The sequence below is a fragment of the Falco biarmicus genome, chromosome 6 (assembly GCF_023638135.1).
Source record: "Falco biarmicus isolate bFalBia1 chromosome 6, bFalBia1.pri, whole genome shotgun sequence".
NCBI classification, from domain to species: domain Eukaryota; kingdom Metazoa; phylum Chordata; class Aves; order Falconiformes; family Falconidae; genus Falco; species Falco biarmicus.
This window is the reverse complement of record NC_079293.1, coordinates 72234283-72343028: the sequence shown is the minus strand read 5'-3', so window position 1 is coordinate 72343028 and position 108746 is coordinate 72234283. Positions and strand designations below refer to the sequence as shown.

The 108746-nt window shown below is 43.0% G+C and overlaps 2 protein-coding genes and 1 long non-coding RNA gene across 3 annotated transcripts; 1 reads left to right on the top strand and 2 right to left on the bottom strand.

Moving 5' to 3' along the window:
* Positions 1-1305: 1305 nt before the first annotated feature.
* FBXO16 (F-box protein 16) lies at positions 1306-39802 on the bottom strand. The gene is given in 10 exon segments (XM_056344796.1): positions 1306-2817; positions 5028-5253; positions 7046-7049; positions 9714-9896; positions 17665-17870; positions 18772-18936; positions 20285-20491; positions 27676-27711; positions 33360-33502; positions 39729-39802. Coding segments are annotated over 9 exon segments (1191 nt in total). The 5' UTR covers positions 33456-33502; positions 39729-39802; the 3' UTR covers positions 1306-2749.
* A 233-nt stretch (positions 39803-40035) lies between these two features.
* Positions 40036-101447, top strand: FZD3 (frizzled class receptor 3). The gene is made up of 7 exons (XM_056344425.1): positions 40036-40147; positions 45210-45730; positions 68938-69134; positions 70759-71776; positions 93565-93713; positions 95796-96029; positions 96721-101447. Exons 2-7 carry the CDS (start codon positions 45542-45544, stop codon positions 96932-96934), a joined length of 2001 nt encoding a protein of 666 aa, XP_056200400.1. The 5' UTR covers positions 40036-40147; positions 45210-45541; the 3' UTR covers positions 96935-101447.
* Positions 101448-103625: 2178 nt separating this feature from the next.
* Positions 103626-108272, bottom strand: LOC130151603 (uncharacterized). Its single transcript, XR_008822640.1, has 3 exons — positions 108082-108272; positions 107363-107620; positions 103626-104037 (listed from the first exon to the last, which is right to left on the bottom strand). It is a non-coding gene; the product is annotated as an uncharacterized LOC130151603 (long non-coding RNA).
* Positions 108273-108746: the final 474 nt, after the last annotated feature.

The following is a 108746-nucleotide window of genomic DNA, read 5'->3' as shown; positions in this document are numbered from 1 at the left end:
TGATCTTGCTTGTACTAGTGGAATTCAGATGCAGCAATGCTGATTCATTTGCCTCTGGGGTTTAAAAGGTACTTTCAGTTCTTTAATCAAAGGCTGTGGCTAAGGAAAGTTGTGCAGGATCTGGAAATGCCAAGCAGTGCAGGGAAATGCACATCTGCAAGGAAGGGTGCAGGCATTAACAACCTTCTTCGGTACTTGTTTAGCAATTTCTTATCAGCGTATCTGGAAGCACACTATAAAGGCAGATAAATAAACATCTGCCTCTGCAGATCAGCAGCCCAGGGCAGAGGCGGCAATGGAGACCATCTCTCTGTACCTTTTGTCTCGCTTTCAGATTTTGACCCATTTTGTGACATCAGGAATGATTGTAAACTGTGTTTTAAGCCCATACATTTTTATTCTAACATAATGGGTAGGAGTTACATCAAGGCGTTATGTAGGTCTGCTGTTATTTCAAGGATAGACTACTTGGCTTGGTACATTCCTGGACATTACTGTTAGTTATTTTACAGCATCATAAATACAAAAACTTTATAAATCAGAGAAGGCCTAAGCCTGAAAGAGTATAGTGAACACTTAAGATACATGAACTGCTGCAGTGAAGGTGCAGTGCCTGCAGTAATGCCTGAGCACTCAGCTCCAAGACCAGCCAGATGCTGGGAACTTTACATTTTCAGCAAGTATGCTTGTTGATGAGAGGTTTGCATCATTTCCTTGCGTAGCCATTTGCTGTAACACGGACCTAGCGCTGAACTGCTGCCACAAGCCTAACAGAGACCAAAATAAAGCTGGAGCAACAGTTTGGGCATAAGAAAGCCAGGGAAACACCCATGAAGCAATCAGTTTAACTTGGCTTCCTGGAGGAAAAAGCTTGTGAGAAGAGATTTGCAATACCAGGGAATGATGCCGATGTATGTTTTTGATGGGATTTACCCCACCTCACTTCAAATGCTCAAAAATTAGCTTTCTTAATCAAAATTAGTCAGTCTGGTCTCTTGCATAATCAACAGATTGTAAGATATATGCGATAATTGCCATCTGCAAGTTCCTATTTCAGCTGATCACTTGAGAGGTGACCAGCTTAGACTTCACTAGCTCCTTAGGCCATCGTGTTAGCCGAGATGAACTCCCTCTTCCAAGCATCCAGGGCAACTAGAAAAAGAAAAGAACAAAGTCTGGGAGAGGGAGATGCACTGAGTCACATCATTGATTTGGAGCTGGAATTCACATGGCACTCAACCAAGTACCCCAATGGGCAGAGTCTCCTGCTAGAAGCTCTCTCTTCAGATAAGACCCATGGTGCCCGGTCTTGACAATGGTCAATGTTCCTCACGCCAAAAGACTTGAAACCCTCAGGTGACCCAGTTCAGAATAATCTGCTCACAGAGCAGAAGTCTCCTCCTAATCTTTGTTGATCAGGAGTTGGCATTTTCTCTGAAACATGATTTCTAGTCTATCAGTGTTGAGAATCCAGGGCTGTACTTTGACTCTTCCTAACACATGGAAAGGTTCTGTTTTACCCCACCTTTCTCACTCCTGGATATGATAAGGCAACGAGTTACAGTTGCTGTGCATTCAGTCCCCTTATCCTTAAAAACTGCTATTTGTTACATTTACTGGATGTTGCCTTAATTGCAGAAAAGACAAATAAGAGCACATGATTTACATTCTCTTAAGCAATTAGACTAGTGCCAGCTCCCCACACAGAGCCATATGCAATGTTGTAATCCAGAGTGTGGGGTTTGATTTCCTTCTCTCTAACATGATTGAAAAGATTGAGTTGCCTTGTTTAACAAGAAATTCAGTCTCCGATAAAGCTCTAACTAGGTTTTTCTTGAAGTGTTTTCACCGAGCCTCCTTTCTCCTGCATATTAAAGGCTTTTCCCTGGAGTGCTGTGATGCTTTCTTCACAGTCCAGCTGATTTGGCATCAGGCTGTAGGTTACAGTTGAGGGATCATGTTAACATTGGTGGTAAACCACTCACTTTGTAGGGAGGGTACAGTTTCCATCACTCAGGTAGCTGCTAGTCCTCCCTTGTCTTACACAATCCCCTCAGTGCTCACAGAGACAGACAACTTGGGTAATTCACTGGCAAAGCATCACAGAGCAGCTCAGGCTGTAGGATACAGCCCAAAATGTCTAAGTGACACAGAAGCAAGTTCAGATGAGGCCCAGCAGCTCTAGCAAGGATCTACGCAAGTGTCTCCATAGTCAAAAGCTTAGGTGAACTCTGCAGAGTCAACATATGCAGAAAAGAATGAGAATATAGCACTGGCTTGAGAGCAGGAGCGCCAGGAATCCAGGCTGAGAAGCACAACAGGAAAACAAGACTTAGACTGTACTCCAGTACTACTTGGAAATGGGAGATCCCACCTGGAGATCCCAAAAGCCAGCAGGAATCATTGCACCAAGTACGGTACTTCCAAAACAAAGTATAAAGCCATTGCTCCAGCACCTTTCTATCTAAACTAGCTGCAAGGCAATGAAGATTTCTTTTGGACAGCCTAGGAGAGAACAGACACAGTACCTCCGTGCCCATTTCTTTGCATTGCGTGGGACGGTCAATGAAGAAAGTCTTTTCTAGCAACAGTCAAAAAAAAATATGAAGCTGGGTCCTTATGGAGGACTCAAAAGCAGCTGTTCTTCACTGAGCACAGCCTGTGAGTCCGGTGACGTTACTGTTGTTTCCCCAGTGCCAGGCAGATAAGTTTCTGTTCTGCTGGGAGGAAAGATGGTCTGTATCCTCCTTTACTCTGTGTCAGATCCTTGGTTAGATGGAGGAATGTGCCAGGGCTGAGCCTCAAACAGTGGAGATGCTAGATGAAAGAGAAATAATATAAGAATCAGGCAGATTAATTTAGTCAGAGAATTCAGATCCTAAACAGATTTTGGTACTCAGCCAATTCTTGGGATTTTGGTGGCATTTAATACCTTAAATACGTTTAAAAATCTGGATTGAATGGAAAGAGTTTCCATTCATCGATTCATTATAGAGAAAATAATAATCGATCAAAATATTTTTACTTTTCCTGCCCACCTTTCTGACAGTCTGCAAACATGCCGTGGTAAAGCCCAGCCGGAGCACTATCTGAAGTTGGTAACTTTACCTTGGGAAAAGCCTGGCAGAGATCACAAAGCTCCAGGAGAGGTCACTGAAGGAATTAAGATAGGATTTGTCTCTGATACAAAAAAACACCAACCCCGTAATAGTTTTGCCTTGCAAATTGCCCCTAATCCAAATGCAAGCCCTCAGGGATAATTTACCTTGGTAGTTTTTATACCACAGCAACGGTGTTTGTAGGTAGCTTGCTTCCCCACGAACCCCAACCCTTTCCTCATGCACAGTTTTAAAATTTCTTATCATGCAGAAGACAGGACACTGCAGGTCCCTGTGCCATGACCCTCCACCTGTACAGCACTGTTGATAATCAATAATAAATAAGGTGGCCAGTTCTCTGCAGGAGCTCCCCTGACTCCATCCCCCCCCAGCCTCTTTGCCAGCACTAAACCGCACCTCAACAGCCGTTGCAGAGATTAAGAGACCTAACCCCCTTCTTCCCATTCCCCGGATGGCAGCGGTGGGAGCTGAGCACGGCATTCCTGGGAGGCCAGGACACTGCTGCCAGACCAGCGGAATTCCCTCGATTCCAATCCTATGGATTGACTGGAACAACCCAAAACACAGCCAAGGCGCAGAGCCTACGCTTAACTCTTCATGGCTTGGCCCAGTCCAGCGTACAACCTTCCCAAGGCTCTGTCCAGGAGATGTGACTTCAGGATCAGGATAGAAACCTTGTATTGCTCTAAAAATACGAGGGACTGTAACCCTCTCACCTGACTGTGATGCTTTCCTCTCCTGGCTTTTATGGCCAGGATGCATTTACATACTGCTTCCTACATGCAGAAGTCTTCATGTGTTTTCCTTGGGCCTCATCTTACCCATTCCAGTGCTTTCCCCTACATATCATCCTTCACCTGGTTTTAGATCCTTTCTTTCACCTCCCACAAAAGGATTTGTGATCATATGTGCACTGTGGATCCTCACGGGGGTTAGCCTAGGGACCTGCTACAAACGCCAGATGCTAGGGAGATCCAAACGGATGCTGGAGGTCTCTACGTGCTCCGTTATGTCCCTTCTAGATGGGGTCACCAATGATTACTGGATAGTCACTGCCCTGTAGGAGCTCCCCTCACTCTACCCCTGTGATCTCTTTGAAAATCCTAACAGTATCACATCAGAAGCCTTTTTCTTCTTTGATCGCTCCACGTTCTTTAGCCATTACCCTTCTTGCACTATAAAAAATCATCAGGGGTCACAGATTGCAACAACCCACTTGTGAACTAATAGGACTTTTACCAAAACCTGCACAAATGTTGTGTGCTTCTGAAAGATACCTTCCCAGCAGGCTGCAGACACTGAGGACCTTCAGGAGATACTGGGCGTATCAAGAGATGAGGTCATCATGAATAGCTGCCCAAGCCAATGCTGGACTGAAATGGCATGAAATTGGTTTTGACGGTGTCAGTCTGCCTCCTTATTTTTGGAAGACATTCACAGATCAGCTGTTTTCTCAGCTGTTGTCTCCCTGGAGTTGATGGCTTTGCCCTGTAAATTGCTGAATGCTCTGATTCCAACCCAACTGTACCAGCTCCTCCTGGTATCTATCCAGGACTTGGCAGAGTCTGTGGACCTCGGACTGAGCCCGCTGTCACTTCTGATCTAAGATGTCATGCTCTGCTGTTGAGTATTAGTGAGTTAAACCCATGTGAAGCCCGTGCCAGCATTCGATAGCAAGATGACAGTCGTGACAGACAGGTGGATCTAGCAAGTGCTAGATGTGACGTCTTTGGCCATATGTTCTTTTTTGATGCAGCAAATCACTGTCATCTGGATTCCCACCATCCAGAAGCCTCCTCTGCTTACAGAAATATTACTGCCAGCACCATCCCCTTCCCTCTGTGCACTTAATTTAGATATTGACAATCTCTACAATAGCCTCCGCAGGGGACAGGGAAGCATACTAACATGGAGACCTGGTGTTCGTCCCTGGGAAGTCTTTCTTTCCTCTTTCATGAGGCTTTGGCACTGGAGCTCGGACAGGTGCGGGTCGTATCCCAGCATTCCACTGGGAGCTCTGGGCCAGCATCTTTGCTGCTGCTTTGGAGGGCAGGTTCCCGGTTGACTGGTGAGTGGCCCAGCTGGGACGAACTGGTGGTTTTGGAAGAGACTCAAGATCTGCAGAAAGTGATAGCTAGGAAGAGAAGGCAGTAAGTGTCAGCCCAACAGCTTCAGAGGAACTGAGAATGTTGGAGTCCATTGAGAACTTCTATAAATTCTATACATTCTATATATATTGCACAAATTATATTCCTAAATTATGTTCCTGAATGATACAAGCATATCAGCATTATTTGCAGTGACCCGTGCTCTGGGGTAAGTTTACCTTAAGGACAAAAGGACACGGTTAGAAACTGATGCTAGTAAAGCCAAACCCACATTAATTGATTCTCCACATGAATTCATATGTTAATGCACAAATTCTCCGCCATGCATATGGCTGTGACTGATCCCAGTCTTGCTTGCTGTTTGAAGTCACATAGTGTAAAGCATGAAGTTTATTTTAAATTACTGTTCAATGAACATTTTACTAAATAGTATAAAATTAAGGGGAAAAAAATAAACTTAGCAACACAGTGATTGTTTACTACTTGAGAAAGATCCCAAATATTCAAAAAGTGCAGGTTCTGCAGACAAAAGCCTTGGGGTTTTTTTGACTGATACAAATGATTTGTAGAATAGTGAAGAAACATTTACAAACCCAAACATTTACATAGCAACTCATTAAAAAGCAATGTGGGCTAATAGTCTTACGTGAAACTCGTATCCATAGTAAAATGGTTGTGCAGAAAAGCCAATGCTGTTCTGTAATTCCTGCCTGCCTGTTTCCCCTTTCCATTATTTGATTTGGCAGCAGTGGCAGATAGATGGTGCTTTGTGCCTAATTGTCTAGTGACGAATAAGCTATCCAGCAACTGCTGAGTATCAACCTAAAGAATATCCAGTGATTACACAACTGCCCAAAGTGGTCCAGGTTCTTAGCAGTGCTTGACCTGTGGCAGAGATGGTGTGATAAAAGCAGCTGCAGGTTTTTTTGTCCTAGCAAGAAAAGCACTTACCACAGAAGTGGCAGTAGATGCAGCACCAGATCTGACTAGTCCTTGCTTTTCAGCTCTTGCATTGTCAGTGGTTTGGTTTTAGAGCTCACAGGGACAGATAGGCTTAGACTATTAAAGCTAGGCTACACTTTTAAAATTAGGTGACATATGTAAACTGAGTTTGAATATGGAAACACTATACTGAGTTATTTTCACTCTTAGGAATAGTCCCATGAAGTTCAGCAGGGTTTCTTGTGTGGATAAATAAAATTCAAAATAAGGTGGGCAGAATATAAATATACACCGGACAGGACAGGACCACGTCTCAGATCTACATGTTTACTACACTGACGCAGTGCATAAATGTGATTCATACTCAAAACATCAATTCCTTGTCAATATGTCATAGGAAAACTTATTCCTGACTTCAAATGCTGCAATCTTATTACCTTAGGATATAGGCAGTGAGGCAAGAATGACTGATCCTGTCAAAAAGATGTTATTTAGTAAGTACTAAAAATAAGTCAGTAATTCAGGAACAGCTGTGAGGGTGGAGCAGTCTCTCGAATAGAAACAAGCAGACAGCCTGAAAGGCAAAACCATCCCCTAATTGCTGACATTGCAGTCATTTGCAAAGCTGTCAAAAACATCCATCAAATGTTACCTTCCTAATAAAGTATCTGGGAATTTTGACATTTGGCCATGAAGCTGCTGCCTATTTTGCTGAGAAGCTGCAGAAGACTCCTCAGTGGAAGTCCTCAAGGGCCTGTGTAAAGGACACTGATGTGGCAGCAGTGACGCCTGCGAAGGGACCTGTAGGGCCAGAGCACAAAAATCACAGCAGGGCAACACAGTTCCACGTCAGAGCCAAGAGGAGGCCCGGCACACAGATCTGGTTTCCATGTCCAGCCCAGTAAAAGTTCCGAGAAGTCACCAAACCCGTTGCATTCTTCACTTTTCTTTATATAATACTGGGATAGTAGGCTGCTGAAGGCAATGTGAGCAACAAGGTGGTATAGACAAGCCGTAAAGCCTTGATCCAGCAAAGTGCTTAAAAAGATGGTTAACACTGAAACTATACATATCCTTAGAGTATGGTGTTTCCCTGGCTAAAGACAGAGCAGGTATTCCCTCCCCACTGTAGAGACATGGGGGTTATATGTGTGTTCATAAGAAAGAACATGGCCCTTCATCCAGAGACCTAATTAACTTAATTTATTGTAATTTACTATTTATTGTAATTTAGCTAGTTTACTTTCATTTATTCTAAATTAAGTGTGAGCCTGGTCACATTTTATGCTACTGTTTCCATGATTACTAATAAACTCCAAAACCTCACAAGTTTACTAGGAGGAGAACTGATTCACCACATGCAAACCTGGAGCCAGTGGATGTAATTCCAGGACTCAGGTCATCACCCTAATTATGTGTTTATTGCATTTTGGTGTGCTGTTGTTCAGCCTCTTGAGCTTGGAGCTCCACATAATAGCCCTTTTCACATCTTCATCATTGGCTGTAATATACTTTATTCGCACCTACTTTCTGCACCAGGATTATTGATATATTTAAGAGCTTCATTTTAATTTGACTTGATGTTTGCTTGCTTGGGGCACTTATTCTTTCATCATAGTCTGCTCTTCTTCTAAGGATTTACTAAAAGATTTGAGCATTAAGCCTCTTTATTTGGACTTGATTAAGTAAGAGTCTTTACACAGGTCTTCATTTCAACAAGGTTTCCCAATGCTACCTTAATAATAAATGGCAATTAATTTTGGATTATTCCTAGTGAGTTATATGTATTCTTTTTCCATCCATCAGCCTACTGCAACCTAACCTTTATTGTCATGTAGTGTTGCAGTCATTAATGGCCAGTGTAACAGCAGGCTTATACATCAGAAAATAAGAAATACAGCTCTTCTACTGAAATTTGGACAACTTTAAACTCAAGAGAAATACAAGCCTATTTTCAATGTAAAGGCTAGGAAAGAGTGACACAGCAACACAGGCTACCCCTGATTTTTAACACAAATAGAAGCCCGTGCTACCAACATTGCATAGCACAAAGGCATGGAGCTCTGTTCTGGGCTGATGTCACCAAGGTGCCACCCCATGAGTTTCAGAACACCCTGGGTTAGGCTGTCCTAACTGCCTAGGAGGGACCAAGGGAGGACAGTGAACCTGTCAGGCCTTGGCAGCAGGCAGTGGCTTTAAGACTCTCCCCAGGGCTTTTTGTGGGGTGAGGGTTCAGGACCCACTAACTCTGCGTGCTTCTCCAGACACCTGTCTGCGAGCATTTTGTATCAGCTGAATGCTTTCTGGTGACTATCTGCTGCAGGGATGATAATGTTCCTTTTAAACCGTGAGCAACCAACAGAAGGTGGCACACACATATGCGCTGTCCAACCCTGTACTGCTGCAATTTGTAGCAAAAACTCACACTGATGGTGTGCAGAAGGGTTTGGGCTTCATGGTGGGAGTCAGACCAGGTGCTTGTGCCTTCCTGACTGGGGGTTGCAGTTAAGTAACTTTGAAGAACACATAACTTTCCTAAAATCTGGGGAAAGAAAATCAAATTCATGACTTTTTACCCTGAAATAAGATTCTTTCACTTCTGGACTGACAACAAAAGAACTTTAAATTTGAAATGGGAAGCTGTGGTGGAAAGAAAGGGCACTCTGATCTAAGGGTGACAGAGGAAGCCATTGGAGAATGGAAATTGTAAGACACAGGCTGAATTATTTTTTTAATTATATTTTTCGTTCTTTAACACTGAATCTGTTTCCTTGCTCATACAGACAGGCTGTATTTGGGTCAGGAGCATGCCTCCCAATCTCAGGAGACAATGCCTCTCTTTTATGTAAACCTTCCTTAGCTCAACTCACATGCGTTCCTTGGCTTTTGTCACTTAGGAAGCATGCTTCCATGTCTGCAACCCAACCCCTTCCCCCCCCCCCCCCCCCCCCCCCCCCCGCCCCGATACACTTGTGAGCATGTCCTCCTGGCAGTTATTTGTGGCTGTATCTACAAAAGCTTAGACCCACGATGCTTTCTGGAAGCCTGACTTCCCTAGACTCCTTTCATGTGAAGATGCCCTATTTTACCAGCAACGAGCACAATGAATCCTCAGTATTAAGACCTTGGGGCTGCTTGCTCAGGCTCAGCGCAATGAACAGAGAATAAACTAACATCAAACTGCAATGATCAAAAGTTGCGAGAGCAGAAGAGAAGCTTTGGGAAGAGATGCAAGTGTCGTAAGAGAATTGATCCGGCACTTTGTAAAGCATGGAAACAGACTGTCGGGATGCCATGCAGGAAGCAAAGCGAGGGAGGAGCAGATAACAAGGTCACTGTCTACACACAGACAGCTTCTGTCCTGTTCCCACAGAAGGCAGAGGGACTGTATCTAGCCTGCAATGAGAGATTGCCCCAGGGCAGCCAGACATGGGGTGCTTTGTGTCCTACTTCTGCCCAGGTATCTCCCTCAGGGACAGGCAGATGTGCCTGGCAGCCTACCTACAGCAGGAGCAAAGCCTCACAGGTACCTCAGCTAAGTAACAGCTCTCAGCTAAAATGCTCTTGGGTAGACCTGACACTGCGCCCTGGCTGATGTAATGACAAGCCGGTGATACTTGCCAGTGATTTTGCCTTCTGGAGCTTATTAGATCCACGACCCGCTCTCTTTTTTTTCTCAGCTGCCTGCCAGCTAAGGTCTGGGGTCTCCCCTCCTCCTTTCTTTCTCCTGCAGAGTAGAACAGAATAGTATTAACAAGTGCTATGGAGTTGCTTCCCTGGGGCTGAGAAAAAGAAAATCCCTTACGGTATTACCACCCAAAAATACATGGTTTAAGGTAACACATTTTATCTTGCACCTGAGTCAGACCAAGAGTGCACAGATACCATGGCTCAGAGGTGGGTGATAACTTGCTATTTTTAAAGTTATGGTAACTTTATAGCACTCAAATACATGCCCTTAGCTTGAGACTTACTGATTTAAGCTAAATCCACTAACATGTTACATCAGCTTAGGGGAATTCACAGAAAGGCAACTTTAGCTACATCAGTTTGAGAGTTTTCAGTGATGCCTGTAACATACATAAGGCTAAAGGACTGTCCCTCCAACAAGTTATTTATTCACTGTTTTTATAGCCAGATACTTCTTGTATATGTATATGTATAAATTCATAAATTTATATGTGGCTTTTCTTAAAGTCAATACAATAACTGGCAGAACAGGAATATTCCAGAGCGTGAAAATTAAGTGAAGTACACTGGAATGTGTCCAGTTGCCACATTTTTCCAATATCAGTAGTAAAAACCATACTATGAAGAAGGTTTTTTAAGAACTCAGGTAGATTTATAAACACACATGCTCTGAAGGCGTTCATTCCCCATCCACGTTCAAACTCTTCAATACAGAATTAATTAATTTAAAGCAGCAACTCTGTTGTGCTCTCTGAGTGCATCTCCCAGCTCCATCACCAGCATCTCTGGATTCCTGGAAGGCACGCTAAAAAGCACAGTATGAATACAAAATCATGAACAAAAAGGGGGGAAACAGACTCTAAAAAGCAACTTTTATCCTATAAAGAAACAGAGCCACACCACATAACACACACATCCTCCAAAGCAACACCAGCACAGATCTGGTATTTACTCATCCCAGAGCAGCTGCAGCTCAAAAACCATAAAGACAAATCAGACATTATTTCAAATAGCAAATTGAGGAAAACTGCAATGTGTTTATAAACACTTATAAAAAACTTCACTAACCATCAAGAGAGAAAATTCAATCAAAAATACTATTATGGGGAATGAACTGGTCATCTTGGTGGACTTGACAGTGTCAAGTTTATGGTTGGATTCCATGATTTTAAAGGTCTTCTCCAGCCTAAATGATGCTACGATTCTATGATCTTCAGACAGAATGCAGACCTGGCCTTGTGGTTGTAAATTAAGGTATTAACCTCTACTGCTGTGTGCTAGTGTCCATGCTCCTGGTGTCACAGCATCGCCCTGCAGCGGGTCACCACCATGATCTCACTTCAAGGTTAGGAAAACATAAGCAGTGAGGATGAGTTTCTCAAGGCTGCAAAGGAAAAGGGCATCAGAGCTGGGAGGAGGACAGCAGGTCTCTCACCCCCGGTGCTGAACTCGGTGTTTCTCACCCTGCTTTCCTCCCTTAAGGAACATTTTTAATTCCCACAAACCTAACAGGCAGACAATACTGGGCTGACTATTCAGAAACATGAAAAACAAGAGACAAGCGTTAGGATTTGGAAGGACAGCAGAACCCTGTGCCCTTCTCACGCAAGCAAGCCCCTTTTTGTCAGAAACTGGGCCCAGGCTGCTGACAGAACAATTACTGAAAGTAATTATTTTCTCGTTGGGTAAACACTCCAGCACAATATGCAACTGTTTTTAGAGCCAGCCTATGTCCATAAATTATCTAACTGAATTAGCGCTGGCTTCCAGAAGCTCAAACTGGTTGCAGGGGGGAAGGAGCTTGCCTTTTGGCTGAGCTGTTGTGATGAGAAGTAGCAAGGCTCCTTCTTGAGGCACAAGGACACAATTTTGGCAGGGGTCCAGCACTAGGCTAGAATTGGAATTCATTATTCATGATAAAGTGGGAGGCAAATCTTTTGATTTATTGGCAACAAGCAGCGCAAACACCAGATGCCTTCCAGCAGAACCGCACATGTATGGACCGAAAGAGCGAGCCCTCCTGGTTCTTTTAGGCAGACTCTGGTCCCAGAGAAAATTTGCTAACTTGGTTCCACGCTTTAGATAAGAATCTTCCACTTCACCTCTGCAATATTGCTTTGTGCCCAGAGACAAATCCATCCTTGCTTGTCTCTGTTTGTATGTCAACAAAAAGGTACCTGGACAATTCAGGCAGAAAATAAACCAGACCTACCAGAAATCATCCTGATGATAAATTGCACATATACATGCAGCAACAGCAAAAGTCACAGCTATAATTCTACTGAGGGATTTTGATAACCCCTTCCAGGCAATTTGTAATTCAACCCCTGTCTGTATCTCATCTCTATTGTCTCACCACTCCCTTGACTATGCATCTGATCATTGCTCTTCTTAATTTCACTGCTCAGTGACTGTGAAGCTTTTCCCACACTATCCCATCTAAGCCAAATAACCTCTCAGTGAACACATTCAGGGATCTCCGTCCCATCTCCTTCATGCTGCAGTGATGTTTGTCACTGAGGCTCCTGGGTGCCATTCAGGTTTTATAGTACAAGCTCATGCCTTTCTGAGCAAGCAGCAAAAAAAATCCATCAGGAAAAAAACCCAAACAAACAAAAAAAAAAAGCAGCCAAGCCTCCATTATCATCCAGATTGCAAATTAACACCGGTCTGCCATTTTTGGGGGACTACCAGCTGTGGCACAGTGTTATGATTCTTCTCCCCAGTGATGTGAAGCACCAGCACTGTCCAGGCCAAACCCTGGTCCATTTGCTCTACATAAATCTATTAGTTTTTCAAAGGTAAATACCCAATTATAGTCTTATAGCCTGAAGTATATGTTTTGTCCTCTTTTAGGACTCCCTTTGTCTCTGCCTCCCTGCATAAGTGAGAATTGACTACAGCTTGTTACACATCCCATGTTTCATTTTTTTTTTAGCTAAGCAAGGGTAAGTTCTCTGTCATGAATTCACAGTGGTGTAGTTCTGATACTGCTGTGGAACAGAGCATGTAGCTAATGACTCTTCTCAAAAGGCCAACAAAGAAAGAGATGAGAACTCTGCCATTTAAATGACAACATTTCAGCTGCAGTGTGGACACCCTGTTATGATGAACAGGAGAGTTCTCGTCTCTTTTTGGACCAGAAAGCAAGTGTAGAGTGAGGGCCAGCTCAGAGATGTTAACCCAGTCCAGAGCTAGGAAAAACTTTATTTTTTCAGCACCTCATAAATTTTGCAAAATTTAACCTGACATTAGGCAGGTTAACTTTGATTCAAAGAAGGAGCCAGTGACTAGTCTCACACATTGCTTTGATGATGGCGTCAGGTATTCCTTTGATGTAATCTTGTTTATTCACAAAACATTTTCTACAAGTCCAGTTTTCCTCAGCACAGCAGAACTCAAATGGAAAGAATGGTTTGTCGGCTCACCACTTTCTGGTCAACCTGCTGGTCTACAAGTGCTCTCTCCAGTCCTTCTCTCTCAGCCATCACTTCGGCTTTCTGCTGCTTCTCTGCAAGTTTGCTGCATCTTTTCACGCATGCTTATGACCTCAAGAAAATACTTGTTCCTCTCTATATGCATTCAGACTGCAGCAAAACCAATGTCCTCTTCCAGACTACCTTTGCAAAACCCTGTGTTTTGGGAAATCACTCTTATTGTTTTAGGAATCTCATTTTACATAGATTTCATTGCTTCAACATTAATTTTTCATGAAGAGTGGTTGTTATGCCCTTGAGCTCCAAGAATTCATCTAATCTGAAGAATAACTATACCTAACACAGCCTGGGGGCTCAGAGATTTTTATCTTGGTTCTCTGTTCTACTTTACAGCCCTGTGCACTGGTCAGGCAGGGTCTGCCTGAGCCTGTAGGCTGCAGTGAGGTAGATCATCTTGCACAGCATTCACAGGACACTCCTAACTCAACTTACTAGAGACTCACAGTTGGCAGAGCATGACCTTCATCAGCCACCCAAAACAATGCTTGGCATCACAGAGGGGCACTCTGACAACTTTACCATTGCGCTACCATTGACAGACAACCTACAGCCGCCCAAGCCACCCATTAGCTGCTGCTGCCACCTCCAACAACAGTCTGCGCTTAGGCTGGGAGAGCTGGGGTGGCTCAGCCTGGGGAAGAGAAGGCTCCGGGGAGACCTTAGAGCACCTGCCAGTGACAGACCAACCTGATCTCCCTTCACAACAAGGTGACCCTCAGTGGATGAGGGAAGGCTGTGGATGTCCGCCTGGACCTTAGGAATGCCTTTGACACTGTCTCCCGCAGCATCTCCTGGAGAAACCGGCCGCTCATGGCTGGGACGGGGGTGCTCTACACCGGGTTAAAAGCTGGCTGGGCGGCCGAGCCCAACGAGTGGTGGGGAATGGAGTCACCTCCCGCTGGTGGCCGGTCACACGGGGTGCTCCCCAGGGATCCGTGCTGGGGCCGGTGCTCTTTAACATCAGTGATCTGGACAAGGGGATCGAGCGCAGCCTGTGGGTGATGCCAGGCTGGGGGGAGCGTCGCTCTGCTGGAGGGTCAGCGGGGGGGTCTGGGCAGGCTGGATCGATGAGCCGAGGCCAATTGCGCGAGGGTCACCCCGGGCGGTGCCGGCCCCGCGCTGGGGTCACACCAGCCCCAGGCAGCTGCGGGCCGGGGCCGGGGGCTGGGAACTGCCCGGCGGGAAAGGGCCGGGGGGGCTGGGCGGCAGCGGCTGGGCATGAGCCGGCAGCGAGCCCAGGTGGCCGAGGCCAGCGGCACCCTGGCTGGTGTCAGCGATGGCGTGGCCAGCAGGGCCGGGGCAGGGACCGTCCCCCTGCGCTGGGCACCGGTGCGGCCGCCCCTCGAGCCCTGGGGTCCGTTCTGGCCCCTCACTCCCAGACAGAGCTTGGGGGGCCGGAGCGTGTCCAGAGCCGGGCAGGGGGCTGGGGCAGGGGCTGGGGCACCAGTCTGATGGGGGGGCTGGGGGGTCAGCCTGGAGAGGAGGGGGGTCAGAAGAGATCTCACTCTTTACAGCTACCTGGAAGGAGGCTGCAGTGTGGTGGCATTTGGTCTCTTTTCCCAGATAACAACCAACAGGACAAGAGGAAACAATCTCAGGTTGCACCAGGGCAGGTTTAGGCTGGACATCAAGAAAAATCTCTTCACCGAAAGGGTGTCCAGCACTGGCACAGGCTGCCCAGGAAGGTGTTTGTCACCGTCCCTGGAAGTGTTTGAAAAACACTTTATGTTTTAAAAAACATTTAAAACATTAAAAAACATTTAGAAAATGCATAGATGTGTTGCTTAGGGACATGGATTAGTGGTAGATTTGGCAACGGTTGAAGCTGATGATCTTAAGAGGTCCTTTCCAACCAAAATGATTCTATGATTCTATGATCCTATGATAGGACTTGGGGGAATGGCTTCAAACGAAAGAAGTTAGATTTAGATTAGATGCTAGAAATAAATTCTTCCCTGTGAGGGCAGCGAGGCGCTGGCCCAGGCTGCCCAGAGCAGCTGTGGGTGCCCCATCCCTGGCAGTGCTCAAGGCCAGGCTGGACGGGGCTGGGGGCAGCCTGGGCTGGGGGCAGGGGTCCCTGCCTGTGGCAGGGGCGTGGGAACTGGATGGTCTTTAAGGTCCCTTCCAACGTAAACCGTCCTATGATATGATTCTATGAACAGTCCAGCATGAAAGCTGGAGTCTGACTGCTCCTGCTGCAGATAGGGAGCCAGGTGAAGTGCTGAAGACCCGATCCTTGGGCAGCTGCCTAGAGGCAAAGGATGGAGGACGCAATACAGAGCCTTAGCGGGACGACTGCTGGGAAGTGGCTGCAGAGGTGATTCTGTCGGCAATGAATCCACAGAAAAGAAGCACCAGAACATCATTATGTGAGTGGGAAGCTGGGTCAGCACCTGAAACGGCGCACCTGTGTTGCTAAATAATCATTATAGATGAGACTACACACTAGCAATTACTTTCAGCTTAAGTGATATTAAAGGGAGATCTTTGATAAACAAGCAAATCTCACTGAATTAATTTCTCTTGCAATAATCCTCTATAATTACGGATAAATGCCAGATTTGCTAGAACACTCAGCATTAAAATATTCTCCATTGCACAAATGGAGAGAGGCTCAAATCTCACTTTGGAGAAGAAAACAGTCAGTGTGCTTACTGTATTAGTGTGCGTTTGTTTCTGGTTGTCAGCTGCATCTACAGCTCAGTGCTGGAACAAGCAACTTTTAAACTTTTCCAGCAAGGCTTGTCCCACTTTTGACACTGAGTCACGAACAGCACAAGGGAACTATAAACCTCACAGCAACATTTGGAAGCGGCTATATAGAAACATTTAGCACAATTGAAAAATAGCATCTGGACATCCATTTGCAACAAGAGGCATTTTGTCAAAATACTTCATTAAAAGCCTCAAAGAACTCTACCCAAAATGGTGCTAGGGTTTGGAAACATACCAAAGAAAGAGGGTGAGGTGGAAACTGGAAAGCTCTTTGAAGTAGTGCGGTATCCTAGGACTAGGGGACGCGGATTAAAAAATGATTCATAAAAGGCTTTTGCTCAGACACTGGGAACTTTGTGGAACACCCCAGAGGAGTGGTGGGTCCTGCAAAGTTAATCACATTGAGAAAGAGTCTACGTGAGTGCACGACTGCTTAGCCAAATAATCACTCTGCTGGGGTAATTCATGGGTTGATTGTTCCTGTGCACAGGGCTAATCTCAGCTCTATCAGTTATTTACTTAAAGTACAGTCTGGATCCTTTCATTGTAGCTCAATTGGTTCCCAAGGTTTTTGTTGGCACAGTGCAGAGGAATCTCCTCCTCTCTGCATGTTCGGTTGGGTGAGAGTCTGTGCTGTCCTTTTCACTGGGACTCATACAGGAACCAGGCAACGGTCAAGCTAATCCATTTACCTGTTCACCAGCCGCAAATTAATGACAGTACTGCCAAGTTGCACAAGTTACTGCACATCAGCTGAACTGAGGAAACTGCTGTGAGCCCCTGAAGGACAAGAGGTGGTATTAACAGAGACTCAAACGAGAAATGAGCCAAACACTGCAAGCAGGTGATTACCGCAGCCTCCTTGCAATTGCTCCTACTGGTGCTTGTTAATGCACAGAAATTTGACCACAGATCTAAGATTCTGAAAATATCTTATGCCAGATGTGTCAAAGGAAAACAAAAGACAGGCCCAACACATGTCTATGTGCAAAACTATGCTTCGGGATGGAAATGTCTTTCTCTTGACAGCCGCTGACCGCACAATCCTGGGGGCCCAAGAACTGATGGATCTAGGCAGATACAAATACTATTCACTACTTAAATGTTCCATAGTACATACATACTCTTACACCTGCACACCCATTCAATCACCTAAATCTCTTTTGAATCAGATCCTTGAAGTGATAGAATTGTATTTCATCACAATTAATTCATTCTTCCTCTTCTGCACAAAATATGCAATGCCTCTCAACCTTGCAGCTTCATTTAAAAACTCTTGAACAAACTCTTGTCCTGATTCCTCCCATTACAGCTGTGTAACGTCCCCAGGAGTTATAGCCTATTTTATAGGCAGCCACTAACAAGCTGTGCCCATGCTCTGTGCTGAAAGGACACAAAGTAGTGCAGCTGCAACTACAACAGGACCAAGATCAAGCCAAAAAAAGCCAAAAGAGCAGCAACGTGGGTTTGCAACCAGCTTGCTGAACTATAAGGCTTCCAGGAAGCCTGGAGCACAGTCAGAGTGAGCTTGTAAAGGACACAGATGCCCTATGTTGCAGAAAAAGCAAAAGGGAAGAGAGATCAAGCTCTTACGCCTGCCTAGCCTGCTCGATGGGATGGTAGTTGTCGAGGTAGTTGAATCGGATGGTGTCCGTAGGATGCTTGTCTGATGAACGCCACGGTGGGAGCTCTTTTTTCTCCTTGTTTATCTTCCTTCCTGGCACAGAAAGTTTTGCCTCTGGGATGTTGCTTCTTACCGGTTGCACATCAATAACTACAAACTCATCCTTTGAAGGAGTCTAGTAAAAGACATTAGAAGAAGAAAATAAGTTTTAGCCTATAATGAAAAGGAGATCTATTTTGCCTAACTTTAGACTTCTAAGAATTGGGTATTAATTCAAAAGTAGTCTCTCCAGGTTCTGTTATGGTCAGTGGACAGAAATAGGTACCCTGACAGTGCATACCATCACCCATGTCCCATAATCTGTGTTGAGATGAACTGAGCTGCTTTTGACGTGAATTGGCTTCTCTCTATTGACTACAGACAATCTACAGGGGAGTTTGGTTAAAATTAAGAGAGCTGAGTTTTGAATTCAGGGCAGAAGAATCCCACCCTCGCAGCCCTGCAAACCAGGCATGACATCAATGAATGCCAGGAGAAAGTGGTGGCTACTGAGTAATGCTCCACCGCCCCAAAATGGCCCTGCCACCTTTGAAGAAGAAAGAAAGAGACAACACTAAGGACTGTAACAGGCATAATGGGTATTTTTTTCCTTTCCACTAGGTAAATTCCAACTCTGAAATGTCAGCAGGGGTGATGCTGGGTACCCCACCTCTGCTTATCAGACTAAGGCAAGCTGTCATATGCTCTATAACCTGGGGAAGAGAGGGGAACAGCCTTGAGTTCTGGAGAGGGAACTCTAAAGATCTGCTTCAGAACACCCAGAAAGGATAGCAGCATGAGACCTTGGGGACTGCTTCTCCTAACCAGTGAGATTTTCACTTCTCCCCTACCAGGGATGGATGATGGGAAAGTAAAACACATGGTAACACATGAGTTTAGATTCTACTTTAAAATAATGTGTCGTCCATTTTACTAGTGGGAGATTACAGAAAGATAAAGAGCCAAAGGGGTTAGGAACCCAACCAGCCCAGTTTTCCCAGTGGACCCAGACATCTCTAGAGGTGGTAGGTATGTACCTTTGGTCTCGTGACATGCAGCTCTTTTACCATCTCAATGTAATGTTTCTTCCAGATTCCTTGCTCAAAGGGGGTTGGAGAGAAGTTGATGTACCAGCCGAAACGCAGGCATTTCAGCATCCAGAGCTGATCCAGTTCAGACAGGTACTTCCAGTACCAGCTCACCTGTGAATGCTCAGTAAGGTGAAAACTTTGGGATCTGAAGCATTCAAGATTGCAGCCAGAGCCTTCTGTGCTGTGGATGCAATTTCCTTATGTCCTTAAAGTAGTATAATTCTTTAGCACTGTTTATGCTCCATTTAAACCTTTAATTAAACCATTTAAACCCTTCAAGGTCTTCATGACATGCTCAGTGCTGAAGTGTTAGCTGATCTCCACCCCAGCACAAGGTGAAACAGTCCAAAAATCATGGGCCAAGAGGGAAGGTTTCAGCTTGTTTGGGGCAACTTCCTGCACTTTTAGTCAATACACAAACAGTAGTTGGAATAAAGCCTGTTTCCACCGAGAAAACAGCATCAATAAACTCAAGTCTGACAAACCCATTCTGAATGTTTTCTCCCTGTTCATGCTCTGCTGTTACACTCCATCACACAGTCACCTTGTGTACAATGTTTGTTCCAGCTTAAGGACAAAGATCATCTATTGGCACTGCCATACTTACAATAGCAGCTGTCCAACGACATGACACAAGTAGCACTGTAAAGACCTTTCTTTCTGAGGAAGTAATTTCCTAACCTGTCTTCTCCCTGCCTGTGAATGAATAGTGTGAGTTGCATCCACATAAAACATGAAATGTTGGAGAAAGATACTAAAGCAAGCTTTAAACAAGCTTAGGTTTTGATATATTTGTAGTATTATATAAAGTACTATGTTAGGGCAGTAATAATGTCAACAGTATCTGAACTTATTCATTCAGAACCACTTTGGGCATCACCTCACAGCACTTTATCTCATGCAAACATATTTCTGGAGTCTTAGCAACTGTGCTCAAAAGCACATCTGTAAATTCTCTGCTTCTCCACATCCAACACTTTACCCTCAAGCATTTTAAAGGATCTGTTTTTCTTAAAGCATTGTGAGCAGTTCTTTGCAACTAGCACAAGTCAATACTTTTCAAAGCAATTAATGATTCTGCACGCAGTGTAGGGCACTTCAAAAGAACGTGATTTTCAGAAAGTTCCAGACTTCTTTCCTGGGAAGAACTGGTCTTGTAAAGTGCCCAATTTTAAATGCCTTAGAGCTGAGCATCTAAAATTACTCTCCACTTTTGCAATTCTTGGCCAATCTGGCTTTATTTAGGATTTGTGGAAGTGTTGCATTTGGTTTCATACAAGCGTCACTAAGCATTTGGCACCAGGCTGCCAAGTCAGAAGACATCCTTGCATTATGAAGAACAGCACTGGTTATGTCTTTGCTGAAAACCAGTGCTGATTTGTTTTTTGTTTGTTTCTTTGTTTGTTTTAACTAGCTTGACCTGGCTTTCTGAACATTAGGTATGTGTTGGCTTTTTTACCTGTGCACATCGACAGAGGCTCCGTGGGTCCAGGAAAGAAAAGATGTACAAAGACAGGACTCTAGGCAGCCTTGTGGTAAAATCTAGAGCCTCGGTGGGGACTCGATCCTGTAGCTGCTGGGAACAGAATTTCTGCTGTGACAGGGAGCAGCGTTCCAACAGGTCCACCAGGATCCTCCGCCTCTGACCATCTGTCCACTTGTCAAACTGAAAAAAGGAGTTTCAGGTTCTGAGAAACCAGAGAATCCGCTTCTTAAAATAAAGCACATATTTAAGGCAAGGGAAAGTGCATAAGCAGCAGCTTCTGGTGACTCATTCAAGAGCAAAGCACGTAGGAACTGGGAACAAATGGAGAGGTTACATTAAAAGAAACTCTGAAGCCATGTAACATATCATTTATAATCCTCAAAGGATCCAGGACAGCCGAGTCCAGGACACACTCATGCTCACAAGACTCTTTGCTCCTGGGACGAGCTCTGAGACTTGGATTCACTCATGGAAAGGAGGAGACTCAGATGTGTGTTTGCAGGATCAGGTCGCAAATTGCCATGAGTGCACTGGTGATATTGGAGTGCCTCACCATTTGTAAAGTATTTATTCTCACAATCCCACTGCATGGGAGAGAAATCCCCACTACTGAGAAGTGGGGCAAAGAGAAACTAAATCAGCTGCCCATGTCTCACAAGGAAAATCTGCAGCACAGGTCCGGCAGCACAGTAACTAAGATTTTTCACAGCATTTCTGTGCTTATGACACATATCTAAAGAGGAAGATTAAAACGTTGTGGGAAGAAATGAGCACTTAGGTAACCACACAAGCATGTATCGCTTTGCTCTGATGGCAACAATGCTGGATTGAGCGGAGTGGGGCAGAGCTGTGTAAACAGGGTGGGAGCAACTGTGGCGGTAGCTGGTGTTTAACTGGTGTTGATACCAGAGGATGGAAAGGGCCCTGTCAGCAGGAACCTCCAGGGAGGAGACTGACCTCATCACCACAATCTGTGCAATCTGCCTCAAAACCTGTAAGAGCAGTCCTGGCTTGGAGGGCAGCGCGGAGTGCCAGAAGGGAGGCAATGTCAAAGGACCACGGCGCTGCAGACAGGATCAGCCAGAATCCCCGCTGGGAACTGCAGGCTGCAGAGCGTCAGGGTTAAAGATGGCTTTCTGGAGGTGAAATGGATTTCAGAGAAGTCCCACTTCATCCTCCCTCCTAGCACAGCAAGAGCAGCCTCGACCCAAACTCACCTTCCTTTCAAAGGGGAAACAACTGTTTGGGGAATCCCCCTGTTTGGGGAATGCTGCTTTTCCCCATTTGTTTCTTTCTCATGCCTTGGCCATCCCCAAAACACACACCCTGCTTTCACAGGACTGTTTCCTGAAGCCAGCTTTCCACAGCTGACAACTTTCTCTCGATAGGTCAAATCACAGCGCATTAATTTATGCATTTAAACTCAGGGGCACGTAAAGTCCTTAGTTAAATTTACCTCCAAAAATTAACAGTAACAAGAAAACCCACGCAGTTCTTCCAAGATTTTTTTTTTAATATTGTGGGTAAATGGTTTAATGTCCAATGTCCCTTCCTTTCCCTTTCAGAATAAAACAGACAAGAAATTCAGGTTGGTTTTTTTTCCTCTGCTGCCCACCCCCAAAATCTGCGGACAAGTGGAGGACTGGCAGAATAACAGTTTAAAATGTGCTGTGCAGATGAAAGGTAATTGAGAAGTAATTTCTTTCCAGATCATTCTAAAGAACCCTTTGTTTCTTTCTTATTTTTACTTGGATGTATTTAATTCTAGTACTGAAGAATAAACTCTATGGAGTAAATAGCTCTTCTCCTTGCAAACACCTCTGCAAGACCTTCAAGAAGGTCAGCATGAAGAAAGGGTTGAATTAGCATTCCTGAAATCCCTGAGAGATGAAAAGCTGAATAGAAAAAAGCTCCCAAATGTCCACGCTTTTTCAGATACAGACAGTGAATTAAGGAATTCCCATCCCTTTTCCTCCCATCCCTGTTTTGCATATAACTTTCACCTCTAATGATGTTTAGCAGAGTACTAAGGAAAAACTGAAGCAGGACCTTTGGATTTGGGGCTTAGGAACATGTTCCCCAACGATAAAATCAAACCAGAGGGGGAACAGAGGAGGTCCTGCCTGTCCCCTTCTCACCCTCACCTGTCACACGGTGAAGGGGGAAAGCTGCTGCTGCACGCACAGCTTCTTCCCCATTGCATTCAGCAGCAGCCAAGTAGTTAAGCAGGCATAATTTGTCACTTTTCCAGTATTAACAAGCATGTCCCCATCCTACATTTGGCTGCCTTTCTCCACAGTTCCTCCCCTCGCATGTGATTACAGCAACCCAACCAGTTGGACCGGATTCCCCTTTTCCAAGGGCTGCACCTTCTCCATCCCCAGCCAGGCACACTTTTTCCCCTTGCCGTGCCTTTCCCCCAGCCCTGCCGAACAATGTCTCCCCAGGGACTGAATGACATAAGGCTACGCTGGCAATGCAGAGAGCTCAGCCCTCGCTTCTGCGATCAGTTTACAATTAATCCATGAGTGCACACACACAAATAATGCAGCCTGACACTAAGGGGAGAGCCCAGGACCTCAGCACTGAAGCACAGAGGCTCTGCCGCTTAACCTAAAGAGGCCCCTCTCTGCTGTGGGAGGCAGGTTGCTTTACTGACTTGAATCATCCACTGAAATGGGACATAAGCCTCATCTCCAACGCAGCATATCAACATGAGTTCATGGGGTTACAATCACATGCACGCATCCCTGTGCTCTGCAAATGTAGGAACGAATTCACTAGTCAGTGAGGCTCTTCTGCAGAATGGCTTGCAAGTAGATGGAGATGATTTACCTAGGGAGAAGCAATTTTCCCCTCCCTCCTCAGCCATCTTCCCCTGATGCTAATGAAGGGATTTGTTGGAGACCTGGGATCTGGGTGAGAAAAGAAGAGATGAAGCAGACAGGCACCTCGTATCCATAAGATACACTAATCCACCCAAGCAAATCCTGAACATCTCTACTGCCAAGCAGCTCCGCGTCAGCCATCAGCAACTAGCCCCTAGGATCTGTTCAGTTTTGCTTTCACCACTGCAGTTAAACAACTAAACCTGAAATTTTGCAAGAGGAGACTCCTAGGAAGGCTGCTGAGAAAGGCAAGTCGGCAGCCTAGTGACAAGAAGCACCCCTGAGCAGGAGTTGTTGCTCCTGCACCTTGGCACCTAGCAGGGGGGCAACTCTTGTGTAAAGAGGTGTCTATAGGTGGGGTCTGCGGTGACTAGGGATGGGGTTCAGCTGCCCAAACACCAGTGCCCTGTGTTGTGGGGTACCCTGCAAAGCCTAGAGCTGCCACTCCAAGGGTGACATTTGTCTGCAAGTCCTGCATGGTATCTGCCATGACATGAGAGGTAGATAACACGACCAAGAGGTAGACAATGTTTATGTCCCCTCTATCATCCCCTTACACTCCAAAACAAGGTGGCTAGATCCAGACTGTGTACTTGGCATGGTTCCTGGCCCAGGGTAATGTCCAAACTGTGTCTGAACAATGTCTGGAAGAGTGCTACTGGCCCAGGTCAAAACCACGCCAGAGAGCGTGCTAACAGTTTTGTAGTGTGGATGAGCAAGTTCTAGCACCTGGGAACATTCAGATGTGCTGTATAAATTACTAGCAGAAGATGTAGCCCACAGGGTGAGCTGAATCACTGTCTGAGCTCCCCTGACTTGTCTACATCTTATTTGGCTGTAACGGAAGCTGAGACGCTCACATCACCTGGAGACATTGAAACTGAGGTGTCTTCATCTACAAGTTCAACCACAGCTTCACTGTCAACTTATTAACCTGAGTGTCAGCATGACAGCACTGAGCATTAAGGTAGGGCAAAATGCTTTTACGTTTTTTAAATCAACTGGAGGAATTTCTGGCTTGCAGAGCACAGCAGAACAGGAGGCTGAGAGGCAGCACGTCAAGGCAGCTGCCCTGGGTGCAATACAGACTAAAGGCAACTAGAATAAACCAGAAAAATTAACAGAGAGATGCTAACGTTTTCACAGTTTAACTATCAAACTTTCAACAGAAAGACAACAGCACAATTTCTCTTACATGTATCTGGATAGTATTTGGGTAAAGAAGTTGGTGTGAAGGGAATTCATCATAAATGCCTCCAGCAGGACTAAAGCCTGCAAATACTCATGCATGGGAACAGTCATGACAGGGAACAAGAAGACAGGCAGTCTGCTGCCACTAGACACCACCACTGCTTTCACTCTCTGCATCAATAATATTTTGCGAAGCTGAGCGTGACCTGAAAGAGCCAAAAAAACTGTAGAGGGTCCCACTGTGCATCTTGGATACTGCAGGTGACAGCATAGCCAGTCCTATGCCCTTTGGGTCTGTCCAGCAGCACAGAAACAGAGACATGAAATCCCTTCAAGTCAGCTAGTTCATTGATTCTCAACCTGTGTTTCATGGACCACAAACAGCCTGGGAGACATCAAAGATGTTCTGTGGCACAACTGGAAAAAAATTAAATTAAAATGCATATACATAGTCCCTGAATGCATGCAAACAAAGTCAGGAAGAATAAAATAAACAGTGAGCATCCAAATTTTAATCTAATCCTTATTTGGCTGTAAAGGAAAACCACCATGGCAAGGCCACACAAGGCAACCTCTTCTGACTTCCCAGAAGGTTGGATGGTCCTTCAGTGTAAAAAGGTTGAGAAACACTGAGCTAGCTCATCACCTGCTGCAAGGCACGATGCGCTCTACACAAACTGTTCCTGAAATGTGTTTGACTAACCTGTTCTCAAAAGACTCCAGGGATGGAACCTAACCCCTAGGCAAGCTATTCTGGCAGTGAACTGTCTGTAGCACTGGCTTTTCCTTGTGCCTAAATTATGTCTCCATCGTTGCAACTCAAGCCCATAATTTCTTGCCCTATTCAACGTGAACGCAGATATCAGATAATTACCTTCCTCTTTTTGGACATCTTTTGTGTGTCATTGGAAGCTGTTATTACATCTTTGCTCCATCTTCCCTACAGTAAAGGGATTGTTTTCGTATTTTCTGGACCTACGACTGTTCTCACATATGACTTGTTCTCAGAAGTATCTCCAGTTGGTCCTCAGCTTTCTCAAAATGCAGGGACCAGAACTGGGGATGGCTCTGCCTTTCAGACAGCTCCTTGGGATATTTCCCTTTATTACAGTTATAAGATACTGTCAGTTTATATTCCGTTTGTGATCCACCATAATTCCCAGCAATTTTTTATGCAGAACTGCTGCACACTTGGGTTTTCTCAGATCTGCAGTTTTTATAAATGCCATTCTTACATGCAGCACTTTTCACTTGCCCTTATCAAACAGCCGATTATTTCATTCTGATTTCTAATCTTCAAAGTTAATGAAATCCCTCCTGAGCCTGGCATCATCTGCAGATGAGTAAGTACTTTCCATTCCATCATCCAGATGCTACAGAAAACGCTTAACAGTTTTGGACTTCCGACAGACTTCAGCCTTCCAGTTTCACAATAAAGCATTTACAGCTACACTGAATATGTGAACCAATGTAAAACCTCCTGCCCAGAGCACTGTGATTTCTTGACACAGTCTCTCTCAAACTCAGAGTGCTCTAGGCTTTGCATACCAGATGTTACAATGTCAGAGGCTTTGAAGGGAGTTAAAAGCAGCTTTTGTGCTTTCTGCACCCTTTTCATTGGCATGATGGATGACAGAAGCACAAGGAGAATTAGGTCTGAAGGAGCACGATGAGAGCTACTGATCTAATGTCATATGAGGGATCAAAAATTTAACCTTTCAGAAGATGATTCAGCACTCTTTTGTGTGTTTGGAGGAAGGCTCTTTCCAGATCTTGGCTCTTTCAGTGGGGGTTCTAATGAAAACATTTTTGCCCTTTTGCCAGTATACGCTCTGGCATTTTGAAACATCCCATCATTTTCAAGAGACAGCTCTGTCAGTTACTAACTATCATGCTAGAAGGTGTTTTTTGAACAATAATCGCTCAATTATTTTGTTTTCTTCGTGTCCATGAAATTCCTAATTATCAAAACGCACGCATGTCATCAAGTTATGGAAAGCTTATTTCCTATAAAGATAAATTAACTTTATGAGCTTAAAATCAAAATACTTATCTGTAAATACCAGTTCATATACAAAATAATTCCATGAGTGACCTATCAGGCATAAAGAATAAGCATCACAGTTCAAATAAAATTACTGTGCAAATACTCTTTACCAAAGGGTGCTGGTAAGGAGCATCATTCCTATATTTCTGTTCCACTTGTGTATCATATGTGACCATGTAACTGGTTCTTTGGTTCCATTTATAAAGGTGTGCACAGGGCTCAGCCATACAGTTACTACACATTAATACATTCAGCTGAATTCATTCGTTTATTGCAATGAAGTCCCTGAGTCTCTATTCCTGTTTGCACAGGACACTGAGAAATCACAGCTGCTTTCCCATAATGGCCTGTAAATGGATTTTGCCTTATAAAAGAGAAAGTACAAGGCGATATTGAAGGGTTGAGCTTAGGACTAGGGCAAATTTTGTGCATGCTCTGCCATCAGCTTTCTGAGTAGGTCAGTTAGAGTTGTATTCCTTTCAAGCAACCAGCTGTGAGTCCTTTCATAGGCTATGGAAAGACAGGCATCTCCAGAGGGCTGATCTTTCATCCTACTTTAAGTGAGATTAATTACCCTCTGGAAGTACCACTTTCTCTCTGTTGACTCTTCAAGGAGCCTGTGATGACCAGACTAGCCAGGCTTAAATATTATGTTTCAGACATACACACCCGGCCAAAGAAACCCCATCCTGAATGCCTAATGTGAAGTCATTTGTGGTTGGGGCAGACAAACCCTATCTCATGTCTTTCTGTGCCTCATTTTTCCATCTGCAAAACAGTGTGACAGTACTTCCCTGTCTGATGTGGGAGCTGTGAAGATAACGACAGTAAGAAATTGTGAGGTGCTTAGTGATTACTGTATTAGGTACCATATGTGTGCACTCAGTAGATAACATGTCATTTATTACAGGTTTCAAAGACCTGCTAGCAGGCAGTGGCAATACCTAAATGTCAGCATCTTCTTTGAAGACTTCACAGACTTTTCCCAGGGTTTCTTATCCCATTTCAGGTCATTCTGATGATGGAATATGAATTCCCAAGTTCAGAGCTTACAGAATGTGGGCACTGAGGGAATTTCACCTCTGCTTTCCTCACAAGTAGAGCAGTTGCAGCTCACTTTCACATCAGGAAAATTAACTGCATCTTCAAAACAGGATAGGTTTTACATTCCCATCATAGTAATGTCTTGATCAGTTCAGAAATCTAGTTGTATTTAAATATATATTTTAAAAGTTTACCCATTTTCCAAGCAGGGCTCTTCTTTCTTCAAATACCTATAAAACATACACACACAAATAAAATTTAGTATTTAAAGAGGATCCAATATGTCCTAAGAAAAATACAGCCTGAAAAACAATCTACGAAACATAAACAGAATCACCGAATGGAAGAGTTTGGGAGAAACCTATGGAGATCCTTTAGCCCAAACTCCCTGCTAGGGTCAACTAAAGCAAGTTGCTCAGGGCCACATCTAGATGGATTTTGAATTTCTTCTTGGATGGAGACTCCACAACCTCTGTGGAAACTTGTTACAGTGTGTGATCACCCTCACAGTAAGAACATTTTTTCTGATGTTTAAATGGATTTTCTTGTATTTCAGTTTGTGGCTGTTGCCTCTTGTCTTTTCACTGGATGCCACCAAGAACAGTCTGGCTCTGTCTTCTTTACCCCCTCACATCAGATATCTATACACATTGATAAGGTCCTCCATGAGTCTCCTTCTCTAGGCTGAACAACCTCAGATCTCTCAACCCTTCCCTATACATCACATTCTCCAATTTCTTAAATCATTTTTTGTGGCCCTGCACTGGCTTTGTCCCATTAAGTCTATGTCTTTCTTGTACTGAGGAGCCCATGAATGGACACAGCATTCCAGATCTGTCCTCACCAGTGCTGAGTAGAGGAGAAGCATCATCTTCCTTGACCTGCCACCTACACTCTTCCTATTGTAGCCCAGGATTATGGTGGCTTTCTTTGCTGGCTCATGGGTAACTTGGTATTCACCAGGAACTCCAGGTCATTCTGTCCCAACTGCTTTCCAGATAGTCGGTCCATTTCTCCAGCCTGTTAGGGTCTCTCTTAATGACTAGAACAACCTACTTAGGGATGTAGTAGAGTCCCCATTGCTGGAAGTTTTCAAGACACAATGGGACAGGAGGCTAGATAATCTCATCTAGGCTCCCTTTCCCATGAAAGGTTGATGGTCAGATGATCTTTTCAGGTTCTTTCCCATCTGGGCTGTTCTGTCTTTCTATGATTTATGAGAGCACAAATATCTGGTCTATCAACTCCTCCTCCCAGTTCTGTATTGTCTACAAACTTGCTGAGGGTGCCCCATCATCCAAGTTGTTAATACAGATTTTAAATGATCCTGTCCCCAGTGTCAGTCCCTGGCATACTCTACTAATGACCAGCCTCCCGCTGGAATCTATGCAGCTGACCACAATCCTTTGAAGACAGTAAGTCAGTTTTCAATCCACCTCACTCACTATTCGTACTTCATCAGCTTGCCTATGAGGATGTTATGGTAGACAGTATTGAAAGCCTTACTAAAGTCTGAAAATCAATCAGTTTTCCTGCACCTCTCTTCTCTCCAGGACCACATCCCACGTGATTCTTCCACACAGATCCCTGAAGAGGTCAAAGTCCGCCCTCCTGAAGGCCAGGGTTGTGATTCTTCATATCCCCAACCATTTCTTCCTTCTTTGTAAATATGAGGTCCAGCAGAGCATCTTCCCTTGTTGGTTCCTTGATGACCTGTGGCAGGAACTTCTCATCAATGCACTCCTGAAACCTCCTGAATCGCATGTGCTCTGCTGTGTTCCCCTTTCAGCAGATATTGGGGTGGTTAAAGTTCCCCATGAGGACCAAGGCCCGTGTCCAGTTGTCTGAGGAGGGCCTCATCTACTCCTTCCTCATCTTCTTCAGCTCTACAGGCTGGCTCCTGTGGAAGGTTCCTTTCACTGAAGAAGACTCCCTGAGTTCGGGGGCTATGTGTGCATGACTGAAGGATAGCTCTGCAGACCGACTGCACTGTGCTACCTCTCATCTCCAGCTCCCTTCTTTGCAGCTGCTGCACACATGATGTGCCAACACAGTGCTCTATTCTCTTGGCTATACAGTGATGTGTGGTGTCTCACATGCTTTGTGAGACCAGAAGCTGAGCTTCCCACCTCTTTATTTTAGAAATCTCAGTTCTCCTGAGTTGGAGACATTGGGCACCTGAAGTCTCCTAGAACGGATACAGCATGGGTAGTTATCACACAGCTGTAGTGACGGCTTCAATCTTAATGCAGCAAGATTGTTATGAGTAAGATAGTAAGACCAGTCTTCGTTCCCTGGCCACTTTACAGTGACAACTAACAAGAAGGATGATCAGTATCAAAATACAGCAGAGGATTTATGATGTTGACCTTTATCCATAGGGAGCTAGACCTGAAAGCACTAACACGCGGCTTCCCACTACCACAAAACTGCCTTCTATACGCAGGATTGTGACCTGGGAAGTGAGGAAATGCTGTAAATTATTTTCCCAGAAGACAGATCAAAGAGGAAAAAGCTCAGCTTATAACTGCACATGAAAACAGCTATTAACCACAACTAGGAAACATGCTTGATCATTATAAACTCCAAACATGTTATTGCTATGACAGCCTGCAAAGAAGGTTCCTGCAGAGAAAGACATTATCAATGCTGATGTCTGGTGCAGCAGTTGACAGTGTTAGCTCTGTCTCTCTCAGCAGGAGTGTCACTTGCGAGGGGTGGGAAATGACATTTCTTTTATTTGTATGTTGACAGTTATTATTTGCTTTATTTGCATGTGGGACACTTGGCAAAGTAAAAAAAAAAACCACAACCTTACAAGCTGAACCTGGAAAAGGATTTGCCACAAGCAAGTGATGAATAGTTGAAGATCTAAGTTTTGTGTTGGATAATTCAAGGGAAGCAGGGAACTATTTATATAACTGAAAGCAATGTTAATGGTCTTTGATCAAAGAAAGACACATACTTGCTTTCAGCATTCTTGGAGATACATCTGAGCCAGCTCTGTCAGAAAGTTCTGCCTACTCCAGGCACTTGGAAGCATTAATTAGCAACAGAATGGCCCAAAATTGGTATAATCATCCACTGCCTTAATCAAGCCCATGTTTACTGTCCTCTCCTCCAAGGCCTTGGAACTGTACCTATAGCGTGCCTAAGCTGGCTGGCCTTGGATGCAGCCTGAGGCCTAGGTTGCTCCTGAGATCTGCTATCTCACATCCATGTCTTTTAAATCTTTTTTTAAAAGATTTTTTTTAAATCTATTTTTAAAGGTAGTTTTAAATAAGCTCAAGTTCAAGGCTGTCTGGCAAATCCCTCCACAGTCCACCCTTTGCTGCAAATGCCATTGGGGGCTCTTCTACCTCATGCCTAGCAGAAGGCAAATCATCTCCCAGCTTCCAGTCCTTCCCTAAGGACAGCACAGCCCTGCACTCAACAGGACTGGTGCTGAAGCCTGTCCAGTTTTGCTGCAGGCGAGCAGGTTGCCCTGTCTCCTACCTTTACTTCATCCTTAAGTTTAGCACAACCTTGGCAAATCTAAGGCTCCACCTCTGGTTTTCTGCCCATGAATGATGCATAATTTGAGGTTTCCTAATTCTGGCTTCTTGACTTTGGCCTGTCCCTGATGGTGATCCTGGCTTTAAAACAATCATGACTGCCCATGTCTCAGTTGTAACACCCTGGAAAGTCTTTTCTGTTCTAACCGCTGCTGTAAGGGCAGAAAACCACAGATAGGGGCAGCAGGACTTGGGATGTACAATACACAGGAGAGAGCTGGGTCCTACCAACAATGCAGACAAATGTACTCTTGAGCATGTTTGAGAATCCAGGGAAACCTACAGGAACTACTGGTGGAGTACCCCCAGAATTACCCAAAATTAGACAGGTAGCAGATTTTCGATACTGATGATTCTTGGCTCTGCTCCTAACAATTGTTTAGATAGAGATTAAATGCTTCTGCCTTGGATCAGCTCTGAATTCCCACCACTCCTGCCCCTCACTGCCTGATCTACTAACAAGTACATTTCTTACACACCTCTCCTCTCTACGTTTTCATCTTCTCCCTGTTTTTCACATGCCTTTTCTCTCTTCATTCTTTCTCTTAGCTCAAGAGTGCAAAAATGAACAAAGATATGATTGTATGAAAAAGGTGCCTTCTCAATCCCTAGCTCCCTATATATGTCAATTAGATTATCTCCTGATTTCAGCTGTCAGCAATATTTTTGTTGATGCTATTTTTTTTCCTGCTAACACTGCAGAGGAGTGTAGTGATATACAAAAAGGAGTTTCAGGCAGGTCAGTGCTTTAAAACCTGGATCAGAAATAAGCAAACACTTTTAATCATGAATTTCATCACTGAGCACAAGGCTCGGAGCTTATGGTATGTTCTTTCCTACTTGGAACATCATGAAGCACTGGAGTATACAACAATCCAATATGAGCTCCTAAAAGTTTTGCTGCAGCCTAATGCAACATCAGACTGCCTAAGGAGCAGACCAGTAAGAAGGTAGGAAAGGGTGGTTTTACCCACATACTTATTTCTAGTTAGATCATACTTTATTGCACAGCGATGTGCATCCGTGAAAATATGTTTTAAAGGGTGTAGGAAACAGACATTAAAATGATTCAAAGGCTGGAGAATATGCCAGATTGAAAGGACTTCAAAGAGCTCAATCTGTTTAGTTTATCAAAAAAAGTTCAAGTGTTGGCTTGAAGCAGGGTAAAAGTCCTTCCACAAAGCAAAAATACTGGTTACAGAATAGTTTAATAAGCTGGCAGAGGATGATTTAAATGATGGAAGCTAATGCTAGAGGTATTCAGACAGGAGACAAGGTTTCATCTTTTCATGGTATAGGGGATTAATCATGAGAATATTATCAGGGAAGTGATGAAATTTTCATTTCATAAGGAATGAAGGTTCTTAACCCCCAAGGAAGTCTGGATACCTTTGTGGAAGATACCTTTTAGCCAAATTCTAGTTACTGAGCTGAAGACTGGGAGAACTGCGCAAAACAAGAGGGCCCAAGAAATCCAGGAAGCCAGACTACATGATGTAATGGCCCTCTCTGGGTTAAATTCTATGAATCATCAAGAGAAATTTAAACTGAATTCTGAGGGAGGTATATGCTCCTGGTGATACATGAGCCAAAACCCCCACAGTTACATTAGCAGATCCCAGATATAGTATACAGTGTGGGAGGTTAGGAAATGCATCTCATTATTTATAAATTGAGTGCATCACTTCAGTTTCCAAAATACCAAGCTAGCCTCATCAGTGCAAGGCTAAGCAGAGAACCCAGGGCATGCGTACCAAGGTCTCTCCTACAAGTTGAGATGGAGCACTCTGGCCACTCAGAAACTTACACTGACACTCAGTTTGCTCTGGGGTTAATCTGAAGTCTTCTGGTGCAGTAAAAGAATCATTTGGTAAATTTCACCAAGAAATGGATACACATTTATTGTTTAAAAACAACTGATTTGGCAAAATAACAATACTTGAACTAAATTCTTCTGTGCTTTAAACAATGTACATTAGAACTTTCCATTTTTACATAACATTAGTTTTTATATATATGTATACATAATAAAAGACTGTATGTGTGTTTGATATATACATACCTCTAATCTTTAAGTTCTTATTAGATTACCTATGACCTATACAGGCAAAAACATAGTAAATTTTTTCTAGGACATGAGAATCTGTGAAGTAAACCTGAGAATTTGTCTTGGGATTTAAGAATATGCAAAACCGACTGGACAAGATCCTGAGCAAGTGCTCTAACTGACTTTGCCTTGAGGGCTGGACTAGATCTCCAGAAGTCCCTTCGACCCTCAACAATTCTGTGATTCTATGAAATTCAGCCATTTGCACAGAACTTGCCTTGTCATTCATGAGCTGGTGGTTCAGCGGAGTCCACATGCTCATCTTGGTCTGTAGCTTGGGGCCATCCACGTTTCTAGGAGGTGCAAATGCCATAGATTTAGGAGATGGTGGATCCTCTGGTGTCTTGACAGCGCCAATGGCTATGAAAATTGAACAGAACAAAGACCAATATTACCTCTGTGCTACTCCATTACATGTATGTAAGTGAAAAGCAAACAACTGTAAGAAGGAATCCAATGATTTCATAGCACAGCAATGATACAAGTAAGATGTATTTGGAAGTCAGTTAGGGTAAGGCCTTTCATTTTCTCTACCCACAGTAACTGTGACAGTAAAGGCCAGATTTCCTAATGGAATCTCTGTGCGCTAATTTCATATAAATAATTAATAATTAAGCGGGTCTTCCCCATCACAAATATTATTGAATATGCCTTTGATTTTTACTGGATGAATGATCACAACAGGGTATTTGCAGTGAGCTAGAAAGTACACAAAAATTCTCTTTCGAGTTGTTGGCACTGAGAACTGGAGATAACTTATGCATCTACTTAAGTGACACTAGCTTGGTTTTTACTGATTCTGATGGGCATATAATGCCAAGTCTCAAAGGGCCAATTTGCTTCTCTGACACTTAACTGAAAGAATAAAACACAGAGTGGTCTAGAATTGGCTGCAATCTCTCAGGGTCCTGTGTTCAGGCAGATTGGTTTAATGGTTTGGACTGACTGTGCTGCTCTTTTAAACAAAAATTTCATTGTGAAGTAAATTGGGCATTTAACAAAATTTTCCCTTCCCTTTTGTGCCACAAAGTAACTGGACTTCGTTCAAAGTCATTTGTTCATAAATTCTTGCCCAAACATAGGAAAAGCTTTTTTTCCTTCATCTTCTATCCTGCAGCTGGATTCAGCAGGATAATGTCATTGCTCACCTCAGGCATCCAATTTCCAGGCTGGAGGCTTAAGCTGCAGGAGCCTGAAAACCAAGTCATTTCTTTACCACATTAAAAAATATCTCAGTTCCCTGCATATAGTTATTAGGCAATTTTTCTGTAAACACTTCAGATCACTTTAAAGCTTTGCGGTGGCAAGGTGATTAATAGGACTTTTGGAACAAAAGAAAAGGCAAATCTACTAAATAACTCCAATATTGTGTTGCCAGTCTACCCTGAACTCAAGCAGCTCAAAACCCACCCAGCAAAAGGATCTTTCTAGCTAATGCAGCTCTGAGGTTCACAAGACATATCTTTGTGAAAGCCCAGTTCCCCAGACAGAATTCCTGTCTAGATCAATGGAAGATTGATCTTCAAAACCCACTGCAGGATCTGTCCAGGCACATGACCTTTTTGATTAGTTTTTCCTCCCTTTCTTTCCTAAGTTATTATGGAATCAAACAAATACAAAGAAAAAAGAAAAATCTGTTACATCTTTCTGTATCTGGTGATGTAATATGGTTCGTGGTTAGAAAATAAGTTCATTACAAGACTCTGAGTTCTTTCTGTTTCTTTGTTTTTGGTTTTTTTTGCTAGAGATCCTTAAATATCGTATTGTCTGCACACTGCAATTTTAACTTCCCAGAGAAGCCACTGAAAGCTAAAAGACTTAGTAAGGTTTCAAAGCTGCACATTCGGTAGTTGGCCAATGTTAGAGGTTTCTTGTGTAACTGAGTAGGTGTATTAGGGATACACATTTGATGGGATCACTTACTGGGTTGGTTTTTTTGTTTTGTTTTGGTTTGGTTTTCTGCAAGGCCCCTGCCCTTTTCAATGCACAGAAATGCAACATTACAAGCTACAGAAACAGCTCCACTGCCAAAAAAACAGGTTCAGGCAACCATGTCCTGTTTTTCAGGGACAACCTTCTACATTAGTCACAAAAACATCAGTTGTCACTGCAGCACACTCCCAACCCTGGATTCACGTTCCAGTTTCCCTACGCAGACATGCTTGCTTGGTGCTGGAGCAGCTGCGTTCACAAAGCACCTCTGTGAACTGGTGTGTTAGCAGCTCGTAGTCCAAAGAGACAGTTGTGCCTCTGGACCCTGCTGAGAGCCTTCCGTGCCAAAAATGTGGCTCAGAACCTGGCAGAAGTCATATTCCCAGCTGCACATGCTGTAAAACTGCCTGAATCGCATTTGATGTTCGAGCATGATGTGTAAACAGGGCTGCAAAGGCAGGTACTATCAGGCAAAAAGGTGAGCGTAGCCAAACGTTTTAACTTTGTACCCGATGTGCCAGCCTGCCAGCCCTCCCTCATTAGCCCTTGGCTAGCACAGTCACACAACCACCATTCACTCTGCTCCTCACCTCCTCAGCTACACAAAGTCGTGACAAGGGGAGGGAGGCAATTCCACGTCCAACCTCAGCAGCCTGTGTTTACAGGATGAATTCTTCGGTGAAGTCAGAACTGTGCAGTGTCACTTTAGCACATGTGTTTTACTGGGGTTCCTCAAAGGCACATTGTACATGCTGGGACTCCGTGCCCTTACTTAGTAGGTGACCTTGAACTTCATGGGATGCATCAGAGGAGCCAGCAGCGTTAGAAAATCTAGAAGCACCTTACCTGTAACATGCAGCTAGCCTAAAAACTGGACTGCAAGTTTTTTATAGGCATTCTAAGAAGAAACTTGGTTTACCAAAGTTTAGCTACCTGTTCCCTAAAGGAAAACCTGCGCTTGTCTTCACCCTGAATGCCCTATCCCTGGCAGGATTGACAGCTAATTTGGTTTCCTCAAGAGCCTAGAGTAACTCTGATCAGAGTTAATCTGTGACACCAGTGCTAGCTTAACAGTTGGATCTGATGATCTTTGGATGGATCTTTGGACTCGAAGATCTTTTCCAACCTGAACAATTCTATGATTCCATGATTTTGTGACACTGAGGTGGCTGCAGCAGCTTGCTCAGTGCACATTAAAAAGCAGCTGGTGCACTGTGCAGACCAGTGATTGTCAAGCTGTTTAGCCAGGGCCCCACTTTTCTTCTGCAATGGTTGTTATCTTTGGACTGGCTGCCCAAAATAACATTCCAGAGATTGCTCCAGCTTGTTCTTCATGTATCCTGGGATGAAGTTGATCAAGCTCAGCTGATCTGAAAACATTCAGCCAGCAAAGAGACATGAGATGAGGTTAACAAGAAATCAAGCTCTAAGGGAAATGTTGGTTGACCCAGAGAGGAAAAGCTATTGACACATGGTGCTAAAGAAATTATCTATTGTTATTCTTCTAGGAAAAATAAAAAGGCAATGTAGGAGCAGGTGGCAGGCATAGTAAATACCAGTGCAAAAGAGTTTTGTGGGAAAGACTGGGGAAAGACCAATTTTTGTGAGTACAGAGTTTTCAAGCTGGTTGTTTGATTAACCTCACACTAAGTTGGTCAGAGATCTCCAGAACACAAATGTTAAAGAGCAAAACTACCCAGGTTGCTACAGCCAGAGAGTACTTAGGAATGGTTCACAGTTCGAATGAAAGGATATACTGAGTGGGGATCCAAGAGATTTGTGCTTTTTGAGATGTATGGAGAAAACACATGTAATTTCACAGGGCAGGAAACATGAATGGCATGGTCTAACAGCAAGACAATTTCAAGATCGAAATCCTGCTGAAGCCAATGGAATACTTTCACTGATTTCAGTACAAGTTGAGTCTAGCCCTTGGTTTAAAAAATGTGATTGCATTTAAGAAAGATTAACAATACATAATGATCATATCACATTAACCAAGGGCATTGGAATAATTTCCTTTAGCTAGGTTAATCTCTGCTTAACCCTCTGGCATTCCAGAGGTTTGTGCAAACCATACTCAAAACAAGTCCTTCAGAAGCAGACCTGCTTTATTAGTGTTTTTGACCACATCCTATAGCAGTCAGCCTTTGCAGTTCAACAAAGCCTGGTGCACTCAGGCTTAAGGATGCATTTTGCAGAGAAAGAGCCTAATCACATTGATCCATGTGACGACAATAGCACAGTCGAGGAGTTCAGTTGTGAATAAATGGAATTCAACTGAATCACTCTTAAGCTCAGACAGGAAAGTATTTTTTATTGTAAATTATTATATTGACAATAAACAGTGTGATGATTGATGCAATGGCAGAAACGCTTTAAAGAGCAGTAACAGGAAAACAATCTAGAATGTACGCCAAACTACAAGGCATTCAAAATAGAAAAATTCCAAGAGGATAGCTCTGGGTGGAACAGATAATGTGAAACAGATCCTCAAATGTAAGGGAACACTTAGAAAGATGGCAAGAGGAGAAGGGCAGGAGGCTAAGTGCACATTTACAATGATTTACAACAAGGAGGCCAATACTGCACTCCTTTCCCTCTAGCTAGCCCTTAACCCACAAGCTGCAAAGCACTGCTATCATCCAGCCTTCCACATTCGGCACCTGCACTTTGCACAGTGATGCCCTGTCCTCAGTTAATATGGCCACTCTGGCTGCATGATATTGCTAGTGTTCCCCACTGCCGCATCAGCCTTGTCACAGTTGTTCCCAGTGCTGTGGAAGGCTCTGTGATCCTGACACAGAGGTTTGCCCAGCTGGCTTTGAGGATCTCTGTGGTACCAATGCTACAGCATCAATAAACCCCAGAGCACAGCATCGCCACAGCACTGATAAACCCAAACACCTGCAGCACCTTGTGCTACTGGTATTTTTTACTTCCCCAGCACCACCACCTCTGTTGTACCCTGCACCACCTGAGACCAACACCTCTACCCCTGCCAGGGTGTGCTAGAAATGTCCCTGTGCACAAGAACGCAAGGCTTGAGTACCCCTACGATTCCCCTTACCCCAGGCAGTGAATAACTAACTGCATTCCTCACTGCTCCATGATGCCCACCAAAGCATCGATACCTCCATATACCATCGCAGAGGTGATACTCTCTAATAATCAACAGACCCAACCCCCCTTGTGCTCCTCCATGCCCCCTACCCATGCCCTTGCTATGCTGCTTTAACTTCCATACCGATTCTCTTCATAACCATGGCTCAAAGGTGTGTCAGAGGAAATTCAGATATTAGATATTAGGAAACATTTCTTTACCAAGAGGGTGGGAAAACATGGAAACAGGCTTCCTAGAGAGGTGGGAAATAGCTCAAGCCTGTGAGTGTTTAAAAGGCATTTTGAAGATTCCCTTAATAATATGCTTTGACTTTTGGTCAGCCCAGACGCAGTCTGGCAGTTGCCCTAGGTGATCATTGTAGGTCCCTTCCTACTGCAACTATTCTATCCTATCCTACCCCCTTTACCCCACAGCATCACTCAGCTTCAAAGGACCCTCTTTGGTCTCCAATAAACCCGGCAATTTCCCTTCTCTGGTTGTGATAATCCTTGACTGCTCTCCTCTGTGCCCTTGTTACAAATGTTCTCCAGGATCTGCTCCAAGCCCAGAAGCACCAACTCCCACTCCTGATCCACATCAGTCTCCTTGCGTCCTACAGGGCCAGTGTCCTCCCAGGAGCTGTCACAGCACTGCATAGTCCCAATGACATTACACCCAGGGGAATTAATCAGTATTGATCCCTAACACCTTTTCTCCCCTAAATAAGACAACAGAAAGGTCCCTTTTATCCCTAGAGAATAAAGTATTTCCCTTTCTACTCCAACCTCACTGAATTTATATTCTGCTCTGCAGTTGGACGATCCATGATGTTTTTATCTCAAAGTCCACCAGAACTTCCCTAGTCCTGCAACACATACAGTTACACTGCCCAGTGTCCCCGCATCCTGCGATGTCCCGATAGCTTTCCCCACCCCACTTTAAAAGGCAGTAGCAAACCTCAGCCGCTCACAAGTATGTCTCTAGGTACCAATGCTTTTCCACACATTTACTGAGTTTCTACTCTTTGCATGACAACTTTATGCACTGTCCTTTTGAGCATTAATATTTCTAAGTACTCCTTCCATCCACAGACTGAAATCTCTCCCAGCACCCAAAGGCAACAACAACCCCCTTGGGCCCCAGGCCTGACAGCGCTGCAGAGGGGCAGCCCCCAGGCCCTTTGTGCCTCAGTGTCCCCCACCGTAGCGTTTATACCACAGGGTGCCTTGGAGACCCCCTTGCTAACAGCACCGGCCGTGCTTGGTGCACACAGGGGTCTTCCATCTCCCCGCCAGACTCCCTCTCTGCACCCTACTGTATCTGTTATCCCCTCCACACCCCCCACGGAGTTTGTGCTCCCCTCTCTTTCCACTGTCCCTCTGTGCCCCGATGCATTTGTACCCCCTTCCCCATGCCACACCGCGTTTGTTCCCCCAGTGCCCCACAGCACTTGTCCCTTCGCGCCCCACTGCGGCCGTACCTCCTCACCACGCACCCCCCTGTACCCCACTCTCTCCCAGGGGATGCGGCCACTCCCGTGTCCCCTCAGACCTGGGTGACCCCCGAGCTCGGGGCCGGGCCGCCCGTCACCTGCCTCCTCCCCGCCCGCGGGCGTGCGGCCTGCTCCTCCCGCAAGGCCGCTTCCCGTCGCTATGGCAACCGCTCCCCGCGGGCACCCCGCCCCCGGCAAAGGCGCCAGCCAATCAGATCCTACCAGCGGGGGGCGGGAAGGCAGAGCGGCCGGAGGTTCCGATCGACCTAGCAACCTGCTCTGCTCTTTCTGATTGGCTGGTTCGCTTCGGCAGGGAGAGGGGCGGGGCGCGGCAGGGCGTGACGGCGCGGGGGGGCGGGGCGGAGGCGCGGGGCGGGGCGGGCGCTGCGGCGGGGTCGGGCGCGAGGAGGCGCGGCCGCTGTCTCCGCCGCCACCTGAGGGAAGGAGCGGGGCCGCGGCGGCGGGACTTCGCGCTGAGGTAACGGCGGGGACCTGGGCCGCGCGGAGAGGGGGCGGGATGTAGAGATGGGCAACGGGTTTCCCTCAGTGATGTCGTTCTTTCATCCCCACAGCGGCCGCCTCGCTCGCTAAGGGGTAGAGACACCCGCTCCCGGAGACGGCGCTGTGGGGGGCGGCCATCAAGCGTCTTCTGGGCGGGGGAGTGTGCGGAGCGGAGGGTTAAGTCCCCCACTCCGATGTGGGGCGGCCGAAGGACGGGGGATGCTAGTCCTCTCCTCCGCGGAACGCCATGGAGGTGCGGGATCCACCCCCAGTCCCTCTGCAGCGCCTGGGAGCCGGGAGATGCTGGTCCCGTGCGTTCCCGCTCCCCCTGCCCCCGCCAGTGCGCAGGGGACCCAGCAGAAAGGGATGCTCGTCCCATGCATTTCCCCTCCCTTTCCATTAGCCACCCAAGGGGAGGGGATGCGAATCCCAGGTACTCCGCTTCCTTCTCCTCGCAGTGCACTGGGGACGCGGGGGAGAGGGATTTTAGTCCGTGTGCGCTCTCTCCCCTTTTCTCCTTGCTGTGTGTGCATCCAAAAGGAAAGGGCACCCGCTGTCCCTCTCTCCCAGCAGTGTGGTGGGGACCGAGGGGGAGGGGGTGCCGGTCCCCCTCCACACACGTGCATCTTTTCTTCTGCAGTGCATTGAGGACCCAAGAGATTGCTAGTCCCACGCTTCCCTCCTTTCATGTTGCAGTGTGGTAGCAGCGACCTGGGAGGAAAGGGATGCTAGTCCCATGCGCATCTCCCTCCCCCCTTTCCCTTTGCAGTGCAGGAGGGACCCAAGGGGATGTTGGCTCGATCCATGTACTTTTCCTTTTGCAATGCAGCAGTGTGGACCCGGGGGAAGGGATGCTAGTCTTACCGTACATATATTCTTCCTTTTCCTTTGCAATGCAGCAGGAATCTGAGGGGATGCTAGTCCCGTGTGTGCTCTTGTTCCTTTTGGCTTTAAAACATAGGGGGAAAGGGGATGCTAGTTCAGTCTGCACCCTACCTCCTCTTCCAGTCTAAGGGATGACAGCTAGCTTCCTCTCCATTTGCCATGCAATATGAACTCACGCAGAGAGATGCTAGACCTGTCCCTCCATATGCATGGAGAATCTTGCCTCTTGCCGGAAAGAGTTTCTGCCTTTCTGTTCTCCCTGCGGGGAGCGGGGACTGTTGTGGTGTCACTGTGAGGAGGAAGAGGAGATACTGTGCGTCTCTTCATTCTGCCCTGTAGTACAGTGAGGAGGAGCATGAAAGAATGGGTGAGTGTAGCACGTGCCCTCTGTCCTCCATGGCCTTCTATTTGAAATAGGGGATGTGGGGAATTATAATGTGGTTCTCCCTTAGTACGTAACAGAAGTGGAACAGGGGAGTACAGCACTGGGGTTTCTTTCCCGCTGACTAATTAAAATGGAGTTGGGAGAATAATGTGCCTTCATGTGGGTGGGAATGGATTGGGGAAAAGCTACCAGTGCTGGTATGCAATGAATGAGTTCCTTTCTCCATGATCAGAGCTGGGTGGGGAATGACTAAGGTGACATTCTCCTCTTCTCACTTGTACAGGAGTCGTCTAGTTTGTTGTTTTATCACCCTGTTTCTCTGAGACAGATGAACTGTGAATTGATCCACCTACATACTTCTAAAGTCTGATGACTTTTTTTTCCTCATTGCCCCCCTCCGATTTGCTCCCTTTGTAACTCTGAAATTTATTTGAAAAAAAAGAATAATTTCACTTGTGCGAGTCAACACTTTGATTTCATGATTTTCACTCTTTATAATAGTCATCTATGCATGGCCTAGTTTATTCTTTACAGCAGGAATTGGATGAGCTTCTTATGATTATAAATAATGTATAAATCCATAACCACACTAACAAACTAGCTGTTTCCTACCCCTTTTGCCTGCAGGTTTTTTTTGCAGTGCCTTGGGGTAGGTAGGTAGGTATCCCCTCCTCCTCTTTTATCCCCAGTGTCATCAAAAGCGTTTCTTTTTGTTTTTATGTACATATAAAAATAACCACAAAATTTCATATGTAGAGGCTTAACAAAGAGTATACTGAACTGGATCTGTGGTAAGAAACTGTCTTGACACTAAGGATTGCTTATTACAGCATTCATCTGTCTACACCAATCAATAGGTCATCTATATACTTGTTTGCAAAACTTTTGCCTCCTTTCGCAATGATATGGTTGTCTTTTTTTCTTCATTTCACCTTGATTTTTTTTTCCATGAAAGAGCACTGGGTAACTAGGCTATATAATGTTCTTTTCTATCTCTAGTAATTATATGCTTTATGTCCTTTATGATGCTACATAATAATAAGATCTTGAGCATAAAATGGAAAAGTCCTGAAAGAACACAATGAAAATTTTTCTGCTTTTTGCACAGTTAAAACTTTTCGTGGCTTGTTGAATCTACGTTTTTGTATGGTTTTTTTCCAGTTCGAGGTTGTGGGGAATTCAGAGGATGGGTGGATTTGTCTGGGGTCTCTACTTTGAATGTCGTTAATATGATGATTTGTGTGAAGTGTTCTTGGAGTTTTTCCCAAGACTCTAGATCCTGACCTGGATTTGCCCAATGTTCTTGGTTCAAACTTTAACAGAATAACTGGTGCAAGTATGGTGAACCTCTCTTATGAAGCATTATCTACTGATTGCTGCTGGAATGGCACCTGAATTACAGGGTGCATGCTAAATAGTCAGTTGCTAATCCATACTGCAGATTGACTTTACTGAAGTTGTTGAATAAAGTCTTTTGGAGTTGGTGGCCAAAGAGTTTGGGAAAAAGGAAAAAAGTACTTGAAGCCAGTGTTGTGGAGGTGACAGCGAACTGAAAAAGCTTGTTTTCCTTATTTTGGTGAACTATTATTAAAATGTTAAAATCAAAGGACTAGATTCAAAGAGTATTAGGCACCTTGTATAAAACTAAGTAGGAATTGGTTTTGTCTGTCTGTAACTTGTGATCCTTCTGGTCAGCATGTGAGAATATGCAGAAGTCTTCAGGTTTAAGTAATGCTGCCTGAATATGGGATAGTTCAGGTCTTTGGTTTTTTTGAGAGGTGCCAAAGCTGCCTGGAATATGGGATAGTTCAGGTCTTTGGTTTTTTTGAGAGGTGCTAAATTCTTAAAAAGTAACTCTTGAGATGTGCCTGCCTTAGATCAGAAGGACATAGCTTTTCAAAGCCACATGAACTTGAAATTGGACTACAGTCAGGTGTGGTTAGATGTAGCATGTTTTAAATATTGTGCCTAATTCTGATCTTTTACGTTCAGTGTGTTGACTGCTCTTCAGACAACACTTGGCTCATAACATAAGAAAGGCACTGTGATTTGAGCTGTGTTGCTTGGTTCTGCCACCTAAGTTAAGGTGTAGATAGTTCTCTCTGCTGTTTTTTTTTTTTTTTTTTCCTGGGGCGGGGGGGGCATGGTTTAGAACAGTTTCCTTATTTGTATTCTTCATGTACTTCAATGCTGCCTCAAACACGGGTTCCCTGTCAATAGCTGTGAGAGAGTAAGCAGCCTGTGAAAGCAAGTTGTCAATGAACTTAATGTGGTTATGTTTAGCATCTTGGTCTTTTTCCTATTTACATGTTTGTTTTTACCAGCCTGTCTTGAGCAGCTACAGCCAAAAACATTGCCTCACATGATCTGAAAGAGCAGCACAGAATTGTTTAGGTTGGAAGGAACCTCTCAAGATTATCTAGTCCAACCCACAAAGTGTATGAGGGTTTAAAGAGGTATATACTATTAAATTTTTCTGACCATAACATAGGCCTATGTAAACAAAAGTGTGCATACATAACTTTTTTGACCAGCTGATACCAGTAGAAGTTTGGTAATTAACTCTTGTACCTCTCACTAAGTTTGCATTATGGAGAAAGGAAAAATTTTTCCTCTCTGATGTGTGGAATTTATTTCCCTTCCTGAATATCGAAGGAAAAAACATTACTCTCTCAAGACTGGAAGTCTGTTCAAATTTGTGGTTGTCTATTCTTGGGAATATTGATGAAGTACTTAGGGTTTTCTGGTTCAAACAGAATTTTAAATTTCTGTTACCTTTTTTAATGATTTTTTTTTAAAGCAGTTGGTTAGAGACTGAATTTTGCGATTTTTGTTGTTGTAAGACAAAATTGTTATAAGAACAGGGCCTCTCTGTCCTCTGACAACTCTATCAACTTTTTCCATGCCTTAGCCTCCAATTCCACAGTTTGTTTCTCTAGTCGATGAGCACAATATGCTGAGTCTCCATTCTGCTTGTTCCACTCCAGCCCCTTAGCGCTGAGAAAATGCAGCTTCAGCCCCGGGCAATGATTGCTGTTTAAATTGGCTCTATAGGTAGAGTGGAACTGGCAGAGCTACCTTTGCAATTTTCACCTTTGAGAGTGTGTGGAGAAAGGGGTGGTCAAAGAATGCTGTTTCTGGCTTATCCTTAGCTGTGATGGTGGTTTCTGTAGAGAAAGATACGAGATACGTGTGCAAGTAAAATGGATTAGAGACAACAAAAAAGCTTTTTACAACGAGACTAAAATTACATATTTGAACACAGGTAGCCAAACCATGACTGTAGCTTGTTGGGCAGAATGGTAGTCTTCACTCCTGCAAGTTGGGACTTGTGTATTTGGTGGTGGTGACTGTTTTGTTTTTGTTTTATAATTATTCAGCAGAAGTTACGAGGCCATGCAACTAAAGAGATGCTATCGATGTGAATGTACCAGTGGAGATGCTGAATCATAAATAACTTGGTTTCAATGTGGTCAACAATTCTAATGTTCACATAGTTACATTTAAAGTGTGAGGTTTTCTAAAAATGTTTTCTTCGTAGTAAATACGTTCCATATTTTCACCATCATTTCCGGGTAGAGTTTTGTAGCATACCAGTTTTTTTCCATCAGAAGTAATCCAAAACTGGGATTAAAATTTGTCAAGGGACCATCTAGTTGTGCTCATGAGAATTTGAGGCAATTTGTCTGCCAGGCTATTTAGAGCTAAAATATTTTTATCAATTACAAGGCTTTTTACTCTGTTCTGTTTGTTGTGTTTTTTATTCTAGGTTACCTAACAAAAGAAGAAAGTAACTCGACTGCTGTTCTGTCACAATGGGGTCAGTTGTGTGGGAATGTGGTTAAACATTTTAATACCTTAACCTAATACATGCTACATAATCCTGAGAAAAGAAAGGGCAAGATTTCTCACACGCCTGTCTCAAATACATCATCTTCTGGACTGAGCTAAGAATGTTGTATACAAAGAGTATTCCGGTTTTGAAGAACCTTAAACAAGGACTGAAAATATTGCTGTTGAAGTGAAATCTGAGGGTACATGAGGAGTTGAAAGAGCTTTCTGACTGGGCCCAATAACTGGCCCCATTCCCAGTGTGGAAGGATGGCTGTTAGCTGGATGTTCTGTTACCTTTGGCTTTTGGATGTTTTGGTGAGGCACACAAGAGGGCACAGTTTATTTTCTTGTGAGCCCATCATCCTGCGGATGTGCCAGGATCTGCCTTACAATACCACCTTTATGCCTAATCTTCTGAATCATTATGACCAGCAAACAGCAGCATTAGCGATGGAGGTAAGGCTATTTTTTTCAGCAGTATATATGCTTTTGGCCTTGAGTTGACAAAAAATTGGTAAGAGAATCCAGGAAGATATTTATATTAGAAATCAAAATGAAGAAATTAAGATAGTAATTTAAATATAAACCAAATACCACTTGCATAACATGTATTGTACTGTATACTAAAATACTCTATGACTACAGGATTTGCCTAATTTAGTATAACTTAGTTTGAAATACTGTTGATGTGTTTGTATGCTAGCCTGTTACTTTAAATATTTAGACAAATAAAGAATGCATATTTTTAATGGTCTGTCGGTTAACTAAATACCAGAAAAACAGCATACTGAACAATGAATAGAAGATTTTTAGTTTTGAAGACTTTGTTCTTTGGTGGCTTTGCGATATTTGGCCTTTCCTTAGTCACCTAAAATTTGATGTGAAGAAAATGAGAATAAGAAGACATATTATGAAAATAATGGAAATTGCTTATTTATTAGTACTGCTTTTCTCAGCTGCAAGAAAGTCTGTGGTCTTGCAGACAACCTTTATTTGGTTAACCTGTTAACAATCTAATTTAATTAACCTGTTTCTGTTCAATATCCAGGCAGAGAAGCTTTTAGACTTGCACTTTCTAGGTTATAATGGTACCTTATTACTCTTGCTGTTATCTCCCAAAACCCTCTTTGGACTTGTACAGGATCATTTTCTCATTAAAACAAACAAACAAACAAACATATCTCCACTGATATTTGTCTAACCTTTCTTTGGAGAACTTTCATGATGGGGCTTCAACCACACACTTAGTCTCTTTATATTTATAGTCTAGTATGTAAAAGACTTTTAAGTTCACGTCACTCTATTCTTTATCCTGCCACCCTACCTGAGGAGTGTCCTTACTTCATATTCTGTGATATGACTAAAACTGATGGAAATTCAAATATTAGGGAAATCTTACTGTCAGCCTATTCAAATTTTTATGAGGCATTTGTGCAGATTAGGTTTATTTTTATTTTGAAGTGCTTGGAAATGGGTAGGTATGCTGTGCTCTGCACTAAGAACAGAAAGAATAATCATATGTTTTCATCTTTCAATGCTCTTCCTGTCAATATAGAAACTTAATTTAATTGTCCTTAAATAATATAAAGCCAAAGCTTTATATAGTCTTCCTATGGAAGAGTTGTGAACCAGACTTGACAGGCTTTTTCCTGTAAGGATAAAATAGAGATTCTTACCCTTAAATGTGCTTTGTTTGAAAGAACCATGGACTTGCATTTCAGCAGCTCATTTGGATGTGGCTAGGGATTCCAATTACACTAAATACATAGCAACAGGAATGAATTTAATTTTAGTATTGGTTCTGTTAAGGGCCTTTGAAGATCAAACTGTAAGGAGGAAAAACAAAGCCAAAGCAATAAGCAAGTGTAGTAGGATAACAGTGTGAACAACTAGATGTGTGCAAACTGTTTATTTCCCTTTGAAAGGTGGAACTTAGGATCTTAAAGGAAAGTCTGGATTGAAGACTTCTGGGGCTTGGCTTGCAGAAGTGTGGAGATAGTGGGTTTTGGTTTTGTTGGGTAGTGGGAGAAGTAGGTGGTCACCTGGGACTGGAAGTAGTTTATCAGTGGAAGGCTTTCAGGATCTGTGCAGCTCAGTATTTTCTTGAAGGATCTAGAAGGGAAGGTTAGCAGGAAGATGAGAAAGCCTATTGATACTTGTTGTGAGTAACCTAAAGCTAAGGTCAAACCAGAATGAAGAACTGGGAAGACCTTGAGGTTACATTTGAGATACATTGAGCTGTGAAATTGTTGAGGAAACTCAGTGATAAATGTGTATGTGTTGGGGGAAGCAATATTCTTCACATCAGTGGTGGTGGTCAGCTTATTTCATTTGACTTAATGGTGGTTTGTTGTGTTGGAATGTCAGCTGAAAGCTTGACAGGGCAGTAAGAAAGCCAAAAGGAAAATGAAACATGGGGCAATTAGGAAAGAAATAAGACCAGACATTACAGTGGTGTTATATAATCCTGTGGCTCACAAATAGCTGGAGTGTTGTGTGAGGTTCTGAGCTATCGCAAAAAATGTGTTTGAACTGAAATAGGTCCAGAGAAGAACAGGAAGAATGACCATAGGCTTATGGAACATATCCCATGTGAGGAGTGCTAGACTGACGGCAAGGTGCTTTAGCCTACTTCTCAAATACAAAACAAAACAAAAACCTAACAACAACAACAGCCATCATAACTGGCATGCAAAGCTTTAGAAGTATTGACTGTACACTGTTTCTTCCAGCGTAGGAAGTAGGCTCCATCAAATGAAGTTGCTAGAAGCCAAGTTAGAACAAAGAGGAGGAGGTGGTTCAAATAGCTGGTAATAGAGCTGTGAAACTTAGACAATGCTGTGGATGCAAAAAGTTTGAGGAGACTGGACCAGAACTTGACAGTAGTGCTGATGAAGGTGACTAGGTAGAAAAAAAAAACTTCAGGCTTTTCCCCTCAGCAGAAAATTGTCACAATCTGAGAGAGCATTTAGGGGATGTAAGAAATGTCCTGCTAACGGTCCATTTTGCCAAGCACTCTGTATCTGCTAATAGCAAGTGGAGCTGCTGTTCGGGGAAGGGATACAAGCCTCCTGTCTGTGGGCTCTTTCTCTGGTGCTTTCCCAGTATCCACTGTACCTGAATTACGGATGTGAGAGGGTACCTCCGTGCCTGTTCCCTTTAGTATCATTTAATGGATATAGATGGATATATCAATTAATTTCTTTGAATTATCTTATGAATACAATACTGTCAACCAGTTCATTAGCCACCATGTGAAGAAGTACTTGGTCTCTAACCTGTTTTAAACCATACTCCTGCTAGTGTCATTTAATACCCTTTTGTTCCAGTATTGTGCTGCAGTTAAATCCTCTGTTACACTTGTGATTTTGGAAACCTTGGTTTTATCCACCAGGCTTTTCTTCTCCAAATTTAAGTGGTTCAGCTACTTTGTTCCTGTATTGATTTTTGTTACCTTTCTCCATCCCTTTTTCTAGCTTTGTCCTTGCTGAGGTGCAGAGATGAAGGGCACACCACTCCAGATGTAGGCATGCGAGGGCTTTATTTATAAATAAAATCATGCTTTTTGCTGCTAATAGCTTCCTAGTAATGGCCCACATAATGTTCATTTTTCTGGCTTTTGTCACATGTTAAACCAATGATTTCAGAGAACTGCCAAAAATTATCACTAACAGCCTCTTCATGGCCGCTGTTGGAAGTAGAGTAGTAATTATATGGACCCTCAGTCTGAGCCAGAATAACTGGTGTAATTGTTCTTCGTAAGAATTGTTTTCTGCTACAGAGAAGCAGTTCAGAAATAAATGTTGCTTCTTTGAGCTTTGAGATACTTTGTGGTATCTGAGGCTCAACTTAATAGCATAAATTAGCTTGCATGAAACACTGTGTTGCTGCATTTGGTGTACTAGCCTGAGGCCTAAGTGGTTCTTAGACTTAGCATGGCTGCATTGGTGTCATGGGTGGATATAGTACTCCCTTCTGCCAATATAGTTGGCATATAGGCCAGTGGTTTCAGTCTGGGGATGGACTAGGAAGCTGCTTCTCAATGCTTCATGAAAAATGGTGAAGGCTGTGCAAGCAAACAAGGCTATTATCAAGCTTAAATTTACTATGAAGGGGACTGCAGAGTTTTTTACGTGTTTGAACAAGAAAAAAAGAACGAAAACCTACAGGTTTTCATAGGTATATTTCTACTGCCTTTATTAGCCTAGACTGCCTCTTAAATCTGTTTTTGTTATTTGGCTCTTTAGACATTTAACATTGCAGTCAAACAGATGGAACACTCTAATTTTGAACTGAATGAAGTCTATTCAAACTTGCATTGTGACATTTTCTGGTAAAATGTTTCACCTCTCATCCAAGCCCCCCTTAACTGCTGTGAGCATAAAAAAAAATATAGCAGCAGAATCAGTATGATTCATCTTGTTTATTGGGGGGGGGTGTGGCAAGACCTTGTAATTCTCAGTTTTTCAGTACCACTTTTTCACAACAGTTCCTAATAAAGCCCATATGAAAAATTCACCTTGCTTGCGCTGAAAGAGTACAGTGCGAGAAAGAGCGAATGTGAAGCAAAAAAGAGAATGACTACAGTTATTGTCTGATCATCAATAAACTCAGGGCGTTTCTCCTCCCATACCATTGATTGCTTTATTGAAGGAACTGTTTAGAAACTTATTTACTGTTATTTCTTGAAAACTCAAAGAAAATCAGTAGGTTGCCTTTTTGAGACTTTATGCTAATGTGATTCCTTCATAACTATAAAAAAGGCTAATAAGTCACATCATCAGTTTTGGCTTGTTATATTGCAGCAGTATTGGTATTAACCATCTCGATTAAACAAAGGAAAATGGAGTGTTACATCAGGAGTCCCTCTTACTGTATGTAATCAGTTCCTATGCCTGCCTTTACTCCTAGGAAAGATATTGCCTTAAGCTTTCTGCTGTGCTACATTAGCAAGGCCTGCTTTCATCTGGGAAGACTGAATAGAGAGCTCTCACATTCAAGGGCCTGGAGCATTATTTTATCCCCAAGTTATCACCAAAGGGTCTTACTCCTTTTGATAGAGGACAAACACCAGTTGCACTAGGCCAACCTCTGTTAACATCTGCTTGGCTATAGCAGGGACTAAAATGAGAGTTATTTTACATCTGCTGCTTTCTAAAAGGAGTAATGCCAGTTAATACTGACTGCCGCACTAGCCACGATGGTGTAACGGAGGCGTGAGGTGGTGGGTGTCAAGGGCAGGTGTTTTTGGAAGCCCCTTCCCCAGCCCCTGCGGCCGGGCTGCGCTGTGCAGAAGGCGTGGAGCTGGGAGCTGTCCTGCCCTGCAGTACTGCACCGCAGCGGCTGCTGCCCACAGCACCAGCCTCGCTTCTTGACTCGGTGGGGGCATTCCTTTGATCTGCTTTGTGCTGTCATGTAAAACATAACGTAAGGTATTTTTAAATTTTTCTATAGTCTGCTCGCCGGTTGTTCTAGTACAGTAACCACCTAGCATAGTCTGTCTCAACAATGCTGTTAAAACTTCCCTCTAAATGCATTCATGATGATAGTGTGACATTTCATGATGATAGTGTGACATTGAGATGATGTTGCACTGCACTGCTGCCACAATTCTGCTGTGTTACATAGATCGTGTGCTGAACGAGGCAGTGACAATGGAGGAGTTAAATTACCCCTAACCCCCTGAGGGATCTGACCTTCTTTACCCGTCTCTTGGATTATTATTGCTACAAAGAATTATCTTCTGTCCCTTGTTCACTTAATATTGCTTTGGCCTTGAAGGATTTGCTTATGTGAAAGACTAGCAAGCAGTGTTTTTTATCTGCCTTAATGCAATTTTTGTAGACAAATATTTTTATCAGAGAACATGTAACTCTGGAGCCTGGGAGCATGCTGTTAAAGCTTTTGTCACTGATGAAATGAAGTCATTTAATATAATGATCATCAGCCTTTTTTGCAGTTAAATATACTGCCAGCACTTTCTTCTTACCCAGATTTTTGTGGGACCTCACAAATGATGCTAGGGATCAAAGAGGCTTTAAAGGACAGGAACCAGACATAGTTGAGAGCTAAATGGGCCTCTCAGGGTGAATGCAGAAGTGTTGTCCTTTGGGATTATACTGGAGGTCAAACGCTCCAGAAATGAGATGATACAGTCACCATATGGGCAGAGGAGATAAAATGCTATGCTTTGCACTCTCTCACAACTTCCATTCCCATTTTGCATATCAAAAAAGAGCAGCAGTATGGACTTACAGATGCACCGTAGCTAGTGTGTAGGTGGGAGATGCAAGGGGGAAATAGGGAAATAATGTTATCCTGGAATTGATTTGTTTTTTGCAGTGTGAGGGAGGTAGCTGGAAGGGGAGAGGAGTAATGTTAGTAATGTTGAGTCATATGCTCCTACTCCATCAGTGTGGCAGGGTTCACCAGCTGGGAATCATTGGATTAATCTGAATAAACTATCTAGTCAAGGAGTTTTGAATATTTAGAAGCAGGGCTAGTGAATTGTTAATGGACTTTGTCACAGAATATGTAACTACAGATGTGTAGACACCTGATTTTTTACACCCTATTTCAAATGTAGTGTTTTCTTACTCATACTGGTTCCTGCAGAGGATAATGCCATTGACCTGCTGCAGAGCAGCATGCCATAAGATTTTCATGCCATTTGCATACCTTTGTTAAGTATATTTCTGTGTGTATAGCACAGTTTCTTTTTTGTGGCAATATAATTTTTTTCTCTTCCCAGCAGTGATCTTTGGAGTCTTAGTTCATTTTTTGGATCTTTTTTAAGCAGAAAAGAACTGGAGTATGCTTTAAAATGGCATCAACAGAAGATATAGCTATATTTATTCCCAGCTTGGTCTTGGCATCTGTGGTAAGAGTCAGGCATTTTTCCAGTATAGGTAGGTCAAGTTTTAAGTGGCTTATTTTATTGGTGTTTCTCAAACAGCTTTTCTATCAGGCGTATATTACTACAGGTTTCAGGTAATCAGGGTGTGGACTCAACATGGAATAGTGTCTCTCAGTTCTTGACTTGCATAAGGGCCAGGACAAAGTGTGCAAAATTCAGCGATCCTGGTTTGTATGATTGTGATTCCTACCTTCCCTGGAGCTGGGAGATAGTACTGCCCCATTCCTCTTCCTGTTTCTGAGTGAGTTTTTTTGGATACAAATGGGAAGCACCTTTCTTTCTTTGTTTCCTGCTGAGCAGCAAGGATGAGGAGAATGTAGGGTGGAAAATCCTTAATTTCTTCCCCCTTTCATTCCATCTTTACTCCTTTCTGCCCCCCATCTTCTTTTGCCTTGCCCATGCACTATACCTCCTAAATCCCAGCACTTTTCCTTGGCTTGCCACATTCTTCAGTTCTGCATCATAGAATTGTAAGAATATAAAGCTAATGGAAAAGTAGGTTTTAATCAGCTGGTGTTTTGTAAGCACCCTAATCTTAGACACTAATTTGCATTAAGGATTAATTTTCTCTTTAGTGTGTAAGATTGATGCCTGCAGAACAATGGAACTGTACATGATCATAACGCAAGCAGTGCACCAGCTGATTAAAGCCTACTCTTTCATTAACTTTATATTCTCTTATTCCCATTCTGAATTTTTACCTTGGAAATAGCCACATAAAGATTTTAGATCGTTTTATTGTTACACCAGAATGTCTCAAAGCTAGAATTACAAAGATGGTTTAGCAGAGTACAGGCAGAGCAAAGGAGCACCTAATAATGTAGTGCTGAGAAATCCTTGCTTTGGGAATATCTGAGGCTTGTCTGTATGAAATATATCAGCTTGTGGTTTCAATCTTGATCTGTGCAGGGCATGAGTGTTGTGCAAAGGTGAAATCCTGAGTGGGTAAGAACAATTTGGAAAGAACTACAGCTGTTACATCCCCAAGTAGATCCATACAAAAATTAGTGTGATCTGACCATTTTGTAAAATGAGGCTTCTGAGGAAGCTGTTTCTTGAACATGAAGAGAAGTAGGGTTTGGGTGTGGGCTTTGTTAAATTGATAAGCTACTGCTTGCACATTGAAGATGAACTCTGTCACCATGTTTGCGTTTTCCTGAATGAAAGATTAATTCTTAATGATGATTCAACTGGAAATATGGAAACGAAGTTTAGCCTGAATAGTTTGCTGCAAGCATATGAAAAAAACATTACTTTTAAGTAATGATTCAGTTTAAAGTAAATGATCTACATCTTAATCAACATGTATTCACAGTGGGCTTGTTTTCAGGGTCATGAAGGCAGATGGCTCTGCATTGTGGCTAATTCTGTAGCATCTGGTGGAGGCTTAAAGAGGAATTATTAGGGAAGGTGGAACACACATGAATTTATTTTGAACCGTTAAATGACAATGTACTGTATGTTCAGTTGTAGTTTTATATCTGCAAATGTAAACTCAGAAGCAAAAGAATGCTGTGCCGGAGCATTAAGGGAATGTTGGTCTTACCATTTACCATTCTTCTTACCTACCATAAGCATACAGGCATTTGTTCCTATGTTTGTTTGTTTTTTCTCTACCAACGTCAAAATCAGCTAGTTGATTCTCTTAGACACAGCTGCTGTGGGACAAAAAACATGTTCATGTTGTATATCGTATGCTGTAGTAGTACAGGTTAGTATTTGTTACAGTGACTAGGCTTAGCCTTATATCTAGTAGTGTGTGTAACTTGGAGGATATAGTTCTGCTATATTAGTGCTGAAATAGCTACCTTGTATTCTGCACCTACCCACATTCCATTCTGTCTCTTCTAAGGCAGAGATCTTGCATGTCCGCCATAGAATTGAGTCAGTGCTTCTGTTCAGTCCAAGTTTCTAGCAAGACCTTTCTCTTCCTCCTTTACAGTCTTCTGATACAAAGATTATTTAGAGATCTCAGTTATAACTTGTGAGCTGACATAATAGATTGGAAGCTTTTTAGTTTTCTGTTCTTTCATCTTGCCATTCTTTCACAACATGTTTTTCATGTAAAAAGTTGGCAGTGATTTAAATAATGGTGGACTACTTCAAAGCTGTGTGGCTTGGGTAGGATGTACTTTTTATTTTGCTGGTCACTTGGAAGCGGTGGGTTTTGCCTTGCTTTCTCCAGTGTGTGAAGATAGTTCCAACTATAGGATAGTCAGATTCAAAAAGAAAGCCACAATAGACTGACAAGACAACAGAATAGGTAATGAAGCAACAACTTCAGCACTAAAGAGCAGTTGTCATAAATTTTACCATTTGTCTTGCTGGTATGGCTGCTTTTTTTTTCTTGTTTTGGGAGACATTTGTGGTGATTTTAGGGAAAGTTAGGATGGCTTTTGTGGATTTGAATCATTTTTATATCAATGGGCTCTTCTGCGTGGCTCCAATGCGATTGCGTTCTGTGGTATGAGAAGAAGAAGAATTCACCAAAACATATCTTTAACATTCAAAGGACAAATCTTAAATTCACATGTGCTTCATTTGTGCACTACCACTTTACTCCCTATTTTGTGTCCTGGTCATTAAGAGATGCACATGCATGAGGGTTTTGCACCTTTCTGAAGCAAACTGAGCCAGTGTTTGTGCTCCATCTAGCTCCAAAATGGCACTGAAGATAAGCAGCCTGTGGGCTGCAAAATATCCCTAATGGTTGAGGAAAGCAGTACTCTTGAACAGAGTGCATTATTCAATCTTGCAACACTTTGGACCTGCAAAACAGTAATGTTTTAATAAAATGCACTTTTAAAGAAAATATTTGGTGTGGGAGCTAGGCTAGTAGAAATGAAACTGGGGAGGAGGTGGGTAAATGTAAGAACCTGAGAACAGTGGTACGAAGTCAGCCCAGAGATTTGTTTAGCTGGGTACTCGCTCACCTGACGGTGGCCCACAGTGGGTGCTGTGCGAGGCAGGTCAGGTACGTAACATATGTTACTCAGGCTGTTCTTCCTTGTGCAGCATTTTGTGGCTTCGAAATGATGTCTTGCATTAGTAACCTTTGGTGTATTCTTCCACAAATTTATCCGTTTTCTTCCTGAACTCATACAGTCTTTTAGCATCCACACAAATCAGTGGCAAATAGTTACATAAATTAAAAACATTGTATGAAGAATTTGCCGCTGTTCTTGTTTTCTCCTCTTCAAACAAACCGCCTGCTGTTTTTATGTTCTCTAGTTTTTGTGCTGAAGCTACAGTGAATGATTGGACCATATTTTTCCTTTATGTATCATTTGTGATTTTATAGAGCTGTTTCATGCCTCATCCACCTGCTGTCTCTTTTACAAGGTACAAGAATAAAAGTATACCATATTTATATTTTTATGTAGTATCTGAATACGATACCATGTTAATATACTGTATGTAAATCTGGTCTGTCAGATTGCTCCTGCAGCAGCAGCTAGACCATCTTCCATAGTCTGCAGAACTGTTAGTGCAATGGCTGCGGACGTTTGACGCTATAGCTCAGTAGCGATCGTCCGGATGCTGTGTTGTTTCAAAAACATTGTCAGAGCCCACCAAAGTCAAGGGGAGTATCCAGCAATTTTTCAGAACATTAAATACTCATGTCGAATTTGAGAATCGGATCTGCCCTGTTTTCTCCGTGGTCTCATATGAATTAATTTGATGCAATTATGTGGAGTTACTGGCATGAAGTTGGATACTCGGTCCTTAAAGTTTTTTGGTTGTTTTGGGTTTTTTTTTTATTTGTAAGATTTTTTTTTTTAAACTGTTGTTTCTAGCATTGCGCTTTTAACGATGCCTTTCCCGTTTCGTTTCCCATCTTGTGAATTTGACCATGATACTCCCTCCTCCTCCCTGCCCTTGTCCCGCAGAGTTAGTTCCTATGGTTACCCCCTCTTTGTGGGGTGACAAAGGTTGGCATCTTGATTCTCCGGAGCCAAATTCTGCCCTTTGACTCTCTCCCCTTTTCACACCCCTTGCTAAGCTTGGCCTCCTGCTCTGCTCGGAGGCTTGTCAGCGAGGGGGTTCCCATGGAAACGAGGAAGGAAATTTGAAAAGAGAAAAGGAGAGAACAGAAGCACAAAGGGGTCGCTAATTTGAATTTGAACAAGGAAGGAAGGCTCCTTGTAGTTCATTTTTGTGTGTTGTAGAAACCTGAAGTTTATCTTTTAAAAGTTGCTTTCAATTTGTAAACTTGTTTATGTTCCCTGTTTCTTGATTTGTAGAACAAAAGTTGTCATGTTTGTGGCACTGAGCAAGGAGAAACATCTTTCTTTTTAAATTCATTGAGATAATTCTGTTCAGCCATTCATTTAGGGTTTTTTTCCTGACAGAACCAAAAGCATCATTCATGTTTTTAATATTTTTTTCTGAAAACTTACACGTATTACATTTTCTCCCTTCATAATGACTCAATCATACTGTCAATTACCTAACATCTGTGCATCTGTTTTCTGTGGAGGAGTGGATGAATATATGCTGTTCAGAATCAGCAGATCCATTAGCTGAATCCCTGCTCATGAGTATTCCTTCTGGTTTCTTATTGTACGTTTTTAATATTGTGGCCTGATCTGGGTAGGGACAATATGGAAATGTAACTGCAGAGAAGAATACAGTAACAAAGTTTGACCTTGGATTTCAGTTTTGATGCTTACTGTCAATAGTAAAGAAAAAAAGTCAAGAAAACAAAAATGTGTGTCACATGATAGTAAGTGCCTTTTGGGACATTTTATCTGTATATTTTACAAATGTGTTAAATAAAGTTCTATAGAAATTTGTTAAAGAAGTTAAAGTGAAGTTACTTTGTCTTCAGATTTTCCTCTGTAGCTTTTTGAATGACAAATAAGCTGTCTAGTTCTTACAGAAAAATAGTCTTTACTTCATGTAGAAGAAATACCGTTTCAGTGGTCTGATTTGAAAATTTGTTCTCCAGCTGCAGTTTTACAGTGTCTGGTGACTAAAATACTGAAAAATCTCAGACCCTGAATCATATGCATTTTCCTTAGTCTTACTTTGCAGCTACAGGCAAATTATTCCTGTTACTCAGAATAAGCTTAATTAAGTGGTATCACAAAAAGGCAACATAATTCTTCAGATCCATCAGTTACTTTTTTTCTGACACAATGGGAGGCAGTTGCTTTTGTCTGGAAATACTAAGCCTCCAGGCTTTTAAAATTTAGGCTTTGGTTCCCCTCCCACTTTGTACTAGTTGCTATTAGTAGCCAGGGTCACAGAGGGGACGCAAGAAAGGGGCGTTGAATTGAAGCCAGGACTGTCAAAGATCTGTGGCTTGCACTTCTCCTACAGTGGCAGCCGATTCCTCTGACATAACCTGTTATACCCATCAGAGAGGAGCCAGTGTGATGGATTAAAGGACATGTTTTTGATCTCTGAGTGTTAGTCCTCATCTGTGAGGTGGGAGCCAAGTATGAGTGAAATCAGCAAAGAGCTATTGAGCAGGACTCTTCGTGAAACATTGACAAATGCACGTACGTACACTCCTATCCACTATCCCGTCCCCATCCTGCTGCTTTTAAGGTTTAAGAGACAAAGGGAGCAGACAGCCAGCTTTGCTGTAAGAACTTCCTATGGTTCTTCAGAACAGAAATGCCCTCTGACTGGTCTTCTGTGGTCTGCCCGATGAGCCCTGCTGCGGCTAACCAAACGGGGCTTATCACAGCAGGCTTCCAGCTCTTTGCGCCTTCCCTACCTTATAGCCCCACACCTGTTATTTGCTCAATGGCATTTTCTGTCCTTTTAGACACACAGAGATATATATATATAAAGGGATTTTGCAGTGTTGGACAATTGTTCAAAGGGGCAATCAATGGGAAAACACACTTACCCCCTCCTGTCTCTTGCAGCACCCTCAAATGCTTACATCTCCAAGCAATTTAATGCAGTCTTTTTTACCAGCCCTGCTCTTTTATAGTTTGATCCCACCAATTCCATTCTGTGTCAATTCCTGCGTTGCAAACACCCCTGCAGTGTATTCCATACAGAACCTGACACATGGAGTAAGTTTACAATGCTTGTGAATGTCACTTACTCTTTGAGACATGTTTTGAAGAGGTACTTCTCCCACAGCACCCATAGATGTTTGCTTCTCTTTATTCTATTTAACTGGAAAAGAATTTGGGTCTATCATCCATCCTTCCTAGGGGCCTCGCAGAGTAGTTTCTTAATCTTTTGTCTTCCCTTGTTTCCTTCCATCTGTGTCCCCTCTCTCCTGTCACTGTCTTGCTAATCCTGTTGTTGTGTTAGGTCTTGTCCTACTTGTCTAGGGTGTTACAAAGACATGCAAGATACACTGTGGGAGCAATTTTCTCCAAAACTGTTAGTGATACAGAAGAGAGCTAGGCACAGACTCCTCTCCTCAACAGGGAGAAACTTCTGGACTTCCGAGGGCAAAATGTTATTTTAACTATTTTGAGAGAAGCAAGCGTGCTTTTAGGGTGCTGCAGAAACAGATAAGTCAAGGCACTGTGGGAATTCCTGTCAAATATTTATCTGGTAAATTATTAACTATAGGGAAGAAAAATCAGCTTTGGGAGCTTGATTTTTATTCTTGATTTGATAGTTTGGTAAGGCTTTCAGTACTGGTCATTCAGACACCTGTGAGGCAAGTAGCAGCTTTCTGTCCAGTGGAAAAGTGTTGCACAATTGCAATTAATTTTAATTCTTTTTCCCTATCCTCCCCTGTAGCGTTCATCTGTGACCCCATTAACTTGGCACTGAATGGGAGGGATGGTATCCCCTGGTGAATCTTAAATTTTAATTTACAGCTGCTGTGTTCAGACATGCTTTTTAAAAATGGTTCATGGTTTAAAAATGGTTAAAAATTGAAGTCACCAACTAAATATCTTAAAGCTTCTTTTTTGAGCAGAAACAAATTTTCATTTAGTATGTTGGAATAAGTTGTGATTTTCTCAGTCTTAACTTATATCTGTATTGCTGCCTGAGAGTACCTCTAAAATGAAGTGGAAGGTGCTGATGAACTGAGATTTAGAGACAGTGCAGCTTGATTTGGATTGGATCCTACTCTAGTAAATGCATATAGGGGACAGCAGCACTGCAGAGTTTGTAGAGTACAGACCATACATCCAGGAACCCATCCCGCATTATTTATGCATCTAAAACAGCCTACTAATTTTTAGAATTAACTATACCAAAAGACGGCTTAGTATACTAGACTGATAGTGTAGCCTTCCTGGAAATTAAGCATGAGGGAAAGACAATAAATAGTTGTCAAGCCAGTAGACAATATTTTTTAAATATTGTCCTGTGAAATATCCTTAAGTTTGAGGCCTGAAGATGCAAATCTCTCATATCCAACTGTTGACATGTGTGTGTGTGTATGTCTCTGTGTGTGTGTGTATGTGTTTTTGCTGGTATGTAGATATAACAGATGGTTTGTAACGTTAGATTAAGACACAGCTGTTAAAACACTAGCATTCGTTTTATAGCTGTGTTTTGTTTGCCATACAGAATAATTTTTATAGCATTAATCCAACAGATCATGTTCTTCCTTAAGTTTGCATCATATTCTTTATGTGCATAGTTGTATTGGAGCAGTGTCATGTCCTGTTCTTTCCAAGCCATATATAACAAAACCCCTGACTTTTTCATTGTTAGAGCATTGTTGTATTACCTATTTCTTTTGATTTTCAATTTGGGCTGTGAATACTGGACAGAGTCAAGAAAAGTTTCAATATGTAACTAAACCCATCTGTAAAATCATTTGGCACAACTGGTTTGGGGTTTTTAATATGATAATAACATTATAAAGCAACAGTCTTAGCGGATATTGCAAGATTGTTCCCTGAAGTACTTAGTTTAGATTCATTATGGGTTTTCACAGGAGCAAAATTAAGTCAGTTAACCTATGCCCAAGGAGATGTTGATCCCAATGTAGCCCAGGTAAGACATGAGAGTTTTGAATGGTAATTCATTCTTTTGAGATCACTTTCTCAAAGTAAGTTTATTGCAATAACTGAATCGGCCATTGTATTCCCATATATGAAACCAGGTATTTTGGCTAGTGAGAGAATTTTTACAGCAGAATGACTGCCAAGGTAGTAGCAAATAGAGCTTTCTAAATTTATTTACTGTGTTTTTTCTCTTGCAGACTTCTGTCTGCAAAAGGTTATGTTCCTGGGTTTTAACAACATCATCGCCTGTTCTCTGCCATAGCAAGAAGTCTATGTCTTCTGTGTTGCAGAGCTAATGCTATAAAACTCAAGGGTTGACCTTAAACATATCCTTGTAATGTTTTCTGGGTCTGGCTTGGTCCAGGACAGTTGAACTCTATTTTCAATGGTTATGAACACACCAGATGTCCTGAGCAGCATGGCTTAAGGTTCATATTGACTAGCTGTAAGGTCAGCTTAGCTGTGCCCAGTTCTTCATCCTCCAGTAACATGTCTCTTTTGCACCTCTTGCATTGGCACCAGAGTTTGCCCAAACCTATTGTCATGAAGGAGCTAAACCAGTGAAAAAACTAAGCCTAGGAAAAAAGTGAATTGATCAGCCTAGGTGTATTATATAGGAACAATATTTAGAAACTAACACTTAAAGGTCTCAGCATTCGAGATGTTATCCTGACTTTTTTAGACTACTAATGGTCCAAATACAGCATGTCTGGCTTTGCAGTTAGTGTTATGGACAGTTTAAATCAATCTTAAACCCAAGTATGTGCAATGGAGGTTGGTGGCAGGGGACAGGGCATGGGTCAATAAACTTCCAGCCGTTGTGAAGCTACACCCTGAAGTGTGTTAGATGACAACTGTAGTTTGTCCTGAATTCACAGCCATATAGGAGGATGATGATGACAACTGTACAGTTCACATTTACTTTTAAGCAAGTCAGCATACTGTAGATTCCCATGGGTACTCTGTCAAGAAGCACTTTGGCTTGAATGTCAGAATTCAGAAAACAGAAGCCACCTTGCATCCTCATCCCAGTGGAAAACATAGAGATTCATGTAGTCTGCATTGGCTTGTAATATTAAGCTCTCTTGGATATTCTGATATGTCATCTGTGTAAAAAAAACAACCCACAGTTAATGAAGTCACACATGAAACAGTAGAAGTCATCAAGCCTTTGAGAAATAAAATAATCTTCAATAGTGTCCTGGTTTCAGCTGGGATAGAGTTAATTTTCATCTTAGTAGCTGGTGCAGTGATGTGTTCTGGATTTGGTGTGAGAAAAATGTTGATAGGACACTGATTTTTGTAGTTGTTGCTGGGTGATGTTTATACTAAGTCAAGGACTTTTCAGCTTCTTGGGCCCTGCCAGCCAGAGTTAAACCAGGACAAATAGGCGTATTCAGTGTTGCTTTCATGGTATTTCAGAAATCCAACTTGTCTAATTTTATTCTGCAGGGTATGAATGTTGTTTATTATCTGGCAGACACTGTTATTCTGTATATTGATGGCAGTAAAACTGAAAACATGAAGCATATCTGGTGATTTTTGAATCTCTGCTATTCAGTTGTATATTCAGCTGTGTATTCAGCTATAAAGTTATCTGTATTTTCCCTCACGTTTCTGATTTTTAGAAATTCCCTTTTTTGTGAGTGCTGAAGAACTTGATCTGGCTATTGACTCCGTTGTGTGCTCTCAAGTTAGTGTCAGGTCTTCTAACAAATTTTCCTAGCAAATGCTTTTCCTTATTCACTCAGCAAGATAAAGTTTTGAGCACCATGCCAACAGTGAATTGTTTATACTCTTGACTCCTGTTATCCTTCAAGGAGACAGACCTCCCTTGAGTTGGCAGAAATAGTCCATGAGTCCCTGACATGCAGATCAGTCTGCAGTGGCAGAGTTGAGGGAAAGAAAAGGTTGTTATCACTAATGTTCCACTTCTTGTAAGGGTTATCTTTCTCCTTCCTACAGTGACAGTGGCACTGGAGCATTTTTGTGGCATCAAAGCAGGGATTACACTCAGTATATACTTGGAAGGTTGTCTTTGCAACCACAGGAGATGGAAAGGTGTCATTTAAATGAAAAATACTAGTTTGTCAAGACTTACAGCTCCTGCCCAATAGTCTCTTGTCCAGGCAAGTGTGTTTTTTAGTGTCTTAACTTAATAGTATCTAAAATATAGTCCAGAGGACTATATATTTATTTCTCTGTAATACTTTGGAATCCTCCCAAGCCCATCACAGCAGGCATATGGAGAGGAAGGAGGAAGTCCAAGCAGTCTCAGCTGTCTTATAAAAACTAACACTTCTTGCAAATGGAAATTGTTACCAGGACCACCCATCTGCATTCATCGGTTCCTAAACATGAAGATCACATTTAGGAAAAGTGCAAATTGACAGATGGATGCCATCTTTTCAATGTCTTCCAAAGGAACTTCAGAATTTAAAATCAAGCAGTAGACTTTTTTAAAGAACAAGAGCAGATGGCTGTTTTTTAGTCGTATAGACAGAGATTAACGTCATTTGCTGTCTTTTGACTACTTTCATCTTTATTTTACCTGGTTTTTTTCTGCAGTTGAGAAATTAACCTCGGCTGTCTCTTTACAGACCAGAAAGCTTAGGATGGTTTGCATGATTGCTACCCTTTCACAAGTAAGGCAAGTAAAATAACTGGTCTTAGGTTTTAAAGTGAGTAACAGGGTGATTGTCTGGTTCAACCTATAGCATGAGAAAAAATAATTTTAAACCATACTAATTACTTGACATTTTTTTGGTTGGAGTGACTTAATAGCTATTGAAATGTGGACATATATTTTTAGTACTAAGGTAAAACAATCCTAATTTTTTTACTTCCCAGTCCCTAAAGTAGTGCAGTGTCAATCTAATCCTCATTGCAACCATAATTTTTCCAGCTAACATCAAATTATGAGACACAGGATATTGGAAGGCAGTGGGTTATGTGGTTCATAAGAGTTCATATAGATAATATGAGAAGAGCTTTTTCCATGCTGAAGAGGAAAGCTTAACAGACAGCTACAATTATGACCCCATTTGGCTTTTTCATACATGCATCACTGTGCAAAGCTAGGAATAATTACCAAAAAAAAGTATACCTAAGTTTCTCTAGACAAGGAAGTTAATGGTGAGGCAAGCTTTGAATGTACATTATGCTAACTATTCTACACTAAATTTGTCTTAGAACTGTGCATTAAAAGCAGGCTTGGGCAAATTAGCCTGTTGGCTTTTGAAAATGGGATGAAGTGTCTGTGCAATAAAGCTGCATTTCTATTGATTCCAAAAGAAATAGACTTTTACACACCTGACCGCATGTTTCTGGCTACGTGGCGCTATGTAGCTCAAGGCTAAACTGAGTGGAAAGGAAGTAGCTTTCTGTTAGATCTGGCTACGGTTTTTTGAACAAGTTAGTGCCCCAGATCACTCGCTGATTTTTGCAAATCTCCAGCTCTGCTGTGCCTCTGTGAGCACTCCTTAATCTTTAGGAAACACCAGTTAGGTGAAGGCAGGGCTCTTAAGTACAGCCTCATTTGAAGTTAGCATCAACAGCTGAAGTGCTACAGGAGTTGTTCAGTGCAGGATATTATCTTACAAGAAATATTTGCAGGTTAAGTGTGTGTACCAGCATGACTGTGGGCTATAGGCTTCAGCAAGCCTAGCAAGCTTCAGAGGAGTGTGCAGGTCAGAGCCATTGGAGAACAGATTTCTACTGTCTCAAGAAAACGAATACTGCTTGTAACAATCTCCAGAGAGAGCATTCACATGAACTGTCAGAGCTGTGAGAGCCTTTCAACTGGAGAAGACGTGTAGTTATTAAAAGCAGGAGGCAGTAACATGTTCAGTCTAACTAGCAGTTGTCTGAATGAGTTAAATCTAACTGTAGCTTCTGTGATTCTTCTCGGGAGGTAGCCTGGAAAGCATTATTGTCCATGCACTTTGAGATACCATTCACGATTTTTTCCTAATGAATAGCAAGCTAAATTCAAACATAGGGCAACACAGGACAGAAAGAGCACGTCATATGACAGGCCTGAGACAGGATGTGCCCTGAGGCAATTGCTTCTACCAGAGAGTTGCAACAGTAATTGATAGTCACGGCATCACTCTTTTCCCATGAGCCTGAGGGAACAAAACTTCCCTCCTTCTGTCTGTGAGTTTATGGGAATGCTTCCTGTTTAGTTTGCTGTTAAAAGAAAGGAATATATGAACAAACAGAATAGTGAAAGATCACCAAAGTAGTTTCATTTCATCTTGCAATAATGTCACTTCCCAAGTAACAGCCAGCTAAATAACTACCGATGTGTAAAATAAAAGGTAGAATTTGGTTTATTATTTCTCAGTAATATGAGAAGTCTGAAACTGTAACACAGTTCCATGGTGTATTTATAGTTAGTTACTGCTCTTGCTTTGTAACCAAAAGCAAGAATTTGTTTAAAAAATATTTTGGGGGAAAATATCTCCACATATTATTTTGGCTGTCCTTTGTCTTTCATCCCCTCCTGAAGGAAAAAAAAAAACCCAAACCAAAACAACAACAACAAAAAAAACCCAACACAAAACCTGAAATAAAACAAAGGCAAACAGAAAATTTCTACTCTCTGTTAGGGTATGGCCATTAAAACATTTTCAGCCGATCAGAATTGTAGGGAGGGAAGGAGTTGGGGCCACACTGCTGGGAATTGGGAAATTTCTTAAAGCAACTTTGCTACCAGCAAAGTAAGTTCTGGGGAAGAGGGAAAGAGAGATGAGTAAGGTTGTACTGTAAGTTGGACTGCTCTGAGGAAAGCGGTGATACCTGATGGTGGCATGTTATTTGATACACATCGCCTGCATGGCAAAGCAAAGGAGGGATGAGGGTGTTCTGACTCAGCCTGAAAAAAAGCCGAGTTCATAATACTGCTGCTGTCACTGGGTTTGAAAGAATTTACATGGTTGTAACGATTGTTCTCAGAGGTGGAAGGACCAGTGGGTGTACAGCTGTAGATATGTTACACAGTTATGTGATCTGGCATATTTTAAATACTTAAGTACCTTCAGGAGTGAAGAAGTGTTTATCTCTTCTTAAACACTTATCTCTTCCCTTTCTTGGATTTCCCAGGACATGGCCTGAATTATTGAAATCAGTTTGGCTATCACATCTTCTCTTGTCCTTGTCCTCTTCCTTTTTCCTCTGTATGTCAAGTTGTTCAACAGGCATTCTTCAACAGCACGTCCCACTGAAACAGAGAGCCTTTTGTTCGGCACCAGTGGAGTAGGGCTAAATGTCATAACTTGCACAGTGTCCTTGGGCAAGAGCATAAAAAAAAGTCTTTTAATCTCTCTGGCTTTATTTTTAATAGTGAACAACATAATCAGTAGGTGGAAGTGACTTTTCATCTGAGGAGCTGGAACGGGGTGAGATAATTTTAGAGATAGGGTGGTTACAGACTGAGCTGCTTACAGGCACAAATGCTGCTGTTACTGGTTAAAAGCAAATAAGTCTCTTTTTCTGCATTGCCAGGAGTGGTTGTAGGGTGTTTGCTTCTGTTAAGCTTAGCCTCTTCATGATTTTAAAATAAACTGATTTGATATAATTCATAAGAGAGTTTTTGTCTGCCTGCAGTTGCTATTTTGAGACAGAATGATGTGAGAGAGGCCTGGAGTTGCTGAGAAACAGAACAGCCAGCACTAGGGGAACAGTCCTATTAAATTACCCCTGCTTAAGTGTATTTCTTCAGTGTTGTTGTGGTTGAGTATATCTGTACTGTGTCCTCAGGAGTATGCTGAGGCCATGCTGAAAATCAGACTAGTTTTCTGCAGCTCTAAAGAACGAACCATAAGTCCATCTAATGTCTGCTCCAGGGGACTTTGTCAGGGAAGATTCAGTTACACTAGTGTTGCATCAAATGTTTCAGCATCTTCCCTCCAGCTGCCATGCCAAAAGGGTCTCTCTGTAGACCCTGCATCATATCTGTCAGGCCCCTGAGAGGACAGATCTTGTCCCTGATTGTCCAGGCCCATGTGGATGTCTTAGAAAATAAATGGTATCTTAGACAGAAGGAGAGGCTGGTGTTTAGGCAGCTGTCTCCCTGCCTGTTTGAGCACCCTGTAACTTAGCCCTCAAGCTGCTGAAGGGGAGGGCCAGGGAATGCACTGCACTTACTGAGAGTGCTCTTTCAGACCCTGGAGCCATTGCCAAAGAGTGCCATCTGCATCCCCATTTTTGGAGGTTTCCTGTCTCGGTTCCAATATCCCCTTGGACACCATTGGCGGTTTCCTTTGGAGTTGGCTGAAAGCCATTACAACAGCCACCTGCCCATAGCAGGATCAACAGGATACAAGGAAGTACTGGTACCTTTCTGTTCCCTTCAACTTGCTTTACTACATTTCCTTTGCTTTGCAGTAGCTATGATCTGGAGCTCCATTTGCAGTTTTCTTAGGTGCGCACCTTGAGATAGTCTGGGATCTTCCTAAATGGTACAGCTTTCTGCAAATCAACAAAAAACAAACAAATCTTTTCCTGTTGCCTCACCTTCATTAAAAGAGACATTTCTGAAGTATTTTTTTTAATGGAAGGTGTATCAAAGGAGCATAATAGAGCATTTGTCAGGAGAACTTGTAATTTAGGTATGGGCACATGCAAAACTGCAGTGGCAGGAGGAAAGACTTTGGGGGGGGCAGGTATTAAGTCAGTAGCTCTTTTTCATAAAGATGTAACTTGATTTTCTTATTTTCAAGGTTCTTTGAAAAGAAGGGAAGTTAAAAACTTCCCAAAGTAAAAATGGAGTTTTCCTTTTGTTTTCTCTTTCCATCAAATAAAGGCAGACTATTATCTTAAGCTTTTCTGGTTCATGTCAGGCATCATAACTACCTGGAATCCATTTCTTGGATCCTTGTTGTCAAACAAATAGCTTTAACTGTGTTATAGGCAATAACTATTTAAAAATAAAAACATATATTGCCAAATAGCAAGTGTTTCTTGAGTAACAATGAGCTTGTAAATGTAAATATTTTCTGACTATTGCTGTCTTTTTCCTTGTTAATAGTTCTGAAGGCTTATATTGCGCTTCATACAAGGTGTTGCCAAATTGCATGGCTCTGTTGTCAAGTGACAACATTTTCAAAAATGCATAACACTGAAGAGAATTTAATCAGCATGATAAATACTGATGATGTTTTTTTAAAAAAATCAGTAAAATCACAGCATGGTTGTGTTTTGTAGTCCAAAAATTAACCTTTTACAGCAAAGGAGGCATATAGGAATATTAGGAGGAGTAAGGAGGCGATAAGGAAGAACTGAAATGTGAAACTTTTCCTCCTCATTTCTAGCAATTGTCTTTTATATTGCCACAGAAGATGACCTATTTTTTGTTGTTGGGTCTGTTCTGTTCTATAGTTTGGAATAAAAAAATATTGAATCAGTTTAAAATACTTCTCAGGAAATTGCTGTTTGAATAATATACTCTTTCTACAGCCTAGTCTTCAGCTGCAGTTATAATAAGATTCAGGGTTTATATATATATATATACACACACACACACACACACACACATACATGTGCATCTAGCAGCGTTTGTGCTTCTGCTATTGTACCACAAATTCTGAACACTAGACTTCTTGCTTTATAATCCTGCTAGGCTGTGGAGAAGAGGAAACTTTGGTATCAAGAAAATGGACTTTTTATAAAAAATTATCTGGAACAGAGCTTGTGTTAGCGTTGCTGTTGATCAAGCAGCTGTCACCTTTTCCCTTCAAGCTATGATTTGAAATATAATCAAGGGGAAGTGGCATACTAAAATGTCACTGCTCTTTCTCTGGTCTGGAGGTAGCAGAGTAATTCAGCATTCGTATTTGTGATACATTTTCTTTCAGTGCTTCCAGGAGGAGAGTTCCTATCACTGTTAGGTAAACCTGTGATAAAGCAACACAGTAGCACAAGACAACTAATTTTTTTCAGGCTGCGATTTCACAGTGCTTTCTGATGGCTAGTCAAGAAATGTTATTTCACTGTGATTATAGCCCTATTCTGAAAGCTAGAAAGTTCTATGTTTGCATGAGATTTTATATAACCATGATAGCATGCATGTTGGGACTCTTTTCCTTCTATCATCAGAGAATATCTGTAGAACTGAGATTTTAACAGATAGGTTCTCTTTGGTTGGACAAGATGCTGTGGGAAGACTGCAATGGAAAATGTCCTGTGTTTACATTTTATAGGAGGCTATGAAGAACACTGCCCTGCAGAAGAAATGCAAGAAATAGATTATTTACAATTATTATGTCATGATCCAAAAACAATATTTGAAAGATCACAGTATGCTATATTTCTATGCTGTCAAGGAATCTTGCATTATCTAACATTCCTCAGACTGTAATCTCATCAACTGAATGCAAGTTTTTCTTACTATCCTACTAAATAAGCAGCTAGCAGTTCATGGTGTGGCTGTCAGTTACACAAGCACTAAAAGGAATCAAGTTTGTGTGACTTATGGGAGAGAGTCAAGCTAAGCCTGAATCTTCAGAGGTGTTTAGCTGTCTAATTCCCGTTGATTTTCATGCAAATTGAGTACATAAATGTCCCTTGTGAATCTTTGTCATTGTCCCCAGGCTTCTTGATTGCCTGTCTTCCTAAAATACCTGAGTGCTGTGTTATGATGATTACTTCTTCCAGCAGACAAAGTTCAGAAAAAGAAGCTTGCGGTTATGGTCGTGAAAGCCCTAACACATCATGAGACAAATTGTAGCTTCCGTGCTGAAGTGTTCTGCAAATGTGCTGTTTGTAGCTATTGAATTCTTCTTTTTCTTTTCTAGCCATTTCATCCAATGGTGAATTTGGAATGCTCGAGAGATTTTCGACCATTTCTGTGTGCCCTCTATGCTCCTGTGTGCATGGAGTACGGCCGTGTCACTCTCCCCTGTCGCAGACTCTGTCAAAGAGCATACAGCGAGTGTTCCAAACTCATGGAGATGTTTGGGGTCTCTTGGCCTGAGGATATGGAGTGCACCAGGTGAGCAAATCTGGTTGGGTTTTTTTGTTTTGTTTTGTTTTGGGTTTGGTTTTTTATTTTTTTTAAAATCCCAGGATAAAATTTTAGTATGATCTAGGATGTCTTATGATCTGAAACAGATGTTTTAAATGTATTCCATTACAAGTGCCCTTATTTTCCCTTGCATTTGTGTAACAGCTTGTTTCCTGGGGTGGAAACTGAGTTCATATTTCTATCACCTGCCCAAAGGAAAAGTTGAAAATTTCTGTGGGCAGTTACTATAAACAGCATGTGCATATTCTTAAATGAATAAATATACCCACCTGTTTTTCTTCTTCCTTGTCACTTATGCTGACCTGGTTTTGTCTGCTATACCAAAGTTGAATAGGTGATACTGTTATAAATTTCTCTGAGAGTCGGGCAAAATTGCATACGCTAGATATTAATGGCCCTTTTCTGAAGGGGGAGCTGGCTGGTCTTGATGAGTGTATAAAATCTCAAACCTCTGTTTTCAGAGCATCTAATGCTTGTTGAGCTTGTGTGTAAACAGATGTTTTCAGCTTTACATTACACAAGTAACTTTATATAAGGTATTTGATGATGCTCCAATCTATATGAAACAGAATATATATGAAATGGAAAACAGTATCTTTATGCTTTGGTGTTTTGTTTTTTTTAAGTGATTTCACAGCTAATAAAATACAGGAAAAGAAACAGGAAGAAATAGTCTGTCTTACAGTTGGATTAGCGGGAACGAAAACCAAAACTTTTAGCAAAAGAATAAGTCAGAGGATGCTTTTAGGTCCAGATAACCTGCATCGAAGATGGCTATAACTCCATGCACCAAACAGATGCCTGGGCCCTTTAGGTCCTCCCATCTCGTCAGTAAGGCTCAGGTAGTAAAATTTCAAAGCCAGAGCTAAAACTACTGAAACTTTTGCTGGTGCTATGTTAATGCCATTGTGCCAGAACATGAACTGTGGCAGAGGAACAGCCATACTTAGCTTATGCTGCACTTGCTGAGGCGATAACATCTAGCAAAACAAGGAACTGGATAGCTAGGCGTGGAATCTCCCTCCAGTCTCTCCTTCAAAACTTTAGACTGTACTCCAGCAGTCCTTAGCCTCCAGTCAGAGTTTTATTTAATTACAGAAATATCTTCATCATAATTTCAATTTATTGAAGCTAGTAGCAGTGGTAGGTTGGATTTTTGTCTAACCAGTGCACCATCCTGTCTGATAGCAGCTAGTACAGTTGCTTAGGGAAAAGTTTTAAAATACTGTATAAAATCATGCTTCCCTGGGCACATAGTCTCCATTTACAGTAAACCTAAGTTTATAGACTTGCTGAGACGGATTTTGTGTCCTAACCTTTATGCTTAAAGCCGCAATGGGGCCCTTGTCCGTTTATTTCTCTGGTTTATTTTTAAACCTACTTTATAGTTTCAACATCCACTGCATTCTGGGACAATGAATTCTAGCATTTGTTTATACATAGCGCAGTATTTCATGAATTACCTGTTGTTTGGATCGTTCTTTAGTTTTGCTCCAGTTAGTATGTCTAAAGTCAGACATATAAATAAGGTTACTAGTCTTTGCAAAGTCTCTGTATATTTCTTGTAAATAATTATTTTCTTACTTTTTAGATTCCCAGATTGTGATGAGCCATATCCTCGTCTTGTTGACCTCAATTTAGCTGGGGAGCCCACAGAAGAGGCTCCAATGGCAGTACAGAGGGATTATGGCTTTTGGTGTCCTCGGGAGTTGAAAATAGACCCTGATCTGGGTTACTCTTTCCTGAGGGTACGGGACTGTTCCCCTCCTTGCCCCAATATGTACTTTCGGCGTGAAGAGCTCTCCTTTGCTCGCTACTTCATCGGAGTGATCTCCATCGTCTGCCTTTCTGCTACCTTGTTTACTTTTTTAACTTTTCTGATCGATGTCACAAGATTTCGCTATCCAGAAAGACCGATAATATTTTATGCTGTCTGTTACATGATGGTGTCATTAATTTTCTTCATTGGCTTTCTGCTTGAAGACCGAGTAGCGTGTAACGCATCTAGCCCTGCCCAGTACAAGGCTTCCACAGTGACACAGGGCTCTCACAACAAAGCTTGCACCATGCTATTCATGGTGCTCTATTTCTTTACCATGGCTGGCAGTGTTTGGTGGGTCATTCTGACCATCACATGGTTCTTGGCAGCTGTGCCAAAATGGGGCAGCGAAGCAATCGAGAAGAAAGCGTTGCTCTTCCATGCCAGTGCCTGGGGCATTCCAGGAACTCTAACCATCATCCTCTTAGCAATGAATAAAATTGAAGGTGACAATATTAGCGGCGTATGTTTTGTTGGCCTCTATGATGTGGATGCATTAAGATACTTTGTACTCGCACCTCTCTGCCTGTATGTTGTTGTTGGAGTTTCCCTTCTGCTAGCTGGCATTATCTCCCTCAATCGGGTTCGCATTGAAATCCCATTAGAAAAAGAGAACCAGGACAAACTAGTGAAGTTCATGATCCGGATTGGCGTGTTCAGTGTTTTGTACCTCGTGCCGCTGTTGGTTGTAATTGGCTGCTATTTCTATGAGCAGGCTTATCGAGGTGTGTGGGAGACGACATGGATTCAAGAACGCTGCAGAGAATATCACATCCCGTGTCCCTATCAGGTGAGGAAAACTATATGACATATTCAGGAGTGCAGAAAATGGATAATGGGGGGATGAGTTAAGACTTACTTGTCATCCCTAACTGAAAGAGCTGCTATTTGGACATGGGAAGGTTCTTGCCATACTCTAATTATCTGGATAATGCGTCAGGCCTTCTGGAAGACTAGGTATTATTGGGAAATCGGAGGCTTGCATCAGATGCTTTGTGGCTTTTTATGCAGTTTCTGGGCTGTATGGGACCTATACAGGATATAAAGATGCTATTTTAAACCAACTTCAGGAACAGGATTTAATGAGTTTATTTTTGGTCATTAGAGATGTGTTACAAGTTTTGCTCTGAAGAAATTTTGGCACTTAAGCTGCATTGTCATCAGCCTGATTGCTGCTTTTTCTAGTTTTTGTTGCTCATCTGTAACAGTTTAGTTGCTTTGATTAGCCTAGAGGTTTTGTGCTTATTTTAGAGCAGCCTATGCATGTGTCAGAAATGTCTGTATAAAATCTTACTTGAAGTGTCTTCTGAAGGAAACCAGAGCTTTACCGCTCATCGGTTTTGTTTTTTTTTCAAGAAAATTACACTTACCTGCTCAATTTGTTCAATTGAGTTATCACAGGAACAGAAGCCTCTAAGAGGACTAGATTTCAAACTGTCCACTGTTTACTTCAGTGTTACACTGGTGCAAAGGAAGCGTTGTAAGTATTAATTACTTGAAGCCTACTTTCCTTTTTGAACCAAAGTGGCAGATTGGTTTTGGAATGATATTGCTTAGATATTTTCTGCAACTTATTTGGAAGATCTTTATTTCAAGAAGATTGTACAATAAGCATCTATTATATAGCTGCACATGCAGGGGTATAAAAAGGAGTTATTTTGGCTCTAAAGCAGTTAAAACATCAGCTGGATCATCAAAGCTCACATTTTAATGCCATAAAATATCGCTTAAAGGTTTGGCTTAGTCTATATAGCTTGATAATAATCTTTTTATTACCTTTTAACCCTTTTATTGTTTTCTCTGTTAGATTTTATTAGGGTGTGACTCTTCCCTCCCATCCAATGTGTGAGCATTTTTATGGCAGGAAATATCTGTCAGTGGGTGTGTTCAGTTTATTTGCCTGATTGAGTCTTCATTGCTGCAGGTTTTAATATGTTAAATGGACTGGTGGTTAAAAAGAGAGAAAAAGAGGGACACGTGGTTTTCTCTGTTAATTTCAAATACCCATCATATGCCAATCTAAAACTTGTGTAAGAGTCTATAAAATCAAAAGGATTCTGCTTTCTCATAAGTTAAACAAAAAACTTTTAAACCTTGAAACTTCTGTCTGAGGGCTAAAATCCTGGCTAGTGGAGTAATGAAAGCATGTAGTAAAATGCTACTCAAATCTCTAGAAAACCGTTAACATAATGGCTCAGCGGGAGTCAAAAGAACAATAATGGTTTCATTCACATCAAATTGGGTTGAAGGACCCGGAGACCCTGGGGAGTATTAGAAGGGTTTTTCTTCTAGCCCATCCAATTTTTTTCTTAAACTAAACATGCTTCCCTAATTAAACTATCCAGACTTACAATTGAAACAGACTTCCAAAGCTGTGGGGAAAAATAATTTTATCCTTAGATTGTACTAAAATATAGTATCAAATCAGGGGAAAATTTAAGGCTTTGTGGAGAGTATTGCTCACTTGCAAAATACGACCATATTATTTTCTGAGCCTTGATTTTACTTAACTTAGAGTATTTGAATATCAGTTTCTGAGATGAGACTATCCTAAATTGAGAGTTGTAGTTGATTACACAGTGTTTTATGTGCAAAACATACGCAGGATTGTGGTAGTTGGGATTTGATACTTGCACAGGCACACTTTTTTCAACACCAGCAAATCTGAGGTTAAAAATTCATTAGTCCATTCAACCGTTACATCATCTTTGCCATCAGAGGATGATGGCACAGTAACTCATTCTGGAAAACTGCTAATGGGGGAGTTCAACTATGCAGCTGCTACAGGCATGCCTCCCTCCTGTGTGACTGCTTCATGCAGGAGATACTGCGGGGTTAATAATTTACTGCAGATTGCCCTGGCTGCTGCTAAACCAAAGAGGGCCTTGGCAGCTGGTGTTCAAATGAAAAATAGACATCATGTTGCATTGACTACCTAAAGGGCTAAATATTCCCAAAATGGAGGAGGCAACAAAATACCTTTATGCTTCAATCTTGATTTCTGGCTACCTGCATGTTTCCTGGGTTAACCCAGCAACATATTAGTATGGAGGGAGGCATCTGTTGCTTTCCTTGTGAAATAAAAACTTTTTTTTTTTCCCCATAAAGACAGGAAATCAATATCCTAGTATTTCCTCTCTTTGAGGAATAAGCACAGGGCAAAAAAGACCTCATTTTACCTTGCCTTCAGCATCCTCAGCACTCCACGTTACTGGGAGAGGCTGGAAAAGAGGGGAGGCGTTTGTACAAACTGGCAGTAGCTCTCTCCCCACGAGCCCATCCCGGACCTCAGTTTTCTGTAGCATCAGGGGCTGCTGCAGGTCAGGCAGTAGCTTTAGTATGTTGCCTGGGCAGCAACGGCAGGTAAAATGCTAGGCAGCAGTCGTCCCTCTCATACCATGACTGTGAGGGCTCAGATGAGTTCCAAGATGAGCCCTCAAAAGTTGAGTGGAGTGAATAGTGTCTCCTTGAGTCTTCCTTTAGTAAGGAAGAAGCTACTATGTTGAGAGATGGGCTTTATTTACAGTATATACAATATATCTAACATGATTCAGAAATGTAGTTGCACTTTCCCCACTATAAGGGAAATGCATTGTTTTCATGGATGTCAACTTAAACAGGCAACTTGGGGAGTTGCATTTTGTATCAACTTGGACAAATATCTTAATTCAGTTAAAAATATCAAGGTTGCTATATTACAGCACCCTTCTTTCAATATGAATAATGGCAAGATGACTAAGGTGTTAACCACAAGTAATTATTTTTATTGTTTCTGATGCTAGAGCTATTTGCAGTGACTGCAATGATGTAATCTTTCCAGTCAGTATTACGTCCCTGTGAAATACCTGCTCACAGTGGCCTAAAAATGTCGTAACCCACCCCCTCCATTTTCACTGAGGTCAGAATATTTTTCTTTTCCTGGAGGGGGGAGTACTGCCTTTGTAATCTACTTTCAGCACAGCAATATTCAAGTGGGGAGCTGAATTTTATGTTGGTATTCCACTTCTCGCTCATTGCCTTAAAAAATTAATTCATGCTTGATCTCAAAAAATGGATTAATGTTTTTGGTCAAGAGGAGTTCATGCACTAGGAAGTGAAATTTAATTTTCACTAGCTGTAGAACCTGGTACTCCCATCATAAACATAGCATTTTAACTGGGCTGTGTGCATTACATGTTCTTCAGGTCAGACTTTTATCTCATATATAGTCCTTTTTATGAGAGTATAGCACAATTTTATGTGAAGGTAAAATAGAGAAATGAAGGGAAAGAAGCAGGGAAGTATGATACAATCCAGTCATAAATTTGTCACATCTAGTCATCTCTTTTGCTACAGTCGAAAATACATGTTTTGCTGCTTCTTCTTCTGCTTCCGTTTGTAACAGTGGTGTTTCTACCAATATCATGTGATTATTCAGAAGGAAGAGCCTTGCAACAGAGTTGGATTTTTGTAAAGTTGGGCTCAGGGAGGGACATTTGGGAAAATAAAATTCTGCATGTTCCTATTGCTTTTCAGCATGGCTATCGTCTCCATCATCTGTCTAATAATTTTACCGCTCATAACAAGTTCTTGATATGGGCTTGGCTCTTTAGTCTGCAGTCCTGACCCAATGGTGAGCTTTCAAAGCTTGTCTCTTTCCTCTCTTGCTTTGCAATTTCTACCTTGTATGTTGATGGAGCATGTCATGCTATAGGAACTAATTCAGATAAGTGGTGGACTGGGATAGATTTTTGGCTGGTCGCTTTACAGAAGCACAGAATCGCTCGGGTTGACGGGACCTCTGGAAATCATCTTGCTCAACCCCACTGCTCAAGCCGGGTCAGCCCAGGACTGGATCCAGTCAGGTTTTGAATTCCTGTTGCCTTAAAAGCTGTGAGTTTCTTTCTATCAGGTGCCTAAGCTCAGATACATCTGATGTTGGGTAAAAAGTAGGGGGAAAGGGGAAGAAACCCCCATTTGTAGTGCACTTAGCTGCTGTTACATATTCTTCTCCTCCAGGCACCACAGTGTTTTTGTTCTTTACAAGGAGAGTGTCAGAGTTTTGTTCTTGGAAATTGCAAAGACAGACAAATTGGGACACAGTTACCTGCCCCAGTCTGTGAAAGTATCTCTCAAAACTGGGATGAATTTGGCTGCAAAGTGAAATAGTTACTCAGCAAAGTCAGTCTCCAAAGGTGGTTGTAATGTATGTTTTTCTTATGAAAAGTAGGAGTTCAAAATGGTGAATACAGTTTTACTAGCCCAGAGAAAAGGGAAGGGCTGCATCAAACCAGAAACATTCCAAGTTGGAAGAAAGTGGTAATTGTCTTCTTCCCAAGGTAAGGAAATGTGTCTGCTTTCTTGAGATGGCAGAGTATGATGTCAAAAGCTTTTACCTCTTTTTTTTTTTTTTTTTTTAGTCCCATAATGGCAGATTTCCTGCAAAGTAAAGAAGGTCCTGAGTTAAGATTCATTTCTTTTAAATCCAAATGTAAATAGACTCTCCATAGTTCTCACCAGTGCTTCAGGGCTAGGCTAGGCACTGTGCTGATGGGAGAGACATCTAATTTAGATGTTAAGGAGGAAAGAAAAGAAAAATAAACTATTTCAAAGACATTTGCTACCCTAGTGAGAGTCCTTGAGAGATGAAACTAAGCAGTATGAATTATCTTTGCTTGTGATCTGATATTCATAATTGCTTCACCGGATTAAAAGACCATAGTGCTATCTTGCTAAGAGTGAAGGTGGTGCTCCCTGCTTTTCTTTTCAATATTATTCAGAGGAATGGAAGCAGATGTGGATAGCACAATTGATTTACTGTTGATGGGGAAAACCTGGATAGCAGGGTGAGTTTAGAACAAATTGTAGACTTTAATTTTGTATTGGAAACTCTTATTTTTCATTAGGAACTCGGTTTTGTGTTGTATGCTGAATATCCGTCCAGTCTTGTTCAGTCATTATTGTAATGTACTCCAGGTAGATCCCTAAGCCCAGAACCAGGAGTAAAAATAGTGATGAATACGTTTAGACGTGGAAGGCTTTAAAATGTGTAGATCCAGTTATGGAGTCTGTTTACAACCTACTTACCCAACGTATGGCACTGTGCCTGTGCAGTGTCTTCTTCACTATATCGTCTGTTTTTCAGCTTTGGGCTTGGCCTCGTATAAACCAGCAGAATTTGAGAGATAAAATAACAAACATCTATCAGAGTGAAAACAATGTGAAAATGAAGAACAGCTACTGAGAGCAGCTTTCCTTTATTTAATTTCAGATGTCTTTACCTAAGCCAGGTGTCCTTGCCTCCTTTTATAGCTGAAGCTGAGAAATGAGCATTTTTATAGTGATTAATTGGACAGTCAAATGAATTGTATCCTGACTTTATTGTCGGTTTGAAGAGGTAACACCTGCTGTCATTGGATGATTCTATGTTAGTGTTTTTGCTACAAAATTATGGGGTATTTTTGGGGGGAAGGGGTAAGAGAGGTTGGAGGATTTTTGCAATCTGTCCCCTTCAAAAATCAGAATATGCCTCAACACCTTTTAAACACACTTTCTAGATCCTGACCAGTCTTGGCTTGAATAGCAGCCATTCCAGAAAGAAAACTGGATATCATGGGTTTTGCTCATTTTTGAAGAAAGTACATAAGTAAGCACCTAAGGCCACAGTACTTGGAAGGACAGAGGCTTGCATTTGGGAATCCCATGGACGGATAATTTTTGTTTTGCTAAGCATCATATAAACATGCTTCAACGACTGACAGAGAAGTCTACTTATGCAAGAACAGTGAACACAACTATTTTTGCAAATGTAATTTTAACCAATTGAGTTCTTGAAGCAGTTAGTACACTTATGTCTTTAAATCTTTTCTATTTTCCTTCTGATCTTTGCTTTAAAAAAAATCAAAACTGCCTTGGCATTTTTAAGGACTTTAATAATTAAGGGCGATGCTGTAAGTTGGTGTAATACTGAATATCATTTCTATCAACATAGAAAATAGGAAGTCAGTTGAGCCAATTTTTTTTCCTCTTCACTCTACCTATTTCACTCCAAGATGAGGCCCCAGTCTTGCTGTGTAATAATGTCAAATGGGTTTTTACTGAAGATGAGAGTTCTCACCCACTCACTTCTGTTCATTGCTGGTGTCGGATAAAGAAGAGAGGATTAATTGTGGTTGCCTAAGATACCAAAAGCATAAATGGAAAGAATGTTTTGTTACGGTACCTCTTGTCTGTCAATGGCAGTTATATGTATCTAGTACAGGCACAAAAGAAAACAAAATACAAGCTTGCTAATATATTTCTGTTTTTATAGAAATTATACCACATTACAGATTATTTTAACGCATTATTTAACAGCTCAGATTGGAGAAATGGATTTTACTATTAGGATTAATCTCTGTCACCTGCTGATAATTTTGGCTCAAGAACTTGTCAGTTTTCATGTTTCTCATTTTCACAAAGGTACTTTTTGATCCTATCACAGTTAATTTTGTACTGGAACTTTTCAACATAATTTTAGATGTCTCAAAATTAACACTGTTGTGATAAAAATCTCTTCGTTTCAAACTGATTTGGATCACTAACAACTATAAACTGCTTTGTTTGTTTTGCATCCTTTTTAGAGGTTGCCCACGTAATGGGTGGGGGTAACATTGTTGAGTGTGTTTCATTCCCACTTGGCACAGCTTTGTCCTTCATTTATTTTATGCCTGGTGCACTGAACAAACACGGCAGGAACGTTGCTGAAAGCAGAAACTACGCGTAGCCTTCTTGCAGAACCGTTTCAGCACAGAACAGGTGCCAACTGAAAAGCAACTATGGTGATACAGTCGCGGTAGGCTGAGAGCCAAGAGTATGAGAGTGTCTAGTCATCTGCTCTGCTCTTCACTCTGCTGAGTATTATATCTCCTAGCGCCTACTTTTAACTAAAATCGGGCAGAAGCAAAAAAGACACTGAGACAAACTACTGTAAGTTCCGGCTTAGGTTTTGCAGCTCTGTCTCTTCATTTCTCCCCCACATTCTCACCCCCACAAAAGAGAAGAAAAACAAAGGAAAAAACCTTACTTCATAAACTGTATTTGTGTTCAGGTTTTATAGTGCTTCCCCCCACCCCCCAGATTCTTAATAGACATTTGAATTTACCGTAGAGATTTTTAAATTAGGTGATGGCAAAGTTGATTCACACGCACTTAAGAAATGCTCTTGTAGCAGACAGTCTTTTCCCATGGCTGCATTATGGGTGAAGTGTAGCCCCTGTTGACACAGGCTTTATTTTCATGCACAAATGCTTTAGAACAATTGCACATGCGGCCCAAAGAGAAGAAAAGACGGGGCTTGCAAACATCTTGCCAAAAACAGTGGCAAGAAGTAATTGTCGAGATACAGAGTCTCTGTTTGTGGGGTGCTGATCAAGTCAGGATGGAGTCTCCCCGCTTTTATTGGCTGCAATATATGGCATTTTCCAGTTTTTGCCATTTTCTCCACTAATCAGGGGGGTGCCACTGTCCTTTTAAATATAAAATAACTCAGCTGGTTTACCATCTGTGTTACAGTGGGTCTTCAGAAACACGCGGGGGAGTGCACTAAGCTGGATACAGAAAAGAGGCTTTGTTAAGAAATGTCTTAGCACCCTTTTTGTGTGGCACAGGCATAAAGAGAATATATTTAGAGATGTCTATAAATCTAGATTTCTCCTCCCACCTCTTTTTCATTAGTTATTGTTTAGAATTCCTCTCAGAAGAGGTAATAGATTTGCTTAAATCTGCCCTAACGAATTACTTCTTTTTGAATGTAATTATTCTGTCAAAAAAAAAAAAAAAAAAAAGTGGTTGAGATAAAACCATATTTTCCGTGTTGTTGTTTACTCGGAAGAAACTGAGCAAATCTGAATTATGAGTTAGGCTTCTTTCAGAAACAAAAATAACATCAGCTCAGAACAGCAACATTAATCACAGTATTACACTGCTTCCTAACAGTGATTCCGTTAATTTTGCTTGGTTTAGATGTTTAGGAAAAAGAATATATTAATGGGAAATTTCTCAGAATTCTTTGTTTCGTCATTAGTAATATCAGTCCTGTCTCCTCCTTGCACATCCAGGACTTTGATAAATCCAACACAGGATGCAACATACTCTCTTATCTCACATTGGCATGTATGCAATTTCCAGTCAATTAACATATTGAGTGAAAGCAATCATTTCATTCACATGACTCATTTCTGGCTGGGTGTTTTTTTATTGGATTGACTGAGCTAGAGCCAGAGGGAAATGGTGATTTCTCAACCTTTATCTTCAGACAGGCTGATTTGTACTTGTATCCAAGTATGACTCCTCAAGGTCATCTTTTTCTTTTTTTCCTTTCTTTTTATCCAGTATTTTGCTGAGGGTAACTTGCAGAGGAGGTCAGATCCTGCTATTTTTGAGTTCTCAGTTTCATTCCATTCTCTTTTTAATAAGCATACCTTATATGTGGAACAGCCTTTAATTCCGATTATTAAGGAAGCTCGCTTTTCCCACTGACTCTTTTAATTGCTATTAAAATGGCAATAAAAAAACTCAGTTAGGAGGTCTGATTTCTCTGGTTTTGAAGCACCAGTCACTCTTAACTGTCAGAATTGAATGTTAGCAAATCAGTCGCCTAAAAAAAGATTTATCTTTTCATTTTAATACATTAAAGGAAATTGCCTATAATCTGCATTTGAAAATTCTGAATAGCAGTGCATTCATTAATGATTATGACTTTTTCACTGGGTTTCAGGGTTGCTTTGAGATGTTGAGTAGTCATGTCAAAATAGCTGTAGACCAAATTGCAAAAAGAAAATCTTTAATGGGGTGTTAGCTGTAGATCTCTGCCAAATTCTTAGCAAATGCTGAACCTCGATGTTTGTAAGCCTGGATATTCTGCATCTGAGTGAATTTCAGTGAGATGGCTTTTGTTGTGCTGTGTAGCATTCCTTGACTATTGAGTGACTTGTCCTGTCAGCGTGGAAACACAAGGTACAATAAATTTCAGAGATACTGCACTTCTGTGCGTTTATTCCTAGTGATTTCAGAGGATCGTTACTATTTTCAACAAATTTTTAAAACTTGAGTCCTAGAAGGGTACTTAGATTTGGATGTCGTTGGTGTCAGACTAAGCAGCTCTGACAGTTAAACTGCTGACAATAGCTTTGCTTCTGAAAGCTTCAGCTTTTCAGGGAATTGTGATCGCAGTCATCATATCTATAATGCCCCTGGGCATAACATGAGCAACCAGCTCCCACTGTGAGTGTTCCGAGAGGTTTGCTTGGTGGTGTAACATAAAGCAGTTCAGCATACTGTCTGTAAATACACACATATAGAAAGATGTTTACTCTCTCCATTAAAACAATTTTGTTTCTAAACCTGAAATCAATACTACTAAGTAAAGACTATACTTAAAATAATAGACCTACTCTAATGATGGAATATAATGTGATATATGAACTAAGTTCACCTGTAAGACTGGTCCAGATCTCTCAGACATGTTCTGCGTACGCCTTGATCTTGGTAAACATCTGCTTAGCTTAGACATGGCTGGGCTATATAGCATGAAAATGTACAAATATTTGCACATTTCAAGTTTGATTTTTCTTTTACATTATTTGTATGAACAAACAATTCTCCCCAGCAGCATCCTGCTGTTAGTTCTTTTTTCTTAACAGAGAATTATTCTATTTCCTAGAAAAGTAAATGCAGACAAAGAACGCAGTATCTCTTCCCACCATGTGTGAAGGTTTGCTTTCCACATGAGCTGAGCCCACTCATGAATCAGGTGCAGCTTCAAAATTGAACTGCAGAACATAAATATACTTGTTGATATATATAAATAAGAATCTTTTTATACACAAAAGGCTGTATTTGAGTCATATAAAGAGCTGGGTTATTCACTTGTTTTCCATTAACAGTTTATATTCATAGTAATACAGATGTATTTTTACATGTGGTTTTTTTTGTGTTTGTTCTTTTTAATGGAGTTTCTGAAGTCATTATATATAATTTTAATGCTGAATTATGTTAAAATATCAGTTACACTCAAAAAACCCAAGATCACTGCCTTCTCATTTTTATCATGAAAGAGTGAAAGCATGAACACTTATAAGCATATCATATACTGATAAATATCAAAACTGATGAGCTGCATCATCTTCCAGGGTGTAGAACACTCACAGATCAGAGTTAAGCTTAGACCAGACTATGTTACTCCTTGTGTTTGAAGTTTGGGACTTGTCTTTCTAGAAATGTATTATTGTGTGGGTTTAACAGCTCGACTTCGATATATGAAAATACTTTCCTCTCTAGTCCTGAAGCAGTTCTTTCAGCAAGAGCTAGGATGAGTTTTAAGTAGAAATGGGCCATTAATAATTCTTGTTATTATGTTTGAGTGTATTATACTCTTGTATTTACTTGAGAACAGCTGAGGGTGGAAGGGGCCTATGGAGACTGTCTAGTCAAGCCCCTGCTCAAAGCAGGGTCACCTAAAGCAAATGGCTTATAGCTGTGTCCAGCTGAATTTTTAATATCTCCATGGGCAGAGACTCCACAACCTCTCTTGGCAACCTGTTCCAATCTGATTGAAAGGTGTTCAGTCACCTTTATACTATTACAGTATTCAGTGTTACATTGAAAAATTTTCCCAGTTGATGTAATAACCCCAACACCAAATTATTTTTCAAAGATTCAGTTGAACTGAAGTTTTTTAAAATCAGATGATGTAAATGATCATTAATATTCCATTCACACTATAACTTGAAAAAGAAAGCCTTTAGACTAATGAACATGGTGTTTCTGTCTGTGGTGAATAAAAAGTGTTTTATACATACTGTGTTTGCTAAAATAGCTATTTGTTTCTTTTCCCTGGAGTTCTGTACTTATGCCTTAAGCTATGGTTTGGCTGCTATTTGCATCTTTACAAAATTACACTGATCTATTTCTTTTGACTTCATCTCCAGCAATTTCACAGCGTGGTAATTACTCATTCTGAACCATTTTTGGAACAAATACAAACTGATGTGCAACTAGGTTTTGCTGGATGGCAGTATTTCTTCACCAAAAGGGTGTCCAGCACTGGGACAGGCTGCCCAGGGAGGTGGGGGAGTCACCATCCCGGGAGGGATTTAAAAGACGTGTAGATGCGGTGCTTAGGCCATGGTTAGTGGTGGGCTTGGCACTGCTGGGTTAACCGATGATCTTAAAGGTCTTTTCCAACCTAAATGAATCTGTGATTCTGTGTGATTGACTGCATTGTGTTGGATCAAAAAACACTGTAAGAAAAAACAAAAAGTAATGAAAGGTGCCAGGAGCACGGTTCTGTTAGAGCTTGTCTTTGGAGGAGGAGGGTATAAGAGCATGCATAGCCTTGCAAAAGAAGAAAAAGAAGGGATGCAGTTGCAGTTTTAGGAATCCATAAAGGACATTTAAGAACACATTAAAGTGACAGTGCTGGCAGAATGATAACATGGTCATGAATAAACTTCAGTTGAAAGTTAAGAGTATTATATGGTGAATTGAGTGGGGTGGCTCATGATTTCAGGATAAAGCTGGATAACTGAATGGGCTTGTGTGCCGTTGTTGGCTGCAGCAGTGGCAGACTTGACTTGACCAAGGATGCTTCTTGTGTTCTTAATGCCAAGTGTCTTCATTCAAGTAGTGAAAGTTTATGAATGGGGATATATTCCAAGCCTGGGCTGTAGTAAGCTTGCTAAATTTTGTGTTGTAAGAATTGAATAAATTCAAGAAAGAACATTTACTGCCAAAATAGATGTCAAAGCTGCAAAGGTTTTAGTCCAAGTACATTTTTAGCAGTGGGGTTGACAGAAATCAGATTTTTCTGATATATTAGGGTGGGTTTGTTTTCCTGACTTATTGATTCCCAAGGAAGTGCTTATATCTGAAGAAAAAAAATGGTATTTTTTCGGAATGGCAACAGGGAGCTTCCAACATCTCTGGCCATGGGACAAATCTGCCAAATGCAACCTACTGCAGTGAACCCTCAGTATCCCTAATTTGACAGATTTGCCAGTAATTCAGGTAGACATCTCTAATCTTGTCTTAATCTCTATGAAAGTTAGGTATATCAAGCAGCATGTTGAGAGTTGCAGTAAAGAAGCATTTGCTGATACAACTTTGTTTCAGCTGTAAGTTCATTGACTCATGTTAGCCCATGCCAACTGCACTCCCTGTTTGCACAGAGAATACTACAGGAATGCCATCTGGTTCCTCAATGGGGGTAAGAACAACTGCATGACATATTATTTTGGTGAGCAGTGGGATTTAAGTAAGAGAAATCATAGCCGGTCAGGTTTGTTTCATTGTGTAAGACACCTTTGGGTGAGTCACGCCTTGACTTGAGGTGATACTTTGTCATTTTAATTCCTGCATTAGTAACAGGTCTGTAAAAGGAAAAAAGAGTATATGGGTCCTTGGACCTGTTACATCAAATAGCTACAGCTCACCTAAAAGGGGCTATTTAGGAGAGGGGCTGAAATGGTCCAAAGTGAGAAATATGTTCAAGAATTGTTATATGATTCTTTTATTCCAGTGACAAGAGGAAAGATAAGCTGTGCTGGGCAAAACAACTGTGTGGCAGGTGGAGACTTGTTTGGGTTTTTTCTCTCTGCAGAGGAAACAACACTTCAGCTTGTTACATGTCCACAGGGAAAGGAAAGAGAGGTCCAAGCCTCTCATGGGTGGTACACTCAAGTAGACTTGCTTTTCCCATGCTTAATGCCCAGCATTAGTGCTGGGAGACTTGTTGACACCAGTTCCTCATACTGATAAAACAGAAGGCAGGTGTTTGGGCAATCTCTCTAATTACAAACCATGGCCAGCACTTAAAAAATTAGTTGCTGTGATTGAATGCTGTCTCCCGCTTCAAGATAAAGCCACAAACCACCCAACATCCTGATAGCTTCATTGAGGTTCAGCTTTCCCTTGATAAACAGGGTGTTCCCCCAGAAGTAGTCTCCTGAAGCTGCAGAATAACCTGGCCAGAGATTGTTGTGAGATACCTGTAAGATGATGACTGAAGCTGTGTAGTTTTCTGTGTTCCCATCCCATGAACAGTTAGCATCAGAGTTTTGGATGATTGCTGGTTACTGACACTGTGACTAACTGCAGGGCCTGAAGGGCAAAAGCATTGGAGGTGAGTTATTAGACTCTAGTCATGAGTCAGGACCTTTTTAGTTGTCCTCTGGGATCCCTTTTCAAGAAGAAGATAGATGAGGAAACCCCTGCAGCCTTACCTTGTGAGAGGCCACTCTCTGCTGCGTTGTTCTTTATTCAAGCTATTTTTCCAGCAGATGATTACACTCCAGTGTGTTCCCCAGGCACAACGCAGGCAAGGGATGACTTCTGGTGAAAACCAGTGCCGTTCTTCTATGAACTGAATGATTTCTTTCCCATATATTGCTTTCCCATAACATGCCAGAGAAAGTAAAGAGAAATTCTTCCAAAATATATTTCATTGCATTTAAAATGTTCTACAGAGGCAGGTTATGTAATATATATTTTTAGGTACTTACATGAACTAAATTCTTGGGGGGGAAAAAGTGTGTGGCAGATCATTTGGCATGGTGAGATATATCTGCTGTGCCGGAACTAACACTTAACTCTGTAGTGAGTAAGTTTCCTCCAGAATAGCCTCTATCCCATTAAGGTGGTAATTTTATAAGCTTTTATTGCAATGTCTTATTTATTTATTTTTAGCTTGGATTAGGTTTCGAAGCTATCCGTTACTGGCCCAAGTCTTGCATAGGCTGATCACTTTGCTTTAATTTCCACTCAGGGTATATAGCTACTCGGTAGTTCAGTAAGTCTGGAGAATGGTTAGTAATGCTTTTTCGTAATTGTTCTGACTATTTAGTTGTTTTAATGTGAGCCAATGGGCAAAGTTAATGCATGGTGCTTTCATGTGTCTGTGGCTGAGGAGAGTGTGACTGTGAAAGCATGAAACAAAGAGCATCCATGTTCCCAGGTGAGAAAATCCGGGGGTCTGAACGGCCATATTTACTCTGCTCGTAACAGTCTGGGTATCTCCTGAGCCACGTGGCTTTTGGTGTTTAGAGCCAGAAGAGTTTCCTTTTGTTTCTTTGGGATGCAGAGAAGTCTTCTGATCCTGTTGAGACTGTTTCACACAGACTTGAGCTATTCTGAAGCTCCTGCAGCATGTGTTGGCTTTGTCATTAGGTGTTAAGTGCAGGCTAAATCAGGCTAGCCATTACCTTTTTTCCAGGTGCTTGTAGTTTCTCAATTCTTCAGTTTGTGCAGCCTGGTAGCTAGAATGGTTGCATGGATTTGCTTGTTGGATAAGAGTAAAACAAGCAAGTTGCAGGATTTTAATAACCTGGAAAAATAATTTTATTTTACAATGCTACATTTTACTGGGAAATGAGCAGTATGAGTATAATATTCTAAGTTTCAAAGCAATGACAGTGATGGAAATAGTTATGAAAGTGAGACTGTTGGATCAGATTCCCTCTGGTCTTTTCCCCACTTCTCCCATTTTCAACAAAAGGATGGGTTAATTTGAATTTCATTGCTTTTTATCCTTAGGGAAATATCAAATGACCAGCATTATTGTGGAACCGTGCCCCAAAGGAGGGGGACAGGTGTTGTGTTTGTGCTTTCACTTCACATTCGCAGCAAGCTCATTAATTTGCCATTTCATATGTTTTAGTGGGAAGAGGCCACTGTCTGTGTCACTGAAAAGCAGCTGTGATTGATCGTTCAGGGGCAGAAGGGGAAAATATTCAGAAATTAGTTATATAAGCATCTTAAATTAACAGTGTGCCTGCAAAGAAGCATTGTTTTTCCCTGGAGGAATGCTGAAATTGATGTTTTTAACCTCCTTTCTGAACACCTGCCACTGTGTGTTTCAGTAAGGAAACAATACATTCAAACTAAAGTCTTTGTATTCACTAAGGAAAGTACATTTCTGTTTGATCTGTACCAACCCAGCTGCTACGCCACCCCAGCAGATGGGAGGAAAAAATGGGTTAGAGAAATCTCGCTATCGCATATGCAATCTTTGTATCTGACAGAACTTGTTTGTTGGTCTTCACTAGGTGAAACATTGGTGCCTGTGCAGCTCGCGAGACGTGTCTGAACAGAGTAGAGTGGAGTGTAGAGCACACAACCCAAGCTCCTGCATCTACATCTCGCTGCCTACTTTTTCTTGTTAGCTGAACACCTCTGAAGGCCTAGAGCTGCATGGCGAGACAGCTTCAGTTCAGGGACTTAGATCTGTGCAGTCTGGTGTTTGCCCAGGTGTCTGCATGAAGCCTGTCAAGGCTTTCCGATCATGTCTTCGTAGGGGGCTGCTTTTGCGGCAGGTCCAACACGATGCACAATGAACAGGCTGTCGCTCAAGAAGGACGCTAACTGATTCGTGCCAGCTTTGCTAAATTGCCAAGTTGTCATGTTGCTAGAGTGCATGAGCCCTTCTTGCATCTCGGGGAAAGCAGTCTGGTATGAAGGAAAATGGAGAATCACCACCAGTATTGTCTTTCCTCTAGGAGAGGTTCTCATCTTGAAGGACATCACCACTGGCTGCCTTCTGGTCTCTGCTTCCCTGACACTGTCTGCCCTTACAGAAAGGCAGTTCCTGACGTTCAGAGCAGACCAGCGTGCTTGTAAGACAGGCTTTTATCTAAAAAGAAAGGTATTATCATAGTTTTTAAGGCCCAGAGGAGATCTGTCGTGTCTCTAGGTTTGAGTCAGTGGCTTGCCAATATATCAGAGATTTTTTGAAAGCCTTTGATACATGATAATGAGGGGAGCTCTGAGGTTAGCAGACGTAAAGAAGGGTCTGGCAATGATGCCAAGTGGGAGATAGAAGAAATTACTAAATTAAATAACTTAGATGTTCACAGTTATTGTTTCAGCTGATAACGTGAGTGTAGCAGGCCTAAACTGTGTTCATTTTAAGAGAGTTTTTCCTCACTGGCGGCATCTGCAGTGGAACTCAAGCTCTAATATTAAAGGGAACGCTTTTCTAATGGGATTTGTGCTTCTCCATCTGTGCCAAGAAAGTAATAGCATTTGAGAGCTGTTATTTTATAGCTGAAACAGTGTTCACCCTCTATTTTTAGATGCACGTTGGGACTTTTTATTAGTGTTTCACAAGTTGGATTACTTGCAGAACAGCACGGAAAGTTGAAGTTAGTGCTCATGCAGAACTGATTTCAAGGGAAATTACTGTAACGTGTAATCTGCAGTTAACATTGAGATCCTAAAATAGACAGCTAAGGTGAACTTGATGGTGCTGCAGTGGCAGAGGGTATTTTGTGATCAGCTACCCCTTTAGATCCCTACTTTGCAAGCTGAATATCTAAAACCCCTTCAGTGCTTAAACCATTGGGGTGAGGGCATGAGGATGTCCAACATCTCTGCTGGAAGGGTAGAGGGATGTAGTGTGTTACTATTTGAAAATTATCGCAGTATATCAATAATGTATTGTAACCCAAAAATGTAACAAAGAACATCTTTAACATACCTTGCTAAAATAGTCTTAAATCTTTAATTGTAGCTTCAGAAGCTACATACCAAGCACTTATCAAAGCACAACAATAAGGGACTGTATTTCTTAGGTTCATTTTTTTCTTATGCCACCAAGAGTGTGCTATTTATGATATTGAACAGCCTATCTCCTGGGTAAATCACAACATAATAGCTATTAGCAGTGCTTTGCTTGCATTGTAATTCTATAAAAGAAGAGGAAATTCTGCATAGAGAGTTTACATTAGTGATTTTTACTCCTTGTTATTACAGTATTCGTTATGAGTAGTTATATGGAGCTCAGCTTAAGTTAGCAGCTGTGAAGGGTTTTGTAGAAAAATAACGAGATGAAAATATATTTTAAATTCTTAGTAACTGCATTTCAGTTTCTTCTCCTCCTTTCAGTTATGTCAGTACAGCTTTCAGGGATATTTCTTTGTTCTGGTTTCGGATAGAGTTAGTTTTCTTCTTAGTTGTGGACTGGGGTTAAACCACAACAGTCCTTAAATAAACTTTGATATGTGTGGCAAACAGCATCAATGGTGTAAGTTTACACATTTTGTTGTTGTTGTTATAAAAGAACTGCCACATTTTCTTTGGAAACTTCTTACTGGAGAGACATTTTCTCTGATAATACAATTTTAAAAGAAAAACTTATCTTTGTTTTCTTGCCATCTACCAATTTCCACTGTATATTCCACCACACTTCAGTTTTAAAATTGCAGCTGTTTTTCACTCAGAGTTGAAATAATCTGTTAGAAAGAACAATAAATACATAGTTTCTTTAGATGTTTCCCAGTATCCTCATTTGAAGGAGTGAGGGCCCAAATACAGCTTAAAGAAGTTTACATTTGTTTAAGTTCGAACATACTTGCTTATATTCTGAATTTTTGAAAACAGAGATGGAAAGTGCATCAAGTGACCTTATTACATAAGCATGGATGGCATCAGAGACCCGAGTGTCTCATTTGTCGATTAATCAGTCTGCCCATTTTTCTTCATTTTTGTTATACCCAGAATTTGGATGGCTTCTCTCTTACCTTAAGTTTGCAAAAGGCTTTCTGCAAAGAATCAAAGAAAGCTCATCTAACAGTCTGGAGAAGAGGAGAAAAATTTAATCTCTGCAGTCATGGGAGGGTGGTCTTCTAGCAGCACCTAGGACCGCATTATATATTCCCTGCATCGTCGTCTCTGTCCAAGAAAACTGGGCATCTTGGGCAGTTTTCACTTTGTCTTCAAAAGTGGTTACACATGTAGTTGTCATGTGGTTTTAAAGAAGTCTTGTATTTAGCGAAGCGTTTTGTCTCCTCTTCTAGTCGTTCAACTTAGACAAGTTGTAAAAATTAAGATGCTGATTATTTTAGAAGTGTGGACAATATTACAGCAGCAGCTTTTTTTCTAAGTACTTCCCCAGAGAGTTATTGAGGTTTTATTTGTTGAAGTTGGAAACTTCTGGAAGAGTTTGGGTCCTACACAATGAATTCATCGAGAAAAGGAAGAGCAAGTGATTCTGTAGTGCTGGAATTGCTGCCGTTGTTGCTTCAGCTGACCCATACTTGCCTCAGTAGTCCTAATTACCTGCATTTTCTCAGCAGGAGGCATAAATGGTAACAGGCAAGCTGGGCTTTAGAAGCTGAGAGTATATAAAAAATGGTTTTAAAATAGCAGAAGTGCTACTCAAACGGTTTCAATATTAAACACACTGCTGGCAATTTACTATAAATAAGGACCCTTATTTCTAGAACTATCAATGCTGTGGTTGTGTAGCAAAGCAGATAACATTAACAGATGCTTTTGAAAAATATTTTGCATTTGACTAAAGTGGTGTGTGAAGTTCGGGTATTCCAGGTCAAATTATAATTTAATATACTGTGAATATAATCTAACCATGTTCAAGTCTGCAATACTTGGCTGGTGTGTTTTTCGCCCCTCCTAAATAGCCAGGCGGTATAGGAGAAGTGAACATCTGGATGTAAGTTTTGAGGGTGAACACAAGTACCTTTTGCATAGTTTTACTGTTTTTAAAAACTGTGCTGCCTCTTCTCTGTCGTAATGAAAGAAAATGGCAGTGTTTTGGGCTTGGAGCTGCATGACTGCCATGCTTCTGGGAAAGGGGCTTGGAGGCTTTGGGTTTAAACAGCTGGTATTTTCAGTTTTATAAGCCTGGAATAGTAATTTCAAGCGTTATTTTCCCTGTATTAATTATTATGAATGTCTCATAATCCACAGGTATATGCTGTTTAAAACAGGTGCAGTCACTTTAGTATGAATGATCAGTAAGTCTAGTATGTGTTACTACTTGAATTGCTTGCTTTGTGCACAGAGGCTTCTTTTCAAGAAATGTATGTAATGATGTTTAATAACTTGCTTTGCCAAAGAGTGTCATGTTCTTCCTTTCACCTGAAAGTATTTGTTGTATATATTTATTTTTATTTTTGCTTGGAGTTATTTATAGGACCCAGCATGAATATGTTGAGCCAGAATTTTTGATACCAAGTGATTTATTGTAATATCTTCATGGAAGTAATATAATTTACTTAGTGCAATAGGGATTTGTAATATATTCAGTAACAGCAATATTACACATCACAGCACCTGATTTCTGTTGGCTCTAGCATAAAGCAGTATGACTCGGTCAATAAAATAAAGGTGTCCTGCAGTACAGTGAGCAACTGAAGGCTTTAGCACTAGAACTGTTGTTTTATTCTTAATGCAAGAATCAAATTTAAATTCCCTTCAGGCTGGTAGTTACGCCAGGGGAGACTTGGCCCAGTGGACAAGCACTGTATGTAAATATAAAAATTTACCTGAATATTACCTTCATTAAGAAGTGATGAATTTCACCATTATTCCACTTCATGCCACATTTGCACTTTATGAAATGAGATAATAAGGTTAATTTTTGAGAGCTTAATTTTGCGGGATATTTTTTTATTGGGTAATTGTTAATTATTTTTTTTCTTGAGTGGAATCTCACAGGTTGACTACAAGAGCACCTAGAAAGCCTTCAGACTTGTTTTGCATGGTTAAATGGTTGCAAGCCTAGGATGGTCCGTTGTGTTGTCAAAGACCCTTCAACATTATTTCTCCCTGGGGCAGAGATGGGTGGAAAGCACACTAAGCAGTGCTAAGGAAAGAACGGACATGGGGAGAGCCTTGATTCCACTTTGTACGAAGATGAAACATCACAGAATAATGCTCATTATGTTTCTATATTTATTTGAAAGATGGGCACGTAGTTACTGAAGACCAATATCAATAGTCCTGAATTCTTGTCATGTTCTAGCCTGCCACAGTTGCACTGTGTGATTTTGGGCAAGATACTTAAATTCTTATTTTCCATCTACAATGGTGATAGGATTTTTTAAAAGTGTAATAATACAAACTACTAAAATAGTGGTTGCTATATTTTCACTGGTCCATATAGAAGCTGTGCTTCCCCTCAGCATTATATGGTTGGAAAATCATGGGACATGAAAATCATCTTGACACAGTGACTACAGTGAATTCAGATTTTCAGTTTGGGAAGGCAGGGGGAATGGTTCTTGATGTTGTTTTAGGAGATTGTATACGTGTTTCTATGTTAATACAGGCTTGTAGGATCAGAGTGAAGCTCTGACTGACACTGTCAACATCTTTCATAAACTGGTAACACTCAACCTTAAGAGGTGCCCGTCCTCACAATTCTTGTTTAAAAGCTATTCCAAAATCATGCTGCTGTAAGGATGGCATTTCTTCATGGCCGATGCCATCGTATTTCTTTCGTATTGCTTAGCTTAAATACTCATAGGTGCATTTTTCCAACATTTCAGTGTTTAGATAATTTGTGTTATAGAGCAATATTTTTTTTTCCACACCTTGGAGTGTTTCTAGGCCAGACAAGCTTCTTGCAAGATAGGCTGTCTGTTCCCTGAAATCCTGCTAGCCCCTCCCTATACCCCTCTGCTTGCCAGGAAGATGGATTCAAACTGAATTCCTGGAACTATACTAAGTATTTCAGTCTCACTGTTACCTTACGGAACAGTGTTCCCCTGGCTTGAAACTCAGCCTTGTTGTGATCAGTTTTATTGTCTTCCCTGGCTACTGACTGTGATGAGCCTTTTGACTGATCCCTCATTTAGGTTTTCCGACCAGCTGTCCCTCAGCTGGGATGAAAAGCAGGGAACCTCTTCCTACACCCCAAGTCATTTAATGGCCAGTGGATGTTTGAGATCTGGAGTGCCTTCCGTGGTCACAGTATGAGTGAGAGTCACGCAAATGCTTACAGACTACTTAAATTACACCAGAACAAGTTAATTCCTTTCCTCTACAGCCTTCTTGTAAGAAGATGGTAGTATCTTTCAGGTTTGCACTTGAAGTCCTCTGTCCTTGATGGTTCAGGTTTTGAGCTGGGTCACTGATTCAAGAGAGTGCCTGGATGCCTATCTCTTTTAAAATGACCTTACAGACTTTCCTGGAAATACTGTCTTTGTATCTTCTCTGCATCTTTTCCAAACAAACCCTTTGTATATCAAAATCTTGGCAAAAAGAGACCTCATGAGCTTTTTCAGATTCAGTTGATCTCCCTGAAGAAATGGGGAGAGGTAAAGGTTTTGCTGGGTCAGCAAGAATCAGGCAGCTGCACCTTGCTGATACTTCAAATTCCTAAGGGAGGGAAGCTATGGGTATAACCCTCCACCAAAGGCTAAGGAATAAAGGATCAGCATTGACCATCCCGTGAAGCATTTCACTGGGATTTCTCCCAACAGCGAATGTAGCCCCTGGTTTTATACAGGTTAATTCCATCAAAGCAACGTGTCTTCACAATTTATAGATGAGAAAATATTTCACAATTATTCAGGGCACAGACAAAAGACCAGAAATACAAATCAAGGCCAAGACCTCACAGCAGTTGAATCTTTTGTTTTACTTGACAGTGGCCTACACAACACACTCAGTCATGCTCCCTGGAGCCGTGAAACAAAGGAGCCCTGTTGATGTTTACTTTGGCTCAAGGCAGAGACAGTTGTTTTAAATGAGTTAATAAATGGAGTAGTGAACTATGATGGGCTGTATAATCTTCTTTCCTCTTTTTTTTCTCTCTAGGTCACTCAGATGAGTCGTCCAGATTTGATTCTCTTTCTTATGAAGTATCTCATGGCTTTGGTTGTTGGGATACCCTCTGTCTTCTGGGTTGGAAGCAAAAAGACCTGTTTTGAGTGGGCTAGCTTTTTCCATGGACGCAGGAAAAAAGAGTGCGTATTGATACTGAATAGGTGAACTGGTTGAATAGTGGCAAATAATCTCCTCTCCCCTTGTAGTCCTGTAAGAGTATTTTGGTTGGTTTTTCATGGAGGCAAAGATAGGAACAGCTAGGGGCAGTTTTCTTAGAGATCTCTCACTATAGCAAGGAAGGACAAGGCAAGCAAGAGTTCGAAAAACCCTTGAAGAATTGTCGCTTATTTTTCCGTAATTACTCTTTGGTCCCAGAATCAAATTGACATTGCCCCATCTGTTTCCTCCAAAATTTTTTTTTCAGTAAAAATTAGATTTCAGTTGAATGCTACAACTTCTCTGCCACTTACTGAGAGGTAGAATGGAAAGGGTTTTTTTTAATAAACATGCTTAGCTAGTCAATTGAATCAGACCTTTAAATTGAAATTAAACGTAAGTTCTTTTCACTGTGATTGTGGTTAACAGTAATTGTCTCTGCTTTTAATCTTCCTTTATGTATTAGTGCCACATTACAATTTGATAAAATGACAACATCTTATAGCTTCTGTAGGGTTGAAATCAATTTAGACTAAGAGACAATCTATATGACTTTGTAATAGCTATGAATAGCTGCTTTCATAATCATAAATATTGTCTTTTAAGTAGATGGTTCAAAATAGATCCACAAATACAGCAAGCCTTTAAGTGATTACTCTATGACTTTGACTTGTCCATCCTTAGCAGAACTGGCCTTCTGCTGAGGCTACGGTAAAATTACCTTCTGTAAAGTTGCAGCATATTTTTCTTTATTCAAAAGATAACCTACTAAGATATGCGTGGGGTTAATAACAACTTAATATGATTTTAATACATGTACATACTTACATAGAGATGACGTACTAGTTTGGTGGGTAGAGGACAGGAAGAGTTCACGAAGGCAGAGGAAGTTATTTTACAGGACTGGCGATCTCCAGGTTAGCTGGATGGCTCCTGAAAGTGCCATCCTCTCTCCTGGTGCAGCCAGGCAGCAGAGGAGCCCCCGTGCACAACACATCTGCCTGGAGCCAGATTCCTTTTTGTTTTTTCACTGAGCAGTAAGAGGCAGAGGCAATACAAACCTCCTTCCTCAGGTAGCCTGTTGATCCTCTGTGACCAAGAAAATCAAGAGAAGCTAGCCAGGCACAGGAAACAGAACGTGAAAGAATATATTAATATAGGGAAGGGAAGGGAGGAGAAGACCTCCCCACAAAGAAGAGATTTAAACAAAAAAAACAAACAAAAAAAAAAGGAATGTAGAGGCTGTGATAGCACCTCCTTTCATCATGCTATGCTAGAGCGGCCAAGTGCGTGCCCCCTTCCCAGCAAGGGATTTCAGCAAACAGGAGCTGTGAGACTGCTGTAACCAGTGATCTAAGGGCTACAGGCCAGTTGCTTAGGCATTATCGTATGTGTTGTATTTCATCTGGTATTCTCCTGCTGCCAGTTTTAATCCAGATGTTAAGTGCTCTTTTGAGTGAGGAAACAGCTTCCCGTGTTCCCCAAGAGGCAGTTTCCCAGGTAATCTGAGCTTGCCAAGTCACAGCGCTGTCCCAAGGACTTTGCTTGTAACAATATTCACAAACTAAGGCCATAAGCAAACACACTGCAATTATTCCACATGTCTAGGCTAGAGGATCAGATACAGGGGCTATTAGGAAGAAATTCTTCCCTGTGAGGGCAGCGAGGCGCTGGCCCAGGCTGCCCAGAGCAGCTGTGGGTGCCCCATCCCTGGCAGGGCTCAAGGCCAGGCTGGACGGGGCTGGGGGCAGCCTGGGCTGGGGGGAGGGGTCCCTGCCCATGGTGGGGGGTGGGAACTGGATGGTCTTTAAGGTCCCTTCCCACCCAAACCACTCTGTGAGTCTGTGAGAGGGAAGGATTCAAGAATGTGCACTTTGCTAAAATATCCAAATGTAGAGGTGCTTCAGAATTAAGCAAATAGAGACATTATAGTGTAAATAGATGGTCTTATTTGCCAAGCTGTAATATTTGTCTGTTCTGTTTGTAAAATAGTTAGTGCTATTACTGCAATTGCTTTTATACTGCAGTCATTAATGTTAACTATTCAAATTGCATGTCTTGTTCAGAGTTGTAAATGAAAGTCGTCAAGTGCTGCAAGAGCCAGACTTTGCTCAGTCTCTTCTGAGAGACCCCAACACCCCCATCATCCGAAAGTCGAGAGGCACTTCTACCCAGGGCACCTCGACTCACGCCTCCTCTACCCAGCTGGCGATGATGGACGACCAAAGGAGCAAGGCAGGCAGTGTCCACAGCAAAGTGAGCAGCTACCACGGCAGCCTGCACCGATCACGTGATGGCCGGTACATTTCTGCTTTTTAAAATCTTGTAGAAAATGGGACAAGCCTCTGCCAGCCATGTATTTGGCCATCATGTTGCTAAAACTGGAAGTTGGGCTGATATTTACTTTCTCTGATTGCAGCTCCTTTCCCTGTTATGTCTGGATTGAAAAGAAAAAAAATTATCCTGATGTTTTCAGAGTCCACACTAGTCTTCATGAATTACAGGGCGTGCATGTGTTCAGTGCCGGTTTTCCTACAAAGGCAGTGATCTGCGTTACATCATTGCAGCGCACGGGAAAACAGATCTGTCCTAAAGTCAGCTTTGTGTCTTTGTGCCTGCTTTTGTCTGTGTGTAAATTGATTTTGCTTCTGTAAATAGTCCTAGCCCTGATGAAGTATACAATAATAAAAGTTACCCGCTCTCACTTGAGGTGCAGTTAAGGTTTATAACATAATTTATCACTGAGTATTTTACTCACCTAATTATCAATACTATACATAGCGCTGTAGTAAGAATCGAGCTGCATAAGGAGTTGAAACAATTTGCCTGGGGCTGTATAAGCTAAATGACTGGGCTAAACAGAGAAGGATTTTTTTTCACAAAAGTAGAGGGTTTGTGCATGCGGACACACATGCACCAAGATTTATTTACATTCTTTCATGACTGTGGCAGTAACGATTGTAATAATTGTCCTGTATTTTTATAAATTAGGTACACTCCCTGCAGCTACAGAGGCGTAGAAGAAAGACTACCTCATGGCAGCATGTCACGACTGACTGATCATTCCAGGCATAGCAGTTCTCATCGGCTTAATGAACAGTCACGTCACAGCAGCATCAGGGATCTCAGCAGCAACCCAATGACACACATCACGCACGGGACCAGCATGAACCGTGTTATTGAAGAGGATGGCACCAGCGCATGAGCTGCTTTTGTTGGAAAGGAGGAGCTGAAGTGGTTGCACGTCTCGCTGTCCCTTCCTCAGTGATGTGATAATGCTCAGTATTATCATGCCTCTCATCAGGTGCTGATTTTGTGCATTGGGAAGCCGAAACTGGCTTCTTCGTGTTGAAGCCACTGCTCTTGTCCTTGCATCAGAGCTAGAGTGTTCAGCAATCATGAATTATTGAGTAAAAAGCTGGTTGCCTCATTTGAACCTATCTGTAGGTAATTATTTATTCGATAACTGTTACTCATCAGACACCATTGCTGAATTTCTTATTCTTTGTTGAACAAAAAATCTCCCCTTCCCTCCGATGGCTCTGCATGCCAGTAGGTGTTACCCTCGAGAACTCGCTGGCAGGGTCACGCTGAGATTTTTTTCTTTTCAGGCATGAGGGAACTCTTGAATATTGAAGGAATTCCTCCGTGCACCTCTCTGATTAGATAACAAACTGATACTTGTTCTCATCGAGCACAGGGGGAGGGGACGCATGCTAAATGCTGTACAAAGGACAGCTGTGTGGACCGGCAGGCATTTTTTAATGAATACACTGGAAATGCAACACAGGAATGAGCGTTTTGGAGAAGGAAAAGAAAGGAAACTCCACTGAGGATCACCAGCTCTTACCAGAGCTGTTCAGGCTCAGTTGTTGGGATGGGGAGGGAGGGTGGGGGAAGAGAGGCAGGGAAGAGTGATTTTTTTATAACATGTATTGTCCTTGCTTTTTTACAAAAGACTATTTAAATTTTCTACTTGTTTACAATTTATGTAGGAAGAGATCAATTTTAAAACCAGTTACCTAGATAATATTCAGCCACTTATTTTTTAGATTAATGTACAAAAGCTGAGATCACTTGTTCCTGATCTATTTAAAAAAAAAAAAAAAAAATAGAAAAGCTGAATTTGTTGCCCAGACTGGACTGTACAGCCTTTTGCTTACAGACAGAACAAAGTCTGTTTACAAAGCCCATAACCTGGGCGAGGAGGGCTGAGGCCAAAGCGGACAGGAGGAGTTCAATCAGGGATGGCCTGCCTTCCTCATGGTGATTTTGGGGGGAGGATTCTCTTTGTGCTGAGCAAGCGGGGAGCAAGAATTGAGAAACGAGTGGGAGAAACGGAAGCAGGAGGTGCCCGCAAGTGGGGAAGGAGCAGGGCGCAGCAGCCAGAAACCCACCATTGCTGTCCTGAGGGGAGGAGACAGGTGTCCACTGTAAATGGTCAGCTCCTTCCCGGCCAAGGAGCTTGCATTACTGATCGACCTCTTTTGTAGGTTCTTTTTATTCCCTACTACAGATTCACAGTAGAGAGTTCTCAGTTTGGGCTTTTTTTGTGTGTAAATCATCTGTTGGGGTACAGAAGGTCTTTGTTGACACTGCAGGCAAAAAGTCAAGGCATGTCTCAGGCGGTGCAGTAGATCTTCCAAAGCATCTGCTGTAAGATTCATTCAGCATGAGGAAACACTGATTGCATTTAAACCTACCTCAGTAATTACTAGAGATCATTGCTGGGAAATTAATACTTTTTTTTCATTGTCCTTACATAATTCCCTTTTTGACCTGTTGGAGGCATGTTGAAAAGCCTTCGTACACGCGTAGATGGCACAACCTCAAGGGCAGGAATAGGGCAACAACCCGCGGTGCAAACAGCAGAAACGGAGCTGCACTACAATTACTCATTTTAATTGTAGCTGATGACACAACAGCAAAAACCGTGTGCTCTCCGAAATCAAACGCTGCCCTGCGAGTCACCGTGTCTTAGAAATATGTTTACCGTAAATTGTCTTTCTTGCTTCCACCAGACTTTTGCTCCAAAGGAGAAGCACAAACCAAACCCAACGTGGAATAACAAAGCGTAGCAACAACTCCACACCTCTCTTTATTGTAAATCCAGAGAAGGAGGTTGCTGCACCAACCGCCCTGGGGCAGAGCACACTCTGCTTTGCCCTTTGCTCAGCAAACAGCCCCGGGAGCTGTTTCACCTAGATCACCTAGATCTAGCTGTTTCATGCTAGATCACCTCTTTCAAAGCAGATGGGTATGAAAAGTCTTTGAGTGACTTAAACTGGAGGAACCACAGTTCCCTGTAAGCCACAAAGGTGGATCCCTGTTTTAGTTTCAAATTCATCTTCTAAATAACTTGCTGCTTCAAAGGGTTGGTAGTTTTGGGAATCTGAATCTGCAAAGGGAGCCGGACAGCTGAGTTTTCCTAAACGCTATAACTGAACTAAATAATCTCAAATGTTTGTGTTGATCTTCTCAGCTCCATTTCCAGTACCTTTTTTTTTTTTTTTTTTTGAAGTTGTATGCATTGAATTGTGTAGAGTCAGGGAGGGGAATGATGATGGAGGTTTGAAATATATCCTGCTTGAAATTTTGTTAATTGGTGAGATTTAGTCTCCATGTTGTTTCCACATGAGAATACCTGAGCTGTTCCTTGCTCATGTATACTGCATGTGAGGGACAAACTCCAGTCACCCCAGACATGATTAAAATGTAATTCTCAAATTCTGGCTGGGATTTTTGCCCTCCCTACCCCTGTAATCCCACACCCTTTTATCTTCAACACCTGAATTAGCATGCTGCTCTCTATTTCTGCAAAGCATTCCTTCCCAGGATTTCAGAGCCGTTTGCCAATGATCCTTTCAGGTTTCATGTTTAAGATTGCTGCGGCCCTGATGCAGTTCCCCAGCTGGGGCACTCGCGGGGGTTCAGCTCCCAGATCATCAAACCTTGAGGGCTCTGAAGTGTGTCTGAGTTTGGATGCAGCTCAGCTGCCGTTTCTAGCGAGGGTACCTAGGCATGTTTTTGGGGTGCTTTCCTATCTGGCACCCCCAGCTAACTGCCGAGAGCTTGGGTTTCTGGGACTGGTGCCAATCTTTAAATTCCCCCGGAGCTGAATCCCCCGCCCAGGATGGCAGTTCTGCAGTTACTGAAACACTCCGGTTGCTTTGGGCTTCAGCTGACCTCACGTACCTGTAGCTGAACACGCGTTCCTCGTGACTTAACAGCAGCGCTTTGTCCCTCCCCAGCAGCCGCGTGCTGCTGCCAGCCTGGCCCTCTCTTTGGAGCAGGCGGAGAAGTTGTACATAGCCCGTTTTCTCCAGCTTGTCCCCGGGGCAGGTTAATGTATCTCCACCCTACACATATTGTGACTGAAGCCCCAAAATACTGCTTTGTAAGATGGCAATATCAAAGCTTGCCGTAAAATCCACGGCTTCTTATTCCCAGGATTCCCAGGGAACTGAATCTCCTGCTTTATCCCGTTGCCAACGCATTGGTCCCTTGGCAGGAAGCAACGTGGCACAGTGTGCTTTGCTCCAACGCCTTTCCGTCCTGCCCGGGTGAAGCAGGAGGTGGCTGGGGGCATCTGGGCAATACAGACATTGGCCCGATTGCCGCTGGCAACAGATGCCCCCGAGTTTGTGACGTTCCTTCTTCATCCCTTCGTAGCCGTCGTCGTTCAGTGAAACACCGCATGTCAGCGATGCGGCCGTGTTGCATGGAAAAGGCTGGCTCGGGACCACGTGCAGCCGCTCTCCCATTGGATTGGTAGCGCTCGTCTTTTTAAAGCTTAAAACAATCCAACAGCAGCAAAAAGCCTCTTTTAGTTGTAAATTTCTTTGCCTGCTCTAAAGTGCTCGCCCTTTCCGTAGTGCTTAGACCTCAGTTTTGCTGCGGAAGCTGTAGATAGGAGCTGTACCCGGGGTTGGGGGTAAGCGCAGGGCTGAAATCCAGCCACAGCCAAACCGAACGTGGCGGCTGAGTCATTCCAGCAAGGAGGGGAGAGAAGACCCCTCGGAAGGGGCACAGGGAGACCACAGGAGCCAGACGAGCTGGGACCAGCCCTTAGAGCAGTTCCCACCCTTCCAGGGGAGCCATCCCCAGCTCCAGGGGCTGAGGACCCCTAAAAACCGACGGCAGTGGGGAGCTGGCAGCCCCAGCTCTAGGGTGAAACCAGGGAGCAGAGCGGAGCGGCCCCCCGGGAGACATCCCAAGGTTCACCTTGAACAGCAAAACGTTGCCTTGAATGTGAAATCCCACTCCTGTCCCAACGTGCTTCTTTTCTAATGGGATCGGGATTTATTTTCACCTGAGGCAGGATGTTGTACGCGGTTCTTGCCTGTCACGAGCGGCTGTCGGGTGCACGTGCTGGGGAACTCGGGGCATGTAACGGCATTGCCGCCTCTTACAGTGCTTCCCCTTGACACGCTGGCGTTCCTGTTGTGGTTTCCTCCGTTCCTGACCAGGAGAGGAAGAAGCTTTCGTGTTCGTGAGACCTGTACACAGAGGGTGCACGTGGCCGTTAGCATGGGGTAGTGCCCGACTGTAGCTGACTTGACTTGCACTCGGCTCTTGGTAGACTTGTTTACAGTAGTCCAGTGTTGGTTTTGTAACATTTAATTTTTAGCACTTTAACTGTGAGTTGTACAAACATTATATTGTAGTAGGTGTACATTTTCATTTTAGACCTTTAAAAGTTTTTAATAAAATGATGGAAAAATTCCTAGTCTCTTCGTCAACAGGCTTGCAACCCCTCCTACACCCCACCCTACCCCCCCTTAAAAACCTAGTTCAGAGGCAGCTAAGAGTAAAATATTAAATTTTACTCTGGGTAGTGTCTCTCTGAATTTGAAGAAATATTTCCTAGGCTTGATCTTTCCCCAGCATCTGTACTCGTGGCCGCCGGGCACCCTTCCAGCAAACACAAAGCTCTCCGCTGACCGGGGGCTCCGGTTTGTTCCACCCTTTTACGAGCAGCAGACCCCTCCAGCCATCGGCACTTCGCGAGCAAAGAGGCGAGCGCGCTAATGAAGGGCGGCCGGGTTGGGGAGCGGCAGCACGGGGGTGGTTGGGGTTTTGTGCTGGGTTTTTTATTGCCGAACCAAACCAGAGAACAGGATGACTTATTTTATTTTAAGTAGCTGTCTGGCATTTGAGCGGATACGTGGTTATTTTGGTTTGGGAAGCCGTATGCTGCGAGTCTCGCATGACTGGTGATAAAACAACTAGTTTTAATAATCACAGATGGTGCTGTTTTAGCAGGCGGTGCTGTTTTGGGTCTCATTAAGATAAATAACTGGGTTTGGGGATGAAACTTGAGGAGCTGCTGGTGAAGATGCAGGCCCTGCAAGGCCACGTGGAGATGTGCAGTCGGCCCGTGCGCGCACGCATCCTGCACAGCCTCCTCAGCAGAGCGGCTCCCTCTGGAAACATCGGCCTCCCTGAGGATGCTGCAACTGCAGCACCCACAGAGCCCTCGCAGCGGTGCCAGCCAGCTGCGGAAAACTTGTAGGGAAAAGCCGAGGTAGGGCTGTGGCTACCATGCGCTGGGGACTCACGGAGCTGGTCGGGACAGGTAGAAGGCAGCTGCCCACCCTGCCGTAAGGACCTGCACCACGGCAGGGGGCACAGAAGGGGCAATATCACTTCTCCTCCAGCCTTCCTGAATTCAAACTCTTTCAAGATAGTTTTAACGACCTGCGGGCAATGAAGACAGTAGGAGCGTGAAGTAAGAGCAGCTGGGAGAGGAGATGCGGTTGGAGCTGGAGGCAGGGGCAGCCCAGACCCCTGCTCCGCCCCGGGCAGCCGAGTTCAGTCGCTGTCGCATTCCTGATGCGCCTTAACACCCTGTTTGCTGTTTCGGGTCCAGCTTTGTCTCCCTGCCCGGCCAGCTCGTGCCCTCATTGCGATTTCTTCACCAGTTTGAAGGGAGAAGAGTATCTGGCTATGCACAAATCTTCAAGGAATTAAAATCTCCGAGAAATCCTTGTTAACAAAAGACTGAAACAAAATAGGTGGGAAAAGAAGGTTCTTTTTAAAAAAAGTCATTTTCTCTGGGCACTGTCGCTAGCTTAATGCTGCTCCCATGCAGCAGGACGAGGCCACCGACCCTTTGGCATGACTGTGTGCTGGGATCCACGTTTCAAACATGCTTCACTACCGGTCCGACTGGTTTTTGTGATAATACTCCAAGCACGTTTGATTGATATTCAGTCTCCAGTTTCGGTGCCTGCGCGCGTTCAACCGCCTGTTCCCAACCCCCACGTCCCGCTCCCGGCGTCCCGCTGGCATCTCCTGCTCCCCCTCTACCCCATGGGGGCATCTCCGAGGGCTTCAGCTTGGCACAGGGGAAGCCGCTTTCTCCTCGCCCATCTCTTTGCGGTGACGTTTCATGAAATCCCACCTTCCACCGAGACCCTTTGCCTCACGCCCCCATTTATCACATCGCCTCCGCAACATCCCCTGCGGCGCTTCGAGGCATTTCGAGGCGACTGGCCCTGCATCGCGGCTGCCTCGGGGGAGTTTCCTGGGCGGCCAGAGTGGCTCCCAGGTGAGGGTGGCGTGGATGCTAGGCGAGCTGGCGGTATCGTGATACCTGAAATGGTGGGAAAGCTGAAGAAGGAAGGCTCGGCAGTGCCAAATGGTTGCCAGCCTCTTCCCAAGCTGCTGTAATAGAATATTTTTATAATTTTAGATCTTTTTATTTCTAATATTTTAAGATGTTAAATATTTGTAATATTTTTGATATTTTTAATATTGTTACTATAATCTAAAATAATAGGTAAGAATATGAAAAATACAAAAATATTTAAAAGGTGAGAGGAGCAGCTGATGCATTGTTTTATTTCACATCGATCTGCACAAGCAGCATGAGGACGCGGGTCCTGGCCAGTGTTCATCAGTCTGCTCGCGGCTTTGCAGCCCTGCTGAAAACAAGGGCGTTTGGATGCATTTTTGGTTCTCAGAGGCTCAGATATTGACTTTATTTCTCACTGTCTTGTCTTAGGATCTGCAAAACATCCTTTGTTTTCTTTCTTTTAAATCCATCTTGTTTTGCATAGACATATCCTCCACTGCTGCTCGTGTTTGTTGGCCCGGCACCGGTGCGGAGGGTTCCTACCTTTGGGAGAACGTGCTGAAAAAATCCCTTAAGGCCCTGAATTGTGACGTAATCCAGCTACAAATCCCACCTGGAATCTGTCAGAAGCGACGAGCCCCAACATACCTCTGCTGAGCTCCCGCCGTGCCTTCAAAGTCCTCTGATCCTCTTCCGTGGAAACACGGCCATCAGATAAGGCTCAGCCCCTGCCAAAAAGCACGAAACATCTGCTTGGCTGCAGAGAGTGGGATTAGATGGAGGTAACCTTGCTCCTCACTTTTTATTTTTTTTTGGGGGGGGAACTGGCTCCTCATGCCTGTTCTCCCTTGCATGGTGGTGGGGTGGGGCTTTCACGGCGGTCCCCAAACCCCAAGGACGAGGTGCTGCCAAGCCCTTGGGGATAGTGGCACCGATGCATGGAAGGAGCAGGACTGGAGATGTGCCAGTTGGTGGAAGAACAATAAAATCTGGGACTAACCGAGTATTTGGATCCCACTGAAAACAAGAAACAGTTTTTATATTGCCGATCTTTTTTGCCACTTGAAAAGTTGCTCCCTAAATGCAATTTGAAGCACCTGGTTGTCCAGAAAAGCTCCTGGAGCTCCTCTGGGGGACCCCAACTTGGCAGCAGCCCAACGAAACGTGAGCCCCCCGCGCTGCCTGGGCACTGCTCGGCAGATGAAGGGTTAACTCTGGTCTTCGGGTGCCTTTAACTGTGAGCAAAACGCCCAAATCCTGCCAAACCTTGTTAGCCCATGAGCAGGGTGAAGGGCAACAACACTAATTGGAGTGACGGCCTCGCCGCGGCGGCCTCCGGAGCTGTGATAAATTAGCAGCGGCGCAATGAGGAGGTGCTGAGCTTTGCTGCCGTTAACAGGTGCTGGGCCCCCCCAGCAGCCCCCACCGCCCTGTCGCGCCGTGTGAGTGACCCTCTTGACCCGTCCACGGGGGCATTTCTCCCCCCAGCTGCCAGGAGAGATTTTGATCCGTCTGGAGCAGCTGCTGCTGGAAAAGCTGTGACTGGCAAGACCGAAACGTCTGTATTTTCACTTGAAGCCCAGGGGAGCGGAGCCCTGCTGCCCTGGCAGCCCTGGTGACCCTCACGGGGCCACCGCCGTTCCCCCCCTTGAGCAGCAGAACATCAAACTCCAGGGGCTTTGCATTAATCAAATTAGCGGGGTCAGGGAGGTGCGGGAGCAGGCAAAGGGCTGCCCCGTGTGCCCAAAGCCAGGACCGAGGCTGGGCTCGACTCGACCCCTGGCATCAGGTGAGCCCCTGCCCTCTCCCTCCACCGCTCCCGCTGTAAGCAGAGCTCGTTGTAAAACATTTGCCCGCTCCCCGCGCCCTGTTTCCCCAAGGATAAACCATCCTGAAAGGCCTTTCCTCCCTCCTGGGATGGTGGGGAACTGGGAGCCTTGTAAAAGAGCTCTTGTAGCAACCTGGGTGCAGGAAGGATGCTCTGCTGTGCGGGGAGGGGCGGCTTCTCCTGAGGTGGGATGCTTGTGGGGATGGAGGGATGCTCACAGGGAGGAAGGGCTGCTCCTGAGGATGGAGGGATGCTCACAGAGAAGAAGGGATGCTCCTGAGGATGAAGGGATGCTTGTGGGAAGGAAATGATGCTCATGGCAATAGAGAGATTCTCCCAGGGATGGAGGGATGCTGCCAAGGAGAGAGGGATGCTTTTGGGAATGAACGGGTGCTCGTGGGTTGGGAGGGATGCTCCCAAGGGCAGAGGGATGCTCCTGCTCATGGCAAGGAGCGTGGGACCCTAATAGAGCTTGAGCCCCCGCCTGCTGGGAGTGAGGACAGCGAGCCCGGGCCTGCAGAGCTGCCGAGCGGTGTGAAGAGCGTTGCGGGACCAAACCGGGCAGGTTACAGGGTGTTACCGGAGAAGGTGCGACGTTAATCCGGTGTGAGGTCCTGAGCGGGTGATGCCCCCCCCAGCCCCCCGGGCGGCTGCTGCTGGCGGCAGTGCGGCAGGACGCCCCGCGGCTTCCCCACCCAGCCGCAGGGCAGAAACCCCTCCACCACCCCGGGAAAGGAAAAGTCCCGGGGAAATGTGAGGCCTCATCCCGGTGAGGCTGAGCCACCAGCTCAGGGCTGCGGGGCCGCCCCGAGCCCAGCTGGGATTTCTGATGCAACAGTGCCACCCCGTGCGCGTGCGAGCCCCGGGCTGACACCGGTAGCCCAAGTGGCCTTGGCTGGGACATGGATGGGTGACAGGCAGGATGGGGCCCACCGCCACAGCGGCGTGGTGGCACTGGGAGCAAAACGGGCAGGGCTGGGAGGCACGGCCATGGGCAGGGTGGCGGGGAAGGGGTGACGGCTGCGGCCCCGGGGGAATCACCCGATCCCGCTGCAGCTGGGATCCTGCAGATGCCAAAAACGTCTGTGGCTTGTAGGGACAGGGCGGGAGCCAGGGAAACACGAAACGTGCGGGAATCACATCAGACTCGGTGCCTGCCGGGGCTGCAAAGGGGAGGTTTGTGCTGGTTGACGCTCCTGGACCACACGGTCCCCTCCTCTGCCCCGTGTCCTCCCCTGGAGGGGGGGTGGGGGCAGCACAGGGGAATGTCCCATCTCTGACCTTGTGGGAGGTGTCCCATGTCCCCAGCCCTGCCCTACCCCCTGGGTAGGTACCTCCCCGAGGAACCTCAGACGGGATGCTGGGGATAAGTCCCTTGTCACACTATTTGCACTGTTCAAGGCAGCAGCAACACACCTGCAATCCCACTGGCAGAGGAGCTACGGCCCAGCGAGGACGGCTGGGTGACGGGAGCGTCCCCAACACTTCAGGTACCAAAGACACCGCGATGGGCATCTCCCCGACACCCCAGGCACCCGAGGGCACCCCCAGGTGCAGCCCAGCTCGTGCCAGATGAGCACGAAGGAGGAGGGAGCAGAGTCACGTCCCCATTTTCAGCTCCCCAAAACTTCTTGTCGCAGGGGATTTCAGCCCACCACCACGACCCAACTCCCTCTGTGCCCATGCATCCCAGAAACCGTTTCAGGGCATCAAAGGTGGACAAGAAGCTTTTGGGACAGGATCCCACTGCCCCTGAGCATTTTTAGGGCCAGGCTTTGCTATTTTAGTACCCTCCAGGTGCACGCACACCTGAAGGCACGTGTGCAGATACATGAGCATGGCCACATACCCGTACGGTCCCATCAAGGCTGTTGGGAGGGTGCCCCACCATCCTAGAGGGCCCATATGGGATCACTGTGCCCCTCAGAGTGGTGGTGGGATTTCTTTGGATGTATAGTTGGAAGGAAGGAGACGGCCCCCCGGGCTGTGCAAATAAATGGAGAGCAGTGCTTTCGTGCTGCCAAATAACTAGGGGGGAGATGGTTTTGCAGCCGATCTCTGGCATGACGCATGCCCCCGGCAAGACTTGGGACACAGCCTCCCTCTGCTCGGATCAAAAAGGCTAATCCTCTGGGAATAATAGACATAAGCCTCTTAGCCGTCTGCGCTGTCAATGCCCGTCACTGATGAGCTGATTAAAATTGAGTGAAAAAGATTAAACTCACCCCTTCTGGGTACCCGGGAGCCACCTGGGTGGCAGGCGATGGAGAGGAGTTGCTCCTTGGTGGGCTCGGTGGCTTCACTCCACCCAGTCTGTCTGTCTGGAGCAGGTCTGTCTGGACCTGGGTGCTCCATAGCCAGGAGGAACATTCAAGCCTTCATAATCTCTGCAAATCCGCTCCCTGTACCACGCTGGGAGATCCCAGCAGCAACTGGTCCCTTTGAAGACGGTGGATTATCTGGGTCCAAGCCACCACCTGGAGCTGGAGGAAATGATGCCAGAAAAATCAGTTACAGGCAGAATTTCCTATAAAGGCGTCCCTGCCCTGGTCCTTGGGCAGCCCCAGGGGACATCCCCAGTGTGTCACTTCAGTGTGCGCTTGTACAAAGCAGCCATTGCCACTCTGGACCCGAGACCTGGCAAACATACCATGTCATAGCGGGAAAACACGGGAATCCCTCATATTTGAGAAATTTCTGCAGCTCCCCACTGAATTTGGACAAGGGTTGGTAGGGAAAGGGACCCTGATCATCCCAGAGCCACATCCCTGTTCCTGGGAAGCAAAGGGAGTGCATGAAAAGACATGGCGCAACCAAAGCCAACAGGATGGGGAATTTGGTCAAAAAAGAGGTTTTTTGAGTCCGAGCAAGCTACCAGCAGGATCTGAAATGTCACTTCACATCTGCAGCACACACAGGGTGGCATTGGAAAGCTCGGTCCTACCTGCCAGGCTGCCCATGGTCGCTCGGCTGCTCCTGCTCTGGTGAAAAACAGAGCCAAAGCTGATGCTCAGGCTCTGCACGCCTGCTTGCTTGTGCCTCTGGTTTCCCACTGATTCCATCCGTAATTTTCCTCTTTTGTCGCTTGTGGCTCTTTTCCAGGTCTCATCCATGACCTGCATTTCCTTCTGCAACTTTCTGTCAGAAGAAACAAAAATTCTATTAGTGGAGCCAGCTGCAAACGGGAAATGCGGATCAAAGCATGTGGGGTCTCCTGGTGATCCTCCTTCAGGGTGGAAGTTGGGATTTAACCCCATTTTTGGGGCGACCCCACCGTGGCTGGGTGTAGGGCCCCACCCGGCTGCTGTCATTGCACCTTTGGGATCATTTTTCTTCAGGTTTTACTGAATTCTTGGTTGGCCTTTGAGCAGGATCCCGTTGCTGGGCTCAGCAGAGCAAAGCTCCTCCGGCAGTGCCCCAGGGAGGTGACACCTCCTGCAAGCCACAAACTCTTAATGTTTAGTTGAATCTTCTACAGAACTGCATTAATTACCCACCTGAGCTGCACTAAATACCTGAGGGAGCAGTGGGGAAGGGGAGGGGAGGGAGAGGGAGAGGGAGGGGGAGAGGGAGGGGGAGAGGGAGGGGGAGGGGGAGAGGGAGAGGGAA

Coding starts and splice junctions, on each gene's coding strand:
- FZD3 (XM_056344425.1), top strand. CDS start 45,542: ATGGCTGTTAGCTGGATGTTCTGTTACCTTTGGCTTTTGGATGTTTTG. Junction 71,777..93,564: donor ACATCCCGTGTCCCTATCAG/GTGAGGAAAACT, acceptor TTTTCTCTCTAG/GTCACTCAGATGAGTCGTCC. Junction 96,030..96,720: donor CACCGATCACGTGATGGCCG/GTACATTTCTGC, acceptor TTTATAAATTAG/GTACACTCCCTGCAGCTACA.